The sequence below is a fragment of the Heterocephalus glaber genome, unplaced genomic scaffold, assembly GCF_053883595.1.
Source record: "Heterocephalus glaber isolate CG9 unplaced genomic scaffold, H.glaber_assembly_v1.0 deba00000331, whole genome shotgun sequence".
In the NCBI taxonomy this organism is placed as follows: domain Eukaryota; kingdom Metazoa; phylum Chordata; class Mammalia; order Rodentia; family Bathyergidae; genus Heterocephalus; species Heterocephalus glaber.
In genome coordinates, this window is record NW_028258142.1 from 49,544,959 (window position 1) to 49,689,137 (window position 144,179).

General features: G+C 37.7%; 2 protein-coding genes across 6 annotated transcripts; both read left to right on the plus strand.

Annotated features, from left to right (window-relative positions):
• Positions 1-4,248: 4,248 nt before the first annotated feature.
• Positions 4,249-36,852, plus strand: Dsc2 (desmocollin 2). Of its 3 annotated transcripts, XM_004853129.4 has the most exons (17): positions 4,249-4,748; positions 12,406-12,490; positions 13,374-13,573; positions 14,494-14,613; positions 16,216-16,371; positions 17,939-18,083; positions 19,024-19,190; positions 22,146-22,280; positions 22,519-22,704; positions 24,139-24,395; positions 24,519-24,661; positions 26,189-26,413; positions 28,951-29,181; positions 29,607-29,731; positions 31,164-31,421; positions 31,973-32,018; positions 32,102-36,852. In XM_004853129.4, exons 1-16 carry the CDS (start codon positions 4,680-4,682, stop codon positions 32,006-32,008), a joined length of 2,538 nt encoding a protein of 845 aa, XP_004853186.1. In that variant the 5' UTR covers positions 4,249-4,679; the 3' UTR covers positions 32,009-32,018; positions 32,102-36,852. The 3 variants fall into 3 exon arrangements, with proteins under 3 accessions (XP_004853186.1, XP_004853185.1, XP_021120783.1); XM_004853128.4 differs by lacking the exon at positions 31,973-32,018; XM_021265124.2 differs by lacking the exons at positions 4,249-4,748; positions 31,973-32,018 and adding an exon at positions 6,364-6,440.
• An 18,729-nt stretch (positions 36,853-55,581) lies between these two features.
• Dsc3 (desmocollin 3) lies at positions 55,582-102,238 on the plus strand. 3 transcript variants are annotated; one of them, XM_021265126.2, is made up of 17 exons: positions 55,582-55,994; positions 63,998-64,082; positions 66,504-66,703; positions 67,910-68,029; positions 72,349-72,504; positions 73,308-73,452; positions 75,206-75,372; positions 77,899-78,033; positions 78,816-79,001; positions 86,538-86,794; positions 86,893-87,035; positions 88,114-88,338; positions 90,551-90,775; positions 92,871-92,992; positions 97,105-97,362; positions 99,225-99,266; positions 99,349-102,238. In XM_021265126.2, the coding sequence occupies exons 1-16, from the start codon at positions 55,926-55,928 to the stop codon at positions 99,249-99,251; spliced, it is 2,520 nt and encodes an 839-aa protein (XP_021120785.2). In that variant the 5' UTR covers positions 55,582-55,925; the 3' UTR covers positions 99,252-99,266; positions 99,349-102,238. The 3 variants fall into 3 exon arrangements, with proteins under 3 accessions (XP_021120785.2, XP_021120784.2, XP_087049978.1); XM_021265125.2 differs by lacking the exon at positions 99,225-99,266; XM_087193852.1 differs by lacking the exons at positions 63,998-64,082; positions 99,225-99,266 and having other exon boundaries at positions 55,838-55,994.
• Positions 102,239-144,179: the final 41,941 nt, after the last annotated feature.

Here is a 144,179-nt window from a genome sequence, read left to right on the forward strand (position 1 = left end):
GTTGAAGTCATCAAGAGTTATGAGAGGAGTGGAGCTCTAGAGAGTTTAACAATGAACGAGAAGCTTTCCCATGGACTGAAAAGGAACGTATTGGGGAAACCTGTAGATAACTGCAAGGATGTGTAGAGTGGGAGCTTAGTCTGCTAACTTGAGATCTAGTTGTGGAGAAGGTGATGTTCAGGACAGAATGTGTGAGAAAGTATTATTTGGAAATAAAAACGAGGAGCAAGCAGCCCATGTATTTGACCTCCAGCACCCACAGTCTTAGAATCATTGAAGGAAAATGTCTGTACCTGTTACAGTCAGGTCCTCTAGAGGAAGAGCCATTAGAAAAGGAAGAGACTGAGGCTGTGACAGGTTCTGCTGGGTTTAAGAGTGAACAGTGGAAGGGCTCAGTATTTGGGGTGGGGTCAGAAAAGGGTATATGTAGAGCTTTATAGGGAACAGGTTCTAGGGGGAAGAAAATAGGTTCCAGGGGAGAAAGGATGTCCCAGGGAGCCATGACTTCTTTTGGGAGCCGAGATGAACAGGATAAAGACTCTATAGAGAATATTCTTCTAATCTCAAAGTGGAAGGTGGTGGGAGACAGGAGGGTGAGTGAGGGGGCAGGTCTTGCCGGGTTTATAAGGTGCTAAAGGAATGACGGAAGTTAAGGACTTGTCATTCTCAGGATCGAGTCTTTGAATCTGTGATCACTGATGTGCTTTGTGTTTGTGCAAGGTCTCCTATTCAAGAGGCTGAATGCCCCTTGATCAGGAGTGTTTTATACAGTAAACAGATGGACAGGCTTCAAAACTATGGAGCACAGGAGAATGTGCGTAAGCATTGCAATTCAAGGGAAAATTTTCCATCGGCTTTTCCCTTCATTAGATATTTCTGGGGCTCTCTTTTGACTCCTGTTGGAGATATGGAGCAAGCAAAGTGGCCATTTTTCTTAAAAATCATGTAGTTCCTGGTATCAGATTACTGGGACCTGGGTTGCTCACTTCTCCTTCTGGAGTTAGATTCTAGGTTCTTTTCCTCTGGAACAAAGAATTGGATGAGACAAGTGAAAAACAGTGCCAAAAGTTTATTTGAAAAGTAAAGGATGAAGGGATATGGGAGAGACCAGCTCTGCAGAGCAAACTGGGCAGAACAAGAGAAAAACAAAAAGTACACATGGCATCTTGGAAACACAGCATGGGCTACAGTGGGAAGTCAGATTCTTCCTGGCCCACCTCTCCTTTTATGCTGTCCAAATCTCTTGAGGAAACCCATGAAAACTTCTACATAAGGGTCCTGGGAGGGGGCGCTGGGATCCCATGCCTCAGACTGATGTCAGGTCCAGCCCATCCTATTGAAACCCTGCTCGAGTTCTCGGAGTAAGTCCATGCACAGGGTTTTGGGAACTGTTGGGGTTTTGTAATTAACAGGTCAGGGCTCCTTCCCCAGCCAGCTTTGCTATGCCCTACTCTCCTATCGCATTCCCACTTAAACCCTGCTGGTGAACAGCCAAATAATGTGATTTTAAGTTTGATGTGATGATTGACTGATATAAATTAGAAAAAAGCCCATGTTCCATACATACCTATATATATATTAGCTAATGCTTATTGAATACTTGCTGTGTTCTAGGTACGATTTATAAATAGTATATAAAAATGTATGTAAATAAATATAAATTATATATTATATAATTAAACCCACCTAAATTTTTCGAGTCATAAATATTAACTGCGGAGTTAAGTAATTATATTTTCTTCTCCCATATTTCACCTGTATGACTCCAAATACCCTGCAAGCACAGTAGTATCTGCTATCGCAAAGTCTGTCCTCCATCTGTCATCTGCCTCATCCAATACTCCTGACCTGCCTCCATGGACATTTTCCTCTTCAATGTCACAATCATGTTTACTTCAAGATCCAAATTATTACATCTGATTCATAAAACTTTGAAGAATAAATTTTCTTGAGCATTTGAAAATTTGTTGTAAAGTTGACGGATGAAGATTGGTCATATAATATAAACTCAACAGTAGTACTGCTGGTTATTTTGAAATTTTCATTTGTGTCTCCCTTGCTTTTGGACTCACTTGTGTTATACATCACGCCAAGGTAGATTCTGCTACAGATGACACCTGTCTGTCCACGTGAGTCCCTTCCACAGGCTCTGTCAGCAGGGGAAAGGGAGGAATCATGCCCTTTAGGGACTGCTGCCTATGTGTACATCCATCATGAGTGGGATTTGTGTGTGTGTGTTCTTGTTGTCTTTAATATACTTAGTTTCTATTTCTGGAATGAGAAAAGTGTGAAGCAAGACTGGATAACTTTGGCTTGAGATGCTGATTGTTTCTCCCTTTAAGGACTCTCTGGGATCTGACTTTCTATGGTATGTACGAAATGATGAGCAGGTTCAGACCAAGATTTTCAATAAACAGGTCATACACAGTCTCAGTAGTTTAAATTTAGATGTGGAAGGTCCCGTAGGGCATTCAGTATTAGTTTGATTATCTTATTTAGGTTATCTTATTTAGGGAGTGCTGGACCTGGGAGATTCTTTGAGCAGCTCAAGACATACAAGAAGATACTTCCAGATTTTCAGTCTTTACGGCAACAAAATAGAAAACTCATTCATGTTAGCAGACTTATAACCAAAAGTTATAGCCAAAAATCTTTAAAAGATGATGTCTACCCACATTTTATTGTCTCTTCAAATTTATGTTGGGTATCTCAAACCTGTTTTATAGAAGAATCCTTTTCAGTGACCACATAGTCTAATTTAAATATACAAATAATTTGGGGCACTTACTTAGAGGAAGTAGTTTATATTTCATTCCTTTGTTTAAAAATTTTTCATCATGAATAAACAAAAATCACCACTTTAATAGCCCTATTCAAGCACCTAATATGAAAGATGATGATAAATGTCTAAGATGTTTTTATCAAATTACTCCTCTGCCCTTTTCTGGAATGAGGAAAAACATGAGCCATCCTTAAGGAATTACAAGTAAGGGTAAGCAAGAGTTTGGAAATGCTCCATTGTCAAAGGCTATGATGACTGAGTAGATTTCTGGAGCCTGAAACTAGCTCACTTTTCTGTTTCTGAATAGCTTCATGCTAGAGCTCATGATGTTATCATTAATAGGATGAGGGGTGTTTACCAAACCATTGCTGGAGAAACTTAAGGGGTAAAAATATGGAAGCAGAAGGTCAGCTCCAGTCTCATTATGATGAGCCAGGCTTATTTTACTAGCAAAAGTTCAATGATGATTTTATAGACATGGAAATAATAGAACAGCTCATTATGTGCCATTCATTAATAAAACAGCTTGGAACGAATACACCTGATATAAGACATGCATGCACTGTTTTGAGTATTACAATCACTCTAGTCCTATGTATAATGGTATTAGGATCATAAATGCGTTCAATAATTGAAACGCTATTAAGTGTCATGGTTGGCTTTTCAAGTAGGTTTCTCCAGACGTCTCGGAAAAGATTTAAACCAAACAAAATGGAAGAGCCAAGTTTCTCCCTTGTGGTCAGACTTACCTGGTTTAAGTCACTAATTGAAAAGAGGTTCAGGAAGATGAGTCAGAATGCCTTGTCATTGCTTTCTGAAGAGCTGAAATCACACAGCTTCTATATTTTAATCTTCCTGGTTATGCGCTGTTATAATTCATCCAGCTTAAGTGTAAGTCAAATCAAAATGTAAATTACCCCATTCTTCTTCACTTCTCACGATGAACTCTGGTTTGGATGGCAGTGAAAGAGAACTCTGAACTAGGAGATGTTCAGCAGATCAACGTGGGAGAAATTATAAGAAGGCCTGTGGTTGACGTCCTGATAAGGACGGTTCTTGAGGAAAATCAGTAGCTCACATTTAGGACCTAAGCGGTTGCATTTTTCCATAGTAACACATTCTTCCTTTTGTTATTTTACCTTTATTGATCTATTTATGTTTTTAAGTGATTGTAATTTTCTCGTCTTATTTTCATACTATGACATTTCTGAAACAACATCCTGAAGAATGGTTCGTCCCAGTTGAAAGTGCTGCTGGAACTCCATGTGGAAGTCTGTGGGAATTATATTTCAGGAAAGACTGTGAAAACAGCCTCCCGAGCCTAGTCTTCAGGAGGTGGGCCTCACGCAGCGGTGACAGATGAAGGGACTCTGCAGCTCCGGGCTGTTTCTTGGGTCTGCAATGACCCCGGGTCAGGGGCGGCCCAGGCCGAGAGGGCCTTGGGCTGGGCGGGGCCGGGCTGACCGCGCTCGAGAGTGAGTCTTTGTACAGTCAGGGCTTCTGCTGGGCAGGGCCAGCTGCTGATCCTGCCGAGCGGACACCGGGGCGGGGGGACATGGGCCATATAGGTGGCGCCCGTGGATGAGAAACACTTTGGGCAGGTGACAGGGTGGCGACGAGAGGGAGTTCCCACCTGTTGAATTCCTAAAGAAATGAAGACTTAAGAAACTAGCAAGGAGGGGCCGATCGGTGTCTTTGGATTCGCCTGCAGCCTCACCCTGGAGCAGAGGAAAAGCCCCTTGGGTGGAGGCAGGCACTTCAGAGAAAGCAAGAAGAAAAGGCTCCCCACGCGCTCGGCCGCACTCTTGCGCCGCGGACCCAGCCTGCGCCCCTGCGCCGCGCCGAGCCCTCCCCCTCCCGGTGCGCGGCGGCGACCCGCGTGTCCCGTCCTCTCTCCATGGCGGCGCCCAGACCCGCGCGCTCCTGGAGCGGAGGCCTCTGCCGGCAGCTCCTGCTGACCCTCTCGGTGAGCGCTACAGAGGGGGGGTCCGACCGCCTGGGACGAAGGGGGAGGTTGGGGGTCAGGGCTGGGTTGGGGTGGCCGTCAAAGCTGGGGTTCAGGGTCCCAGAGGTGGCTAAACCTGGGGTTGGCTGGGGGTGGGGAAGGGCAGACCGGAAGAGGAGCTCGACCCAGGCGCCGCGGTCCCCTAGGGGAGGGCAGGGTGGCTCGGAGATGTAATCGGCGCGAGCAGGTGGCGGCAGAGGCGCGGGCGGCGAACGCCCATCCAAATCCGTGGCCTCTAGGTGCGCGCCAGGAAGCGGGTGCGCCGGGGCTGCCTGCGCGCCTCTCGCGCGGTCCCGGGGTGCGCACCGCCCCCGGCTGGGCGCCGGGCTCCGGCCACGTAAAGGGCAGCCGCGGGGCGGACGGGACCGAAAGCAAGTGTCCTTGGGTGAAAGAGGGGACTCCTCGCCTTTGGGGGGGGGGGTTGAGCTCGGTGCATGCGTGTGGGTGAGTGAGGGGGCGACGGGGGGTGGGAACGGAGGAGACCCTCGATCCTCAGTTCCTGAAGCCCGGAGATGGGCGGTCACTGGTGACCATTTACATAGTTTACATTGTTAGCGGGTGCAGCTTCCGTCCTCTAGGTATTTCGGGGAACGCGCGTCCTAGTCCTCCTACCCTTTGTCCCCGGAGGCATCTGGATTTCCACTTCCAACCCCTGGCCCCAGCCCCAGCTCCTTTCTCACCCTAAAGAGCACAGCTGTGACGACCTCACTCCTACCCGGAGCTGGGAGCCCAAGCAGGTGGCCTTGTTTGGGACTAGACGGCCCCCTCCGGGAGGAAAAGACTGGATCGCGCTGGAACCCAGGAGTCCCTTGCGGGCCTGCACCCTAGGGGAACCTGGGATCGGAGGTGCTAGCTCCGGTCTGGACTTTTCAAGAGGAGGAAAGTTGTTTTGTCGAGGACGTCTAAAGGAGTGCGCAACCTACCAGCTAGCGTCCTTTCCGGAGGGGCTTCTGGAAGCGTCAACTCTGAAAGATACCAGCAGGGACCCTGCGAGCCAGAGAGGGCTGATTTTTTTCTGAAGGAGGTGGACCCGAGTCTCCGGATACCTTCCTCCACTGTTTGGCTCTTATTTCACAAAGCCTCCCTGATTGTTTCACGTAAGGGGACTGTCGTTAACATATACCAGAATGTCTCTGGCGAAGAACTGAATGGATCCAGACCTTTAACCCAAATTCCAAGGCGTAGTCGTAACACAGAAAGGGCCAAATAAACAGCAGCTGTTATTTTATAGTTGCGGAAACTAAGGATGGAATGGATAACACTTACGAAATACGTTGCTCGAGACAAAAGAAGTGAAGCTTTGTCTCCTAAGAAAGTTACCATTTCTACATGGTTAGCCTTTATTCTTTGAAGGAAAAGGCATGGTTAAGGACCGCAGTAAAGAGGGTTGTTCTTCAGAAACCTACACAGAGCCTTTTGAGAAAAAGCAGAGGCTGAGCAAGTACAAGGAAACCGAATCCTCGCTGATCTTCCGAAGCTTCTGAGCCTTCTAGGCTAGGAGCCAGGTAGAGAGAGCAGACCCCGCCGCGCCCTCATCCTACTTGGGAGGCTTCCCACGACCCCCACCCCCATGCTCTGTGTGTCGCCAGTTGTCGTGGCTGTGAGAATGTGTCACCACTGAGTGTGAGGCCTCATTCAACAGCGACTTCCAGGGTGAGGCGCCCTTTGCATTGCCTCCTTCCCATACACCCTGCAAATCAGCATCTGCTTACAATTCACTGCTTAACCACTTAACTTTCTTCGGCCTGAACACCTGAGGAAGCTTCTCCCTCGAAGGTCAATGGGGACCTCCCTTGTCAAATTCAAGTACACTTTGGCTTCCTTACGAAATTCTGCCCTGTTCTTATGCCTCTAATGTTGAAATTCACTCTGTTTTTGACTTGTCTGACCACTTGGAATCTGAGTCACTACTGTGATGCAACGTGAGATCTACTCTTTTAACAAGTTTTCGAGTGTTGTTCCGTAGGTCTTTAGAAGTTTTTCATCTTGTGTAACAGAAACTTCATATCCATTCAGAGACTAAGCCTAACTTTCTCCACACCCCAGCCACTGGCAAACACCCTTCTATTTTCTGCTTCTATGAGTTTGATTACTTTTTCTTCCATGCTTAAATGCTCGTTTTTCCTTGGGATTGTGTTCTAGGTCCTGCCTCTTGGAATTTACCCCCCCCCCTTCCTAGGCCATTTCATCTGCTTTTATGGCTTAAAATATCACACAGGTGCCAATGTGTCCTAAATATCGCTAGTTCACATGTCATTGAGTAATAAGCCTTCATATCTCTATCTACTATGTATGGCACAGCATTAGTCATCTTTCCTAACAATGTCATTTTTCTTTTAGACCCCTGCATTTCAGTATATGGCACTCCCATATGTTTTGCTCCTCAGGTAGAAGTCTGGAAGCTGTTTATTTTTCCTTCCCTCCCCTGGTCCCTCAGTAAATCTCAATAGACTTAAACATTCAAAGATATCTCTTGGATGTGCTTACTTGTATCTGCCACAACCTTTTGCTATTACAAATACTGTCACAATGAATAAACTTGGCTATATATCATTTCACATCAATAGTGTACCAAAAATGGAGTTGACAAACAAAAGTGCAAATGAGTATGTAATTTTAGTAGATAGTGCTCTTTCCCCCAACAAAGGGTGTAGAGTAGACAGAGTTATTTTACAATGGCATGGCACATCATTGAGGATAAGAAATTATTAGTGCAAGACATGATTAAGAATGAGTTTAAGACCACTTGAGCTAGGCAGAAATTTGCCAAAAAATAAGATTGAACTTTCTACGTAATACCATAGGAAATTCTGAACAGATGAAGTATTAAAGTATAAAATATGATTACCATATCGGATCTCAAAAGTTAAAATATTAAAATACAGAAAATCAGTTATTTAACAATAAACACACACTTTGTATGTCAAAAAAACAAAACAAACAACACTATAAGCAGTGTTGAAAAACAACTAGTAAACTAGAAAAAAAATTTGCAAACCATATTTTAAAAAGCTGCTCTCATATATAGAGTTCTTGCAAATTAATTGAAAAAGTTCAATATAAGCAAGAACTTGAAAAATTCTAATAAAATAATAAAATCCTTAAAATATGAAAATATTTTAGCCTCACTTATTATAAGAAAAAGTGAATTAAAAATATATTGAAAGCCAGGCATAATCCCAGGACCTTGGGAGGGGGATGCAAGAGGATTTCAAGTTCCAGTCCAGACTGGACAATTTAGCAATTTAGTAAGACCCTATCTCAAAATAAAGATACAAAAAAGGACTGAGAGTATAGCTCAGTGTGAAGATCCTGGGTTCAATAATCAGTATCATAAAAACAAACAAACAAAAGCAAAACAAAACTTGGCAAATATCCAAAAGTTTGACAACACATATGTATGCAAAAATGTGGATAAATAGAAATTAATGTAAATTTTTGATAGGTGTAACAGAAAGTCTTTTATGGGCAGTATACAGTCATATCAAATGCATATGGGGAAGTTGTATATTTCTTCCTTTCAAATTCAGGCATCATTGAATTAGCATGCTAATGTTGTCTTGACACTTTATAGGATCTTTTAACATCTGCTAGGACTAACATCTTTTTATTGCTCTTCATAATTTTTCTGTCTACTTTTAATTGTTCCTATGACCCTTTGAATTGGCTGGTTAGTTCCAGAAAATATTCTGTTGAGAATTTTATTAGGATCATAAAATTTGAATGAGTGAGGACTAATTTAATTTAAATGAGTGAGGACTGATATATGTACATTGTTGATATTTTTCAAACCAAGATAATGATATGTCTTTCTTTTTGTGCAAGTCTCCTTTTATGTCCTGCAGAAATGTTTTTAGTTTTTCTTCAAATAGGCTTTGCATGTTTCTTCTCTAATTTACTCTTTGGCATGTTAACATTTTATTGCTTTTGAAAATGATTTATTTTATCTAGCTAGTTTCATTTATGGGTATGAAGACTAGTAATGTCTCTATTTTAATAGTTACTTGCCCCTTAATTATCATATTACAATAATTAATTGGTTGATTTGCTTGGATTTTCCAGGTAAAGGTATAGCAAATGAAAATAGAGTTCCTTTTTTTTTTAACCTTTTCCTTTGCAACTCATATGTTCTTGCGTAATATGCCCCTTAATATGTCATGTAAAGTACTTTATGGTGAACTTGAAAAGCTTACCCGGTTTCTAAGTGCAGAGGAATTGCTTCTAGTGCTTTCCCGCTGGTGTTGTGATTACAATATGTAAAAATCCTATAGCAGAAGTATTCATTAATTTCTATTTGTTGAGGCTTTAAAAAAAACGATGGTTGTTGAATTTGATCAGGTGCCTTTCAGCATGTATGGTGGTGATCACGTGCCGGGCCCAATTCAGGCTTCGAGGTTGTGGATCACAGATGCATGGGATCACAGATCATGCAAGTCAGCTTACCTCGGGCTCAACCTTAGCACTCAGGACCCAGATTAATTTCTTCTCTGAGATTGTAGGTGGCCCCTGTGCTTTCATTTCGTGCTCTCTCCATGAAATCAGAGTCAACCCTTTGCAAGTCAAAAGTTGATTTTGGCTTCTTCTTACTGCTCTGTGTTCCAGCTTAATCTTCAGTTTTTTCCCTACCCAATCCTTGCCATTTTTATTAGCTCTTTATTATCCTCAATTCTAGTTAGTTTGGCATGTGGTTTTCCCTGCATTGGAAATGAAGAGTGTTTTCTCTGATCCATTCTCTGCATTGCTCAGATATCATGTTCAAACACAAAGCTGCTATGTAATTTATTTGCTTGAAACAAATCTTTTTTTTTTATTATCTTTGGGGAAAAAATCCATACTTTTTGCTAATGCCATTAAGAAACTACTCCACACCCATTTCTCTGAATCTATTTTAAACTTTTTCCCTCTGTACTATACATGCCAGCCATTCTCGGTTTCTTTTCAAGACGCCTCTGGGCCTTCACATATGTGGTTCCACATAGGCGTGGAATGTAAGCTCTGTCTCCTCTTATTGTGGCTAATTTATCACCATGCTTTAGGAGACTCACCTGGCTCCTACACAAGGTTATGAGCCTTGCTCCTCACACCATCGACCTTCCCTGCCATTCATTTTCCTATGTTATTGAGATTGCAGATGTCTTACCCTGGGATTGACTGTTTACATGCAGACCCTGTTTACCACTTTATGTGTAGTACAGAGTAGAGGTTCAGTGAATATTTGTTAAGTGCATGAATGCTTGTACATCCAGGATCCTGTTAGTACCGTCCCCACTGCAGTCATTTTGAAAAATTTTTTAAAATTAATTTTTAAAATATAACTTTATTATCATTCACTAAACACACACATATACAAAATTAAAATTATTCGAAGAAAAGCAATGCAAGGGAAAAAACTATAATAATATTCAAATATAGTAGAACTCAACCAAAGCAAAACTGAAAAGCACTTAAACATTTTTCCATATAATTTAAAAAAAATCTCAAGCATTAACAAGACATCAAAGGATGTGATTTGTTTTAGAAAGAGTTTCAAAACTAGTATTGAACAAATAGTGGTCTGGAAAAAAAAATCTAATTAGCTAGTAGACTCCACATAGGCCCAATTTTTTTGAAATTTAAATTTCAATAGTCATGTGACACGTGATGGAAATATAATCTGAGTATAAATATTATAATATAATCTACTGTCTTAATCCGGTCATCTTTGCACATTCTCCACCATTCCCACCTTAGTCCAGGTCACTAGCATCCCTCTCTTGGATTCTTGCTATGGCCTGTCGGTCTCCAGGCATCCACTCCTGCTCCTCTATATTCTGTTCATCACATAAGTAGCAGAATGATTCAGTGTGAATTCCAGATTTTACTACGCTGCAGCCTCTGGAAACTACTGCTTCTCTGCACTCAGAACAAAATCTGTGTTTCTAGCCATGGACTTTCAGACCTTTCATGACTTGCCCCAGACTGACCTTTAGTTTTGTATCCTGTGCTCAGCTACTGTGACTCCCTTATTGTTTAACAAACACAAGCCCCACTGCGGGGGCTTTGTTCTGGTTTTTGGGAGACTCCCCAGTTAGGGAACTGGTTTGCTTCCTCACTTCATTTAGACTTTGGATTTTCCTTTTGTCACCCTTTTTCCTTGCTTTACTTTTCTCATAGCTTTTATCCCTTTGCCTCAGGATTGTGTGACAGTTGTACAGTTGTGTATTTGTATTTAGTTTTTGCCTTTTATTATTTGAGGGACTTAGCTTTGTTCACAGCAGTACCCTTTGATTCTGCCTCGCACCTACCAGCAACCAATACATGTTGGTTGAATGAATAAGTGGATGTATTCTTTATTTTGCTTGGTTTTTTTCAATACTGGAGATTGATTCCAGAGCCTTTGCACTGAGCTACCTCCACAGCCCTTCCTGTTATTTATTTATTTATTTATATTAATTTTTGAGAAAAGGTCTTGCTAAGTCATTAAGTTGTCCAGGCTGAGCTTGAATTTGGGATCCTCCTGCCTCAGCCTCCTAGAGTGCAGGAATTACAGGCCTGTGTCACCATGCCAGGATTATAAGTGAATGTGTTCTGTCAATCACTTTGAGCTGGGACCCTGGGAATCATTGATTCTACTCCTATTCTCTGTCTCAACTATGCAGCCAGTGCAAGGGCTCATCTTTTAATTTTCAATTCAAGTACAATCTCTTCATTGTATCTGTGTTTAATTTGCAAATAAAATATAATTTCTGCCTTACCAATCATTCATATATAATTTAAATTCTATAATTAAAGGTTTGTTGATATGTATGAGATAAAATTTCATCCAAATTTAGATGGGTTTGGTTTATGTTTATGGATGTTATAAATGACAGTATAAATCCTAGTCAGCTATCTTGCTTTTGGCCAAAGACCTTTCCAAAACTATAGAGAAAGAAATGTGAAACTTTCAGAAGCATTCATTATAAAATTTCAGAGAATAGAATTAAATTTCAGTGTGTTCAAATATATTTTGCATTGAAATTAGTTCACCATAAACCATTTAGAATATTTAAGTAAACCATTTTCTAAAATGACCTTAACTTTCATTTATGAGATGTTTCTTCAAAGTAAGTTTTTACATCAAAGTCATGCATCTATTTGTTATGTGGGTAGCACACGAATACTCTTCAAATCACTGCACAGTAATAAGCTAGTGCTGCTCTTTAAAGGTGTGTAGGGATTTTTGGAAGGGAGATTATTGATTTAGTAAACTATGTGAAGTGGCAGTTGGAAAAAATATTGAAATTTTCAGGCTTGTATAATTTGTTTTTTATTTATTTTTCCTATTTACATATATATGCTATCTTCTCAAACTTTTCAGCTCTGTCTCTCACAGGTGGGTGCTGGATCTTTGCTATATCCACAAGGTTATTCAGTGAAATTATTGCTAAATTTTTCTTACAGACTTAAGAGGGCACAGAGTACTGAGTTTATATGCTTTGTGATGAAGGAGCTATCAGTCTTAATTTATTGTTTTATTGTTGCTTTGATTTTTTTTCTGATTTCTTACTCCAGAGAATGTTTTTCGTTTATTTTGCCAATTATATAAATGGATTTAAAATTATACAAATTTATACAATTACCAATGTAATTATTTTAGATCTTAACATTTGCCTGTGATGCCTGCAAACCAGTGATACTGTATGTTCCTTCCAAACTGGATGCTGAGAAATTCATTGGTAGAGGTAAGAAACTGCTAAAATCCATAATCAATCTTAATTTGGTATTATCTATTAAACATCAGTTTAAGATAGTTTTAGGATAGTTAAACCTAAAGCATATCATTCTTTATTGAAAAATATGATATAAGGAGTAAATAAAAAGATCTAGTTTGAGAAATGAAATAAGTTTTAATATTTACATTAATTGACGGTTACAGCATATGCATGCTTCTAAGAAACTGAGAAACTATTTCTTTTTTTTTTTGCTACCAGGGATCAAGCTCGGGTCCTTATGCTTGTGCAGCAGGCGGCGAAACCACTGAGCTAAATCCCTGGCCCTTAAAACTATTTCTTGAATCTAAGGGCATTGTGGATTTATTGCAGTTCACTTTCACATACTGTTATTTTTGTCAAATAACTTTTTTACATAACTCATTTGTATAAGGGAAGATCAAACCAGTGAGGACACAGGATATGAATATTTCACAGATCCCATGAGTTCAGTAATATTTTAATTTAATAACTACCAATTTTAATCAGCCCTATTCTGTTTTTAACTTCAGGTTTTCTTATGAGTTAGCTAACTCTATAGCTAATTTCAGTTGAGAAAGAGAAGCTGTGGTTGGTATTGGCTTAAATATTTAAACATGGAAGTTCATGTGCTTTTATTTCAGAACAAATATTTTCTTTAAAAGGATATTAAAAGATGACTTTATAAGCATTAAAAGTAATATGTGTGTTTAAGCACAACTTAACCTTATAGTTTCAAATGTCTTTTTAAGAATGATAAATGTAGAAGTAATTTGGAATTTGAGTGTTTGGGTACCCTCACAGGCATATATTAGTGTTAAATCTACATACCGCTGCGTTTCATCTTACAAATAACTGCTATGTATATTTTCTACAGTTAACCTGGAGGAGTGCTTTAAATCTGCAACTCTAATTCATTCAAGTGACCCCGATTTCCAGGTTTTAGAAGATGGATCAGTCTATACAACAAATGCTGTTCTTTTGGCCTCCGAGAAGAGAGAGTTTATCATATCACTTTTTGACACAGAAAGCCAAGAAGAGAAGACAATCTCTGTCTTTTTAGAGGATCAAACAAAGGTATAAGGACTATGTAAATGAAGCATAATGATGTCTTTTCTGTAGATTTATTGCCAGGGAAAATGTGGAATCAGGAAGGATATGGAATAGTTTTGTTTGAAGAAAAATGAAAACCATATAGCAGCTTACCAGTGTTTAAGTGGAAAAGGATTGGGTAACACAGATTATTTCAGGCTGCCATTGCTTTTCATCTGAGATATAAAAGGAGAAAATGGGATAAGCTATAGGCTGAGAATTTGAGATTAGACACAAAGCAGCATTTGTTGGCCTTTCCTGTAGAGTGGATTTCCAAAAAACCAGTTTTGAAACTCTATCTGTAGATAAATAAAAACTTTTTTTCCCATCCGTCTCAGCATAACTTGTAGCCTTAGACAGTAGATGACTATTTTATAATATGGGCCACAAGAATGTCTACTGCTGTGTGATATCCAAGATGAAAATGACTTCTATTAACCATTGGCCACTCCTTGGTGCAGTAGTTTAAGAGTATTTTTCTCCTCATTCTAACATAGATCTCTCTGTCCATCCCTCGGCTCTGCTTAATGGTTGGTGAGTTGAAGATGCCTCTGCTAAATGTGGAAGGGTGCATATTTATTTTCTTTGCATATCTCTCCTCCCATGTTTTTGCATGGCAATGTGGAGACAGTAATCTTTTCAGTTTTGTTTCTAGACTTCCAGTCCATTCTCTCTCATTTCTATGTTTCCATCAAGTTATTTTCTTCAAGAGGATTGTTGTAATAACAGCTAAGCCTGCTATTTCTTCGTTATCTTTTTGCAGTGTTGATCTTTGTTTTTCAAGTACTACTAGGGGCTTATACCTCTTCAGCTAGTCCTGGAGAAATATGTATTAAAGCTCTAACATTTGAAATTAGTCATTAGCTTTATTTGTTTATTTTGTTTTCTCTGTCTTCTAAATCAAGGTACAAAAGGAAAAGCATTCTACAGAAAAACTTCTAAGACGTTCCAAAAGAAGATGGGCTCCTATTCCCTGTTCAATGCTAGAGAATTCTTTGGGTCCGTTCCCACTTTTCCTTCAACAGGTGCAGTTTATTTTCCTTCTGCTATAGAAGTCTGGTTTTTTTTCTTTAAAAAAATGACACTGATATGCAGTTACTTATGAATAATTGTGTAAGGGTGGGAAGTGTGTAGCTGAGTGGAAAAATGCTTCTTAGCATATTTGAGGTCCTGGGTTCAATAACCTGTATCATGCACACACACACACACACACACACACACAAAGTATGTAAGCTCAGTGCCCCACACCTGTAATCCCAGCTACTTGGGAGTCTGGGACAGGAGGACCGGCAAGTTCAAGAACAGTCTGGGCAAGTTAGTGAGACCCTGTATCCAAATGAAAAAATTAAAAAAATATACATGTATGAAAAGGCTGGGGATGCAGCTCTGCACTTCCTGGATTCAACCATAATATTACAAAAAGAAGTGTGTAAAAATATGAGTGAATGGATATTTGTATCAGATTTTTCAATATATTGTTGTAAATGCATTTCTACATACTTTTTTGCAGCTTTCGTCATGCAAAGCCTATCTACAAAACTGTAAAACCCACGTAGTATTCTCAAGCGTCCATTTCTTTAGTAATTTTTTAATCAACAAGGGTATTGCAGAGTCTAGGCATAGGCTCAAAAATCCAAAAATATCTTTTATAATAAAGGATGAAATTACAAATGCCATGAAGGATAAGGACATGCATGCCTTTCTACTGCTTATTCCCAAGTCCATTTCCTCAGTCATACTGGATCCACATTTTCTCTCTCTTTTTTTGACTTTCATGGAAACCCGCATGAATCTTTTTGCCTTCTTCCACTATCTGGCCACTCTCCCATTCAGTGTTTTTCCCTCAGTTCTTGAAGTGGGGAGAAAGAACCTTTCTTTATACCCAACCGACACACTTAATGGAGGTCAGAGATGAGGGTATTAAAGTTATGAAAGAAATTGTTAGGAAATAATTGTCTTAGTCATCCTGACATAATGATAGTCAAGATCTTACTGAAAGGATGGAAAAAACTTGGAAGAAATTTGCTATCTTAATCAAAGACCAAAATATCACCCTCTCCAGGATACTATTTCATTTTGAATCATATATATAGGAATATATATACATTTCTTTAAACTTAGCTCCTGTAATAGGGAGAAAGCTGATGACTAATAAAAATTTCTTAGGGAAATTGCTTTCCAAGTTTTGGCCTGGCAGGTAGTATACTGTGAATCTATTTTCTTAAATATTTTATCATGTATAATAAAAATAGTATTTAAAAAGGACAATAATTTTTCATGCTCAAGATATTTTTGTTTTCTAATATAGCAAAAAATTTCACACGCCCAGTTCAAAGAGCTATTTAGCTTTTAAATGATTTCTTTGTTATTCTGGAAAACAAATGCTGCTGCATTATTTTGCTCATGCTTTGTTCTTGAAACTGCTCAGTTACTAGCCTTCCTTTATTGCTTTTTAAATTTTCATATAAAATATAATAATATATTTTATAATATAATATAATAATGTAATAATAAGTCAAGGAAGACAATTTGTTGTAATACAAATGAAGATATGATTGCATAAATATACAGCTGAAAGTTCTGATGAAATAAAAATTTGTCTCATGTTTGTAATATCTGCTCTTTAGATCCAATCTGACACAGCCCAAAACTACACTATATACTATTCCATCAGTGGACCTGGAGTGGACCAAGAACCTCGAAATTTATTTTATGTGGAGAGAGATACTGGGAACCTGTATTGTACAGGTCCAGTAGATCGTGAGCAGTATGAGTCTTTTCAGGTAAAGTCTAAAGCTTATGTATTGTGTTAGTCGTTATTAAACTTGGACATTTTGTGCTTCGTTCTTAATTCATTTACCGTCTTTTTATTTTCTGACATTATCACTGGTGCCCTGGCTACATCTGATAGCACAGCATTGAACTAAAACAAAAAGAATTGTCATAGAATAAATAATATTAGTTTCTACTGGATTGTTCTTGGTATTAGCATTTTATTCTCTGTTTTTGTTCTTGTGGAAAAGAAACAATGAGTGTCATTTTGCAAAGCAAGTAGTTAGCTGGTAGGAAAGAGGTTGGGAACCTGTTAAAGGTATGAAGATACTATAGGAGGTAAGTAAGGCTCAGAAGTTGCATAAAGCTCAGTATCTTTTTAGTGAGTGAATGTTAACTTACAGGGAAAAGGTAAGGTGTGTGATGAAGCTTATGCAATCTCCTAATCACTCAGCCAGCTCCCATGGTGGTGTGTCAGTTCGTGTGTAAGAGCATAGGACCTGATCATCATGTTTAATTCAATTTTAAGTGTTTCATATCTGTTTTGGATGAATTAATAAGTCATGAGGAGATCAGATTATCCAAAAAGATATGCAAGCTATGACTTAAGTATTTAGGTATAGGATTGCTACATGAGCTTCCAAGTATCTACAGTGTTCTGCTTTCATAAGACAAATTAAAATTGAATTTTATATTATAAAATCAAAAGAAATAATTTATATTTATACAAAATTTACAGTTATTCATTTGTTCTATTTCTAAGTCCTTTTTAAATTAAGAAATTCTTAGGAACTCATCAATAACCATTGTTATGCCTAAAATATGAATTAGTAGAAACTAAGATAATACCCCAGTTAATTGAGTCTGGAGGATTTGGAATCCTAAGGAATTTAAGTGAAGAAAGATCCTGAAAGTTGTATTTAAGAGCCATGCATTTGAAACTTTCAAACAAAATAGAACATCTCCAAATATTTTCCTGAAAATTCATAATAAAAAATTACATTTATGAAGACTTAGCAGTGGTGAGGAAATTAAGATTGCTATCTGTCATCGTCTTAGATAAATTTAAATATAAAGTGCTATACCACACCATGAAATTAACTACTTCCTTTGGCATTAGTTATGTCCACATCTCAAAGCAGTAACAAATGGCGAGACTTACACTGTGTGCTCACCAGTCTCTGAAGTAAAGCCAAAGCAAGTTTGAGTTGTATCTTTTTCTTAATTTTTATTTTTATCAGTACATGTTTACAGTGCGTAATGATCACATTCATCGTTGGGAGTTGGTACACAGAACATGTAACCCATCTTCATTCTTTTACGGTCCCCTTCCCCTCCTCTCCCTCCTTTCTCCCTCCATCTCTTGGCTCCCTTCCCATTTGCAAAAGATCCATCTCCATGTTTCCTGTTATCTGTCTTTTATTTTGCTCTTTAAATTATTTATATTTGAGTTTCTCATATAAGAGAAACCATATGGTATTTAAGCATATGTGTCTGATTTACTTTGTTTAAATTAGGCATTGTATTTTATTTTAAAGGTTTATTTTTTCTTTTCTCCTAATTTTACTCTCTTCACAGCTGGTTGCCTTTGCAACAACTTCAGATGGGTACACACCAGAACTTCCATTGCCACTAATAATCAAAATAGAGGATGAAAACGATAACTACCCGATTTTTACTGAAACAACATACATTTTTACAGTTCTTGAAAATGGCAGAGTTGGTGAGTACCTGTTGTAACAAAATGTGTCAACTCAAGTATGTTTTAACAAATACTGTGGCCACTAGAAAGGAACATAACACTTGTTGGTAAGAACAGCAAGATCAAGGGACACTGGATGGAATTAACTCTGTTTTTTTTTTTTTGGTTTTTTTTGTGACCTTGGGCAAACCACCTTGTTTTAACAGTCCTTAGTTTCTTCATCTATAAAATGGGTTATTGAAATACCAGATTATTATGAAGATTAAAGGAAGCATAATACACATGGAATGCCAAGCCCAGTACCTCAAATATAGAAGTTGCTGAATCTTGCTTTGTCTTCCTGTGTGATAAAATAAATACTTTTAAAAGAACACATTCCAAAAAAGAAATCTTTAAATGATTAGGGACTTAATCTTAAAGATATCTACTGACATTCTGTGATGATTAAATAAATGAGTGACAATATTCTGAGCATGATTATTATAAAGGTCGCCAAGAATAATATAAGTGTTTCCTCAGTCTGGTGCAGTTGGACCATTTTAGTGGGAAATCAGAGCATGAATTTTGAGATTTTCTCAAGGAATACCCAACTGAACCAGTAGTTTTCGGGGAAAACTGACTCATGTGGTTAAAAGTCCAGGCTTGCAAATAGAAAAAGGCTAAAGAATAATTAGAATGTTTTGGTTTAGAACTACAAAATTCACAGAGGGAGAGTGTCAACATCATCAAATCATACATTACATTCAGTAAAAGCAGATATGGTCACCAAATTTCAAAATGGTAGACATTTAGGATATTTAGAAGGAAGTGATACTTTAGGTAGAGTTCTGCAAACCTATTAAGCCATGACCCTACTATAAATAAAGTAGTCGAGAACTTTTTTTGATGTAAGTAGAGAGGAGTGAAATAAAGGAGAGTTAAACATGTAAAAACTTTGGAAAAAAATTCTTTTCCTTTCTAGGCACTACAGTGGGACAGGTTTGTGCAACGGACAAGGATGAGCCCGATACCATGCACACGCGCCTGAGGTACTCAATCCTTGAGCAGCTACCATCGCGACCCACTCTCTTTACTATGCATCCAGGCACGGGTGTGATCACCACAACATCATCTCAGCTGGACAGAGAGGTAACATAAGTACCAATACATAAAACTCGATTATAACATGGCTATTCACAGTGCAGGCTAATTATTTCTAACTCAGAAATCTGAAATCTGAAAAGCTCCAAAATCTGAAACTTTTGGAGCACCAGCATGACATCAGGAATGGAAAATTCCATACCTGACCTCATGGAGAAGTCAGAATAAAAACACAGGCATGCTGAAAATACTGTGTGGAATGGCCTTTAAGCCATGCATATGAGCAGTAAATGTGTTAGCTCTGTTTCCTCTCTTTCCTTCTCCCTCATGGATGAGAGCAATGATCTTCAAAATCTTTTTGCCTCAGGATTCCTTTATATTCTTCTCAGGCTGGTCTTGAACTTGCTATACAGCCCAGCCTTGCTTTGAAGTCATGATCCTCCTGTCTTTAGCCTCCCATGTGCTGAGATTACAGCATTACTGGCTTAGTGTAAGACAAAGAGATTCTTGTATCTCCTTCTGTGTTCTGTTTGTTATAATATATAGCTTTTGCTAAAATGTATATGGAACATCTGACATGATATGAAGTTAGACAAGAGAGGAATATTTTAATAGTGATTTCAGATCATTGTGGCTATTCTGCGACAGCACATCAAAACTCCACAAGTGTAGTCTCGTAAGGTTTTCTGCAATGTGGACTTTGAAGCTTTACCAATGAACGTTCACGTTTCATTCCATTAAAATCCACTGATCTATTCTAAACTGCAAGTGAGTGTTTCACTGATGTATGATTTTTAACATCATGCATTAGTCGTTTGGAAAATACTGGCTCACTGAGTTAGACGTATTTCATTTAACAAGATTAAAGAAATTACCTCTTAATTCCCATTAATACTTCAGTGGTTGACATAAGTTTTCTAAATTTCTTACTTCTGCTTGAAAACACCAGTTTTTCACTGGCAACAAATAGTTGTTTTCCTTGAAGTGATTTGATGATTTTTCCAGATGTTGCAGCTTGGCTAACACGTGTCTGTCATGTAAAATTAGTATTATGGAAAAAAAAATAGGAAAAAAACCCTAAAACTAGTAAAAAATAAAACCACAGTGGCTTGTTCACTTTACAAGCCAAACAATCTCATAAGTTCTTTCCCTTTAAAGAAATCCTTCTGATAGAATCGGTTGAAAATATTTGATCTCCAAGGCATTTTCTGAGTAGTGTAGTAGTAGTGCTCTTCTCGCTAAATTATAGTAACTTATTGACCTCAGGATTCTACTTTTCCTTTGTTTCCTGTATCTTTCTCTTTTTTTTCCTTCTCAGACTGTCTGTCTATCTATCTATCTATCTATCTGTCTGTCTGTCTGTCTGTCTATCTATCATCTATCTATCTATCATCTATCTATCTACCTGTCTACCTCTTTATTTTTGTGGCAATGGGGATTGAACCCAAGGCTTCACCCATGGCAGACAAGTGCTGCATCACTGAGCCACATTTCCAGCTCTTTATTTATTTTGAGACAAGTTCTTAAGTTGCTCAGACTGGCCTCCATTTTGCCATTCTTCGGCCTCAGCTTCCTGTGTAGCTGGGAATACAGGAGTGTGCTACCACACCTGGTTCCTACCACCTTTCTAAACATCAAAATTTCTCTTCTATCTGAAGGTATTGCCAGTTAATATTTAGGATAACAAAATTTTATTTCTTTACTAACCAACTGATTATTTCTAGTAAATCCCAGGTCATTGCAAAGAAAATATGTATTCCATCCTGAAAGTATAGTAGTATGATTTTAAATTTTTATTTATATTATTTATTTATTTATTCGTTTGTTTAGAGTCAAGATCTTGCTGTGTAGTTCCGCCTGGCCTTGGCCTTGAACTCACTAGGTAGCCCAGGCTAGCCTCGAACTTGCGGCAATCCTTCTGCCTCAGCCGCCCAAGTGCTAGGATCACAGGTGTGCACCACCACATCTAGCTTTTACAATTTTTAAAAATTTTATTTAGACCATTATATTTCAAGACTTAAACATCTGATGGGTTATGAGGGAAGAGTGAATAAGGAAAATTACATAAGCAAAAGCATAACTATAGTAGCTAGTTTTATTTTAGCATGTGAGCCTAAGACAGTCAGGAAGGTGATAGAATTACTGAGAAAAGGCTTTTTAAGAGGAAGGTGAATGTTTTAGATAGAAGGTTAGGATAGATTTTTATATATCATTTTATCTTTGAAAAACAGATGAATTAGGTAGGAAAGGCAATTATTACAGACATTTTAAAGAAAAAGAGTCCTAGGCAAAGACATTTCCAGCTGTCCAGGATTGCATTTTGTTATTTTCGGAATTGAGAATAGAATACAAGTCTCCTAATTCTCCATCTGGGAAACATTATTATCTTGTCTTTGTCCTTCCATATCACAGTCACTTATGAAAAATGGACTCATTACAAGGAGAAAATTTTTTTTAAAGTAATGATGAACCTTCTGCAAGAACAGATGGATAGGAAGTCCTAAAAGCCATTTATTCATAGAAATAAATAATTAGCCCTAAACCTGTATGTTCATATTAACTTAATGATTTTTTCATAAATGTAAAGCAAATTTTACATGAGGATGTTGTACCTTATTATTTTATTACAAGACCAGTATAAAAGTCACTGCTATAAACTTTTGAGTATAGGAATGCACTTTGGATAAAAAAATAAATATTTTAATTAATTACCTGGCAATTTTAAAGCTATTATGGCTGTAGCTCTTTCTGTTGGATAATAACAAAGCCAATCAGCTGTGTATTCTATGAATTAGTAGCACTTTAAATTTGAAAAACCAGGCTGTTTTCACACATCAATTGAAAATTGCTAGTGTGAGGAAATTCTTTTTCTAGGGCATCAACACATTGGAATCTAGTAATTTATAAATTATTAATGTAAACAAATTTATAAAGTCTAAATTGAGATTTCATCTGTAGTGTTGTTGCTTTCACCCAATAATTAAATTCTTTCTTTGTTTTCAGGTAATTGATAAATACCAGTTGAAAGTGAAAGTACAAGACATGGATGGTCAACATTTTGGTTTGCAGACAACTGCAACTTGTATCATAAATATTGGGGATGTGAATGACAACTTGCCAACATTTACCCACTCTTCTGTAAGTGTATGATAGTTATAAAAGAAAAATGTAGAACCCAGTGTTAATTGTTAAATATCCACATCTCTATCCATGCCTCAGGATTTCAAATGAAGTGACATAATAGTATAGTGTTAGAGTTTAAAACCATGTGATGTAGTATTTTGAAAATTGGAAGAAACAGGACTTATTTCCTACAGTGACCTATATTCATGAGTGCTAATTAGTACAACTCTTTGTTTCTTTTTATCATTTTTAGTATGTGACATCAGTGGAAGAAAATACAGCTGATGTGGAAATCTTACGTGTTACTGTTGAGGATAAAGATTTAGCTAATACTGCTAATTGGAGAGCTAATTACACCATTTTAAAGGGCAATGAAAACGGAAATTTTAAAATTGTAACAGATCCCAAAACCAATGAAGGAATTCTGTGTATAGTCAAGGTAAGAACAAATTAGTAAATTAGTTATTTGTAATTTATAATGTTGTAGAATAATATCCTAGGATTTAATGGAAGGAAGGATTTCTGGTAAGCATAAGGATAAATTGGATAAATAGGTAGATATAAATGCTATTGTCATCACTTATATAATGGAATGAATATATTTATTTTTAGTAATCTTTTAACCATTCATATGTCTTCAATTAACATGATATCATATCCACCTTATAACTGATATCTTAATAGTTCAGAAACAAGCATGGCTTTGATGTTAATGGACCTTGCCAAACTTTCTTGAATTGTTCTTTCTGTATCCGAATCAAAGAGTCTTCCCCCTATTTACCTAATTTCCCAAAAGAGTTACTGTAGGTCAGACCCTTAGAGCGGCTATTTGTAGATTTATTGTCTGTATGTAGTACACAGCATATCCTTAGCATCGAGGTTCAGAGTGGAAGTCCATTCAAGGACATAAACAGTTCGGAGATTCTTAGTACTATTTTACATCTGAGAGGTTGCCCCTCATTTAGGAGCCGGAGTGGTGCATAAAGCAATCTGAGCTTCTATGACCTTGAGCAAAGACATAGGTTTATTTCTGCTGTATCTTTAACTAGAACATGGTTGTATTGTGGTTCTGTGAATTTTCTCTTGTACCTGTTCTCAAGAAGCACTGATCAAAAAGGATGACTCCCTTTCCTCAAAAAAATGAAAATTAGCTCAGTTTATGGGTTAATTTCTTTGTTGCAAAACAACAAAGAAATGTCCTTTAAATCTTGCCTCTTTCTTCACCTGTCACCTTTCCGTAAGAGGAAAATTATCTTTGTGAAGTATAAGACCTAAAAAAATCTGATTCTTTCATTTTCATTACCATGAAAAATCAGGAAAAATAAAATAAAACTTGGTACTTCCAGTTTTTAAGAAAGCAACAGAGAGAGAAGAGATTTTAAAAAGGGAAGGGTAATGTCCAAAATTTTCTGTTTTTTTGTCTTTGTCCTCTTAACATTTTATAAAATTTTTCTATCTAAACCCGATAAAAATGTTTTTTATCTGAAGAGTTTAAGACAGCTGTCCTAAAATTAGTGATGTAGTGATTAATTATTGGTTATAACATGAACTCTCAATGGAGGATCTCATTTGTCACCCAAATACTGTAGCGCCATTAAATTCATTAAATTCTTCCTGAAATCATTATCAGTACCTATTATACTACTTGTGTGGTGAAATAGTTGAGTATAATAGTTTCCAGTTGACAAGTTGATTTTTGTTTTGTTTTAATCAGTTGAAGAATTCCCCTCATTCCACCATATGTTTGACATATGACTATTCTCAACATGGTACTGTACTTGCATATTTTCAAATTTAACAAGTTAATTATACTAGTTATCATTGCCTACTATTAAATGATTTGATCTAATTTTCAACATATTTGCTTTTGTAGCCACTAGATTATGAAGAAAGACAACAGATGACCCTGGAAATTGGTGTAACTAATGAAGCTCCATATACCAGAGAGGCTACTTCCAAATCAGCCATTAGCACAGCGACAGTCACAGTTACTGTCAAAAATCAGGACGAGGGCCCTGAGTGCCAACCTTCGGCACAAACTGTTCGGATTAAAGAAAGTGAGCCAGTGGGGACCCGGAGCAATGGCTACAAAGCGTATGACCCAGAAACAGGAAGTAACAGTGGCATAAGGTATGTGCCATTCCACTGTTGTTCACTGCAAATTTATTGTTTTAAAGACTTACAGCTGTTTTTGCTATCATTATTATAATTTAACTTCTAATAGTATTTATTTTAATTCATCATTGTGAACAGGTACAGAAAGTTAAGTGATCCGAAAGGGTGGGTCACCCTTGATGAAGATTCAGGATCAATCACAATTTTCCGAAATTTGGATAGAGAGGCAGAGTCCATCAACAATGGTGTATATAATATTACAGTCCTTGCATCAGATAAAGGTGAGTCATGTGTCATTAAGTCAGCTGCATATATCTTCACCTAGACACATCCTCAGCTTTTAAATCAACGATGTACTTTTTATTTAATTTTTTTAGTCGTTCTGGGGATCAAACCCGGGACCTTGTGCATGCTAAGTAAGTTCTCTACCACTGATCTATACCCTCAGCCCCCAAATATACATTTTTAAAACTGGTGCCTAACATTCACACTTTTTATTTCTCCCCAGAATGACATGTAGAGTAATTGAGAGGTTTGCTATCATTTACTTCCTCGTGTCTGCTTTCTAAGATTATCCTTGGTGTTAAATGTACTTATAAAATGATTTAGTCATTGAAACACTGGGAACTGAAACATATTAATTCCATATTAAATGTTAAATAATCATTAAAAATTGAGAAATTGTGTTAGTAAAAGTAACTTCAACTTATCTACTTGTTTTCCTTACAAAATTTAGTTTGTCAGGGAAGTTCATTGCAGGGAAAACATATTTATTTCAACATGGTGCACTTCTAGAAAACAGTTGCAATATTTGCAGAAAACTAACAATACCGGTGGGATTGGAATTCTGATTAAGGACATTATTTAAAAATAAATCACAGTCACAATTAATAGCATGTTATAAAATTAGGGAAACTTAACACTGTGAATCCATATATACACATAACATGTAAAATTATATTATATGTATCCTGTAAAGTTGAGGGGAATATGAATATGCTGATTTTATATAAAGCCCATAGCCCATAAGCATAATTTTAGCATAACATAGATTTGAAAATAAAAATGCTAACTATAGTAAACATAAATGATGGTGCTGTAGTTTGCGAAATTAGATTTAGAAGTGATTTTGGAATATGATTTAGATATTCTAATTCTCTCTGAATTAAATCTTGGGTATTCTCTGTAATTAATGGCCTGAAATGTTCTTCCCCTGGCATCCTATTGTCTTTTACAATTTCTATTAGAAGAATACTGCTGTTTTATTTGTGCTGGAATTTAAGCTATATACTTTCATTCTTATTTAATTAATTACCCTTCTTTACATCTTTGATGATCCTAAAAATGTATCTGTTTCAAACATATCTTGCATAGAGTAAATTAATCTTTCGACTGGCAAATTTTTGGCTTTCCTATACATTGATCATTTGGAAATTTCAGTAGACAGGCTTGTATCAAATGGGGAGTCTTTGGTTTGCTTGCTGCTTTGGGGGTTTTCCTCTCCTACTTTCCTATCTTACCTAACAATTTTGTAGTTGGCTCTACCTGCTCCTTCTCTGTGGCCCATGATTTGGACCCAGTTCATAACCTGGTGGCCTGGTGCTCCTGACCCATGATAAGTAACAATTATTTTTGTATATAATCCATTTGAAAGTAATATTTTTCTCTTAACTTTCCATAAGGATATAGCTTTTGGCTATGCTCATCACTATAACTTATGCATTACAGTTTTTATTAAATTTTTTTCCAATATATAGTTCCCTGGTGAAAACTTGCAACATGAACAACTTTGTTTTGCATTTTTCTAGATGGAAGAAGTTGTACTGGAACCCTGGGAATTGTAATGGAGGACGTGAATGATAACGGCCCATTCATACCTAAGACTACAGTGACCATCTGTAAACCCACCATGTTCTCCACGGAGATTGTCGCTGTTGATCCTGATGAACCCATAAATGGCCCACCATTTGCCTTTAGTTTGGAAAGTTCTGATTCAGAAGTACGGAGAATGTGGAGACTGAAAAAAATTAATGGTATATGTTTTTAAAGATTGCTTCTTTTTTTGGTTTTCAACATCGGGATGTCTAAAATATCTTTTTCTTGATGAAACAGAAGAATAATTTACTGTGTGGGAACCACTAATGAATAAGGCATGATTCTCAGTGTCAGGGTGGCGGGCCATGGATCTCCCCGGGGTCTGCCTGCATCCCATATCAGGGTTCCCCGAGGTGTTTTGTGAATTCACATTTCCATTCTGAACACCCAACTGTGTAGAATCTTTGCATGGTAATGGTGTCCTAGATCATAAGCAAAATGATCACTGGTTGGTTTCCTAGGAAGTAGACTCTGAGACTCTCAGAAGCCTCTCAAGAAGTATGTTCTTTAAGGAATCTGCCTGGGACCAGTAGCTGTAAAAGGAAGAGAAGCAGATTAGGGGAAAGGAGAAGCCAGGCTGCAACTCAGGCTAGATGGTATAGTTTGGGGATTCTGAGCTAATAGCCTTCTAGAATCTTCCCACGTCCACTCCCTGTTCTCTGTCATTGCTCACTCAGTGATGTGGGTTGCCCAGAAGGGCATGAACTTAGGCAGGAAGACACTCAGGGAAGGTGCTGACAGCCTCCCCAGCAGCTGGAACAGTAAGACCTTTGCTGCAGCACGATCTGGTGCCCACAATGGGGTGTTCGCCGTGTCATCACTTCTTTTTGCCACTGTGTTGACTTGTGGCCATTTTGTGTCTGTTTTGTTCTCCTTAGAATTTTCTCCCAACTTGATTCCCAGTCTGTATTTTTTTTTGGGGGGGGTACCAGAGATTGAAGGCAGGTGTGGTGCCACTGAGCTAAATCCCTGGCCCTCCAGTCTGTATTTTTAAGTTTGTTCAGGATCAGTGGTGGTAAGTATGGTGGAAGTGAAGGTGACTTCTCTCCATTTCTACCTTTACATCACTTCCTATGTTAGCTCTCACTTCTTCAGCACATTCCTTGAATGTGATGCAACCCCATGCTTTCAGTGAATGTGCCTTGCTTCTTGTTATAGGAAATTAGGAAAGAAAGGTTGTGAAAGAATGTGACAGAGAGTGCAATGGGAGAAAAAGAGCCAAGGACATGTAAGTTAAGGTATTGTGTATGGAGGCCTGTTTTGTGAACTGATAAGATTTTTGGCTTTTTTAAAAATAGTATTCTGACGTGTGTGTGTGTATGTGTGTGTGAGAGAGATGGGGCACGTTTCAACTGTTCTTAGATTTTGTCCCTTGTACTTATTTGATGCTATGTTGTCATTTTGTTTTAAATAGGGTTGATAGGAGGTGGTAATTTTTTTTAAAGTTCTGGTTTAGCAAAATAAAACTTTGGCAGCAGTATGCTTGTCAAATCTTTGTTATTTCTTTGTTTTTGTGGTGCTGAGAATCTAACCCACTTCTTCTTGTATAGTAGGCACATGATTTACCATTGAACTATACCTACAGCCCCCAAATTTTATTATTTTAAAGAGTTACTGGTCGGCGAATTTATCCAAGAGCCTGGGAAACACTAAGTTAAAAAAAATACCTGAGACTTTGAAGTCAGATAGGCTTAATGTCAAACACGGGCTCCAGCATGTATTATGTAAATCTGATCATGATATGTATTCTTTTTGAGGATTAATTTACTCATGTGTTTTTGGGATTACTTCAGAAGTAAATGAAATAATGAATGAAACACAATGAATCATAAATTCTGGTTTGGTTAGTCTCATTATTATTATTCTTATGCAATAGACTATAAACATAGTTCCTCTTAAAATATTCGTTCAATGATATCTTCACCTAAACATTCAAATTTTTATTTAGAGCTTCAAATACTGACACCAAAAATTAAAATTTCACCTTGACAGTTAAGTGAAAGAAGGATTGCTCTTGGGTAGACATGTGGTGTCCACATTAAAGGTTTAGTATGTCTTTGGCTCTGAACTCAAGATGATACAGAATGGGCTTTTGGTCTGGATATTCTTCCTCCTTAATGTTAAAAACAAAATGGGCAGTTGGTCTCATGTCCTTTAGGACCAGAGGATGTGGTTCCAGCAGCAAGACCTACTAATATGTTCAAAGTCAGGTGTGTTTTGAGTGGTCAAAGTCAGGCTCTTATAGGAAATCAGAGATATTTATATGTATTCAGCATAACATGTGAAAACAAAGTAAAGAAAGAAACGCAGAATTTCATACTGTTTCTCTGTGATGAATCATATACAAAAGGACATACACCCTGACTGGTTTAATTGAATATTTTAAAGATATGATAAGAACAAACCTCTTAGCAAGCCTACTAGTTATAATAGGAAGGGGACTGGTTGATAAATGGATAAAATATATTATTATAAGAGCCCAGAGACCTTTTCTTAAGAGGCAGCATAGACAAACTTTTATGTGCAGTGTGTGTGGTACAGCTGGAGATTAGAACTACTTAGTCCACTCACATTTGCAGTGTGGCAGCCGTTGTGCCAGCCCACTAGAATGTCCATTTGTAGGGAAATATGGTTAACTCTCTGGTAACTAGTTATTTATGCTCACTGTGACACTGGTCTGGTTTTATTTTCCCAGACACAGCAACATGGCTTTCTTATCAGAATGACCCTCCGTTTGGATCATATGTTGTGCCCATCCGAGTTACAGACAGACTCGGCCTGTCTACCATCAACTCATTGACTGTTAGGCTGTGTGATTGTGTTACCGAGGCAGAGTGTGATATTCGCTCAATTGAGAGAGCTGGCGAAGTAAGACTTGGAACATGGGCCATCCTCGCAATATTGTTGGGCATAGCGCTGCTATTTTGTAAGTTTTTTCTCAAATTCAAATACAATACTAGCCTTTAAAGTAACTTTCAACCAACATTCTTAGAATCAACACTATTTCCTGTTGCTGATCATTTGTATGTAGCTGTATTTCTGTTTAACACACAAATATATTTAAAATATTTTGACTGCATTTATGCTTGGTTCTTATTGGCATGGACATAAAATTCAGTGTAGAACAATAGTATGTGTGGTGTATTTATAGCATATCTGTTCAGGCCAGATTTTTCTACTGAATACCACTTTGACACAAGTAATCATACTTCGTGTTCCAGAAAGCTGTTTTCTTTTAGCACACAGTCTTTTATTTATGATTTAACTGTGTATTAACTATTGTGAATTCATAACTTCACATCATTTTATGACAGAGTTAAGTAAAGTCCTGGACTTTCTTTCTCCTTGCAGGTATCCTGTTTACATTGGTGTGTGCGGCTTCTAGGGCAACCAGAGAGGTAAAAACACTTCCTGATGATTTAGCCCAACAGAACCTGATTGTATCTAACACTGAAGCTCCCGGAGATGACAAAGTGGTAAGATGCCCGTGTTTTTCAAATGAATACAAATTAGGTGTGGTGGCATGGGCCTATACTCTTGGCATCCTTTGAAGTTAAGGCAGCTTAGGCAAGTTAGAGAGCTCCTGGCTCAAAATAAGAAATAAGAATGAACTGGGCATTAAACACAGTATTAAGGTCTTGGGTTCATTCCCAGTGCCCCCCCCCACATACACACACACAGACACACACACACACACACACACACTACAGAGGGTGAATTGCCAATGTATACATACTCCTTCCAAGATTAGCTTTGCTGAGCAAGTTTTTTTTTAATATTAGATAATTTACCATAAAATATCACCAATCCCGTGACACTGGGAAAATAATTTTGATTGCCTTGGTGATATACGGTATTTCACTTTGCTCATCTAGTGTTCCTTCATGACGAAAATCTTTTAGCCTGTCTTTATTACTTTCTACTTCAGATGTCTTTAACATTTAACCTGGTTTTGTTTTTGATTTTTACATCTACTTAAAACTGTTGCTTATGCTGTAAAAATGTTGCATTTAATTAGTCAGAGGTCCCCAGCGTAATTGGTTTAAATTTTTTCAGCAACAGCAATAAAATCACTGTAAGCTTTGATCGTCATGGGAAGAAGTTTAATGGATTCTTTCTGGCCATACTGTGGGTTAGAAAAGAGCCTGCAGCAGAATATCTGAAACACCAATTCTAGGAACTGACTGTGTTGCTGTGACTTTTTCTAGCCCAGTATGTGGAAGCAAATTTCCTATGAAAAGCATAATTGACAATCAGAGCGAGAAAGATGAGGAGACAAAAGCATGGTGGATCTAGGAAAGGATTGGAGAAAAAAAACCCCTCTAAATTACATTAAAATGTCCCCAAATAGAATCCTAGTGGCCAAAACTTTTGATGTTCTTTACATTTTCCCTGCCTGATTCATGATTTAAGTGCATGTAGATTGCAAGAATTTATGATGACAGCTAAGATTTTTATAGCAACATTACTCTTTTTATTTTAGTTGAAATAAAAACTGAATTGAACACTGAATAAAATGTCTGGTCAGTATTTCAGATTCTACTGTAGTCAGGTAAAGGGGAATGGATTTAAACTAAGACAGCGAATACATGGGAGACAGAAGTACTGATTTCAAGTAGTGAGGTCCAGGAAGGACATAACAACTGAAGTTGGACTATACTCAAAATACATCGAGCTTTTTGATTTGTCTCCAGGTGCCAACCACTGACATCTGAAATTTCTTTCTTATGTTGGATGCTACATTTAATATTGGGATTGTAATAGTCAAGTACTCACAATCATCTGCCTTCGGAGAGTTTATCTTCTAGTACACAAAATAAGTCAAGGCATGATCTTCTATTTCCTTTTGATGTTGTTGTTGCTGTTGTTCCCTTCTATATTTGTCAGTGTAAATGGTTTTCATTTCAGTATTCCACAAATGCCTTCACGACCCATACCGTGGGCACTTCTGGTCAGGGCGTCTGTGGCACCTTGGGATCTGGGGTCAGAAACGGTGGGCAAGAGACCATAGAACTGGTGAAAGGAGGACAGCAGACCTTGGACTCCTGGCGGGGTGCTGGGTACCACCACACCCTGGACCCCTGCAGGGGAGGACACGTGGAGATGGACAACTGTCGCTACACCTACTCCGAGTGGCACAATTTCACCCAGCCCCGACTCGGTGAAGTGAGTTTCCCTAAGTATTCCACAAATCTAGTGTGATGTCTTTTAAACTTTACATAAATAATTAAAATTTCATGTTTATTTAGAGTTTTGTTTTCAATTATGAACCTATTCATTGGAAAACGATTATTTTTTCTTAATTTTGATTCAGTTATGTTCAATTTTAAGTGGTTATTTACTTTCCCTAATATCTTCTTTGTTTTTGATACTCTTCTGGAAATAATAATGTTTAAATTACCCGTGCATGACTCTGTGCTAGTATTTCTCATGTGTCAACTCTGATCATAGAGACCAGAAGTGAGAGACATGTGACAAAAGCAGACAGTGTTGCTATGCCAGTCTGGGAAGATCTGAGCTCATGGCAATTTGGGTTCAGTTTTGATAGACATATTTTTAGTTTTAGCCATCATTTTGAAAGGGGAAAGCAGTAATTACTTAAAACGAACACTTGTATACTTGCTACCACATGGGTGAATTTTAGAGACGTGCTGTATACTGAATATATAGTGTGATTTTTATGATACAGACCAATCATGTGCATTTTTTATATATAGGAATCCATTAGAGGACACACTCTGATTAAAAATTAAACAATGAAAGGTAAATCAAAGCAATTATTTTTATGATGGTAAGTTTTGGTGTTAAAATAATAATAATAAAATGTTGTGTTTTCCCCTTGGCAGAAGGTGCATCTGTGTGATCAGGATGACAACCACAAGCACGCTGAAGACTACGTCCTTTTGTATAACTATGAGGGCAAAGGATCAGTGGCTGGTTCCGTGGGGTGTTGTAGTGATCGACAGGAAGAAGATGGGCTTGAGTTTTTGGATCATTTGGAGCCCAAATTTAGGACCCTAGCTGAAGCATGCATGAAGAGATGAACATGTTCTAATAAGTAAACAAAAGCCAGGGGCTTTATCAGCTTTTTTTTTTCCTCCTTTTAATTACAAACAAATATTTTTTTAAAAATAGAAGATATTGTATTTTGAGCTTTCCCCCTTTATTTTGTGGAATCTCCTTGGCCAAAGACACATTTCCAGGGGGACTGAATTTTTTGAATTTTATATACGTTTTAATTGCTTGTTTACCCAAGTAGATCCACAGATGAAAAATTTAAGGAAATTTGTGTTATTGTTTACATTTGGACATAATGACAGCAGCCAACTTACAGTGCAATAAAATTTAATTAATTCAAGTCTATTTATAGACTACTTGAAGTACAACCTAATCAAAGATTGTAGAGAATATTATCTCCAGTTAACTAGTTAATTATTCATATGGTGCTTGGAAACTGGTTTTCCTAAACATTCTAAAGTGTATATATTGCATGTTTGCTGTTTTATTCTTGTAACATGACCTTTTCATAAAGCAAAGGGAGATTTCTAACCAGGCATTGACTGTTATTACAATTTCATTTTGGTGGAATTTACTTTTAGGTTCTATTCTATGTAGAATCCAGCACTGAATGTACATTTTTCTCTGTTACCTACTTTGTTAGCAAAATTTAAATTTCAAAAATGCTTTCAGGATGCATTTTCACTCTTGCAAATTGTTGGTCTTTCCAATGACAAATGGTCTGTCTGTCTCTTTCACTCTCTCGCTCTTTCTCTGTCTGTCTCTCACGTAGACACACACACACACACGCACACACACAATTTCTTTCTCTCCTATGTGTCTTTAAAATCTATTTGGGTTGGTGAATCCAAATACTTAAAAAAATTGTCTCTCATTTCTTCTCTTAAAAAGTGAATTATTCCTTGTTTAATGTAAGCCTGTGTATTCTTGGTATTTCTTCCTAAAATCAATGTAATGTTAACTTGATTGTTTTGAATATCTTGGTGGTTGCTTCATTACCTTCTCAATCTTTAATTTTTCCATTACAACTGTAGAACTGTGTCATGATTTTATTAGGGGCAACATTCTATGTTAACAAAAGGAATGATGTAATTAGACTTAGGCGGTGATATTTAGTGTATAACAACAGATTTTTAGTTCATATCTTTAGTTTATAAATGCAAAATAGTGATGGTTTTTTGAAATAAGCCTTGAAATACAGGGATCTTAAATGCTATCTAGGATAACATTTTTATAACTTTTAAGATGAAATTATGAGTGACATCTATATGTGTGTAAAGTTACTGTTTAATATTTTGTGATTACAGTTTTTAGCAACAGTATGGGCCAAATGTTTAAATCTTAAAACAAGAAGACAAAATTAAACTTATTAGCCAACCAAATCCAGGCCAGGTTTCAAACCTATTTCAGTCAATGAATTCTCTATGTCTGCTAACTATATGGATAGTCTAAATGAATTTTTAATATTTATGATTGTTAATGATGTATCTTCACAAATTCACAAGGTTGGCTTATAACAGTTACTATTCAGAAGTACCATTAGGTAATTAGTGATAACCAGCTATCTTTTCAATAGTTTCATTCCTTCTCAGTCAAAAATAAAGTCTCCCTGAATTATTTTAAATAAATTGTGTACAAAATTCTTGTGTATTGCTAGTTATGTTACAGTAAATTAAGCAGTTTTAAAAAATTAGTGTACATTTTAAAATCTTGGAACTGATATGAGTTTAAGGGATTGTGCTTTTCTGATATAGAGAAATGGGCCTCTTTTCCAGACTCCTCTTACACATTTTTTAACATTTAAAGTCTGACTGGGAAAGATCTTTGGTTCACTGTTATCTCATTTGTATATATTAGTGTTCTAAAGATTGATGTTGTGGATATTGATTAATTTGCATAATTCCTCTGTGTATGTTTATCATCTTAAAATAGGGAATACTACTAGAACTCCTTTTCTAGGGTGGCTGTAAGACATTTTAGTAAAAAAATGGTGTTTGAACCTGAAAATTATACACAGTGGTCCACCTAACGGATACTTCTAATAATAGTAAGTAAGTTTAAATAAGTCACACATACAACCCATTTTAAGTAAACAAAAAATCAACTAAGAAAATATGATAGCAGATTTTTTAAGCTTTGTATTTGTTAATCAAAATATATCTCTTCATAACAATCATTTTATGACTGGCTCTTCTATTATCTAGTTCAGGTTGTATACTGCAAAGATGGCTGAAACTTCATATAGGATTTTTACTTTGTAATCCTCTGAACTGCTAAATTCAAGTTGCATGCAAAGCAGGGAATCTACTTAAAATGGACACTAATTCTGAAAGTGTATGAAAATTATAGAGTTTGATTCCTCCCTGTGGATCCTTCCTCAGCTGCTCCCTCCACTGTCTTGCTAGACATTAACAGTCTTTTGACAGTTTCTACCTGTCATGGCTGTTGACAGCTTCATGGCTGGTAATAGTTTCCAGGCCTCTCATTCTTGGTATTCAGGAAGTTGCATTTTACTTATCTATAGCTCAGGAATCAGCTTGATGAATCTTAAGACTTAACTGAAAAGGTAGGCAAGATTTCTAATCAGCCATAGTTTGCCTCAAGGAAGCAAAATCATAACGATTTCCTCCAGGGACATGGAAGGTGCTTTTTTTCCCAAAGGCAACAGAAATCTGTTGTTATTTCATTACAGTTTTACTTGGGATCTCCTTATAATAATAATTTTCTGAATTTTATCTTTATCTTAAGACTTTTTTTTAAATCTTGGATCTTGATTCTCTCATGCAAAATCTTACTTTGACTACAGGCTTCCCCTTTAGTCGCTATCTCCATCACTTTGTCTAGGCTCCAGATTGAAGTTCTGATACCCGATTTTGCTGATTTTGCTCCGGTCAACCCCTTTAGAAATATCCTGAGAATAAAATGGGTTTTTCTTCTGTGTGCTTAAAACCGCTTTCAATAAATGAGACCCAAAGAGGTTGCATGATATCTATGGAAATCTATAGTTCTTATTCACTTCTTCTGGAAGGTCCCTGTTAACCCTTAGCATGTTAAACTCAGCATATGAGAAGCTAAGCATGGTATGCAGCCATTAAATCAGGTCCTCCTGGGTTTCCTGTCTCAGTGACATCCTTCTAATTAACTAGAAAACTGGGAATCCTTGATTCCTCTCTTCTTCGCATAGCCCATCCTATTTGTTGCCTATACTGCCGAACTCTGAGAATTTTAAACATAGCTTCATTCATGAAATAATGTATTCATGCAATAGTCCTTTAATGCCTTCCCAGTACAGTCATGCATGGTCTTAATGTACACCATAAAGACTGCTTGCTTAAGAAAGTACAAGATGAATCACCTTCTCTCCCTGCCCACATACTGTAATGCAGGTCAAGACATGGTAGATAGAATAAAGAGTGGGCTAACGCCTGTAAAACACACCATATAGAGCGCCTGGCACCTAGGAAGTACTCAGCACATGTAAAGAAAAATTCCAGATGAGGTAAACAAATTGTGTGTGACTTTGTGTTCTTGCTCCTCCTAAGCCAAGTGCTCCTGAGGGTTGCAACCTGCCTCTCCTAATCCTCACTCCTCTCTTCACTAACTGCTTGTCCCACCACATCCCACTCAAACCCTCAGCCTCCCTCAGCTCCACTAGCATTTGTGTCTCCAATTTCTTTCCTCTTTTTCCTTTCCACTAGCAGCAAAGAACAGATATCACAGCATTCTTCTGCACTCTGGATTTTGTGATTTTGGAGGCTAAATCTGAAACCACAAATCACATTCAAATAGTGATTTCCCTGCATTTCACACACACACACTCCCCCTGTGATACAGCTGTTCGCATGCACGCTTGTGCAATTACTCATAGTAGGAGGTGCCAAGCTGACCTGGGCGCCAATACTTAGTGCCTCCACACACACTCTCTCTATGTCCTGGGTCACTCGTCCATTTCTTCATTTGTAGAAAAGGGATTTTTGAAGATCTGGTTCAATGCTATCTCTTCTAATTGGAAGACTTCTGTGTTTTATCTTGTTACTTTTCTTGTTGCTGAGACAAAATACCAAACACCCACCAGTTAAGGGAGGAAGGGTTTATTTGGCTCACAGTTCGTAGAGGTTTCAGTCCACAGTTGGCTGGCTCCAAGAAGAGTGGCAGGCAAAGACAGCAAAAGCAACAAGGTAACCTTAACAGTGTCTTTCTGCCCCTTTTAAGCAGACTATGAGGATTAGGGCAGTGCCAAACCAATCAGTGGACTGGTTTAGAAAGCATATGCCCTTAATCTCAGCATCACACACTCTAGATTCAGGCACCTCTGAAGAAATCACTTATGACTGCATGAGGCTTTGGGGGATCATCTAGATACAAGCCATAAATGTGTCTCAAACATATTAATGTTTTTGGTTTTCACTTACAGGTTTCTGTGTATGTACATATGGGAGTGTATTTCTTTTCTTATGTATGAGAATTGAAAACTGTTCACATTTGCATCTCCTTACAACTTTGGTTGCCAATACACTTGGCTGAAATCAAATTTTATTGGCCAAGTCATAAAGAAAAAATATTAAAGATTACAAATTAGTTTTTTGACTCCTACATTGCTTTCTTTTGGCACATAATTTCTATGATGTATATAACATTCTGTGCTATTTTTTTTTTTTAATGTAGAGACATTGAATGACTAGAACATCAAACATTTTCATTTACAACTTCGAGCAAGAAAGGGCAGCATTGGTGCTTTGGAGTCGAGTCCTGCTTCTCCTGGGGTGGTGTGGGTGGCAGACAGCAGAGTGTTGTGGTTTCAGGTCAGTTCAGCTCCTCCTACAAATAATTGCACAAGACTCTTTGGAGCCAGCTGCACCGTGGTGAGATGTAATCCCCAAGGCTGCCTGTCTGCCTTCTTCACTGTAGGCTAGCACACAGAGTAGTGGAAGCTCAAAAAATGTTTGCTGAATGAATGAATGAATGAATGAATGCATGCACGAATTGGCATGTGTATTAAGTAACTGACCATGACTGGACTGCAGTTTTGCCTAAAGATTCTTTTTTTATCCAATGTGAAACTCAATGACCGATACAAAAATCACCAATGTGACTGTTGCCGTGTTCTAACACCAATGAAAAGAAATTCTAACTAGTGAACCACCTCCCAAAGAAAAGCAACTAAGAACTATTATGTTTTAGGAATTCAAGGAATGATTCATATTAGTTCACTAAAGCCGCGTTATTTATAAACTTTTAAGTTGGGCCTCCGTTTGCGAGGCATCAAAAAACCAGAAGGAAAGGCAAGGAGCCGGAATCTATGAGCTTTTTTTCAAGTCTGCAATAAGATAGCACAGGAGCAGGACTGTAGGTGAAGGCTGGAGAAAGGAAAAAGAGCTGGGTGGTGGCGAGCCTCTGACACAGTGAGCTGACATGACACTGCTGTTGGGAAGAGAACTCCTAAGCTGTAGGGCCTGGGGCGTATCTCTGACTGCTGTGTGTGTGTGTGTGTGTGTGTGTGTGTGTGTGTGTGTGTGTGTGTGTGTGTAGGGGTCAGACCTACTCGGCTAATGGTGAGGAGGCTTAGTGAGCAGCCAAACAGCTATGTGTCTGGCTCTCGCTCTTTGGCAGGGCATCATTTGTAAGTATTCCTCTGTTATTTCCTCCCTAACAGTTCTGAATTTCTAGGTTTGAGGACTGGAATCCTAAAAATAGGATCTGATCTTCCTTCCCAGGAAGATCCCTCCCTCCCCATCTCTGGGAACCTTACCCCAGCTAAGAAGCAATTTAAACCACATTGTGTGTGTGTGTATTTCCGATTGAACCCAGGAGCACTCTACCACTGAGATACATTCCATCTCTTTTTATTCTTAATTTTGAAACAGTCTCACTAAATTGCCCAGGCTGGCCTTGAAGTTAGAATTGTCCTGCCTTAGTTTCCCCAGAAGCTGGGATTACAAGCATGTACCATTGTGACTGGCTTAAATCATTTTTGCTTAAATTTTATTTTAAGCTAAAATAAAAAATAAGTCACTCAGCTTCATTTTAAATTAAGAAATGCAACATGGCATCTTAATGTAAAACAAAACAACATTAGGATAAAAAACTGGAAATAAAAAAGGAGACTATTTAGTGATACTGGGGATTGAACCCAAGGCCTTTGTACTGCACTACATCTCCAGCCCAGTTTTATATTTTGTTATGAGACAGGGTCTTGCTAAGCCACTACATTGCTCGGACTGGGCTAGAACTTGAGATTCTTTTGCCTCAGCCTTCCCGAGTACTCAGATTAAAGCATGTGTCACCATGCCTGGCTTGATCTTAATATATATATATTTTAAAAACTTAGTCTTATTTTAGTATATGTGCTGCCAAAGCAAGCACAAATTTAGACTTATTTTAGAGAGGAATATTACTATGTTATAGCTTTGGGGCATATTGTTTATCTCAGAGATGTTTCATATAAATCCTAGATCCACGAGAGACTAGAGATGAGATTCTCTGTCACGTGCCTCTGTAAAGAATGGTGTCGGCACCGGGGAGACAGCGAGAGCTGCTGTTTTGATCTTTATTCTCCTATGACTGCATCCTTGTGCTACTCTGGAAAACCTGGGTACAGCAAAGAGAATGGACATATGGACTTCCAGCTACTTGTCTCTGCTTCTTTTAGCTCTTTGTTAGAATTAAGGTGGGAGAACAAAACAGAATGTTCCTTTCTTTTGTAGTTATAAGGGTATCATTCACACAGACTATGCAGGTTTACATGCTCTAATGTTCAAGAACCATCGACTAGGACTTAATAAATGGGTTTATGTGATTATCTGAAGGTTCATGCAACAGGTATTTTATGAAAAAGTTTTAAGAAGACTCTTCACAAAGGAAAATACTAGAAATGTAAGAATTAAAAGACACTGATTAGTAAAATCTCACCATCTCTGTAAATTAAGCACTCCAGAAAGTAAACATTTTTCTATCGCTCCCATTCACCACACAGGTGTAAACCAGAGAGACAATCTTAGCGTAGGAGCACAGGACAAAGCTACAGAATAAATAGTCAATAAAAGGAAAGAATTTCTCCACAGTACTACTGTTAGCCAGCAAGATACTTGCAAATTAAGCCACACATACTCCAAAAACAAAGTGGGATTGTCAGATTCAGGACTAGTAAGAGTAGAAAGGTCAGTACCGGTGGGAACAGTGAATGTCCAGGAGTTGGCAGTGTTTGGCCACACTGCACTGCTGGGTGGAGATGATGTCAGATAGACCAGGGTGGCCAGACCCACAGATGGCTGCATGAAACAGGGCAGGGGGCAAAGGCACAGGCAAGAGTTTCAGCTTAGAAGGCATTCCCATAAGAAGGGGCCAATTGGGAAGTTTCAGGAACAAAGGAACCTCAGGCAAACCCTTAGGGATCGAGAAGCTAAGCAAGCTAGCAGTGAGAGGGCTGAGGGTGTCAAGAGACAACGTGGATGCAAAATCATCAGTCAAATCAGGTAAAAAAATGAATCTAAAGGAGTAAGAGAATAGTGCAAATATTCTCCATGTAAACAAGGATGTTTATTCATATATAAAAACAAAATAGCAATCATTTCTAATTATGCTAACACATCTTTTATCTCAGAGTTTTTACATAAACATCAATTATTTTAAATTATTTCTTGCATAATACATATAAAAATCATATATGAGTAAATATCATTATAAAAACTTCTATATAATAGAAATACTCCTAGAACTCTATATGGCTTATTGATTCCTCACAGTGTTTCAAACAATAAATTGCATAATGAAAGAATCTGGATAATTTTTTAGAGACTAGAACAGTATTTATCTTGCAGATACAGCCTCATTTTCCTTTCTCTCTTCCTTTCTTTCTTCTCTTTCTCTGTCTTTTTCTTTCTCCTTCTCTCTCTCTCTCTCTCTCTCTCTCTCTCTCTCGTTGGACAAGGGCTTGCTATGTAATTCAGGCTGCCCTCAAACTCTCAGTTTGAGAGATTTGAGATCATTTCTCAGTGATCTTCCTGCCTCAGCCTCTAGAGTACTGTGATTACAGGCATTCACCACCAAGCCCAGTCCATTTTCTATTATAATCTGGCATATTTTTTCTTCCAAGAATAACATTAATACTTTTAACCCCTGCCAAGACATTTTCAGTTTAAGTAGAAAAGAAGAAAACAACATTATCAGTTTCAACCACTTTGGTTTTAATTAACAGATTATCTCTAAAATATTTTTCTAAGAAGAAGAATTAGGAATCTAATTCTAAGGTTTCTTAGCCTTCTCAGAACTTTATTCTATATCTTCAGGTAATCACATAACCTGTTTTTCAGCCATATATTTCTTCCATAACATAAGGAGTTAAAGCAAACTAAATATACAATCATTTTCCAGTTACTATTTTCTGAGTCTATGTTAAAGAGGAATGAAATGGAAAATAAATATTAGTAAAATACAGATTTGCAAATTTTCTGCAAGTCGAAGGTGTGGTATTTCTAGTGTCTGTGACATGTAGGGTTATAGGCCAAGACTGGGGCTGGGTTGTTGGGTTGAACTGGTGTTAGCTCCACTTACGGTGGAAGCTGGTGAATGGCTCTGACAACACCTCCCTAAGGGGCAGATGCACAGGGGTCTATCTTGAATCTGGCTCCTCTTACTTTTCTACTCTGTCATTTGTCCAAATATTCACTTGAACTCAGTTAAACTCAATTACTTAGGAAGTTCTCTTTTGATTTTGTAGCCTGAGTTTCTTTGGCCAAATGGCCAGTGGCATCTGTTGTATTTCTTTTGACCCTTACAGTCTGGAGAAAATGTCTTGCTTGAATCTTAGCATTATTTATGGGAAATTTAAAATTCCTTTATTTTGTAATATGTTAGTAACTTAATCATTCTTTCCTTTAAAGAGAGTAAGAGGAAGGAAGTTGTGTTGTCTTATAAAGTTGATTCTATTCATAAAGGAGGGTCTAAATGGCTCAACAGTACAGTAGGGAAGGCTGGCCTGATATTAAAAATTATATTACTTAACAAATAGCAGAGATTACATGTTTATCCTGAGTTTAAAGACATTCAATATTGGAACATCACATTCTAAGAGTGTTCTTGTCTTAGTTACTTTATCACTGAGACATGATACCCAACACCCATAAATTAATGGAGGAAGGGTTTATTTTGGCTCACAGTTTGTACAGGTTCTAAACTATAGCTGGCTGGCTCAAAGGCGGGATGGCATGCAAAAGGACAAACCGCTCATAGCATGGCAACAGGAAGGGGGGAGGGGCAGAGGGCGGGGGAGCGGAGTGGATTAACTACTGGTCAACTTGTAACACCCAGCTGAACTGAATCAGCGTGGTCTGGGCGTGGAGGATGCACCTGAGGATTGTTTTAATAGCCATAAAAAGAGAACCAGAAGGGAAGATCTTGGCCCGTTTATTTTCTAGGAGAAGCTTGCTGCTAATGGTTTTCCTGGTAAGAAGTAAGCTGTTGTCACTGGAGGAGGATCTCAAGTCTTGCTATCACTGGGAATGGCTGCTGTTCTCATCAGGGGAGCTCTGATCTTCACTGTGAGCATCACTTCCTGGCTCCAATGTGGATCCCGCAGCTTGATGGCACAAATCCTTCATCTCACTGGTATAGGTTTTCTGGCTTCCATCACGGACCTTTGGGTCTTCTAGGTACAGATCCTCAATATGGATAAGCATGAGACATTGCTGTGGGTTCTGGGCCACTGGCTGGACTCGTGGAGGACATTGGCTTGGACTCTATGCCTTTAGCTGGACTTGTGTGGGACATTGCTGTGGGATCCAGGCCCTCAGCTGGATTCTTTGGGCCTCTAGAGTGCAGTTAATCTCTCTTGCATTCCTTTGCATTTGACTTTTTGGGTAATTATCATAAAATAATCTTATAAACTGTATGTCCTGTATTGAATGTATTTTCTTGCCAAAACCCTGACTACAACAGGGAGAGGGAGGGGGGGGAGAGAGAGAGAGAGAGAGAGAGAGAGAGAGAGAGAGAGAGAGAGAGAGAGAGAGAGAGAGAGAGAGATCAAGGGAGGGAGTTACATTCTTCTCTGCTACACCCCTAGCGACCCACCTCCTCCAACCAGGCTTCACCTCCCAAATCATATTTAAGTATAATTTATCAGTGGACTAACCCACTGATGAGTTTTACACTCCAACGATCCAGTCACCTTCCAAAAGCCCTGCCTATGAGTGAGTGAGGCTTTGGGGTGTGGAGGCATCGAGATAGAAACCATAACAGTCCCCAAATTTTTGAAAATGCAGATTTGGAAATTGGATTCATTATATTCATCTAGTCCTCTTAACATGCTAATACAATGCTAAGATACAGTTTAGCATTATAGATGAACACTCATATTTTCTTTTATCAAAAATAGAGCTATACAACTCTAAAACTAATATTGTACTACTGTACCTGAATACCCAAGAATAATAAATAAACCTCAAGACTCAGTGATAACAATTAATTCATCTTAGTTGCCTTACTGATATCTAATATGTTCATCTGCTTTTCATTTAACTCTTATGCCTTTTTCAAAAGTAGGTTGGACACGAAGAGTTAACCAATGTTAAATGTTTATCTTTTCTATTCTGTTGACATCAATAAACAAAAATAGAAGAAATAATTAAAATTTAATGTGGCTGTAAAACTTCTGTACTTTTGGTAAAACAAATCAAAATTCCAATTGCTACTATCTAAAGTAAGAAATGTATGAAAAGGAGGTCACCGGGAGAGAGGAACCTACGGACACACAGCTTTAGCCCTGTGTAACATTTGCAGGAAGTGCTGACATTTCTGGAGGGACACACCTACTCGCACTGCTTTATAGTGGCTGAAGTGGCCAGTTCCTAGGAGACTTGGGGATGGGGAATAGCTCAGTGCTAGAGGGTGTGCTGACCATGGGTGAGACCTGGGGTTCGATCTCCAGCACTCCTAAATAAACAAATAAACAAGCATAAATGTAATATTTTAGTGAAAATAAGAGTTATCATGTTTGTGGCATTTCTCATGAGCCATACCCTGTTGTAAAAACTTCACATACATAAATTATCCCCCAGATAAGAAATTATTATTCCCACTTTATGATGAGAAAATTAAGGCATGGCAGTGTTAAATAATTAGCTCAAGGTGGGCAGTCTTGCAATGAGGCTGGGATTCGTAACCACTATGCAATTTTCTTCTTTGATGTGAATGAAACTTGTCAAACATAAATTAACTTTTAGCCATTTTTCAATTTTTTCCAGCTTCCTTTATAGAAAAATCTATATAACAGAGACCCAAAATATGCTGTATGGATACATTTTGTGCCCCAGGCCACAACCCTCTTCAGCCAGTTTCAGTGTAGCTAAGCTTTACGTTTGCTACCAGTGCCTACCTGGAGCATATGCTACTATTCCTCTCACTCTGTATGTGAGTGCGATCAAGAAGGTCAAAGGAATTATTGTCCACAGGGCCCACCTCATGCTCAAGACAATAAGCATCAGTGGATACATGTCCCTGTTCCTGTTTGTCAACTGGACCTCTTTCCTGCCTTTTCATATACATGCTTTTATGTGATTTTCCTCCTCAGAAATTTGACTGTGATTTGTTTCTAATCCACAGAACATGGCCAAGTTGATAGGATGTCACTATCATTATTATGTTTAGAAGACTGGAGAAAGAAGTTCTTGCTAGCTTCACATAACATCCACATTAATAAAATTCATGTGACCAGGTACTGAAGTAGCCTCTAGAAGTTGCAGGTGGCCTCCAGCCAATAGTCAGCAAAGGGTGAACCCTCAGGTACACAGCTATTCAGAAACCTGCCAAAAATGTGAATGAGCTTAGCAGTGGATCCCTTCCTGGTTCAGCCTCGAAATGAATCTGAACCAGTCAACAATTCGATGGCGACCTGATGACACTCTAATGTAGAAGACCCACCTAAGCCAGGCACTGACTTCAACACACAAAACTGTGGCTAGCAATATGTGCTGTTTTCAATCTATACATTTTTGGTAGGTGAGAGTTATAGAGTAACATTTTTTCTTTTCCAGAACACAACTCTGAGGTTCATTCTGTATCATTTTGCCCACTGCATGAATCATATACCCCACTGACCTTTATATTTTCCTATTCTCTGCCTCTGCCTCTAGGTTTTCTCCCAAGACATCAGCTTCTCTAACATCTGTGTAGAGGAGAACCAGCTCTGGGTTCAGGAGAACGGTGACAGATACAGGGAGCAATGAACAGAGAAAGAGCTGCCTCTGTTTCTATGTCCTATCGCTAACCCTAATCTGTCTTTGACTCTCTGAAATCATGATTTCTTCACTACCATACTAATAAATCTTACTTCCTTGATTTTACCAATGACAGCTTTGAGCTTTAATCTTATTTGACTTCTCAAAGGCCTATGCCACACTCAATTACTTCTGGTTGACAAACTGTTTTCCCCTGGCTTATGGGACACTATGTACACAGACTTCCCCTCCTCAAATGCTGGTCACTCCCTCTTAGTCTAGAGGAAGCTGGTTGTTTTTTCCTTTCTGACTCTAGTAGTTGGAGCACCTGAGGACTCTATCTTCACTCATTCACTAGGTTTTCTCTTTCATCTTAAAGTTGTAAATATTACATCTCAACTCGGACATAGAGTAGACAAGTCAAATTTTACAAGTCCAATAAATTCCATTGATATGTTAACCCAAGCCACTTCCTCTCCCTATACCCCATGTATTCATTCTGCTGTTTTGTTGCTTAGTCCAAAGTTCTTGGTAGGCACCCTTGAATTTTCTCTTTTTCTTTCTCCAATTTATAAAGCAGTCCTAAGAGGACAAACTTAGCATAAACCTTGTTTACTATATCTCCCATTTTGTACATCTACAATTTATTTTCTTTCTGAAATTGTAAATGATCTTTTAAGATACATAAATTCAAACATGCTTCCTCAGACTCAAAATCCTTCAATAGATTCTTCTGAAGACTTGAGGTTAAAATTAAACCTAAACCCCTTAGTAAGCCCTATGAGGTGTTTTGTTTGTTTGTTTGCTTAATTCTCAATGCTTCCTTTTACTCCTTCATGTCTTGCCACCCTTGTTACCTCTCATCACTCCAGCACCCGCTGGCTTCTCTCTGACCACACCAGTCTCAGTTCGACTTAGGGCTTCTAGCCTTGCAACTCTCTTATGAGCTTTCCCTTCAGGTCTTCAGTCAAAGTTTACCACTTGGCCAATCTTTGCTGGAAAACCCACTTTAACATTCTCATTTCCTGGGCTATTTAACTAGTTCAAGTATCAGGGCTATTGGGTCTTCTTGAGGGTTGTATGGCACAAAACTTGTGGCTTCAACAATCACACTGTCATCACCGCCAATGATCTGTACTCTAAGAATGTTTTTATTGCCTCAGTTCAGAGTGTGGGACAGAGAAGCAAAAATGGAGGTAAAGCATGAGCTAAAGGAGGAAATGAAAATGAAACAAAAATCCATAACTATCAAGTAGAGATGTACAGAGCTATCCCACAGGAAGTAGGATTTGGTTTCAAGACTGTCATAACCCCCTAATTAGTAACATTTTGTACTGCAGCATTTGGTGTGAAGATAATGGAAGCACTCATCTTTGTTTCATTTTACTGTCACATAATGCTAAATACATTGCAGGATGGTTTTGGCTATCTATCCATGCAGAGAAAAATACCAAAATAATATGGGGATGTTTCTCCCTTGCCAATGGCTATGGATGTAAAAATAAACTGTGAAAATTATGTCTACTGTAAGCAGGAAAAATCTTAATGGCATATATTGTTTATCTGGAAACCATGTAAAATACTAAGCTCCAAGAGTTCAGACAGATACTTTTCCCTTGTAACAGAAAAGCAAAACCACTGGAAACTTCCTAGCAATGAATATCTCTCCAACGATAAGAAATATTTGGCTTTGAATGAGTTTTGAGAAAATCTTTCCTTGAAATAGGCTTTCCATTGGAATTTACTTAAATCATGGAAGAGACTTTGTAAGTAAGAGTAACAGTACAGATAACAGTTCAGACAATAAAAGGAGCAGCAATTACAATATATTTTGTTATACTCACCATGAAAGGACCTGATGAAATACAGAAAAGTAGATATAAGCTTGTCTTTTAAAACACAGAATACACAGATAATACAAATGCTGCAAAGAGGGCTAAAACATGGAGAGTATAGATATTACTTCTAAATAAAAAACTACCTTTTAAAGGGGGTTAAGAATACATATCTTATAAAAACTCAGAGGCCTGAATTTTAAAAGTGGTCTAATTATTTCAAAGGTTTTGAATCTCTGTCATCACATTTCTGACTAAGCAAGTTCATGTTCAAGTTCCTACTTCACGTTCCTACCGGTGCATATGATATTGGTCCAGAGCCACATTTTGAGAATCTTTTTTTAACTGCAAGAATCTCAACCTTGATCTGAATCTTAAGCAATCTTGTAGATAATACAAAACAATGATAAATACAGTCCCTCCCAAGAAGTTCTCATGTAATTGATCTGAGGTGGAGAAAAAAATAAAGATGTTAATGCTTATTAAAATCTCCCCAGGAGACATAAACATGTAGCTAGAGTTAGTGTGTTAGATTTTGTTGCTGGGACAAAACACCAGGCCTACACAACTTAAAGGAGGAGAAGTTTATTTTGGCTCACAGTTCAAGAGGTTTCAGTCCATGGCTAGGTGACTCCCAGGCAGAAATATAATGACAACTGGCAGAGGAAAGCTGCTCACCCTGTGGCAACCAGCAAGCAGAAAGGGAAAGAGCCAGAGAGAAGAAACTTGCAGCACAAGGAAGAGGACTAAGATAGCACTTCAAACTTGTTGATCATCAGCACAGTGACAGTGTTTAAAGTCAGAAGATTGGATGAGATCAACAGTGAGTGATCGTAGGTAGAATACAATAAAGGTCCAACGATTGAGTCCTGGGGCACTGTAATGTTAGGAGGTTAAGGAGAGGAAAAGCAATCAATTAATAAGATAGAAGAGAAAAACAGAAGCTAAGCAAAGAATGTTTCACTGTGTTAACTTTCTGCAATGTAAGATGAAGCTGAAAATGACTATTGGACTGAACAATATTAAAGTACCTATAACCTTTGTAAGAGCAAAGATTTTATAAAAGTAAAGGAGAAAACCTAACTAGAAAGGAGCCAAGAGATAGTGAGTAGGAAGAAATTGTGGAGAGTAAATATAGAACAGCTTTTCTCAGAGTTTTTTTTTTTTTTCAATACAGAAGAGCAGGCAAATATTGAGTGGTAGCTAGAAGGAGAAATGGAATATATAGAGGTAGAGATTTTGTTAGTTTTGTTCATTATTGGGAAGACAGACAATGATTAAATTGATGATGTAGGAGATAATTGCTAGAACAATATCCTTGAAGAGGTGGTGAGAGCATGTAGAAATGAATGGACAAGAGGAGGGGCTGACCTTAGCCACAGGTGGAAGATGGTTCTTCCATGGTACAGAAGAAAAGGTCCTACATAATTCATAGCTGGAAGGTAGTAGGTACAGAGAAGCTTGTAGAAGTTCTCTTTGATAATTTCCATTTTCTCTGTGAAACAGAAAGCAAAGTCAGCATAAAATAGGATGTATGGTGGTTTGAAAAGTAAGAGGAGATATGAAGAATTTGCTAAGGAGAATGAGGAAGTGAATGGCTGTGGCAAATCGAGTGAGATGCATGCAGTATAAAGGCCTACTTGAGATAGTGATCATGAATGAAAAGTAAAATTCCTAAGACAGAACAGGAGTTCACCTCCAGCTACACTCACCTCCGTGTGTGGAGTAGCTAACTAAGTGTAAAGTCATATTTAATCAGGGAGTAGCTTTGACAAGGGAGAATGCTGAAGGCATAATGTCAATAATAGAATAAAGATTTATGCAAAGTGTGATTATAAGGACCATAATGATTATCAGAAAACTTAAGCTGGATGAAAGAGGCAAGAGAGCTGTAAAAAGTCTGAAAGAAAGTAAAACTTCAGTAGAATCTACAGATTTGGATACTAGTACAGTTTAAGATTTATTGGAGTTGAGATTATAAAGGGAAGGCAGTGTGAATGTAGAAGAGATGATCATGGAGTGGAAGGCTTGTAACTGAAAGTCACTGAATAGTGTATTGTTCAGTTCCTGTTGCTGAGACACAATTCCTGACATATGCAACTTAAAGGAGAGGTTTATTTTGGATCATGGTTTCAGAGGTTTCAGTCCATGGTAATCTGGCTCAAAGGTAGAAGCAGTATAACAGAAAGGCATGGTAGAGGAAAGCTGTTCACTTTATGGTGGCCAAGATGCAGACCACAGGGATAAAAAGCAAGAGAGAGGAAGAGATCAGGAACAAGATATAGTTCCCAAGGTCATGCCACTAGATTTACATAAACATACTGAGAAGAGTACTTTTACTGAAATGCTAGGCATCTCTTACTCCAGTACAGTTGACACTCAGGATTAACCATCACAATCACCCTTGCCAACTCGGCCTGAAAGACATCGCCTTGAACCATACTTAATCTCCAAATAGTAGATTACGTTAGGTTGTAATTCTACCTAACATGACAGTACTATCCCACATACAATTGAAAATGCAGTAATCCCTTCCTCAAAGGCTCAATGCTTCTAGTACTGGTTTAGAAGTGCAAGTCCAAAGTCTTCTGAAATACTCCAGGCAAATTCTTAGCTCTGAAGATTTGTAAAATTTAAAAAGCAAATTACATATTCCTAATATGCAATGGTACAGGATTAACATTCCCATTCCAGAAGGGAAGAATGGGGGATAGAAAGGAATTGGATCAAAGCAAGTGTAAAACCCAGCTGGGTAAACATGAGGCCCCATTGCTTCCTGACCAGAAGTAGGGCATGTGGTAGTGAGATGTAAGTTTCAAAGGGCTTGGGCAGACCTGTCCTGATGGCCTTTCCAATTGCAGCCCAAGTAGACTTTCTCTTAAGGTGGTTTCACTTGCTCTCTGCAGCTTTCTTCAACAGATATTCCAGATTCCTGGCACCTTTCACTTGCTGAGTTTTCCCTTGCAGTCTTGGATTCACTCTCACAGCTTTATGCCTTGTCCTCTCAAGGGCTCCTGGAATGGACTCCAGCCCTGTCACACATTTTTGCCTGGTCTTTCAAGTTTTCCTTTGAAATCTGGGTGGAGCTTCCATGATCCCACAGCTTTTGCATTCTGCATGCCTAAAAACCAGCATCACATGGATAACACCAAGTTCTGTTGCCAGCTTGAGCAGTACCCGGGCATCCTTAAAGAAGGAGAGGTTTATTTTGGCTGATGGTACCAGAGGTTTTAGTCTGTGGCTGGTGCCAAGGCAGAAGTGACATGACAGAAGGGCATGGTGGAAGAAAACTATTCAGTTAACAGTGACCTGAAGCACAGACAGAATGGAAGAGAGCCCAGAGAAAGAGGATGTGGCTGGGGATGAGAATGTACCTTTCCAGGTTTATATGCCCAGTGTCCAATGTCCTCCAACTGGGCCCCACCTCCTAATAACACATTCAGCTATGAACTCATCAGTGGAGCAATCTATATCCTCCTTCAACCAAGGAAGAAGCCAGGGTTAACACCCTCAAGATCCAACTGCCTTGTGAAACCTCCACCTCTGAACACATGGAACATTTGGGGGGCATTTTAGATCTAAACCATAACAAACAAGAATTGATGCGAAGACCCGGGGCAACCTTGGAAAGAACCCCAACTGGCATCTTCCTAGCCAGTTGTCATACACGATGGTTCCTTCTTCTATGAATTGAGGGGTTAAGAAACTGTCCCTGGGAGGGCCTAGCAGACTAGGAGTCAACTATTCCAACCACTTTACTGTCAGGCAAGAAGTTATTTGTTAACATAAGGGATATGCAGAGAAGAAAATGTTCTTTTTTTTTTTTTTTGGGTACCGGGGATGGAACTCGGATCCTTCTGCTTGCAAGGCAGGCGGCAGAACCACTGAGCTAAATCCCCGGCCGAAGAAGATGTTCTTTATCTTATACAATGTCTTAAGATCTGTGTGTGCTTATCTCTTTGCAAAACCTTTCAGGAAACAGAAAGCCTAACTCTCAGAGAAAGGGTAAGTCTCAGAGACTGGCTGGGAATATTATAGAAAGGCAGGTCACCAAAAAGGAGGAAAGATGTCATGATCGTATTCGTGGTGTTTGTCCTCTAGCAACTTCTTTATGTCCCCGCATCCTAGACTATCAGGAATGGGTCAAGCAACTGTCTCCAATTTCTGCCGAGACTTCTGTCAGTGTAGCAGTTGAAATAGATAATTCATCATTAGAGGATGTAAAAACTGTTCCTGATAGTATCTAATCATATTTAAGGCTGTCTTGAGTAGGGAAAAAGCAGTTTTTCTGACAGATGCCTCTTTCTTTGAAATTGGAATCATTTAAGCATTAAAAGCTACTACTTTGGGGACTTAGCAAAGAAGATTTTGGCCACCATCTCATTTTTAATTTTTTATTTAATATTATATTATTTTGTTTTTTGAAATAAGGTCTTACTATGTCATCCATGTGGACCTTCAACTCACTATGTAGCTCAGGCTGACCTTGAACCTACAATCCTCCTGCCTCAGCCTTCCAGGTACCTGAGACTATAGACCAGCAAGAAGATCTCATTTTAAAACAGAAGAATTGTAGTAAAGTCCAAGACTTTGCCTGACTCATGATCGGAACAAGACTTGGAAACTGGGAGAAGCAACCACTTTTACTGAATATGTCAAGAACACTGAAATCTGATGAGAAGGGGAACAAAATAGCCTTTCTGGAGCACATCCACACCCCCACTAGCAAGACATTTATCTCTTTGGTTATTTTAATATTTGAGTAGGACCTCTGAATTAGTGTTGTTTAGGGAAATGGGAATCTGGTATAATCCTACACAGATGTCTGCAAGTTTAGACTAGTGCTTGTCTGTGAGGGTGGAGTGTAGCTTATATAAGACTGAAAGGCAAATACAAGTATGATACTTGAAAACAACACGTGAAAAGAGGTAATTATTGTGGCACTGGGCTTCTCAGTTACTAGATACTTTGCATCTAGTAACAAGGGCTTGGGAAACTGAGCAGGATGAAAAGGCAAATAGAAATTAGTAAATCTTGAGGTAAATAAAATTAGTTAATAATTATTACTGAGGAAAATACTAGAATGAATGAATGAATGCTTAATTAAACAATATCTTGCTCATAGGGAGCTGGTAGGAAAAGCTACCTCTCTACTCCTGTGTACAGGGCAAGCATCTCCTTGGAGAATGTACCGCCTCCTCAGGGTGATGTTGTGAGGGATCGTCCTCCTAAAATTCTGGGAAAGGGCAAGGCTGATGAGATAGTGAATCAGGGAATGATGCTGGGATAAATGACACATGGGATGAGGCAATCAGCCCATTCACACCTGTAACCTTTGTGCGTAAGCAACATCCTTTGTACAGACAGGCAGACAAGACAGACAGACAGACACAGAGTGCTCCCAGGGACATGAGAAGGTCCAGGAAAAACCAGAGCCTCACCCAGTAGGGAGAGATTTTTCTCTCTGTGAAGGAATCTTAAATGAAGAATTATGGGATAATCTCAAATGAGAGGAAATAAAGATTCACTCTGTATCAAGGCTTTGTTTCACCACTTTTGCTCAGTTTTTGTAAGAAGTTATCACCCACACAATGGGGCCTTGTTTCCTGTGTGGATATTACCATTCCTTCCAGCCCAGTGAGGAGTCACTGAAACACTGTCCCTCCCTCCTTAAAAGGAGTGTCTGCAGAACAGGGTGTTTGTAAGGGAGTCTGAAGACTGCAGTGGAGGAAGAGGAAAACCACTGTAACAGTTCTTGACTCATTAATTAATAAAAAGAAATGAGCAGGCACTTCCTGAGCTTGGGCTGTGCCACTTAGGGCTAGTAGCTGTGTGAGGCAAATGTGGTAACCATTGTGCAGTGGAAACCCGCCTGATAATTGGGAATTAGAGAAATGAGCAGACTTTTGTATGATTGTTGCCAACTTTGTAGTGGAAAGCCACTCCTCTGTAGATAGAAGCATTTCCTGTGGATGAGAATGGATAGTCCTAGTCTCAATCTTTGTGGGGAGAAGCTAATCCTAGCGGATGTGAAGAGACCTGGGGGTGTGGGGAGAAGATGCTCCCTAGAGGCCAGGATCACTTGGGTCTAGAGCTGAGGTTGTGTTTGCTACCAGGAAGAGTTGCATGGGGTGGAGTTACAGCTGGGAAGAAGGTGCTTGCTATGGGAAGACAGAAGAGGAACAAGGTAGATAGGGACTTTATAGAAGCTCTTGTGCTGACGGCAATACAATCTTTATAGGTTGCTCTTGAATTAAGTGTTCCATTTTTCCAAGCTTCCAGTAGTTTTTTGAAATGATGAAAGTCCAAGGTGTTCTCAGTAGTCCTGTGGGAATTTTATTTAGTCATCCTGTGAGTTTTTATTCTAAATAATGTTCCAAAAGTGCTGGTGAGCTAACAGACCCCAGTGAAATTTGTTTTGCATCATGAGAAGGACTATTCAAACCCCTCTTATATCTGGTTTTAATGTAAACTTCTTTTTGTATATTTTACTTTTTTCCTAGCACATTTGTTTTAGACATCATGGGGTTGTCCTGGCAGTCAGTGTTTTCCAAAAGTGTTCAAGGAGAGCCACACTAGCTGCCCCATCATGGACCACGAAGGCCACCGAGGAGAGTGGGTGTGTTCACCTGTTGGCACTGAGTTGTGCAAGGTGTCCTGGTTCAGTGGGCCAAGGGCCACCTCCCAGCTCCACAGATAAGTTACCTTCTCTGTGGCCGGAGATTCCTCCTGTCAACACAGAGATGACCCTCCTTAGTTTTCTGAAGTTTGCTTTTGTCTGAAAATGTTTCATCTAAAATCTCTTCCAGTTTTTGATCCTTCATTTTGCTGCTCTTACCTTTGAAACTAAGAACATAACAAAGGGAAATGTAAATTGCTTTCTCATTTTGATCCATTATTCTTTTAGTAGTGACTTCCAACCGACTTTACAGCTTGAGTGATAGGATATTAAAATAAAGACATGTCAGACGAGATTTTATGCTTTAAGAGGCCTCATGATGATTTAAAATTCATTTTATTATAGAATACAGTTGTCACTATATGCAAACCCCTATTTTAAATAAGTTTTCAACAAACTCATTTTAAAGTCTAATTCACATAAGCAATTTATCTTCAAGTCATTTCTATGTTGTCACTGTAACTGTCTTCAAAGATTTTTAAAAAATTGTAAACATACTTTATAGTAGGATTTAGACTAATATGCTATAATAGAACAGGAAATTCCAATATAGTTACTAATATTATATTTGCTTATTGTTTAATATTCATATTACATCTATAATTTTGCAATACAAATTGAAAAATATTTGTTACAGTATGTCTGGAATAGATTATTACAAGTTCTATTTTGTAGAAAATGAAAGTGGAAACTTAAAGAAATTTTCATATAGTCAGTAGGTTTAACAATATCCTCTTTTACATAATACAGCTGAAACAACCAAAGGACAGCATTTTTATAGTTTTAGTCACTTGGAAGATAGTTATAATCAGGGCAAATTCTAGGTTATCTGGAGATAAAGTTGAAGTCATAGAAAAACTAGTAACATAGGTATTAAGGGAAAGCCATATCAAGGCATAAAAAGATTCATTATGAAATCACCAAAAGTGATAATTTTGTAAAAATATTTAGTAGCCATTGTTTTCCTCCTGTCACAATGAGGATCCAATCCAGCACAATCACATCTAGCTACACCTCCAGACCATTTTATTTAATTTTATTTTTAATTGCTTTGAGACATGGTCTCGCTAAATCACTAAGTTGCCCGGACTGAGCAGGAACCTGCGGTCCTTCTGCCTGAGCCTCTCAATGGGTGCCACAGTGACCAGGTTAGTAACTTTCTTTTCACACATAGAATGAATTGTTCTCCACTTCTACCAGGATGAAATCCAACCCTCGGGGCATGATTCATCATGATCCTGTCTTTCTAGCTTGATTCCCAGCCATAGGCATTCTTCTGCTCAGCCTTCTGAAGGAACAACTCCTAACTGCCTCCTAGATTCCAGACGCTGTTTCTCCTTAGCTCCTCCTGTCCTGTGGGTGCTGCCTTTGCCTGGAACATTCTCCTACCCTTCCCCTTTTCTCTGTTCTTATCTCAAGCATCTTTGAATTTTTTCATTTTTTGAAGCCTGATTCTTCACCTTAATTCTTCAGCCTTTCACTCTAGCAGGGAATCCGTAGTGGTGGAGGGAGGGAGACTGGAGTTGGCATCTTCTGCTTCAGAAAACTTATTCCACTTGCATTTCCAAAGACTGCCTGGGCTTGGAGGAGACCGTGAGAGGCTTTCCCAGAGGTCATGGGCAAGGCCAAAGGTTTGCAGATGCTAGGTGAAAACAAAGAGAGAGAAGAAGTGGAAGCTTTCTCTGCTTTCCACACAGACTTCTGGGGCCTCAGAGAAGAGGCCAGGAAGCTGTACTTCCTGTGTGAGACTTGAGAGCTAAGGCTCAGGAGTTTCAGGGAAGGCCCAGGCTTTGGGCTTAGACAAGGGTTGTTTCAGAGGTGCCCAGGGTGGGATGAACACGGTCTTTCCCAGCCTTTCCTGGTGACTGTGGACCGCCCCAGGGTTCTGATCTCCAAACTTTTGCAGGACTCTGAGGAGCAGCAACATATTTCTGAGAGGGATTTCCGCCTGAATCCAGCCTTTGGACACTTGAAGACGTAAAATCCAGTTTAGGAATATGCCCCAATTATTATAAAGGACCATAGCTGCGACGATGATAGCTTTTCTTCCCTCCTAGGGCAGGAAAACATTGGGGGGGGGCGGGCTGGGGGCGTATGGATTTTCTTTCCTCCAGCCCTCCAGGAGTGTTTGGCAGACTTTGGAACTTTATAAATGCTGAAAGACAACTTTGTCAGCCTTATTTTAGAATAGAGGATTTTGTGCAGTAGATTTTCCTTTAACCACAAACTGAAAAATTTCATCTTACCACATAAATAATAGACCAATACTTTATACGCAAGAACAAGTTCTTAGGAGCCAGAAAATCTGGCGATTAAAGCTCTTAGGATAATCAAACCCATTCTGGATGTGGACAAATGGTCAAATCAGAATTTCTTATGCTTGATTTTAATTTCGGACACACCTAATGCCAGCTTATTGATGCCGTCTGGGCTAATTTTCCTTCTGTGGTTTAATCACGTTGGTCGGAAGACACGCATTTTGCTTCGACCTGAAGACACCACCGAGAATTTGTTGCGGAGTCCCAGGGAGGATCCGCGGATCCACTCCCCAGGGTGTTCCTGGCCCCCAGCGGGGCTGGCGCAGTGGGAAGGCGAGGCTCAGCGCCAGGGCCGGGACGCCTGGGAGGGCAGCCCCGCGGGCGGGCGAGGGGCGTGGGAGGCGGGCGGGGCGCGCCTGGACCGCTGTCCCGAGCGCGTCCCGGGCCGCGGGAGCGGAGGGGCAGGCTCGGGCAGCTCCCGGGCTCCTCCGGCGGCGGCGAGAAAACGTGAGAAATAACTAGGAGGGGCCGCTCGGCGTCTCCTGGGTTCAATCCGGTTTCAGGAGAGAACACGCTCCCGGGCAGACGAGCCCGAGAGGGCCCAAAGCAGCTTCAGGACGAGCAGCGGCGAGAAGAGCGCCCGCGCCCTCGCTGTCCGCCGCGCCGCCGCGATGGCCAAGGCCGGGCCCCGGAGCCCGCTGCGCGGAGCCCTCTGCGGGCCGCTGCTGCTGAGCCTCTGGGTGAGCCGGGGCCGGGCAGGATGCGCCCTTGTCTTGCAGGGGCGACGGTGGGGGACCCGGCGGACTGAAAAGTGACCTCCGCGCCTCAGCTCCGTCCTACGGACCACGGCCGGGCCCCCAGAGCGTCCAGAGGGATGGGAGAGCAAGCGAGTCCTCCGGGGACCCTGCCAGCTGCTCGGCCTTTGGTCCGGGGCGCTGTACTCCGGTGTTCGGATTCAGGGCGGAGCTCGGCCCCATGTGGGCAGGGGCTGGGGTTCTCGGTCCTCTCCGGGGTCCGGGGCAGCGCCCGGGATGATCCCTGCGGGTCTCTGCGGGGAGTGGAAAGAAGAAGGTTCAGTTATTCAGGACCGGTTATTGGCATCCTGGAGAGAGCAAAACTGACTTGAGAAGGGGCTCAGGCGACTCTCGCTTGACCTTGGACGGGGACCTCAGAGAGTGGAGAGGCCGGGGCTGTGTCCCCGAGTGCCCGCGTGGGAAGCCCCCAGGAGCGGGTTTCCTGTTCCCCAAAGAGTCAGGAGCCTGAATCCGGGCTGCGGCGTGGGCCTGGAGCTAGGGTGGGCAGACTGGGGCCTGTGCAGTGATCCTGGAGCCTGGCTGGGTGGGCCGGGGAGGTCAGGTGCCCCTGGGTCTGGCTTAGTCCGACCTTGGGAAGCTCCGTGAGAGCGCAGGGCTCAGCCTGGGTGGGGTCCTCTGTGCTCCGAAATCCAGAGGTTGAGCAAGTGGTAGCCTGGAAAGCATGTCAGGGACAATTCCTCTAGGAGCCAAGAGATTTGAACCCCCAAATTGGGAATTCTGACAGCAAAGTTACCGAGAAGTCTAGGGCCTAATGGGGTGGCCCCCTGGGAGCAAGGGACCGAGACTTGGCCTCCTGCGAAGATGGGGAGGAGTCGGACCACTTGCTCTCAGGGAGCTCTTGGGGCTCCCTTGCCCCCAAGTAGGGCAGGCTTTGTGCTGTCTTGAAATCGGCGCTTATGAATATTGGGTTGGCAACTGTGATCTAAAATATATTTATAGACAAGAAATTGTGCCAATACACGCATGGGTGTCGCTTGTGATTGTTCCAACAAAATATCTGAGTTAATGAAATGACTCTTTAAAACGTGTTCTGTGGTATGTCTGAAAACATTTCCAGCCTTTCTATTTAAAAGCATGAATTTGGTGTTTTTGGTGTTTTTCTCGAGAAAGGATTAGGGGATGGGAAAAAAGGCATTTTCATTTCTGGGGCCAAGTTCCCGGATTTCTCGAATTTGCTGGAGGGGAGGGCAGACCGAAGACACGGAGGGTCCCGCCAGGTTCTGGGCGATTTGCCATAGGTCAAGGAAAGAAGGGCTGTGTTCATCTAAACCGAGAACATAGCAACTCTGGCCTATTATTTTTTAAAAATGAATTTCATGGCATTTAGATTGAATATGATCTTGGGGAGTAGAATACTGGGAATGTACAAAGAACTGTGATTTCTTTCATCCGTAATCCCCAGTTTACAAACACTTTGAAAAGTGCTGGGTGGGTAAAGTAAGATCTCTATTGATCCTCTCATGTCTGTCTGTCTTTCTGACTCAGACAGCTGTCAGCTTTTCAGTGTATTAATGACACAGCATGGTGGAAACACTTTTTATTTTGTACAGAGTAATGAATCTCTTCAAAAGTAACTGCTTCTCCCAAGGAGACAGGTTTTCAAAGCAAGGCTTTAATGCGAATCTGTGACTTAACACCTTAGCTTTTCACTGAGCTGACAGGAGGTTGAGGAATCTCCCCAATTCCCACTTTTCCTACTTCTTTCCTTTTCCTCACCTACCCTCTAAACTGCCACTGACTACGTTTTCTACTAAACACACAAAGGAAAGAAACTAGAAAAGAAATACATCAGACCGTTTTACGATTGTTGAAAGGTTTTAAGTATCTGTCAGAGTTTTTCTTTTTTCCCCTTGGATATAAACATTACTAGGGGATGGTAAAAAGTAATTTGCATTAATCAGTTTGCTTCTGCATGTTACAAATGAGATCCTCATTTGTAAACATAAATATATGTTTAACATTGTTCTCCTTATCAAGTCCACCTTGGGAATTGTTATCTATTGTGTGTTATAAATGATAAGTTCTTGGACACAGTCTATTGTGTTCCTAAAAATGCGTTTCTTCTAAAGGAGCTAAAACAGCAATGTTTGGCAGATCTCCCCTCCTCCAGTCTGTACCATTGCCCCTTGGAGTATGTAAACTCTATCTCTAACTACGGCTGACAAGGGCGCACATCAGCTTTTCAGCATTTATAACATTAGTTAATGACAATAATGTGACTCCTTTACCTGACAGAGTTTCTTTTTGTTATTGTTCTTGGTAACATTTGACATGCTCTTGGTTTTTTTAAAAAAAATAGAAGAGAATATAACCATTTATATTAACTTTTATATTAGTGAAACAAAGATTAAGACAAAGGAAGGAACTGAGAAGTAGTTGATTATAAAGCCAGCACCTCAAGAAAGTCAGTTTTAGTATATATTTACATTGAGGCATTGTTACCTTTTAAGAAGAAGATTGTTGATGTTCATACTGAGATGTAGCTAGATTCAGAAGCAACCTCTGAAAAGCAAGGAATGTAAGCTCATACACATTTTCCTTCCTGTTGTAATCCATATATGCCATCTGTGGTGACGTGTACTTACTCATGCTATCCAGTTAACCAGCATTCTCATCTGTTTTTTTTTCTCTTAAATTCTTTTATTGGTACATTTTAGGAATACAGTACATTTACATTTATCATTGGGTACTTGTACCTGTACATGATGTATCTTTGTTCTTATTTTTTCCCCATTCCCTGTACTTCCTTCATGCCCTCCACCCTTCCCTATTTACAAAGACTTTGTTTTTTCCATTCCCTTCCTTCTTTTCCCCTTCCTCTCCCACTTCCCCTATCCCTTTGGACCTTTTCTTCCTATTTCAAATGATCAATTATTCATTTTAATCCTTTTAATCCTTATTTACACTTTCAGTTTCTCACAGCAGAGAAACTATTCGGTATTTACACATGTGTGTCCTATTTATTTCACTTAAGAGTATGGCCTCAATATGCATCCATTTAGCTATAAATGTGTCTAGTTTCTCATTCTTTATGGCTGAGTAGTACTCCTTTTTATTAAAAAACTACATCTTTATCCAGTTTCCAGTTGATGGGCGCCTGGGCTGTTTCCAAGCTTTTGGTATTACAAACTGTGCCACTATAAACATGGGTGCACATATATCACTGTGGTATGATTCTTTTAATTCTTTGGGGAAGTTACCCAGCGGGTAATAGCTGGGTCAAATGGGACCTCTAGTCTTAGTTCTTTGAGGTATCTCCATACTGATTTCCACAGTAGTTGCACCAGTCTACACTCCCACCAACAATGGAGAAGGGTTGCTTTCTCCCCACAACCCCGCCAGCATTTGTTGTTAGTTGATTTCTTGATAGCAGCCATTCTTTCTGGGGTGAGGTGCAATCTCAGTGTTCTTTTCATCTGCATCTCTTGAATGACCAGTGATGTTGAAAAGTTTTTCATTTCTTTATTTGCTGTTTTTACTTCTTTGTCTGAGAAATAGCTGGTCATTTCAGATGTCCATTTTTGAATTGGGTCTTTAAAGTTGGGGGGGGTCTGATTTTTTTTTATTAAATAGGCTATCTTTCCTCCAATGAGGGTGGTTAGCTCCTTTGTCAAAGATGTAGTGGCTGAGTATGTCTGAAGTTGTTTCTGGATCTTTTAATCTAGTCCACTGATCCTCAGGTCTGTTTCTTTGCCAGTTCCATGCTGTTTTTATCACAGTAGCTTTGCAGTATAGTTTCAAGTTGGGGATTGTGATACCTCCTGCCATGTATCTGTTGCCTAAAATTACTTTCACTCTTCTAGGTCTCTTCTGGTTCCAAATGAATTTTTGGATTGTTTTCTCTAGTTCTGTGAAATATATTGTTGGAATTTCAATCGGCATTGCATTGAATCTATATGGCAGTTTTGGAAGTATGGCCATTTTCACTATATTGATTCTTCCTACTCAGGAGCAAGGGATGTTTTTCCATTTTCTTATATTCTATTCGATCTCTTTTCTCAGAATGCTGTAGTTTTCATTGTAGAGGTCTTTTGCTTCCTTTGTTAGATTGACTCTTAGATATTTCATTTTTTGGATGCTCTTGTAAAAGGCACTGTTTCCCTAATTTCTCTCTCAGTGAGTCTGTTATTTGTGTGCAAGAAGGCTATTGTTTTTTGAGTGTACAATGAGCTTGGATAGAAAAAATTATCATGTTCATCTGGTACTGAGAACGTAGAGAGGCAAATCTTACTATCTTTGAAGTGCTAAGAATTTGAAAGGTAGTGTTTCCATTTTGTAAAAGGTAAATGTCCATGAGAGAAGAGAAGTTTAAAACTCCATATCTTTGTTCCTAGTCAAGAGCATACCCTTTATATTTCAGGCACTTTATGCGTGTCCATGTTTTTCCTCCTTTGCAGTGCCGGGGACTAGACTCAGGACCTTGTGCATGCTAGACAAACACTCTAAGGTTGAGTCCCACCCACTCCATTCTTTAGCTTTTTTTTCTTCTATATGAAGGAAGATGTCATTTAGAATGTCTTCTTTGTGGACTTAGTTCATCAAATTGAGCAACAGAAAAATGAGACAATTGCAGATCATTTTCATTCTCCTTTTGGCATTAGATCTTTCTATCAGGACTCAATGATTTCTCTAATATTGCCAGAACACTATTAAAAAAATGTGTGTAGTACTGAAAAATAAAAGAAAACAATTCATTTTTCCCAGGCTTCAGCAGGAAATTCTTTGTTATCAGTTTTTAAAACCAATTTAACTTAAAGTTACTTGTAACTTTAGGTTTTACAAATCAGATATTATTTAGGTTTTATTAATTCGGGTCCTTCTTTAAAAGGAATCTCTCTCTCTCTCTCTCTCTCTCTCTGTCTCTCTCTCTCTCTCTCTCTCTCTCTCTCTCTCTCTTCAGGGCTGGGGATTGAACCCAAGCCCTAGAGCATGCTATTTCCTTTAAAAAAATTTATTTTGAGACAGGTTCTCAATATGTTGTTCAAGATGGCCTCAAACTTGTGATCCTTCTGCCTCAGCCTCCTGAGTAGCTGGAATTATAGCCATGTGCTACCATGCAGGGATAAAAAGGGATTCTCTTACAACTCAATTTGAAAAATCTTTTGAAAATCAACTTTCCTGTATGTTGCATTTTTATTTGGTGGTCTTCTGTAAAGAAGTGGTTTTTAAGATGCCTTTAAAGACATTAGTTCATTTTGTTAATATAATGGTGCCTTTATATTTTTCACTTTATTTTCAGTAATATATATAACCTACACAAAAATGATATCCAATTTATAATTTATAATTCTAAGTATCCTTTTGTTTCAAGAAGCATAACATAACTCAAATTATATTAATCAACTTACTGTATATTATCTCCAAAAATGTACTATACAGCAACAAATGAATACATAATTTCTGCACATTCTTTGTGAAAAATTTCACAAATATAATTTTGAGTGAAGAAGGCAAGTTGCATGCAAGTTGCATATAACTGCATAGATTTAAAAGATAAAATTTGGTAAAATAAAACTGTACCTTGTTTAGGGGAACAGATACATGGGATAAATTTAAGCAGAGGCAGAGAAATAAATGCATAAGACAAAAATCAGCCATTAGTGGTCATCTGGGTTTTGGGATTTGAGAGAAAGAAGGAAATAGGAATAGAAAGTGAGACTTTAATATACAGGGACTTCAAATAGTAGTAATGTTCCAGTTTGTTTTACCCTGAAAGTGAGCACTGTAGTGCTGATTTTATTATTAATTAAAACACATATGCTATATGTACTGTTTTGCATCTACAGTAGATTTTTCAAAGGACATTTTAAAAAAAGAAACAAGCAATAGAGGTAACCAAGCGAACCAAAAGCTCCTCTTTGACAAGATGAGCAAAGCCCGCTAGGATTGAGCAAGTGAAAATAGAGAAGGCACAGATAAAACAATATTAGAATAAAAAGGAGGTACAGTTTTGTAGAACACACATATTAAAATGATATTAATAGGTTATTACAGTTAATTTGAAAACAGGAAAATTTCACTGGAGGAAGTATTCAAAATCTAAATAGATTTATAGCCATTAAAGAGATTGAATTAAAAGCCAAATATCTCCACATACACAATCCTTCACATTCATCAGACCTATAGTAAATGAGTTATTCCCTAATTACATGGAACAGATAATCTCTATCTTATATAGATTGTTTTGAAGAACAAGAAGAGTAGAACTCTTCTGAATTCATTTTATGGAGGTTGTATAAATTTTAAAAATAATAATTTAATTTCACCCATGGGAATCATGTATATGAAATACTAAGGAAATAGGAGCAAACCAAACCAATAGTATATTTTTTAAAAAACTATCATGTCAGCTGGACATGGTAATACACACCTGTAACCTTCGCACTCTGGGAGGCTGGGGCAGGAGGATCACAAATTCAAGATTAATCTGGGTAATTTAGACAGATTCTGTTTTTAAAAGGTAAAGTGCCAAAGCCCTAGTTTCAATCCCCAGTATTACAAAACAAATAAACAAAAGTCATGTCCACATCAAGTTTATCCCAGGAAAGAAACTGAACTATTTCTCAAGTGACTGTACCACTTTACATTTCCATCAACAATATATGAGGCCTCCAGTTTTTTCACATTCTTCTCAACAACTTCTTTTCTGTCTTGTTAGCCATCCTAGCAGGTACCTCACTGTGGTTTAGATTTGTATTTGCCTAACGCCTAATGATGTTGGGCATCTCTTCATCTGCTTAATGGCCACTCGCCTATCTTTGGATAATGTCTATTCAAATTCGTTTCCTATTTTTTGTTATTGAGTTTTAAGATATCTTTATATGTTATGGATATAGGTCATTGTTTTATGATTTGGAAATATTTTCTCCCACTCTGTGAGTTATATTTTCAGTTTCTTTACATGTAGTTTGAAGAGGAAAAAAATTAAATCTTAAGTCCTAATTATCAAATTTTATCACTTTGTGTTTTGAGGCATTATATTTAAGAAACCATTGACTAGTCCAGCACCATGAAGATTTACTCATAAGTTTTCCTTTAAATAGTTTTAGTCCTAATGTTTAGATTGGTAATCTATTTTGAGTTAATTTTTGTTTAGGGTGTGATTTAGGAGTTTATAACTTTTGTACATTAGGTTATTTACTTGTCCTATCACCAGCTGAACATTTTGGAACCTAACTTAGCTTCCTGAAGTTAAAGAAGTAAAAGCTCATTTCTATGATTTTAATTTTATTCTATTTAAATGATATATTTATCTTTATGCCAGTATCACCCTGTGTGGTAGCTTTTTGTAGTATGTTTTGAAATTGAGAAACATAACTTTTCTATGTTCATTCTCAAGTTTATTTGGGCCCTTTTATTTCCATAATGATTGTTAATTCTTCAAAATTGGCAGTGGGAATTTTGATAGGAATTGTATTGAATCTGTAGATGAGTTTAGGGAATATGTCTTCTGATCTGTGAAGATTGCATATCTCTCCATTTATTTGGTTCTTTTTAAGTTTTATCCAGCAGAGTCTTATTGTTTTTAGTGTATGATCTTGTTATGTCTTTGACTAAATTTATTCAGAATTTTTTATTCTTCTCGATACTACTGCAGATGGGATTGTTTACTTATTTTTATTTTTAGTTTTTTTATTGATAATGTACAGGGATGCAATAATTTCTTTTTGGTATGTTTGTCTTATTTCTTGCAGCTTTCCTGGGGTGATTTGTTTGAGTTGTTCTTTTAATGGATTCCTTAGGACTTTCTACAAAAAAGAGTATGTCATCTGTGAATAGAGATAGTTTTATTTCTTCCTTCCAAATCTGGACTTAATTATAAATGGGTATTAGAATTTGTCAATTACTTGTCTGCATCTATTGAGATGATCATGTGGTTTTTGTTCTTTGTTTTCTATTGCATAAATATGATTTTTTTTAAATTCTAGTTCTTCAGTTTTACTGGTGAAGCCTGTAAAAATGTGATGTTAAATGTACCTTCTAAACTAGAGGCAGACAAACTGATTGGCAGAGGTGAGAAATTTCATAATACTCCTTCTACATTTAGTTTAGAATAAATTTAGTTTACCTTGTATTATATATGATCTTTGCCTTCTAGAGTTGGCTTGAATCTGCTTATAAGTAGAAACAATGCAAGATTATTTTAAATGTGTATTTTTTGCTCTTTATAATTCTGTTGAATTTTGTAGTTGATTCTAGTGCAAATGTTCTAACACTTGATGTTTTTGTAGTCATCTGTGATTGAACAGTTTGAAAATTGAATGAATACATATAACATGTACCACTCTTACTCCTCTAGGGTTCTAAACATTAGGGAAATATAGATAAGGAAAGGAGAGAATCAGCAGTATTTTTATCAATGGTATAGCTACATTGAGGACCACAACAAGACGAGCCATTTCATTCAAAGACTAAACTTAATCAGCACACTGAATGTGGAGAAGCTGAGGAAACCTAGACTTTTCAACAGCTGGAAAGCTCTGCCCAGTGGGCTTTCTGTGTAGGTGCAGGAATATTGGAAGAAATTATCATAGTTTTTTTCTATGAAGTATGATTTATTCCAAAGATATCAAATTTACTTTTTCAACAAAGTGTCCCATTCTTTTCAAAGTGCCTTGGCTACTTTTATTAAACAAAGATGCTTTAACTCCTGTGGAGAGGGATAAAATGAAGGGATGTAAAGAGAGGTCAGATGTGCTTCTCCAGGAGTTAAAACAGAAATTGGTATTCGCACAATCCAATATGCAGATAAAGGCATATGTCATCATCTCTAAAAATGTACACCTCCTTTGGCTAAATATTTCCACATGTAACAGATTTGGATTAAGGTGATAGTAACATCCGTGTGTACCATATGAATCCTTTGGCAGATGATTACTTGAGGATTATGAGTGTGTTTTCTGAAAAAGCACATAGGTGAAGAATAGGGTGGAAACATATATCTTGTTACTTTATTTTCTCATGAAAAGAGTTTCATAAAGAGCAGTTTGGGTATTACAAGGGCATTGGTAAGGATGGGATTGTATTAAGAGACAAGCAGAGAAACCTAAAAGATCTTTTCTGGTGAACCTCTCTCCAGAAGCCTCACCTCTCTGATTCCCCAGCAGTTCCTGCTCCTATTTTCCATTTAGTTTTCACATCTTTCCTCTCAGCTCCTTGTCCACTCCACCTCTCTAATAAGCTTGTCTGGTCACGAGAATTCAGCCAGTTTCTCCCCGTCTTTCTTTACTTTCCCAATCGGCCTCTGGATGTCTACGGAAGTGACCTGTTGGCTGTGGAAAGATGAGACGTGAACACCTCCTGGAAGCATCTCTTTCCCATAGGAGACAGGCAGGCCGGCTGTGCGCCCAGGCAAAGTGTGTGACTCCCAGCACCAGCTCAACCCAGGGATTCACCCTGATTTCCCAAGGCCATTATTTTTAAGTTATTCACAAAATCCAGTGTACTTAAAAGTTTTCCTTCCCTGCCTTGGGGTGGAGTCCCTCCTCCAGCTGGCACTGAGTTGCTCAGCTTCTGATCTCTTTTCCAGGGTGGGAAGCCATCCTAGCCACTGGTCCCAGGAAGATGAAGCAGGTCAGCCTCACGGAGGGTGCCCAGCCCACACCATGCTCCCTGGGCCGTGCTGGCATGGACTCATGCTTTCCTTTCTAAGCTCTGGGCTGTCAGACTTCTTTTGAGAGTTCCCACAAAAGGCTGGCTTGGCCATGAGTTTGTTGGCAGCTCCCCCATGGTCACTGTGTTTACGTTGCTTATTCCAGGCATTAGATTCAGACAGGCTGCGCCTTGCTAGAAAATGTCATATTTTGAGGCTTTAAAACAAGGATCTTTTACGAGAGAGCAAAAGTCCAAGAGAGGAAAGACCTCATGTAGGGTTTCAGCGGGGCCCTGAAAGGCTAGGAACACACTTAGTGTCTTGTCTATAGGGAGAAATTGTACAGCAAAGTACCAGTGGGAAGAATTCAAAGGTCAATTTTTCTTCACCACTTGCCTAATTCATTCCCTTCACTGTTCTTTGTGTCCCTGTGCATAACTTCTGGATGAAGACGGACAGCTCCCAAAAGACTCAGAGTATTGTTAAGGAAAACTTCTCTGTGTTTATTCAGGTGTATGTGGGGGCGTGTACTCAACTTTGTCATGATTTCAATGCCCACACCACTGTAATGGGAAGGTCACTTTCATAAGCCTGCTAGAAGCCTGTTAAGGTGTAAAACACCTTCTCCTATAGAAATATACAGTCGATAATTATTGTTTTACTGAAAGGAAATTATCCTTTAAAAATAATGTGAAAGGAGTGGTTAAGATATTGGGTCAATGCAAAGTTATTGGTTTATATTATTTCACTTCACAGTTTTGAAGAAGATTGTTTATATCATTTTAACTCTTTCCCTTTCTGTATGTGTTTCTGCCTAACAACCGGGAAATTCCTACTTGCAGTTAACTGGAAAGAGTGCTTCAGGTCTGCAGACCTCATCCGGTCACGTGATCCCGATTTCCGCGTTCTACGGGACGGGTCAGTGTACACAGCCAGAGCTGTTGTGCTGTCTCATGAGAGAAGAACATTCACCATACAGCTTTCTGATACGGAGACACAGACACAGAAAGAGCTAACTGTGGTCCTGGAACACCAGAAGAAGGTATTCAGAGTGCACTGAATATGCTCAGGCATTTCTTTCCACTAAAATGCTCTTCCTAACGATTGCAGAGGATCCAAGGATCCTTGTGAATGGACCCCGTCCCTTCCCTTTCTCCCCTTTGCCTCATTCTCCCCCCCTCTCCCTTCTTTTCTCTCCTTTCTTTCTCTTCCCTTCTTTCTCTTCTTCTCTCTCCTTTTCTTCCTTCCTCTCTTTCTAAACTCTAGTTAAATACCGGCTTCAGTTTTACTTTTTAAAATTCAAATGACATCTCCTCTGTGAAGGTTTCTTCCATCCCTAAATTCTAGCTAATGGCTTTTGTATGCCAGAGTCATTTGGTAGCTGTTCTTCAATGTTTAGGGTTTTTCCATCAGTATGAACTATTGATCATGAGGGATTCCGTTATGAAAATAGTCACAAAATGATGAATGGTTTAGATTGGATTATACCTAATCTACATTAAGTGATAAAGCTAATGTAAAATGACTGCTTAGCATTTTATTAAGCATTTAATAAAGATATTTATTAATCAAGTGTCACAAAGTCAAATTTCTTCCTTGTTACAACATGAAACAAAATGGCCATCACTAAAAAATCTGACAGAACTTCTTGTAATGACAGAAATGTTCAGTAATCTGCACTGTTTCGTATGGTGGTCCAATACTAATGTGTGCTGAATACTTGGCTTTTGGTTAGTACAACTGAAAGGTAGAACTTTTCATTTCATTTAATTATAGTTAACACAAATAATCACATGGCTAGTGGTGGCCAGTGGCTACCATATTGCACAGTGCAGGCAGATAAGGCCATAAAGGATATGCATTTCCTTCCTCTGGTTCACCTGAGAGTGGAAGGATTAGCAGAGAGAAGAGGTACGTGTCCTGCGGAGATTGTTTCAGAGGGAATGTGTTCGCTATCTCTATCTAGAGCAGAACAAGAAGAGCTAAGAGCACAGTGATGGTTTTCCTAACCTGAAAACATGACAGTGTTAAGAAGGTATATAAAAGAAAATCTTATGGCTTATGAGATGTTTAAAGTCCTTTCTTACCTGTCTAATGCAAAAAAAACTTTATTAACCGGTTTTAATTTCAGCATGGGAAGTTCCTAAGACTGAGCTGCTATTGGGATGTTAGGTTTATAAGCTGCTCATTGTTTTACAACAAAGTAGACTATGATATTTTGTTTATTTTTTTCTTTCTCTGAATCCAGATATTGAAGAAAAGAAACATTAAAGAAACTGTTCTCAGGAGATCCAAGAGGAGATGGGCACCTATTCCTTGTTCGATGCAAGAGAATTCCTTGGGCCCTTTCCCTTTGCTTCTTCAACAAGTAGGTTTACATTCATTCTGATTGGAATGCTTTAATTCTAAGAGTCTTTTTTCAGGTTTAGTAACTTTTTAAGTATTTGAAAAACAAATGTGATTGAAGATGGTCATGATGTGCAATAAAAGAGTAAAATGGGAAAAAGAAAATTACTAAGATACTAATGATAGAAGATTAGGCTCTCCAGCCATTGAATGATTATTATTATTATTCTCTCATTTTGCCCAGTTGTTGAGCACCTACCTTATTCTGTGGTAGACATTGCTGTGAGCACTGAAGATGGGAATAAATTTAGACCCAGGCCTTGCTCTCATATGGTTTTTGAGCTCAGTGAAGGAAGTAGGAATGGGCAAATGATGACAGAACTTAGTGAGGAGTGTTATGAGGGAAACTTCCCTTGTTTTTGCTTTCTTCCTCTTAAATTTTTATCATAGTGGATACTGTTTAATATTGATGATGAAATCTTTGGGCTTCTTGTTTCGTATTCTGTCCAGTACTACTAGGACCTTGCTATTTCTTCATAAATATTGTACTTTAAACACTAAAGAGGTATATTAAGAAACGACTTCTGATCATCAAGTTTGCACTGCTCACACATAATTTTTTCCATTGCAGTTGCTAAATCAGTTACTACCTGTCAGTACTCGTTGCCTTGACTCATGCACATTTGGTATATTTGACCTTTCTCTCTTCCTTGAATACCTTCCTTACTTGGCTTCTAGGAAGCCATTTGCTCAGTTTTCCACTTTCTTCACTAGCCACATATGTTTTCCTGGTCTTTCCTCCCTCAGTCTCTAACTTTGGAGAAGTCCAGGGCTCAGTTCTTGAACCTTGTTTCTTGCTCATTTGTATGTCCGCTTCATCAATCATGTCCTGCCTGATTGGTCTAAGTACATTTTCCCACTGGATATCTGAGACATCGTAATTCTAACTCACACTTCTTAATTGGTGTTTGCACATGAAAGTTTAACAGACATTTCAGACTTACAGAACTTGAATGCTGTGTTTTTCTCCTCTTCTGTACTTCTTGCTATTTGGACATTTGAATGTTTCTTAAGGTTTTGGTCATACATAGAATAGTTCTATGTAGCTAACAGACATAGACTATTACAGCATATAAAATAGTTTACAGAATTCTTGGAAGGGCTGAAGAAACAAACTTTAGTTTGAACTTTTAAGGAACAAATTGCAAGCTAGCAGCACCACAGAACCCATGACCAAGGGACATAGTGCTTTCTCCATAGTAAACATTGATGCCAAACCAAAGTGCCACTACCATAGTCAGGAAAACACCACAGTCAAGAGGCTGTGCCTCCTCATGTGACTCTACATCAGCCTCTCAATTGTTCCAAGTGGTGCCAGCAAAAAACTGACCCAGTCCCTATCTCTCAACACCTACAAAGTTGGTGAGTAACCATTAGAACATTTGCTGCTCCCCAAACCCAACCCAACCTAAAACAAGAGAAAAGGAACAAATACAACTAAATTGTGATGCCAGCAAAACAGAAAAGCTGTCCAAATGAGACATCTGTTTCAGTTATGACTTTCAAATCTTGTGCAAATACATTTGACTGTATGTACATAAATCCAGAACCCTAGTTTCAAGAGATCCTGGATACATAATAGGAAATAGGGAAGAAGACCTTTTAAAGATGGGAAGGGATCTAAGGATGGAGGGAAAGGGGAAGAGGTGGGGAGTGAAGTAAAAAGGATTAAGATGTAATAGGTATACGTACCAACTTCCCATGATGAATATATTCATTATGTATTGGAAACACGTACTAATAAATCAAAGAAGAGATTCTGGAAAATTTTGCATTTTGTGTTTGGTTTTGTTTGAATCCTTCTAGCATCTAGACCATGAGGGACATAGTAGAACATGAAATCAGTGTTGAGCCCCACTTGCCCTGTCCGTCTGTTCTCACAGTTAAGCTTCTAATTTCTGATTATTATATGATATTAGTATCTCTGTATTTTACTAAGATCCTAAGTAGCAGTGGGAGGCTGGTACCCTCCAATATAGCATCACCCTTGACTCTATATTTCACCACACATCCATCCTCTGACAAAGCCTTTTGGCCGAATCTTTAAATTATATCCAGGACCTAAATGCCTCTCACTACTCTGCCTGGTTGCATGTTAGTCTTTAGAGTTATTCTCTTTCCTCTCAATATTTGAAGCCTCTTTTTAAATGGTTTCCCTGCTTTTTTCCTTAGCCAAGGGAAATTTTTGTTAAGAATAAATCAAAGTCTTGCTCTTTTAAAACATAAAAGTATAGCTTTTTAAAATATAAAAGTCACCTCTTTGAAATATATGCAAAATACAGATTCCTTTTAAAGTCAGCTACATAATGAAGGAAAAAATTATAAATCATATGTGTGGTAAGAGGTGAATATCCAAAATAACAAAGAACTCGCCTAAATAAATAAATAAATAAATAAATACAATAATCAGGTGAATGACTGGTCAAGGCAACTTAATAGTAGACATTTTTCCAAAGAAAACACACAAATGACCAACAGGTACATAAGAAGGTGTGTCATATCACTAATCATCACAAGGGGAAACCACATTGAGAAATTAACCTCGTACCTATTAGGAAGGCTACTACTAAAAAAGAAAAGAGATAAGTGTTGGCAAAGGTGTGAAGAAAAGGAACCCTTGTATACTGTTGGTGGGAATATTAATTGGTGCATGATTATGAAAAACAGTATGGAGTTCTTAAAAAATTTAAAGGTGAAGCTACCATATGATCCAGCAATTTGACTACTGGATATTCAGACACTCCTCATTTAATGACAGAGTTATGATTCTGCAACTAGGTTGTTAATTGAACTGGTCACTAAGTGAGGAATTTTATTTATGTTATAATATTTAGAACAAAGGAAACTCCAACTTGAGGACTTTGCTTTTATTTGGATAATTCTTATGTGTAATACGTTAGTGTATAACAATATAAAACTACACTAATATACAGTATAATCAGCAAAAATTATAGTGCAGTACTGTAGAAGCCACCGTAAGTTGACACTGCTGGTCATGTTCCTGCATCTTAAGTCCAAATTCGGGTTATAAGACCCAGTGATGGGTCCTAAATTCAAACAGCATGCCTTCATCCTAAATTGGAACAGTTGTTACACAGTTAGGTCTTTAAATGAGGAATATCTGTACATCTAAAGGAAATTAAATTAGTTGTCACAGAGACATCTGTACACCTATTTTATTGCAATATTATTCATAATAGTTAAAATATGGAAACTACTGAAGTGTCCATTAATGGATAAATGCATAAAATCAGTTTCCCTCTCTCTTCTCTCTCCCTCTCTTCTCTATCTCTTACACACATACATACACCAATAAAATGGAATTCATGTCATTTTAACAACATGGAAAAAGCTGGAAAACTTTACAATAAGAATAAGTCGTACACAGAAAGATAAATACAGTACTGTATAATATCACTTAGATGTGGATTTTAAAAGAATTTAACCATAGAAATAATAAAATGGTTGTTACCAGTCCTTAAGAGGTGGAGGAAAGAAATGTTAACCAAATGATGCAAACTTTCAGTTATAAAATGAACAATTTCTAGAAGTCTACTGTATGATGACTGTTGTGCTAACGTGTGATAATCATTACACAGAGCATATATATATATATAGTATATATACAGATCATCATTTTGAGTATGCACAGATTTATTTGTATATACTCAATTAAATAGGATTTTTGGAAGCAAAACATTTATTGCTACATTTAAGATATCCATAATGATAACATTCATCAGTTAAATAGTTTTAAATTAAGAAGGGTTTAAAAACCTCACACGATGCTACCCTGTGTAAATTCTCAGTGGCTTTCTAGCTCCAGCTTTTCCCTGGAATCACATATATGACTTAGCCCTTAGGCCTCATTAATTCTTCATCACTTACTTTTTTCCTGGCTCTTTCTGCTCCAAGAATAGTGGTTTCCTTGTGGCTCTTGGAAGACTCCCACCACTACTGTCATCTGATTTCCTTGTCCTTCCTGTTTCTCCTAGGAAGTTTCCTTGCACTTCCTGTTTCCTCTTCCCCTGGAAGAGCCTTCCCTATTCTTTCGCATGGCCCATTCTTTTCTTGTTAGTCGTCCCAAAATTGCACTCTAATTGACCTTCCTCACAGCATTTTAAGAATCTCTGTTTGCTTCATTTTTTCTAATAATGGTTATTATTATTCTATACTGTTGAAATTTTCTTTTTAAAATTTTAAGAAAAACTGAATTTTTAAAAAACCAGCATTTTCATTGAATTAAATTTTAATTCTTTACATATATATTTTTCTTTCTAGGTTCAATCTGATGCAGCCCAGAACTATACTGTCTTCTACTCAATAAGTGGACGTGGTGTTGACCAAGAACCTTTAAATTTGTTTTTCATAGAAAGAGACACTGGAAATCTGTATTGTACTCGGCCTGTGGATCGTGAGGAATATGATGTTTTTGATGTAAGAGTTTTGTTGATGAAAGTGACTTTATATTATTAAACTGTCTTTCTTCTTATACTCATTCCATCTACTATTTCCTGTCTTCTTGCACGCTATTCTTAAAGGATATCTTAAAGTCAAAAGAAAATGGAGTTGTGACAATTTGGAATGCTTGTTCAATTCCTTAGCTCAACTTTTGTTAGGTAAGCCTAAAATGAAGCAAAGAGGTTTAATGTTGAACATAAATTCCAGAACATTTTAAAGAAAATAGTTTTGCTTATGAGATACTTTCTCTGTCCCTACTCACTACTACTCCAGGATATGTCCATACTTAATTGACAAGAACCTATTTCTCTACTGCTCTACTTTTTTTGGGGTCATCTTTCAATGTATGATTTTCTGATGAGTAAATAAAAGTGGGAGACTAAGTCCAAAAAGAGGCTAGCAAGCCAGCATTCTGCTTTGCATGAGTTTATAGTCAATAGGGAATAACTGACAATCTTCACTGTGATACAGTAAATTCTATGATACCATGTACATTCTCTGTGGTTCGGGGTGAATGATTCTCTATTGGAGAAAGATTCTGTTTCTAGAACAGGAAAGAGATGGGGGATAAACAAATGTGACTGATGTTCCCTATGTTATATTCCACTTCTGGTTAGCAAATGTTCAACTCAGCATTGTCATGACATCCTGAATAGAAACACATTCCATTTGACCTTATATTGCCTTTGATTAATCAGCAGTGGGCATATAGTAGAGCAACTTGTCCTCCTTTTGCTGTAATTGGATATTAACAGAGGTTGTTTTTGCCTATTTTGCAGTTGATTGCCTATGCATCCACTGCTGATGGGTATTCAGCAGATTTACCTCTTCCACTGCCCATCAGAGTAGAGGATGAAAATGATAACCATCCTGTCTTCACAGAAGCAATTTTTAATTTTGAAGTTCCAGAAAGTAGTAGACTTGGTAAGGGTATTTATATGTTAAATATGTTTATGTATATTTTTTGAGACATCGGGGTGTTTATACTTGTGGCCAAGTCCTCTGAGATAATTCTGGCCTACTATCTACTTATTAGAAAACATTTACTTTCATCAATTCTTATCAACATGTACCATCTGGGGTGTTACAGGAATTTTAGGCATTGTCAATATGATACTAATTAACTGTGGTGGCAGGAAACAGTCACTGAAGCTTGGTACCTTCTTTTGTTTATGCAGTTTATTTCATTTTCTCCTTATGTGGATTTATCATTCTCACCTCCAAGAAAAAAATTGAAGGATCAAATGAACAATAGAATTACAAAGCAGTATAGGCATTTTAATGAGGTTTTACTTAGAGAGCTGTTCCATGATGCTCACTGAGGATACAGTTTTTTAGTCACTTTTTCATATTGTCTCTTCTTGCAAAACTACTACTTCACTTATGTGATTTAGAATAAATCCTACAGTAACTTCAGAGAAACTCATGAAACTCCTGAACACTACTCACATGTGGAAAACCAAAATAGTTCAGTTTACTTGGTTGGGGAGCATGGCATTCACAGTGTCTTCTGAGACTTGTGACATGAAGACTAAGCACCCACAATAAAGTAGAAGACTGTAGACTCAATCACAAAAGATAACTTTGGTAACTTTCCTACTAAGATTCCTACAAGTTACTTAGCTCTTCACTGCATTTTTATATCTGCTTCTCTTTTTTACATTTCACTTTGACAACTTGATTATACCAATATTAACCTCTTTACTTACAGGTATAAAAAAGAAAAATCATTGGTTTGGAGTTAGGTAACCTGCTTTTTATGCAGGTTCTCTTATTGATTCATTGTGAGAACTTAAGAAAGTCACTTGGAATTCTTTTTTTTTTGGTACCAGGGTTTCAACTTGGGTCCTTGAGTTTGTGAGGCAGGTGGCAGAACCACTGAGCTAAATCCCTAGCCCCCTTGGAATTCTCTTATCTGTAAAGGGAATCAATTACAATGATGACCTATCTATTTTTAGATTTAGAATTCTATGACTCTATTACATTTTTCCTTTTTCAAAGAGGGGTGATTGGTCCCAGAGTTTTTTCCTTGAGGATTCTGTTTCCTTCTGTACTACCAGGGAAGAATCAAGAACAAAGTCTTTGATGGCCCTATTGACCCCCGGGACTTGACAAATGTTACATCCACAGGTTCTGACCAGTTACGGCTGTGATGCTAAGCTGCTGAAGCACAATAAATCAAATCAGAACTTAGCAAAAGTAAAAAGAAGAAGCGGAGAGAAAAACATCATAGAAAGGAGAGAGTAAAGACGAGGCTATTAAAGGCCTACTTGACCATCTATACAATTATATCCCAACCCGTCTAGACTTAGCTATTAATCAAAAGTCCATTTTAAAAAGAATTCTGAATTTCTTATCCCTCAAGCTAGGTTTATTATTGCAATGTGTGGAAATTTATATTAAAATCATTCTCCATTGTCTTTAATTAATTGTTTTTAGCTATTTACTATTAAACATTTTAACTGTGAGCAGAATACAAGTGTATCTGGGTCCTCAGCATGAGAATGTTTTGTATTATACATTTGAGGGTGACTTCAGCAGGCCTATCGAAAGAAGTCATCTCTCTAGTAAGAAGTACAATTTTTCCAGCATCATTGCTGAAATTTACAAAGTATAGCTAAAGTCTAAATATACTTTGCAATTCTGGAGATTAAAAATTCTTTTTTCAAATGCATAGGAACTACAGTGGGAGTGGTTTGTGCCACAGATAGAGATGAACCAGACACGATGCACACACGCTTGAAGTACAGCATTTTGGAGCAGACACCAAGGTCACCGGGGCTCTTTTCTGTGCAGCCCAACACGGGCGTAATCACCACAGTCTCTCATTACCTGGACAGAGAGGTAACTTCCACTCCGTAAAATGTCATTTGGAGGTTGAGTCCCACGGCCCCACGTACTGTAATTTGCTATCTTATGGATCAAAAACTTCTTATTTTACATAAGGCATAAAACAGTAAGAATTCCAGGCATTTTTCCTCATTTTTTAAAACATTATTTCTATTTTCTTGTGTCAGAGGAGCCATAAAGACCAGAAATACAGCTCAAAAAGTGTTTAGAAAGGATGGGAAAAATATTTCTTATGGAAATTATTATTAATCGAGTATTATTTTATTTCACTTCTTGGGTGTGGCTAATTGGTTTCAGCTCAATAAAGGTTTCAATTCTCATGGCGAACAGTAAGTTTTGCTCACTTCACAAGTGTATATTATTCCTGGTCTTTATTAAGTTATAGATATACGTACTTTTTATCAGAAAAGAATTGGTTATGTTACAATTGATGAATTATTTAAAAACTGTAGCGCTCTTTGGAAGATAGTAATAGCATAGTGTCATGTATCAATAATTTGTGTTCAAATTCTTTATGCATAATTTTATTTGGATTTTATAATTTTCTTCTTTGACTCTATATACCTGATCTAGAGAGGAGAAATGTAATGGTTGGAAAGATTGATTGATTCACCCAAGTGAAATTACTCCACAGAGTATTCTAATATTTTGTTGTTATTGTTTCTCTGCCCATTTTGCCAGCCTACCTTTAACTCATAGATCTACATTACTAACTGAGGCAGATGAATCAATTTCATACATATAAAATAGGTTTATTGGAACGCTGTACTGCCCCCCTACAATTAGAATAATATAAATAGAAAGGTTGACATGGGTGGGAAAAATATAAAAAAGAATCAGTGGAATCTTATGCCAAAGAAAAAAGGGAAAGGTGGTGGGAATCTACAAAAAGGAATCAAAAGTAGTACAGTTATTAGTTGTCATTATTTTAATTTTTGTAGGATCAGAGTATTTATGTAATAAAACACGTACCAAAAATAAGAAATGGGAAAGTTTGAAGGGCACAGTATGAATGTTTTCATATCTTTGGTGAATGTAGAGAAGACATGATAGTCAAGTAAAAACAGAGATTTCCCCCATTTGTAACAGATTAAAACTAAATAATTTAATATTACAAGACTTGGATGTTACATTTTTGAGGACAAATCCAGGTCTATTTGCTTGTTGGAAAAAAATACCTAGTGGAACAACCATGGAATGTGTGGCAGAGAACAACATAAAGTAAAGAAATGAACACAGGGGAAAAAGTAATAAATTAAGTGAAGAAAAACACATGGTATCAGCCTTGAAGTCTATGGGAATAGTTGGGAATGTTGATTTACAATGTGAAAGGGAGACCAAGTAAATGTAGACAGAGGGATGGACTAAAGGCCAATGGGGCATGGAAAATGAACAAAAATAAGTGGCAAAAGGATAGCATAATGAAAGAAAAAGGCAACAGTGATGATTGTTATCACAAACTACTGGCTCTACTTTACCCTTACCACACCATGAACGGAAGTCAGTGGTGACTTCTTGTTGCCAAATCAAGCAGTTGCCTCATATCCCTGTCTATCATTGGCACTTAGGAAAACTCCTCTTTCTCTCAGGTTTCTAGTCCTCCTCTTGTTTCTCTGATCTTTCTTTTTAAATATCCATTCTTTAATCTTCTTTTCTCCCATGCTTGAAATGCTGTTCTTCTGTATGTCCTCAGCTTTTCTTACCCTCGCCCAGAGGTCTGATTCCTGCCGTAATTTCAGTCACCATGCACATACTGTTGACTCCCAGATTGGTATTTCTGGCCATGATCTGTCCATTAAGAGTGTTCGCTATTTCTTTTCATATGCCCACATACCTCTAAATATCTTTCCTTATATTTCTATTAGATACCTAAAATTTAATATATGAAAGACAAAACTCATGTTTTCACCCCTCCATGCCAACTTATGTAATGTTCTTTCCTCAGAAAATCCTCTCATTTTATATTTCCTATGTGGTTGGTGATAGCCCTGTCTACCAATACATCTAGGACAATTGAGCATCATACTCAACTCTTCTTTCTCTCTTAACTTGTACATAGACTCTATTAAGTCCTGCTGCATTCTAACTCCCAAGTAATTTTTCTGTCACTTTTTCTCTTTGTTCTCTTTGCTACTGCCTCAAGTATAGATCACGTCTTAGACTATTGTAGGATCTTTGTAACTGGTTGCTTTGAATCTTCACTTAGCTCACTCAAAATTATTCTCAATCTCTTTAAGAATATTCTTTTTAAAACTCAAGTGTTCTTTTATGCTTCCCTCTCATAATCTTATTCCTGTTGGCTGTTCAGGCATACATCTGATTTCTTAGTACATCTCTTTGTGATATAACCTCTGTCTACCTTTTCAGCTTTGTCCTTCTCAAGCAAATTCTTGGAGTATAAACAAATGGAGAAATCATATAAAAATGTGTACACACAAAAAAGAGGAGTGTGAAATTGGGGTTTCATTTATGAATCTAAACAAGTGTTCAAGGTTAATTAAATATTTACTGTGTCTTCAGGTTGTGGATAAGTATACATTGATAATGAAAGTTCAAGACATGGATGGTCAATTTTTTGGATTGGCGGGTACATCAACTTGTATTATAACAGTGAAGGATTCAAATGACAATGCACCCACATTTAGACAAAATGCTGTAAGTATACAATATCAGAATCTATCCATGTCTATTTTTATTCATTATTTAATCTGGATTAATGAATTTATTGTAATTTATTTACTGTAATTTTCATTTATTGTAATTTAAAATTTATATTTATATATTATACAAAATTCTGTTTCTTTCTGCAGTACTAGGGATTGAACCCAGGGCCTTGCACTGGGCTAGATCCCAGCCTTATTTTCTTTAATTTTGAGACAAGGTCTTGTTAACTTGCCAAGTTGCCCAGTCTGGGCTCAAACTTGTGATCCTCCTGCCTTAGCCTCCCAGAGTGCTGGGATCATAGTCATGCTCCATCAGGTCTGGCTAAATCTCTTTTTTTGGTTCATATTATTATTTCTATTATCTATGTCTTTTTAAAGGTTATTAACAATAGAGCCTTCATTTGTAGGGAAGTTCTTTCATTTAAAAGACAACAATTAATGAGACAGGCATGTTTGTGCCTAGAGGGCTGAGGTAGAAAGATCACAAGATTTAAGTTCACTCTGGGCAACTTGGTGAGATCTTGGCTCAAAATAAAAAACTGAGAAGGAACTGGAGATGTGGTTCAGTTTGAATATCCCAGCTTCAATCCCCAGTACTAAAGAAAAAAAAAAGAATAATATTTAATGAAATGATACAGTTTGTGATTCATAACTTTAAAATCATCTATGTGAAAACTATAAGACTATAACTTTTGGAGTGAAAGCAGCATTTTTACTTTGTTTGGAAAAGTTTTCTTTATAAAGGCAATTTTTAACGAGTTCCTTTTCATTCAGTACGAAACATCAGTAGAGGAAAATGCATATAATGTGGAAATCTTACGAATTCCTATAGAAGATAAGGATTTAATAAACACTGCCAATTGGAGGGCCAATTTTACCATTTTAAAGGGAAATGAAAATGGACACTTCAAAATTAGCACAGAGAAAGCAACTAATGAAGGTATTTTGTATGTTGTAAAGGTAAGAACAAATCATTAATAACTTAGCAACTTAATATATTTTTGTGAACTAATGATTTAATAAACTAATTTCAGATCATGGACTCTACAAGTTGAAAGAGAATTTAAAACCTATTAAGTTTAACATATCTGTTCTCATCTAATGCTCATCCACAATTTTATTGCCAGTTCGTATTCTTCTAGCGATGCTTAAACATTCTTTTCTCCCCGCAACATTTTTACTTACAAGAATTCTTACATCTCCATTGGCAGCTTATTTCATATGGAGAGTGCGGATTCTTAGAGGCTCTTGCTTCTACTGTGTACAAGTTATTCCCCTTATATTCCATGTCTTTGATCCTGATTCTACCTGTACTCTCTCTATTTGGAATGGATACAGTTTATTTGAAATTCTGTTGTGTCCATTTGAGACTACCTTCTCTAGGATATATTCCCAGTCCCTTTAATCCTTGGATAATATAGTTGAGAACTCCACAGTCTTCTCATTCTCTCTAGAATATGTGCCTGGTTGTGTCTGTTCCTAAGGAATTACCTTTCTAAGGAATTACCCTTCAAAGGGTAATTTTGAGGATGAAATAGTATTATATCAGACAGCAGTGAATACTTATTCTTTGTTCTTTATACTGAACATTTGGTTTCATTATTACATCCTAGGCTTCCAGCTATGAGGTAAGGATGGGATTTGTTTGAGAAGGACATTTGGTTTTATATTTCCAGACTAGAACAAAAAAGAATATTGGGCAAGTATAGTGGTCATTCATGGAATAAAAGAGAATTGCCTGTCAATAATAACATAGTGGCATCTTTGGTACGTAGGCCTCTCTATTTGTAATTGTTTCCTCTGTGAGAGTTTTCAGAGATTAAATACTATCTATGTTCTATCCAGAATTCTAAATACTATCACATTCTATCCAGATGTACATAGTCAAATAGAGAATCTCCATGTCAAACTTCTACTATTTCAGTATTTTATAATATGACCTGCTCGAATTGAACATTAATACTAGCTACTGAAGAAGGAAAAGGAAGAGCAAGAGGAGCAGGGGCAGGGAGAGGGGGAGGGGAAGGAGGAGGAGAAGGAGAAGGAAAAGAAATTTTATTATTGAGAGTTAGAGGAAAGAAAATAGTACTCATCATCTTCCCTCTTTATTGGTCCACTCTTCATTCCAATTCTCCAGAAAATCAAGCCAACATAAGGACTTCGGTGTAGGTAGATATTTAGAGCAGAGGATCCTAGGAAGCCAGAGTGAAAATGAGGAAGTAAGACCAAGAAGGATGAATAGCCGATCGTGTGTGAAGTATTGGGTGTTCTGTCACTGAACATGCTATATGCTACTTGTAGTATGAACTATGTAGCATTATCTGCTCAAAGATGGGCACCTGGGGCATTTATCTGTCAACTTTCATTCTTGACACCCACATTCCATTGCTTGGAGGTTAACTGCTCTGAACTTCTAGGCCGACAATGCCGTTAAAGGATGAAAACTTTTGTAGCTTCTGAGAAAACCCTGAATCTGAAAAGCTGACTTTTTGGGTGTTTGATAATGTGGATCTAGGCAGGGTACTCTGTAAGTTTCTCTCAATCAAAGTGAGTCAGGGCCCATCTGGAGAAACTGTATCATGAATGCTATTCTTATTTTTAAATCTCAACAGTTGTCTTAAGGGGGCAATAACACTAGAAATGAAAGTTTTATTTATTGATTGTAGTGTTGTGGTTTGATACAGGCTTTTTGTCTAATACAGAATGATTTCTAAAAATAATTTCAGAAGAATATATGTTTTTAAAAGCCTAGGCACTGAATATATGTAAACATACTCATTATGCCTCTTTTTTTCAAGGAGTTCTGATCCTAGAGATATTACACCTTTTCCCCTAGATGTCCATAGAAATTATAGCTTAGAGCCTGGAATATTTGTCATTCCAAGTGACTGATAACCATCAATTTCATTTCTTGTGAGCATCTCAGGATTCCCCAGATAGACAACAATTAGATTATATGCTTTCCTGCTTTCTTTCTGGTTCAGTTTAACTGATTTTATATGTGAAGGATACAAAAATAAAATTTTTTTCTCTCTCCAGTAAAACCTATATGCATTTATTTTTATTATTTTTAAACATTATGTAGTTTCACTTATGTTTAAAATTTTGAGATTGGAATTGTAGCTCAGTGGTAGAGAGCTCAACTAATACTACAGTAAACACACACACACACACGTCTTAGTTCTTACATATAGAAAATACTTCTAAGTATTTAAAAAATTTTGCAAGTAGTTACCATAAACCGGGCAGATTGTCTGACACAGGAAATAATACTCAGCACTTGATATAAGGTATATCTAGTTATCACACCTTCTCTCTCTCTCCCTCTCTCTCTCTTTGGTGCTAGGGATTGAACCCTGAGCCTTGTTCATGCCAGGCTAAACCTCCGTCACTGAGCTACAATCTCAGCCCTAATTGTCACATCTCCTTTAGGATAAAGTATTATCCCTAGTGTGTAACAATGACAGTAACAACAACAACAATAATCATCATAATAATACAACCTAAAGCTGATGGAGGTACATCATTCTCCCAAGTAAAGCATATTACTATATTATCCACCCTGGAATATAAATCTAATTTGTATGGCTCCAAAGTCAATAATCTTTCAATTATATCATGCTGTGCCTCATTAACCCCAAATAGGAGTTCATATTCAATATCTCAGTGTTTATTTGCTGCCTCTTATCATAGAATTCAATTACCCTTTCATGTTCGTACCGGGATATTAATCAACATGAACATTAATGGGGCTGGACGTGGTGGCACATGCCTGTAATCCCAGAAACTTAGTGAGATCTTTTATCAAAATAAAATAAAAGAGGGCTGGAGATGTAGCTCAGTTTAAAGCTTGGGGTGTAATCCTGAGTACCACGAAACAACAACAAAAACCATAATGGCTAACATTTATTATTTACTAAGTGCCAGATATCATGTCAAGTGCTTAGCATGCAGTGGCTTACTTGAGTGTTTCAAATGTCAATAGGTTATTTATTGTTTAATTTATTAATAAATATGCTATTTATTTTTAATTTAAAGTTTGAATTAGCCACTTGTTGTGGTTTAGATCCAGGATGTCTCCCCAAACTCTCATGAACTCAGAGGGTTTTTGGAAGACGTTTGGAATGTGGGGGTGGGTGCTGTCACTGACTTGCTGCTAGGCCATTGGTTGGAAGAGGCGGTCACTGGGGGTGTGACCTGGAAGGCTGCCTCTCTCTACCTGCTCCTCCCTACTCTGCTCTGCTTCCTGGCCACCACCATGTGAGCACTCTTCCTCTGCCCCATCCGCTCCGCCATGCCATTCTGCCTTAGCATCAGCCACCATCAACTGAAAATGTGAGCCAAGATAAATCTCTCCTTTAAGTTGTGGGTATCAGGTATTTTGTCCTAGTGATGAGAAAGTAGCTGCCTATTCAGAGAAACCAAAGTTCGAACCTAAACTATGTAATAAAAATAATCCCACTTTCATCCTGATCTTCAAAACACTCAGTTTTTCTGCGAAGAATCAATAAATCTTATCATTTTCTCATTTCCAGAGTAATTCGTGTATATAAAAATGTGTGTAAGTAATTTTACCATGTTTCTTTTTTTGAACAAATATACCTTTCTTCATTTAACATATCTCTGAGATTTCACGTTTACATTACACAGTTTATGGTATGGACTTATCATTTTTTTTAACCTGTACATATCTATGGAAGTTTAGACCTTATTAGCTTATCTGTGAGGTTATTACATATAGATGTAAATATTTCTCTCTCTCTCTCTTTTTTTTTTTTTGGTATTGGGGATTGAACTCAGGACCTTATGCTTGCCAGGCAGGTGCGGTGTCAGTGAGCTAAATCCTCGGCCCTATTTCTCTCATTTTTTATAGCTATGTAGAATAATATTCATGGTATGAACATTGAATATTTTTGATCATTTCCATATAAATGGAAATTTAGGTCATATCAATGGAAATTCTAATCTTTTTATGATTTCAAAATATGCTAAAATGAATAACCATATATATATACCATTTTACAATATGCAGCTTTAAATGCATGATAAATTCCTAGAAGGGAATTGCTTAGTCAAGGACATGTCTATTTTTATGTGGTAGATTTATATTTTAAAGTTATTTCCCGTTGAGTATTTTCTAATTTGTGCCTGAGTTACATCCATATCCACAAATGAGATTTGTCTATCATTTTGCTCTTTTGTGCCATTGCTGTTGAATTTCACTATCAATTTTATGTTTGTTTCATAAAAATAATTTATTTCCCTTCATCTATTCATGTTCTGAAACAGTATACAAATACGCTGACACCATTGAATTAAAAGATTTATTTAATCTTTACAACAGCCCTTGGTGCTTGTTACTGTTATTTCTTGCCATTTCCAATAAAGACAGCTGAGTGAAAAAGACAAAATGTGCTGCAGTTCTCATAGCTAAGATGGGTACTTCTCCCACCCCCCACCCTACACATTCAGGCAGTTGACTCTCTAAGGGTCCAGGACAGACAGCTCTGTTCATACAGTCAATGGAAAACCCCACCTGCCTGGCACAGAACCTACTAAATCCCTGTGCTGTTCTTCCTTCTTGGTATCCTTTGTTCCCTCTTTTTCTCCTCTTTTCTGTAATTGGCTTCTTGGGGTAGATAAAGCAATGACTTCATTGGCACAAGGGGATCTTCTTGTATTAGAACTTTAATTTCTACTTTTCTGGGCATAATCTTACCTTTTCTTTTGTGTCACTCATATTACTAATAAAGATTTTGATCAGTATAATTTATGTTTTCCACATTACGTCTTCCTTCCCATGTTTAATGCCAAACCTTAGAAAACTGAAAGTCATCGCAGGGTGTTTTGGTGGCTCCCTACACTGGTCTTTGAAGGTGTCCTTTTCCTTTTTTGGGAAAATATTTTTGATTTTGTAGTTAAATACTTTAAAACCTCAGTAAGGCATCTTTTGTTTTAAAATCAGTTACAAAATCCACCTTTCTAATGGATAGGCTATGTACCACATGATGACTAAGCTGCTGTCTGGTAAGAGAATGATGCATTGTGTTGACTAAAGGATTTCCACCCTTCCAGTGTCCTGTTATTCAATGTCAGTCAGAGTTGTGTTCAGCAGAGTTCACTGTATTCTTCCTTTTACATCCTGAAGGATTAAATGATTTAAGCTAAATCAAGAATTGTTCAGGTATATTTCTTTTAGCTGATGAGTAAAATATTATTGAGAATATTATGAGTAACCATATTATTACAGTGTTAAGTCTCATTGTTACAAAGTTGCACAGAAAAGTCTCAGAGAGATTAAGAAGCTTTTCCAAATCATACAGCAAGGATCTAATACAGGAAGTATTTGAACCTAGGTCTCGGATTCCAAGGATACGATCTGAAGTACTATGTTAAATTGCTTCACTTAGCCATGTGACCTGGGAAAGCTGGCTTCCATATTATCTGTAAAATGGGAATACTTCTCTCTGCCTCCCTAAGAGCTCTTCAGCTATAATAAAAATGAAAACATTTAGAAAACTATTATTTTATTTTTAAAAAGTTATACCGTGTTCATGGACTAGATAACAGATTAAGCTTTCTGTAACTATACAGCATGAGATGGGAGAGCCTTTAGCCGAGTCCTGGATAACCTCTCTGTCTCAGTCTTCGCAGCGGTAGTGGTGCCTACGGGCCTGAGTGAGGCTAGTACTGACCTTGGCCATTCTCAGCATGCAGGCCCTCAGTTCCACCTCTGTGACAGTCCATCTTGCAGGGAACTGTTAACATCTCAGTGCAGGTATGGGGAGCTTTGACCAATATTTTCAAGGGATGAAACAAAAACATACCGTAAAGTGAAAAAGAATTACAGCCATTCTTTAAGCATTGGCATTTCATTCTGCCAGATCTCTGATCTTCCATGGTCTTAAGCAACTAAGGCAATATCCACTTTAAGTCTTGAAAAATTGCACAAAGAAACTCTGTCTCTAGTAAGTTGACTTGGATCTTATAGCCGTGTCTCCTCGGGTGCCACAGCTGTACCTTGTATTTCTAGCCGGCCAACGCTTGCCCTTCCTCTGTTCATGGTTGTACCAACACGTGTAATTTGTGAGAAGATGTTCATCAGCATCAAGTAAACAGATATTAATACCTTTTCCTTCTTGACATTCCAGTTTCTAGGATACTCATAAAAAACAAAGGTTCACTTACATTTTGTGAATTCTGAGATTCAGAAATTTTCTTGACTTCTTAGAGGACTCGTGATTATTTATATTTTGATTTGCTAATACCTACATATAAGGACAGGTTTGAAGCAATTTTATTCACCCACTTTGATTTTATTCAATATTTAGCCAGCGATTGTTTCAAGAATCAGAAAGAGAATCTGAGAAAATGTACTTCAACTTTACAGTAAAATGAGATAGTGTTTATGGGTTTTGCTGGATTTTCTTCCAAAATTCAAGTACGATTAAGTGTTGATTAAAAATTTTGTAGAGGCTGGCGACTCAGCTAGACAGCTCAGCACTGCAGAGGAATTTTGTCATGCTGGTTAAGGAGGGGGATTTAGGCCAAACTACCTGACCTCAAACTCCAGCTCTGATGACTGGACCTTAGGAAAAATCAGTTTATCCCACTCGTTTCCAGTTTCCTGCTCTATAAGATGGGGATGGTGACAGTCACACCTACCTCATAGAGGTGGGAAGTTTCCAAAATTTATCCGCACTGCTTACAGCAGGTCTGTTTATCTAAAGATGATTATCATTAAGCACATCACATTTCTCTTCCTCCTCCATGTTCCCACCATGACAGTTTCCTTGGATAAACTGTAGACCAAGTAATGTTTGCAGATTGTCAGAAATGTGATTTTCATAACAATAGGCAGCGAGCATGGCTAAAAGTTTTACTTAACTCATTCATGAAGGAACCAGCAAAAAGACAAAAGTTGATTCTTAAGAAGTGAGACCTTGGATGGATTTTGATTAAAGGAGAAGCTAAAATGAGATGGCTCAGGTAGATGCTTTAGAGGATAATTAAAGGGGATATTTGGACTATCTGTTCTGTTGGACAGAAAATAAAATCACTGTGCTTTTTCCATTTTGAAGTTTAACATCTAACTTTACAGGAGCTGTGAAGTGCCTGGGCATAGTCAGAGTAAATAGTTAAAGTTGTTTTCTTATAGAGTCGGGTGACCTTGAGGCCAGCCTGTTACACATTGTCATCATTTTGCAATATTCCTGTGTTCCGGATAATTTTCCTTAGTAAAAATGAAATATAAACTATTTCAGGAATTTCTTTTCCACCACTCTGTAAAACCACCTGCAGAAGAAGGTTTGGGGGGCAACTCTTGCTAAAGGCTCCCTAGCGAAGGATCACCTTTGTCCTTGCAAGGAATAAAGACATCAGTGATGAAATGTGAACATGATTTATGCAAGCCTGTTCAAATTGACAATGTTCATTTGCTGCTTGAAATATCAAATGTGTTTTATACTGATGCTTTACATGTCCTTTATTTTAAAGCCACTGAATTATGAAGAAAACCGTCAAGTGATCCTAGAAATTGGTGTAAACAACGAAGCTCCATTTACTAGAGAAGTAACCAGAGTGACATCCATGAACCGAGCCTTGGTTACAGTTCATGTGAGGGATCAGGATGAGGGGCCCGAATGTGATCCTGCAGCTCAATATGTGCGGATTAAGGAAAACTCAGCAGTGGGGTTAAAGGTCAATGGTTATAAGGCATATGACCCTGAAACTAAAAATAGCAATGGTCTAAGGTACAAAGAAAGATATAACCATAAATTAATAATGTATTGGTCACAATTGAGCTACTTATTTTAAAATGATACCAAAACTTTTTATTTTTTATTAACAGATACAAAAAATTGCATGATCCTAAAGAGTGGATAAAAATTGATGAAACTTCAGGGTTAGTCACACTTTCCAAAATTCTGGACAGAGAAGCTGCAGCTCCCAAGAATGACTTATATAATATCACAGTCCTGGCAATAGACCAAGGTAAAAAAAAAAGCTTTAATCTAGCTTTTTAGGAAGGAATGGGAGAATAAATTGATATCAGTTTCATGTGGAATTACTCTTATAATAAGTATATGGAACTCTTTGAAATTTCCTTAGAGACTCTGTTCCTCCCTCTCTTAAGCCTCTAGCAAGGTAAAAGTGATTGGCAACATGGATCCATGTCTTGTTTATCTTTATTTTCCCAGCATGGAGGAACTTAAGTGCTTCTGTGGTAAAGGACAAAGATAAAACTGAAATACAGGGCTAGATGAAATGGTCTCATCAGATGCTTCCAGGTCTCTTTGTGGCCCTCTCTAATTGAGCCTATAAATACTTTAGCTAATTACTAGGTCAAAATGATTGTTTTCTTGAATTCTGTTCCTTAAAGTAACTCAGTCAGGCTTGCTGGCCCAGGTTTGTAATCCCAGCACTCTGGGAGGCTGAAGCAAAAGGATCCCAACTTTGAGTTCAGCGTGGGCTGAACTTAGTTTATTTGTTTTTTTCAAGAGCTAAGAATGTAGCCCTGAGTTCAATCCCTAGCACTTTAACAACAACTAAAAAGTAATCTAGATTTTCTCATCGTTGGCTTCAAATTAAAATGAGTGTCAATATGGGGATGCTACTTTAGACTAATTGAATCAGAATCTCCGGTTGTAGAGCCTGAGCACCATATATTCAAAGATCTCCCTGGATGGTTTGAGTGTGCAATGGGATTAGAATAGCTTTTCTGCAACCACTTCACTGCCATAACCTCTGCTCCAGGAACCTCAGAGAATAGAATTTGGAATCCAGTCATTCGTTTTTATCATTTGGTAGTAGTTCTGGTAAAAGATTTGTTGAAACTTGTATCTGAGATATATATATATATATATATATATATATATATATATATCAACAGCAGTAATCATTTTTGATTACCTGGAGATCTTATCCATCCATATTCTTGCTCACTTTTCTCCAAAACAAAGTTTATTTTTAAGAAAACTCACATATCATCAGATTTTAATTGTTTTTCTCTTAAGAAACTATAAAGAAAAAATTTGAAAGCAGTACTAAACCTGTTCTTTTCTTCTCTTAGATGGTAGATCATGTACTGGAACCCTTGCAGTAAATATTGAAGATGTGAATGATAACGCGCCAGATATACTTCAGGATTATGTCGTCATTTGCAAACAAAAGATGACGTACACTGACATTTCAGCTCTTGACCCCGATGAACCTGCCCACGGAGCGCCATTTCATTTCAGCTTGGCAAGCCCCTCTCCAGAAGTCAATAAAATATGGACCCTCAACAGAGTTAACGGTATTCAATAAAAAATGACTTACATGCTCCGAATTAACAGAAAAACTAGAGAATAGATTTACTTGTTTATGTACAAAAAGTATAATGCAAAATTGAGTTTTAGAAGGTTAATCTTTTACATCATATGGTGACTGCATTGACTTTATAAATAAAATGAAAGAAGTCATAACTTTTCTTCACAAAAAATTTACATTTACAACAAAGACACAAATCTTTGTTAAACATTGGGCAACTTATTAAGATAAACTTTTTTGTCTTTTAAAAAAAGTAATGACAATAACAGTAAAGTATAGAGGGAGTGGGTGTGTCATTTAAATGTATTGCAAGCAGGCTCTCTAAGGGAAGAATCTGGGTATATGAAGAAAACATGATCTATTGTCCTGGATGAGGACGTGGCAGGACATGGGGGAAAGAGGGGTAGCATTGGAGCTTTCCAGGGTAGTCTCCTCTGACAGCAGTTTTAAGAGAATGTAATATTCTACATTTTTTCTCACTCTTTGGTTTTATTACTGTTTGTACTCTTCATGCAACTGGACTTTTGTGCATGCTGCCCCTTCTTCCTAGAATACCTCTTTTCTCATTTGATTTTGATATTAATTCAGTCTTTATGGAGCACCCACCATCTATCAGACATCATTCCAGACCCCGAGGATGTACAGAGAGAGATGGATAAGACAGACACAGCCCTAGCTCAGCTGCTCAACCTCTGTCAAGTTTTCTTGCAGTACAAGGAGTGACAGTGACCTTTTGATACCTATATCATAGCACCCTTCATCTTGCATTACCACCTGTGTACTTCTCTCCTCCAACACACGAGTTTCTCAGAACATTTGTAATCCTTCTGTCTATTTCCAGTACCTAGCCTGGTGCCTAGTAGATACTGCTTAAAAGGTGTTTAATTAATATTTGCTTAAGAGAGATACATAAAGAAGAGATATACCAGAGAAATAAGTAAATTGGTATGATTAGAACTTAGAAAGTTTCTGTAGGAATATTGAGGGTTTGGGTGGGAGGAAGTGTGAAGTCTCAGGGTAAAGAACCTCCAGGCCGAGGAGACCGACATGTGCACTGTAGGTGACAGCAGGCATGAATTCATGAATTGAGAATGCGCAAGGGAGGCCATGCTATATGTGGATTTATGTCCTGTAAATTTAACATTGGTTTCAGCAGACAATTTGAAGAGGGCACTGCTGAGTGGTAAGGAAAATGAGAGGCCGGTGCACTATTATGAATAAATTAGGCAACTGTGGCTCAGTGGGTGGTCTTGAAGGAGAAAAGGCACTTAAAATGTTACCTTAAACATTTATGGTCCTGAAGGGTCCCAAATGAACCCAAGCAGTCATTCACGCTCCTTTGTGGGGCTTTCAGGTATGAAGTACAGCAAAAATTGTTTAAGTTTTTTCAGCTTAACAGTGCATTTAATCAAGGATTAGAAATTCCACATGACTTCCAGTATGTGCATGATGCTTCTTTGTCATTTTATTCAGCCTATTATAAAAAGTCAAGGAGGTTGTAATTGCCATTGAAAGTCTGTGGAGCTTTTGGTTATCTGAGAATAACATCATTAAAATAAAGTAGCAAGACTATTGGGGAAAGTTAACTATCACAGTTGATAAAAACAAATTGTTATGATGTCAGAATATCCAGGTTTTTTTTTTTTCGTAAGCTTTACAAGTAGCCTGAGTGATATAATTAGCTTTCTGATGTTGAGATTACTTCCAGATGGGGGGCTTTAATCATAAAGATCTATTGTGTGCTTTGAAAAATTTCTTTATCCATAAGGGTAATGGACAGATAGCAGAAGGTAAATGGATAAGAGACTTGGAATTAAAGTCATCCTTTGTGTGTACCTATAGATATTAACTCTTTATATGTGTATGAACTGGTACTGAAGAAAGCTCCTGGAGTATGTTACCAATCTAGCTTTATCAGTTTCTATAGGAAAAGGAACAGTAAATAATTGCTGGAATGCTGCTGGATCAATCCAATGCTGAATTATTTCTTTAAGGCTCTTTTCTAGGGTTATAAAGATCAACATATATAACATAATATGAGTGATTGAAAGGGTTGAAGATAGCCCTCCATTTGTATTTATTTTCATGTAGCAGGCAATTCCTTGAGACTAAAACTTTTAGAGACAAGCATGGTGAAATAGATGCCAGAGGAAGACTAAATAATCTTTTAGAAATAAAATTATTTTATTTTCTTACAGATACAGCTGCCCGTCTGTCATATCACAAAAACGCTCAACTTCAAGAATATACAATTCCTATTACTGTGAAAGATAGAGGAGGCCAATCTGCAACCAAAACATTGAGAGTCAACCTGTGTGATTGCAATTTCCCGAGTCAGTGCATCTCAAAGGCAAGGAGCTCAGGAGTGGTGCTGGGAAAGTGGGCCATCCTCGCCATACTACTGGGCATAGCACTGCTGCTCTGTAAGTACTTCCGCTTACTTGGAGTTAAGATGCAAAATAAAAGAGTTGAGTCAGGAAATGATCTTGTTCAAGCATTCACCAGGGGTGAATTTCCTTTACGAGTTCCTCTGGTATCTGAAATATGTTTGGATGTTTTCTGTGCTAGGGAACATGATCCTTCTTGAGATAGAAGTTTTATATCTGAGTAGAATTACTGAAAATTCCTTAGATTGCACTGAATCTCCCAGTATGTAGCTTTTATTTTTTGATCTTAGTGCTACTACTTTTAGAGCAAAATAGAGCAATCTAAGACTCTATCAGGGTCCATTAAAAGCAAGTTTTATTTCATATCTTCTCACTTTTTCAGCAACAGATTTGTGGGAAATGTTCAGATCACAGCATTGTCCTATCTTGGGTATATATTGCTCATTCTGAATTATTAATCTCCTCCTTGCCATTTGTATGGTTCCCAGGGGGACCATGTGCCCCCCTCCCCCCTCCCCAGCCCTCTAGCCCAGATTGGCTTTGTTCTGTGATAGGAGTAGTGACTAAGAGCAAGACTCTGGAACCACTAAGAGCAAGACTCTGGAACCAGACTGCCTGGGTCTGGATTCCACCTTTATCACAAGCCATAGGACTGGGGCAAGTTACTTAACTGAGCTTCATCTGTAAAGGGGACAGTTGTGGTGCCTGCTTTATGATGTAGCACTCAGGACTGAGTCAATGTGTGTGAAGTACATAGATGAGTTCATGGTAAATTTCTAGTAAGTGTCCATTATTTTTAATCATCGCAACAAATAAATATATATTAAACATTTACTAATTGGCAGAAACTGTTCTAGGTGCTTAGAATTTATCATAGAAGAAAAATGATAAAACCAAAGCAAGTATGCCTTTTGAGACTAAGTGAATAAATTCTTTGATGAAAAAATAGAGTAAAATAAGTTTTGGGTGCTATGGAGTGTGTATGTGTGTGCGAGGATATTGGTGCTACTGTTTGCAGTTTTCAGTAGATGACTAAATTAGGGCTAAATGAAGAAACTGTCTGCTATGAGTTTTGGGACAGGTTAGAGAGTCTACCTTGTGGATTACCTGGGGGGTAATCAGTTGGAGGGAGAAGTCAGTGCAGAGGTCCTCAGGTGGGATCATGTGTGAAGAAACCAAGGACTAACAGGAAGACTAGTGCAGCTAGACAGCAGTGGGTGAGGGGAAGTGGACTGAGAAACAGAGCCAGGAAGGTAGCACATTGAGTAGGTGATGGTTAGCACACATTTTCTGTAAAGCACCACACAATGAATATTTTACGCTTTCCAGACCATGTGGTTTCTGCTGTAACCAGTCAAACAGGCCCTTGCAACAAGAAAGCAGCCATAGAAAATGGGAACATGAGAGGCAGAGCTATGTTCCAGTAGAACTTTAAATATGGATGCTACAATTTGAATTTCATGTCGTTAACTATTACTATTCTTCTTTTGATTTTCTCCAACCATTTGGAAATATAAAGTGTTAGCTCATGGGCCATATAAAAACATGGTGGGCTGGATTTAGGACCATGGTTTGCTCATCCTTTATAGTGTCTTGTAGAACATTGTAAAGAATTGTTGCTATTATTGTTGGTTTTATTATGATATATTTTAACTTACCATAATTATGATATAGAATGAAAATTCTCGATGGACAAGAGACAAACTAGATTTAATCAACATTCTTGAAGATAACTCTATCTGAGAAAAGAATTTGTTATGTCATGTTTTCTTATAGGCAAACTATCCTTTAGGAACTCAGTAAATCTCTTTTAACATCTTTGTCTTAAATAAATGTCAGTGATTTATTAGATGTAGTAATTAATTCTGATTCTAAATATTTTAACAATATGGGCAGAATTCAACTCCTTAAACAAAAAGCTAAATTATAAAAATACACATATAATCACTTCAGATTTTAAAATCTAAGCTAAACTATATCCTGCTAATTTAGAAAGGCCAAGATAATTCGTGGGAAACCATGCTTAGTAGCTTAGTAGCTTTTTCTCCTGTAGTCCTTAGGATATAAGAAATAAAGGACAATTATTTTATTCTGTGCATGCTAACATAAGTTTTTTTTCCCCTAAACTCAGCTGTCCTGCTAACTTTAGTATGTGGAGTTGTTAGTGCCAGAAAAGGAAAAAAATTTCCTGAAGATTTAGCACAGCAAAACTTAATTATATCAAATACAGAAGCACCTGGAGATGACAGAGTGGTAAGTAACTTTTTTTGGTAACTATTTCTATTGCCTATGACTTTTTAAAACACATGCTTCTGAAGTTATTTAAAAATTCTGGATTAATTTATAGTTTGGTTAGGTCACATTTTGTAAGCATAAATACTTGACATGCCAATATTTAGATTTTTTTAAAAGCAGCTTTTATTAAGCTACTTAAACCAAATGGCTAGTTTTAATTATAGTTTTTCCACTCTTTAAAATTATGACTTAAAACTTGTTTTTCACCTTGCAAGTTTATTGTAATAATAATTTTTGGCTGCTCTCTACAATGTATGTTTCCAGATATTATTTGTTTATCTAACTCTTTGGCCATTTGTAATAGGGAAAACAAAGCTTTCAAGACAACTACAAAAATAGCAAAAATATGTATGTAACAAAAGGGTGAGAGTTTGGAAGATTACTGCCACTCTCTTTGCTTATGGCTCTATGCTTGTTGTTTGTGGGGAAAATACAAGGCATGTCTCTCTTCAAAAATATTTCAATTTCTTTATGGGAAATAGAATTTATTTTTGTGGAAAAGATAAATAGTAATATGACAGTAAACCCATATAATATGCACTATCAAAGTTTAAAGATATTTATAAAATAAAAGCATACTCACAAGGTTTGGATCACCTGGGAAGACTTACAGCTAATTCTGTAAGAAAAAGAGAGAGGTCTATAAGTTCCTGTATAACTTACAAAATGAGAAGGGTCTGAAAGTGAAGAGTTGGTGACAATAGCTAAAGTGGAGGAAAGCAGCCTAAAGAAAAAAAGAGATGATGACAAAGTTTAGGGACCATTCAGCAAATAGTGAGTAAGTTGCTTTGGAATGGAAGACATTGGATCGAGTAGAGGCTTTGAACATAAGTCAGGTGTTGGGAGAGAGGATATATGAGAGAATGGGGGAGAAGACCCCCTCATACCCAAATCAGGAGGGCCTAGGATATACTCCCTGGGCACAGGAGGGTCAGTGATGGTTCTCCATGTGGCATCGTGCCAGCTTCTCACATGATGCTTAGCCAGAAGAGGGTCAGTGAGAATAGGAGGGGATTAGGAATGGGGAAGGCAAAGCCCTAGCATCTTCCAGTAGCTTCAGCATGAGATAACCCTTCATGATGGTAAGTGGAATATACAAACAGGGATGAATAATAAATATTTTAAAAGGTATAAATGACAAGGTTGTGGACAGAATTTGAGGAATGAAGGAAAAAGTATGGTCAAAGTAGCTGTGACCAGGGGCAAGGATGACTCATCTGTCCTTTTGCTTATCTCAAAGTGAAGATGATTTTATCATTCACTGTTTATCTCTTCTGACTCTTTCCTACCCTCACCCAAAATGATAGCCACCTGTGCTTGTTATGTCATCATGTGGAATGCTATGATTATCTCTATAATCAGAAAATCAGTTAGTCCCTTGACATCCCTTAACCAACATGAAGTTCTTACTTTATATCTGAAAATGAAGTTAATGATCTTTACGTAATATTTGTTCTTTGCCATTTGAAGCTAGAGCCGGGGCTGTTTATTGGTCACTTCAGCGTATTTACTTGTTTTGTGCTATAAATGCTTCAAAAGGGGCTTGGAAATATTAATTTATACCAGAAAATACCTTTAGGTAAATTTTTACAAACTGTGACAAAGTTCTGCCTAACCTACTTTTTTGTGTGTGTGTACCGGGGATCGAACTCAGGACCTTGTGCTTTCAAGGCAGGTGCAGTGCCACTGAGCTAAATCCCCAGCCCCTAAACTATGACAAAATTCACAGCGAATATGTAAAGTTACTTAAGTACAAGGAGGAAAGGTGATGATTATCATTTTTGATCAGAGTTTAGTTGAAGGCATTCAAATGAGATTGGGAGTTGGGTAAAAAATTAGGCCTGGAAAACCACATCTGGGAAACTGCTGACCTGGTTAGGACGTAGTTGATACCCTGTGAAAATCTGGGGAATGCAGCTAACATGGTGGGCTCAGAATCATCAATTTTAGTTTACTTTTAGTTCCCTTTTTATTAGTTTAGAAATACATCTCTGAATGTATACGTATGATGATAAAATAATGCCATCAAGGAGATTCAATAATCAAGAATGTGATTTTTTTTTTTGTAGTAGAATTTTATTGGACCAGCAACCTAAGTAAATATAGGGTAGCACTGCCACCAAATGGCTACTTTTCAGTTTTTTTTTTTTTTTTCTGATTTTTTTTTTTCCCTTAAGTAATGAACTAGTATGTGTGACTTTGCAGATAGATTTGGGAATTGGTAAATCATCTGAACTTGAAAATCTTCCAGTTCAAAACTCTTCTAACTCTTCAGTAGGAGAAAAATTAAATTGATGAAAAGACAGCAGAACGGACTTCTGATTATAAGGGAGGTTCTTGTGATGAAGTAGTGCAGGAGTTTATTCTTAGAACAGGCCTACTGAGGTTATGGCTATAACTAAACTTTTACCTATAGCCTGGAGGGTTGGAGTGAACTTCCGGTGTTGAGTTAAGGTTGAACTAACCCCTTCTCGTTTTAAAGGATTTCCTTGACTCTCTCCCCCTCTAGTTCCCTCTGTGCATTTCTTTTTCTTTAAAACTGAACATTTGGGAAGGAAAGTCTATACTTGATTTTTCTGTAACATTATTTCCTGTTCACTCACCACATCTTGGAAATTGCCTTTGACAAGATCAGCAGAGAATGCTTTTTACTGGAATTCAATGGGCACTTACTATATTTGAACCAGTTCTTACCGTACTCTGATTCTTCTTTCCCCTCCATAGGCCACTCTGTCTGCCAGTCTTCTGTGCATGGCCTCTTAATTCCTGCTGTTATCTCAGTGACTGCTCCTGATCAGTCTTGTCACCGTTGTATTTCTTTTATCTATCCCTTAAAACATCAATCTTTTTCTATCCTTAGCTCTTTTTTCTTTTGGCCTGCAATTTTCTCTGGATAGCTCATCTATTCCTGGGGCTTTAACCACCACCTATTTGTTAGTGATGCCCGATTGTGCCTCCAGCTCTGATCTCTCACCTGAGCTCCAGGTGCATATACTCAGCTAGGATGTCACACATGTGTCTCAAGTCCCTCACTCCAAAGTTAAATTGCTCATCCTCGTCTTGCCCAAAAGCACATTTTCCTTTCTTATTTTACTAAATTGTGCTATTTATCTAGCTGTGCAAGTAGAACACAGAGGGATAATCTCGATTCTTCACTTTGCTACCAGTACACTCTCCATGGAGTCCACTCACTTTCAGTCCCTGTTGCTTCTAGCCAGGCTCATTATTCACCAGAACAATTCAATGATCCCATCTGATCTCTATTATATTAATTTGTTTCCATTTAGTTTATTTTCCACATTAGGGCCTAGAATGAGATTTTTGAAGAATATGGTTCTCTCCATAAGTTAAAAGTCATTGAATATCCATAACCTTTAGGATAAAATATATACATCTAAAATATATGTATAAAATATATGTACATGTGTATATATGTACAATATGTGTATAAAATACATACATGTAAAGAATATGTATATATTTTGTCCTCTCACCAACTATAACCTCTCCAGCTTTCTCTTCCTTTCTCTCCTTTTCACTTTTCTCTTTCTTCCCTTTACCCTCCCTCCTCCCTCCCTCGCCCTCTCTTTTCCTTCTCTCTCTCCCCCTCTGTACGCAGCTCTGTGTAGTACCATTCTCAACTCAGTGAAATCCAGGAGTCTTGACACAACCCTTTGCACACCGACCCTCCTGCATGCACTCCGACTGCTTTTCGGTCCCTCAGCTCAGAGCTTTCCAGTCCACTCCACTCGTCCTTGCTGGGTTTGAATTTTACTGCTCTACCACTGTGCTCCTCTAGCATTCGGTGTTCACCCGCATAGAAGAACAATTACATTTGTAAAAGAATCCTGTTTCCCTGCTTCCCTGGAATGAGAGCTTCTTAGAGCCATCTTTGCATCCCTGTGGATTCGCATCTGGATACGTAATTACAAGCTGAATATTGTCTGTTGAATGAATGAGGGAATGAGTGAAAGGTTGAATAAATGATCTCTCTTTCTTGCCTTCTTGGGGCTTTACCTGAAATCCATTTCCTCCCCACATGAATAGTTTGTTGTTGTATTGTGTTGCAGTGTTCTGCCAATGGATTCACAACCCAGACTGCCAACAACTGTAGCCAACGCTTTTGTGGCACAATGGGATCGGGAATCAGAAATGGTGGGCAAGAGACCATAGAACTGGTGAAGGGAGGACAGCAGACCTTGGACTCCTGCCGGGGTGCTGGGCACCACCACACCGTGGACCCCTGCAGGGGAGGACACGTGGAGATGGACAACTGTCGCTACACCTACTCCGAGTGGCACAATTTCACCCAGCCCCGACTCGGTGAAGTGAGTTTCTCTAGATGTTTTAACTCTACTGAAGAGTAAAAGGAAATTGAAATTAATGTATAATTTCAGAGGCTATTTTCCTATATTGTTACATTTTTTTCCTGCTATTTTTTGTTATTTTATTTTATACATTATTTAAGTTAAAATAATTTAATGTCCTTTGTCATATTTCTTTAGTGTCTAGAGCCCTGTAAAATTACAGGTTTCCAATATCCATCATTGTAGTTTTATTTTTAGGTGTGCATTTACCTCATGAAGTCTTTCTATATAGAAAAATGTAAAAAAAAAACTAGTTTATTCCTATCATAAATTTCTCAAATCAAATCTGTTTTTCCCTGTGAAAATAAAAACATCTCTGTGCAATTTTAGGATAAAGATTAACATGATTTATGTGAAATATTTATTTTTTGTTGGTTTGTTTATTCAAATTGACAAATTATAATTGTGTATATTTACTCACATGAGGAATAATTAGTGATGTTATAGTATACGGGTATAAAGTAGAATTATTAACTCATCTTCAAAACTTTAAGGGTGGAACATTTGAAATTTACTCAGAAATTTTGGAATATACAAAAACTACTATTTAAAGTCATCATTACATAAAATATTTTTAACATTGAAAGCACCATGCAAATGTAAAGTTTTATCTAGAGGAAAGCAAGAATATGAAAGAAATGAAGAATTAAATAAGGGATTCTAGGTCCATACCAAAATTCCTTAGGAAGATTCTCAAAAACGCTTATGTCTGGGCTTCACCTTGAAATAATTTAATTAATTGATTTTGGTTTTTTTCTAAAAATTCTCAGGTGATTCAAATGTGTAGTTAGGATAAAAAGTTACCTGACTGAATATTCTTGCTGGTAAAGTTTTCACTTCTTTAGCAGAGATTGTAGCAAATACTGGGCCAGAAAACCTTAATCCTTGGATGGATGGCCAACGGGCAGTATTCTGTGATAGGGCTATAGATTATTATATAGCAGGTCCATAGCATTTTCTTTGGTCACCTTCAAGTGTTAATCCTTTTTCTGTTTTTAGACAGCATTCGTGTAAGGTCAGGCTGCAAAGGAGTAAAGCTTAAGACACATTATTAGTATTCTTCACTGGGAGTGGTGTCTGGCAAGGGCCTAGTGATGAGATGAGGAAAGACTATTGATAACATTAGTGAACTGAGTCCTGGCTTGGAGGAATGGGCACACAAAGGAGGAAAAGGAGGAGACACAGAAGCCTGACAAGTTGGCAGATATGATAGTGACAGATAGCGAAGAAGGTAGATATACTGAATGCTGGGCTCTTCATTACAGAAACTCAGTTTTTGCAACGTGGGTTATTTTGAATACTTTTTACTTTCAATGATTCATTTTTTCATGCATGTATCTATTTTTCCTTGTTTCGGCTGTCTTGTAAACTCAATTCTGAAGCCAATACAGTGATTATTACCCACCTTATAATTGCATATAATAATGGTTTTAGTTATTTTTCATGCATTATTGTTTCATCCTTAATTTCTAAAGTAAAATAACACTGTGAGATGGTTACTGTTGGTATTCTCAGTTTAGATTTGAGGAGAATGAGACGTAAAGATCCTTAGTAACTTGCCCAGATTCATAGATCCAGTTGCTAGAGCCAGAACTTTGGCTCAAAACTAGGGCAGTTTGACACCCAAGCTCAAATATCAACTGCTGTGCAGTGAAACAGCTCAACTTCTGGCTATAAAATTGAAAGACAAATATTTCATAACTTAAACACATATCATTTGCATACATAAGATTTTATTTGTATAGATTGTTAGAAGTTTAACATAGAGTGACTTTATGATATGGTTGTGATATAGACCAATCATGTGCATTTTCTGTGTATAGGAATCCATTAGAGGACACACTGGTTAAAATTAAACATAAAAGGTAAATAAAAATAAATTTTATGTTCATATGTTGAAGTTGTGTAAAACAATAATACAATCCTTTTTGTAAAATGACTTTACAGAAGTTGCATGTGTGTAACCAGAACGAAGAACAGGTGCCGTCACAAGACTATGTGCTCACATACAGCTATGAAGGAAGGGGGTCTCCAGCCGGCTCTGTAGGCTGCTGCAGTGAAAAACAGGAAGAAGATGGACTTGACTTTTTAAATAATTTGGAACCCAAATTTCTTACATTAGCAGAAACATGCACAAAGAGATAATGTCACAGCTGCTACAGTTAGACACGTCCTTGCCAGTCGTTCTGGAGGTTTCCTCCAAAACTGATATTGTGAAATTCAATTACACCTTGTATACAGATGGTCCCTGACTTAAGATGGGTTGACTAATGACACTTTGTTTTTACTGTAGTGTGAAAAGGATACACATGCAGGAGAAACTAATTTGAATCTTGAGTTTGGGTCTTTTCCTGGGCTAGTGATGTGCTGTGTAATATTCTCTTGCAAAGCTACTGGAGCTACATCTCCCAGTCAGCCATGGGGTCATGAGGGGAAACAATTTATACCCTACAGTGTACTATATGGCTAAGCTATGATGTTCAGTAGGTTAATTTTATTAAGTCTGTTTTCAGTTTATCAGCATTTTAAATTTATGAGTGTTTTCATGGGACATAACCCCATTATAAGTAGAGGAGCATCTGTATACAGAATAAATTTTTCTAAATTTGTAATCATGCCATTTGCCAATTTGTGTATTAAATTTTTTTGCTTATCTTTTACAGTAAGTCAAAATATTAAAATAGACAAGTAGCAAATTCCATCCCATAGTACTAGAATTAGGGTCCAAAAAGGATCTGCTCTCCTTTACAGATATTTTTCTTATATGTTGGGTAAATACCAGTCCAAAAATAGCTTAGCCATGGTAATAGCTCACTATGATACACACACTTCAAGTGCCAGTTATAAAACAGATAAAAAATATTAAGTACCACTATTTGAAGACAGTTTTAGGAAAGAAAATATTTGAGACTAAAGTAAATAAAAAATTTTGCCGTTCTGAAGAATTGATACCAGCCCTAGACCCAACCCCACTATCAAATTCTTCATTTGACTTTGAAAGCAAAATTTCTATAGGAACAGTATTGGAATTGAATGTATATGTTACCTTATTGTATAATTGTAAAATTACTCTACTAGTGTATAAAATTATTAATCAGTAGCATTGGAAATGAAATGAAAACAAAGAGGAAAATGGCATAATTTAAAATGAGCCTGGGTGTGGTTTATCCTATAGTAGAAATCCAGGGTTTAGGAAAGACAAAGCTTCCTGTGCCTAGTTCTCATGTACTGCATCATAACTGAACTCATCAGGAAGTAGTCTGTGTCCCTGGGAAACAATTTACACTTTTCTGTTGTAAGTGGGAAAGAAATAGGAAACCAGATGAAGCAGTAGATTTGCTTTGCAGTCTATTTAAGGATTTTTAGGTCCACAAATTAGAAGCAAACTGGGGGAATACACATTACAGATAGGACTCCTTGCTTCCTGAGGGCAAAGTTCCAGAAATGAGGTGTTTTCCTTGGGAGCTAATAGTAAAAACTTAAAAAAAAACTTACATCTGTTGAAATTAAATCCTCTATTTCCATTTTTTTTCTCTCTCCTATATATAACATGTTTTTAAAATTTAGAGCCAAATAACCATGGCATCTCAGTCAGTATACAGGCTACACGGGGCAGGGAGGTGAACTGTACTGAAACTTTTGAGTATGGAGTGACTGTCCTTAGGCTGAAGTCCACAGATTGACCCTGCTCACATTGTGTTGTAATCAGAAGCTGGCAACTGCAGGTCTTTTCTCTACTCACTGCCCTGTTGGAAAGCCAGTCTTGTTGGCCTCCTCCTTTCATCTCCTTGTCAGCATTGTCACAAGAACCCCAGCAGTGATTCACTTAGGTGCCAAATATGCCAGATGTTCTAAAGTCCTGCAATGTGAATTAATTCTTGTCAGTTTGCCTTGTTATGTGGAATTTTAAAGTTAAGAGAAGTAATAGGAATTTAAAATGCATGAAAGAACATGAGGAGAGGACAAGCCTAAGAGATTAGATCATCATTTTGGAAGAGGGCAAGCTCACCTGGGGTATTGGGACAGTCAAGGAGTGACATGAAGACTCAGGTGTTAAAGGGCAAGGAGAGAAGCCCATGAGGGAAGTGGGTGGTGGCGAGGACAATGTTGCCCCTGCTTCATATTTTGTAGGCCTGGCCCTTCCTTGGCCTTCCTTTCTTAAGGCAGTGCAGATGTCCCTGGATTTGGGGGAGCACCACCCAACCCCTGCCCTCTGCCTCTCCTTATTTGGAATGTGGAATCAGGGAAAGGGCTGGCTGCATGAAGAGTCTAAGGCACTCAGGATGGGCCTGAACTGGTCATACAGCGAAACAAAGCATTCATGAGGAAAGCTTCACTCCTTCTGTAGCCCTTCAGGCACTAAGAAAGTCTTCAATTAAATGTGTATGTAAAATTCTGACCGGATTCTACATTTTCTGTTTTTTCCTTTTTCCTAAAATCTAGGGATTTTTTTCAGACTTCTACACTTAAAAGTGATTTTCTTTTGAAATTCTTCTAATTTTCAAGTAATAATTTTAACATGTAGTATTGTTTGTTCCTCATATGTATAAGGTGAAAATTATGTAATTTTAGTGTGTAAGAACATGTCTTTTTAAAGCTTTCAATTTTTTATTCCCGTGAATGGTCTTGGGGTTTTATAGCTAAATGTACAGGTTTTTTTTCTTACATTTATAAAGAAGGAGTTAAGTGTCTAAAATGTAGTAGAATTTGTTTTTCAGTGTTTTACACAGAGCTTTGATTTGCCATTGAAGAAGTTTCTTTGAAGATTAAAATAAGCAAAAAAATTTGTGTGCAAAGTAATGCACATATAGAATATAATAAAACAATGTTAACTTGGTTTCTTGTCTTTCTTGTGCTTAGAGATTAAATGACCTAAAATGATCATATTGCACAATTGTGCTTTAAGCTAGCATGAAAATAGAAATCCTCATGAGTCTTTGTTCTGTTAGTGGGGAATATTTTAGAGAATGGGTCATTATCAAATTGTCAACACCATTAACATGTACCATTGGGGAGAGATTGTTATTTTGACTTACAGCTTTACAAATGAGTATCAGTTTGTGTGTGCATTTATATTGGATTGTAATTTGGTGTGAAAAATTACAAGGTGGTTGTGAATTCAGAATGTTCCAGAATTAGTACACTAATACAGGGATTTTATTTGAGGAGTAGTTTAGTCAAGGGAAATGTTATGAGTATAAAAAACAAGAAACAAAAAATAAGCAATAATCCAATGTTGGTTCTGCCACTTATATGACAGATAATATCTACGTTTTAATCATCAGATGATCCAATCAAATAAGGTGGTATGTGCTTCACAGTTCATCTTTCCCCCGTGTGTGCATGTGCTCCTTCCCAAAGGTAAAGTTCTCTATTAAAAAATTTATTAGTTCTATCAAATGCCTTAAATTCTAATATGAATTGAACCAAAATTTCAATTACAGGGACTTTTATTATGACCATTATTTTTGTGTGTATTTGGCTTCAAAAACGTTCAGTGGAATTTTGTCTTTAGCAGCAAAACATAAATAGATTCCAAGCATCCAGTAGTATTGATCTGGTTAACTCTGAGGTCATAAAAGTAGAGAACAGACCCCAGAGCCAGAATAATGGATGTAAATCCTGGCTCTGCAACTCACTAGCTGGGTGATCTTAGAAAGGCTGAATATCACCTGTCTTAGTTTTCTCATCTTTAAAATCAGAATAACCACATCAATTTCATGGGGTTGTTGAGATAATTAAATTAGTTAACATATTTAAAGCACATAAAAGCTTGCATGCATCTAGTAAAAAATAATATTGCAATAGGTATTCACTTAGTAAAATTATGAAATTGGTATTCTGCAAAACAACATCTAGTCTCTTTTTAGGGTAAAAATATTTGTCCTTATTTAGGACAAAAAGACCTGAAAAGATTCTTTCCAGGCAATGGAATCATAGCTGATTTATGTTTTCTGTGTTCAATCTCTATAATGAACATTAATATATTAAATTTTTAAAAAATGTATTAAATTTTTTAAAGAAAGATGATGAGCACCCTAAACTGCTTCTTTTCAGTTCTCTACTATTCAGAGTTAGAGTTGGTTGTATGAATGGAAAACTTCAGTGGTGTCCATAGTAAATTCACACATCTTACTCTTCCAACAACTTACTGTGCTTCCACTGACTTTGAACTTCAGAACTTTTGTTTTCCCTTTGCTTTTTATCTAAATTGTGGTGAGATTCATGAAACACAAATTTCACCATTTTAGCCATTTCTAAGTGTACAATTGTTGAGTTTAGTACATTGAGAATGTTGTGCAACTATCTCACTATCTAGTTGCAAAACTTTTTATTACTGCAGAGAAACACATTCTAAGCAGTCGCTCTTTATTTCCCTTGGCCCTGGCCACTGCTGATCTATTTTCTATTTCTATGGTTGTGTCCATTCTGTACATTTCATATAAATGTACAGAATGGACATTTATTGTCCATTCAATGTATCCTGTGTCTAGCTTCTTTCACTAATATTAAAAACATGTGCACTCCCTTCAATTCAGAAAAAAATCCTGTAATATCTGAAAAGTTTCATTCAGAATTTTTTCAAAATCTATCATTCTTTTATCAAATTATAAATTATGGGGTTTTTTGCAAAAATAAAATTAAAAAAATAAAGAATAGAACTGGTAATAAGAATAGCAGTAGCTGCTGCTATTTGTTATTTGTACAAACATTATCTTGATGAGAATTTAGAGTTATAAAAATGGCCATTGTGAATGGTCATAATGAAGACAAATGATATAAATGCAAATGCTATAATTGGTAACGTAATAAAATAATAGAGCAAACATATTTTGTATTACAACTTGTAAACAAAGCTTATTTATTCCTATCAAAATAACTTTAATGTAATAAAAAATAGAAAATAGGGAAAAGTTTAACTTTGCTGTATAAGAATTTGGAAAATCAAAAAGACTGATTTGGGATGGAAAGGATTTTCTGGACAGAAATTTATCAATCTGGCCATAATTCTAACTATATATAGAAAGATAAGCTTTTTGAAAAGGTTAAAACTCAGGTTGCATGTTTTCTTTATCATCTCTGTTCTTCTGATCAAAATAATCCAAATAAATCTGTTGTTCTCTGTCCTACGCACAAGTCAACATGTTGTCTAAAGTAGTCGTCTCTGAAGTCAAACCTTTTTGGCAGACACACATCACCGTACACTGCTGTGCCAGAATACTTCCTGCATACAGCCCTGAGCACTTTAGGGAGTCTTTGTGTAGACTTTGCATATCCATGATTGAAGGGCCCATGCTAAAATAACAGGCCCTATTTGAAAATAAATTCAGCAAAAAAGTAGCAGCCTCATAAATCAGTCTACTGTCAGACTTGCCAGTGTATAACGTGCTGCTTCTTCCAGGTGCGCCTTAGTAAGTTCCAGCAGGCTCAGAAGCACCCCAAACACCATCTGGGGACTGCACAATATTATGCTTTGAGGGAGCAGAGAAGCTGCAGATTCAGTTATGGGTGATGAGTGAGAGGCAGGAGAGTGGGAAAGAAATTATTAGTATAAATAGCTTGCAATATATGAAAAAAATTCTGTAACATTTTTTTTTTCTTTCTGACCGTTTAATCACCTTCCAGCTCCCATCTCATTTAAGCAAAGTTTAGCTGTGTTTATTATTCACATAGAATCGATGCAGAGAGTCCAGGTCTACAGCTCCCAGGCTACCGTCCTGAGAGTGAAGCTGCCTCAGTGGCCACTGTCTATGACAAGCATCAGATAATCCCCTCCCCCAGCACATTCTGCTCCCTCAGAGTAGGTGACCCTTAAACCCAACTTCAGAAAAGTTGGTGTGATGACAAAATCCCAAATGCCTGAGGTATGTCCTCTATCCATTGATACAGAAATTTACTAATGGAAAAAGGCAAATATATTTCTGGAACATACGAGATATGCACAAGAGTTCTTACCTACTCTTCAAACAAAGAAACTGTTAGAAATGAATCTAAGAGGTAAACCAGATTATGTTGATTTTTAGTTTTATTTTTTTGCTCAGGCAAGTTCCATGTGAGTCTTTAAGGTAGGAGGGGCTCTGCATTCTTCCCTCTCCTCTGGCTCCAGTGTGCATGGATCCTCTGCAAATGTCTGGGAGAGACTGGGGGTCATAGCTCTCAGCGACTCACACCTCTGCTACTAGGAGCAAGCAGGAACAAGCTGGCCTCGCCAGAGCCAGGAAGCATGTTGTTGTTACAAACAACTTCAAAAGGTGAAGGAGCTTCAGAAGCCAGTTGGAATAATTCAGAAAAACCTTGTAATCTTCTTCTCTGATCCTCCTTTGCCTCCTGCATACCGACAATAATCATGGGAGGAGAACAAGCTGTGTATACCATGAGCCAGTATTTTCATTGACCCAAACCAATCAATTCAATGTGATTCCAGGGAAACCTGAATATTTTGTTACTGAATACTCACATTATTTGTATTGATTTTATTATTTTCTTTCAAAAATGTCTTAAAGTAAATGTATAGTGTGCAGTATGAATGTATACACATTTATTTCATTAAAAGAAAGGTTTCAGTTTTAACCTTAATGGGCTCACTTTCTGTATAGTTAAAGTACATTACTGGCTACAGAGTTGTGTTTTGACTTTGAAATTCTGGCTCATGGGCCATGCAAGTTTCTTTGACATGATGTGACAGGTTACAAGCTAAAGGGCAATTTGACAGATATTCCTACACTGAATTTCTCCCCCTTTATAAGAATCATCACGGATATGTTAAAGCAGACATAATAATATTTAGTTAGGGAAATGCCAATAAAAAAACTGCCTTAAGGTGCATTAGGGATAGAAAGAGAAAAAACAGAAAAAGTGATGATATGAATTTTATTGGAATCAATCAGGTTTAGTAACATTTTGTTCTGTGATTCTAAGTTGGTAAAGTGGGATATATCCGACCCACAATGACCATATGGGGATCAGAGGCAAATCCGAGTATGTTCCTCAGTCCAAGTCTTAAAATGCCATATTCTCCAAAAAGAAAGCCCCATTCATCCTACTCTCTGGATCCAGAAAAGTCCTATATCAGAAGGGAATATAGGTTATAGGGTAACTTAAGCTGCAACTAATACTGTCAATAACAAATTCAGCTGTAGAAAATATACCTTTATCTTTTCATAGCTTAATTGACACACACATTTAGGCAGGAGGCAAAAATGAAATAAAAATACAATTTTATTAGCCAGAGTCAAGCTTGGATTTCCCTTCACTCTTCTCTTACCAGGTAGTGCCTTGAATTTCAAGTTTACACCTCTTCAGATAATCAGTGAAGTGTTCTTGCTTCTGAGGACATTAGATGCAGGACACCCCCATTACTACTACTACTACTACTATAATTATTACTGTATTTTATTTGCTAATATTTCAAGAAGTTGTAAGTGCCTGAAGTCAAATTTTCTAGGCAATCCAATTAAAAGCATTATGTCTGCCAGTCATGAAAACTAACTCCTTCCTCCAATGTATACATCATCATGCACAGCAATTACACAGTATGCGATGATTATGTTGATGGTTGAGAGTAAGAAAACCTAAGATCCAAAGAGAAGGACAAGAAAACAAAAAAGCAAACCAAAAATCTGCACCTACACAGAAACACAAGAGAAGGTTCAAAGTTGAACGTTGATGTTCTAAATAGGTACAATGATTGTTTGGCCCAGCATAAAAAAATTTAACTCAGTAAATTGGTGAAATCTTAAATTTCTCTATGTTTCAGTTTGTTGTTCAAAACAGGCTCTTCCTAAAATGTTCAAAGGAGAAGGGGAACTGGAGAGGGGGAAGAAGGGAAAGAAAAAAATGAAAAAAGAAGAAAAAAATGGAAACAAAGTTTAGGTAAATAGGGAGGGGTGGAGTGGTTGAAGGGAGGGAAGGGGAATGGGAAGAAATAAGAACCAAGATATATCATGTAAAGGTATTCTCAGTGGTTCCACTGCCTGCCTTGGAAGTGCAAGGTCTGGAGTTCGATCCCTGGTATCAAAAAAAAAAAAAGGTACAAATTCCCAATGATGAATGTGATCATAATGCATACCTAACACATGCCAATAAACTTAAAAAAAAACCAGTTTCTTCCTTCATTCGTTCATTTATTCAGTCATTGGCAATTTTTGATTAATTACCACAATTTTAGTTGCTAAAAGTATAGCAATGAATGAAGGAGCCAAAAGCTGTGTTTTCCTGTGAACAACCTCTCAGGAGGGGCAGGAAGACAGATAATAAATACATATAGAAATACACGTCCAAGACATTGTGCAGCGATAAAAGATATGTACAAAATAAAGCCCAGTGAAGAGTGATGAGGGGAGATTGGAAGAGTGCCCTGAGAAGGCCGTCTGTGATAAGACAGTGGTGCAGATACCTCAGGGAAGAGAGGGAGCATGCCGCAGCAGGGCAGGAAGGAAATATTCTGGGGGAGAAAACAGCTAATACGAAGGCCCTGCAGGAGGATTTTGGTTCTTGTGTACAATGAAACAAATGAAGCTAGACTGGAGGGGAAGAGAGGGAAACTAAGGGGACAGGAGGGGCCCCAGTGGGAAACAAGATCACACACATTCTGTGACTTAATAATAGTTTGGGATCTTATTTTTTATAAAGGTAAGGGGCCATTGGAAGGCTTTGGGAAGATGAGAGACATCAGCTTTCAGTGCCTGCACCACAGGCTAAACAAGTCAGCACACAGACTTTTCTTCTTTTTTGTCTTCTTCTTCATGTCTTTCTCTTTAAATTTGCTTCTCCCACTGAGTTTCTCCTTTCTCTTCATTTCTTTTCCTCCTCTTTTTGTCTTATTTTTGGTGCTTCCTGAGCACTGAAGTTGTGTGCATCTCAGCCCCGCCCCTTGTCAGATCCTCTGATTTGCAAGGCCTAGACCTCCACGTGAGTGACTTTGAAATATCACGGAGCGTTCATAAGATGGCCTGCACCAACAAGCAGGATCTGAGAACCCAAGCTGCCAATTCAACATTTGGCATCTCGTTCCTCTTCAAACAGTAAGACTCTAACTTGTCTTTCAACGTGTCTTTGCAGCCGTGTGCTTGATCTGATTTCTGATCTCATGTTTGCTCTCCGGCAGGCTTGCATTACCTTTGAATGTTTTGTTTCCACCTTTAAGTCAATCCACTCTACTTATAAGGCTTGGAAAACACCCTTCTCCCCCGCCCCCCAATAGAGCCCTTTTTAATCTTTATCACTTCTGGATCCATGTAGAGTCCATAGCTCTATGGTTTTTATTGATTTCTGAACCAACAGTCCCAACATTTCACATGTTAGTATGAAAGGTAAATCTTTATGCTCCAACAGCCAAGCATACAAAACAAGTCTTCTGCATGATTAAGAAGATTACAATGAAGATTTCAAGGAGATTAAAATTGGTGATTTATGGCAGGGAGTGGTAGCCCAGGCCTGTAATCCCAGCACTGGGGAGGCTGAGGCATGAGGATTGCCATGAGTTTGAGGCCAGCCTGGGCTACATAGTGAGTTCAATGACAGCCTAAGCAATGTAGCTAGATGTTGTCTCAAAAAAAAAATTGTGATTTATGTAATTTTTATTATAAAAGTCTCCACAAGAATGTTTACTGACGTTCACTATAAAGAGATATGAGGACACTTGTTAAATTGTTTTACTGCATAGCTTTATACCTCTGTATTTCTTTCTGTGTTCAAATAGCACATTTTAGATACTTTTGGAATGCCTCAAATATGAGTAGTATATGATATGATGATTATTAATACATTTTACTTATTGTTAATTACTTTAGCTGTACCTTAATTTGTAGTCAACATACTATTTTTTTCCTTTCCCTTTGTCTATTTAAAATACAATATTTTATTTCATACTACCCAAAACCTCACTGTAACTCATGTATGTTCAGTAGCTTTTACTTCTGCTTCTACTAAACATGAATCAAAAAATGCCTAATGTCTTAGTTACTTTTTTGTTGCTGAGACAAATAACCAGGCACCTATAACTTAAAGGAGGGAAGGTTTATTTTAGACGACAGTTTGTAGAAGTTTCAGTCCATAGTTGTCTGGCTCCAAGGCAGGACAGCACGCCAGGGGAGAAACAGTTCATGGTGTGGCAGGCAGAAAGCAGCTAGCACTCAAGGGAGAAGAAGGGATATACATCGCCAGGCCATTTCACAGTTACTGGAGACCCCTGCAGTTGGGTTCCAGTACCCTGACCAGTATACGATGCAGGCCTGAGAAATAAAAGACAAAACTAGGAGAGAGAAAGAGGTGTGTGTGCCAGGATGACCAATGCCAGTGCAACTGACAAAGGCCTTAGCCAGTCCCAGGCACTGACTTTAACTGGCAATCAATTGGGGTAAATGTTTGTGCAATTTCCATGGCAATTAATGGAAACGAGGCTCATAAAGGACAAGACAAAGCATTCTCAAATTAGGAGCAGAATAGACAAAACATATGGCTGTAATGAGCACATTGTCCTTTTAGTAAGAAGGTTTTAGTTGTGAGAATGGAATTTGGTGCAAATTACTCTGACCTTGGCATGTAGGCTTTGGCCAGACTCACTTCTCAAAACAAGACAATTGTAGGGTTAACTGTTTACAGCCTGCTCTGGGCATAATCAATATTATGGTCCTCTGCAACAGGACCCACATCTTCCCACCAGGATCATGTCTCAACATCACTCCCAGCTATAAACCCATCAGCGGGCTAATCTAGTATCACACACTCATGATCCACTATCACACAGGCATGATCCAGTTACCTCCTAAAAGCCAGCCTACAAGCCCAGGAGGTTCTGGGGGACATCTAGCTATAAGCTATAAGCCGTCACGTTCTGCCCTGGCCCCTAAAGGACTCATGTGCATCCCTTTATGCATTTAGTCAATTGGTGAGAGTTGGCAAAGTCCTGATAGTGTCATCATTGCTAAATTTCTCCTCTGAGATTTAAGGCAAACATTTAGTTTCAAGCCCCCATAGAAATGATAAGAAAGTTAAACACGTTCCTTTTTGTAAAATGACACAAAATAAACATTCTCATTCCAAAAGGAAGAAAGAAGGGAGAGGAAGGAATGTGACTAGAGAAAGACCAAAATCCAGCAGGGCAAACATGACATCTTGTAGCAAACTGTGGTAAGCAGTGAACCCCAAAGGGCTTGGGTGGCTCTGTCAGTGGTTGTAGCCCTCATGGTTTCTCTCTCCAGCTGGCTTTGCTCACTCCTTTTGACTTGCCTCAGATTATCCACGTTTCTGGCATCTCCAACCTTCTGTGTCTCCATTGCACCTTTAGCTTCACACTCACAGCTTCACACTCTGGGCTCTCAGGGGCACACTGCCTGGCCTCCCGATCATCTTCTGAAATCTTGGTGGAAGGCTTCCTGACTCCACAACTCTTGCATTCTGCATGCACCCAAAACCAGTGCCACATGGATGATGCTGCTGTCCTCCTCCAGCTGGAGCAGTAGCCAGGCTTCCTTCTTTCTTGGCTGTTGGAGCCAAGTGCCTGGATTGCTCAGCACTATGAATCCAATCCCAAGGAACAAATTCCCTGGGCTGCCATCATTCTGAAGCAGTTCTAAAACAAAGATTTTGTGACAACCATGCAAAGACCTGGTCAAGAGGGAAACATCTCCAAAGTGATAGCAGAGTTTCGTACATTTAACTTGTCCCACTCCCTCCCTGGTCCACTAGAAATCTTGGTCTTGAACAAGAGTAGTTCTCAGTCCCTAGTTCCCCCATCCTGGAGTTAAAGGAAGTAGAGCATTTCTTATTTGTCAATTATTGTGTATTTCTGTTACAGAGTTGGTTCAGAGAGCTTCCTGTTGTTTTCTCAATGTTTCTATGGAGGAAGTTTGGGAACCTCCTTGTCTGCCATTTTGCTGGTGTCAAACTCTACAAAGTTCTCAAATAACTTCAGATAATAATTTGAATAATTCCAACTTTTCCATATTTCTTCCCACTTTTGGAATTTTATATTTGAAAAGAAGTGGTAGGGAACAAAAAATCAAAGCATATACCATTTAAAGTACAAAAGCTTTTTCTTCATTGAGTCATAGGTGAGATCATAAATCCTAATTGCTCAGGTTTGATGATAGTGTTTATCATAGAAATTATTTATAAAATGTTTTCTGAGTCAAATAACACTTATGTAAAACATCTTATGATGCTATTCTTGATTTCTCCATAGAGCTGATAAATATTTTGCACTTTAAGTGTTACAATACTTCACTTGTAAATTATATTCACTTGTAAATTATATTTTTTAAAAATAAAATTATTTGCTTTCAATTTAAAAGGATACATACCTGATTCTCTTTTTAAAAACACAATGTAAAACACAATGTAAAATGATTTGCTTTCATGTTTAAAGTCCTTTTAAAATGTTTTTTATAGGTTTATTGTATTTATCTTTTTAAAGAAGTGACATCTTTTCTTCTGAAAAATCTTTGTATATGGACATAGGAACTGTCTTTTTAAAGGTAATTTTCAATATTGTGTTGATTTAATCAATCCAATTAATGTTGTAATTATAAAATATCCTCACAAGTAGGCTTTAAAGTTGGGTTTTGCTTCCAATTACCTTTTCAATTAACTAAGAAGTGCTTCCTGGATAAAAATTTTGTCCAAATAAGACCTTTGAGAATAAAAGGGTCATTTTGAGAGAATGTCAACAAAGTACTATTAAGGGATTATTTTAATACTGAAGCCAAGGTACACATTAGAGAGAGCTGAGCTGCAGTAAGTGTTAACTCCCTGTAAAATGATGCTGATTGTCTATGCCCAAATGAGCTAATAACTAGCTAGTACCATGTTAAATCCTGTGCATCTATTTTGTAGGCATTGTTGATTATCTCATTATATCATTTTATGGTTCTTTTTTATAAATAAATATTATTATAGTAAAATCACATATGCTCATTACTCAAAAATATTAACATTGAAACAAAAGTATAACTTTGTTAAAGACAGATAATCCCCATGTTTTACCAATCTGAATGATCCCGGGTAGGGAGCTTTTCCATTTCTATTTTTTCCATTTCCATTTCCATTGCCTCCTGCCCTCAACTGCCTGCCCTGGAGCATGGGAAGAGGTGTGTGATCCTACCATTCACACTGAGGTCTCTAGGTGAACCATGAGAACTTCTGCTCCCAGTAGGTTTCTCCTCTCAGAGGTTTTTCTGTTGTAATTTTCCTTGCAGATTATTTCAGAATTGAAGGCTATTAATAGGAATACTCAGGGCTTAAAAACTAATTTATGATCTTTTTTCAATACTATTTCAGTGGAGTGTGGGTCAGAAGATTTGCTACTTCTGAAACTCTGAATATTGTGTTTCTTTGCTTTGACATTTGTTATTTTTCAAGGTTTGGGAGCACTATGATTAAATTTCATTCCTCAACTGATTGTAACTGCTGAATTTATTTTAACTCATTTAGTATTATATTATGATAAAAATCCATTTAAGGAGAGACCATTAGAGATTTATCTAAATGTGTACACTTTGGACTATCATATTCTAGCTTTATTTGCCAACATACAAATAAATCTGGTGGTAAAAGCAAAAACTAACCTTTACTCACATATATTTTATTCATATCAGCTCAAGATTCCAGATGTTTTTAGCAGTTGACATTAGAAATCATCTGTCCTTGTCCATGAAAACAATGGTAATGATTGAAAATAAAAGATATCCCAGTTAAAAGACTCAAAGATGAATTTATCCTAAAAAGTGTGTTTGATTAAGTTAGCACATACTTAATCATTATTTTCATTCTTACTTGTTTTCTGTTTAATTTATCACAGATGTTCTAGATGAGGGAAATGCCAAAAAAAAAAAACCTCCCTTGGTATTTCAAAAACATTTTCATATAATAAATATTTTCTCCCCAAATTAATTGCAAATTTAGATTTGTTTTGTTTCCGCTAGAGAAGGTGGTAAAGAATAGGTTTTAATGACAAAAGTTGCAGGAAACTGCAATATTGATTATGCCCAAAGCAGGCTGTAAGCAGTTCAGGCTGTAAAGAGTTAACCCCACAATTAGTTTGTTTATAAAAGTGAGTCTGCCTGAGTCTACTTGTCAAGGTCAGAGTAACTCGCACCCAAATTCCATTCCCACAACTAAAACCTTAACTAGAAGGACAATGTTCTAATCACAACCATATATTTTGTCTATTCTGTTCCTAATTTGAGAATGCTTTGTTTTGTTCTTTATGAGTCTTGCTTACATTAATTTCCATAGAAACTGCATGGACTGCACGTCTTTACACATAGTGCTATCCTTGCACATAGCTTGCCTTTACCCCAATTGATTACTAATGAAAATCATTGGCTTGGATGGACCAGTGACTTTTGCTAAAGCAGCGTTGGCCATCCTGGCTCCCTGCTGTCTGTCTCTCTTAGTTCTGTCTTTTAGGTCTATCTTTCTCAAGCTTGCATCATACACTGAGCAGGAGACTAGACCCTACTGCAGAGGTTTCCAGTAATATTTCAGGGGTTTCCAGTAAGAGTAATTGTAAGTATTTTCAAGGCTAAACATACAGGTTCTTTGTGTGGATTTCCTTTTCTTTGGAAGTATGGATTTTAAACTCTATGTTAGAATGATGGTGAAGAAAAGAATGTTCCAACTATGGTGGATGAAAAGTCCTAATAGGACATGGAATTTATCTGATGCTTGTTATTAAGTGGAATGTTTGAGAATTGAAAGGTGTGTGATGAAAAAGAAAATATATACAAGGTGTTAAAAGGCAACCTTTGAAGATGTGTGCAAGATATTTGGAAGAAAACCATAGGCTGAAGACAAGAGAAATGCTAGACAAAACCCTTAAAAAGTTACTCTAAAAACAAGATTGGAATCAGAAGTTTATTAAATAAGCCAGTACAGAGAGAAACAAAAATAAAATAGCCCAAGTTTTTATCTAGGATGTATTGACTCTATGACAGAATTTAGAGAAAGCAAAGAAAAACTAGAACTCTGGAATCAAAAATCTTCTAAGTGAGAGACAGCATTCAGACTGAATGTTTAGATTATTTTACATCATATAAGTATCTACTGGAAATAAGGAGGGTTTAATGTCAGAGAAACGTTTTCATCAAGAGAAACTAAAAGAAAAAGGTAGGTAAATGAGAAACAAATATGCAGCTATAATTAATAAACAGAGTAGATCATCCAGATAACCTGAAACTCTGTGAGTTTGGGCTCATGTATTAGTGTGGTTGTACCCTTGAAAGGTGACGCCTGCTAAACCACAGCAAGCAAGGAAAGAAACAGGTGCAGCTGCCATAGCATCAGATATGAAAAAATCCAGTATTCATTGGCAAGACTTTGAATAGTGCTGAATAAGAAAAGGAAATGAAATTCATCTCATGAGCAAATAACTCGGGGTGCTGCTCCCTATTTTATGCCATTTGTTGATTGTGACTGCTTTTCCAGTTTGTGCCTTGAGTGCTAAAAGACAAGATTCATGTCTTTATATTTGACCAATTACCTTTTTCTCTAGGTATATGTGTTTTCTTCTTATAAGTTTGCAGACAGCGAAAGTAACAATTGCAACTGCCTGTAATGTAAACAAAATATGATTTTTTGTTTTTTACAATTTTAACTTAAACACTACTTATTGTAGCAAGGATACTGTCTACTTTGAACAGTGGTGGATCTCAGCTTAGGTGGTAGCATAGTTGCATTGTACATTCCTCTTTCTTACTATGTGCTCTACAGATGTTAGTCACCCAACATCTGCTCCTGGAATGCAAACCGGAAAATGAAGTCAGAAGCCACATAAAGGTGGTGTTAAAATATGAATTTAGGCACATTAATATTTTATAAAGTTTATTTGAGCCAGCAGAACTTGATCCATGAATCATGCAGCACCAAAGAGCAAGTGGTTTGAACTCCAGTGACGGAGCTCCTGGGCAAAACTTTCATCAGGTGTTTGTGGAAGCAAGGCAAAGAAAATATTTTGTTGGTTAAAGTGGAGCAGTAGCTGTAAAGTTCCTGGCTATAAGCGAGTTGGCAGTTTCTGCTTTGTTTGTCTTGGAAAGGGTGTTGGGGCCTCCCCAACCTAATGGTCCCCCAGTTAATTATTTTAACACCAGCGAAGAGACGTGTGGTTACACACTTCTTTGTTTCCTGTGTCCAAGAGTTCCTTTGGGTCAAATTCAAAGCCCTGAAAAGCTGTCAGTCAAATTGACCCAGATTCACTCAAAACTTTTATTCCCTCGCTTTTCTGTGGTTTATGAGCAATGAAGGGAAAAGCTGGATTCCTCAGCCTCACTTGCCTTTTGGAGTTTGGCTGAAACTCAGAATCCATCAGTTGGATGTTCTTGCACATGGGTTGGAAGGTATAAGCGAAGCAGAGTCCTGGTTTCTGCTTCTTCTGTATGTTGCTTCTATTTTGGACCATTTTGGACAGCTTTATTTTCTTGCAATAGTTCCCTGGATAACTGGTGTTTCTCTTTCCTAACTGTGGCAGTGAGGATTTATTCCTGGAGTCCGTCGCTGTAGAAGTGACACCCATGGTGACATTATCCTTCAGTATGACTGTGTATTACTGCCTACATATTCAACTTATAATCTGTATCCTAAAGCTTCTCAACAGGTCTGTAAATATTTAAATCTTTTAATCAATCTTTTTGCGAAAACCAGTTGAAGTGCATTCTGTTCTCCTTGAGCCCTGATGTCAGCATATGGCTCCCTATTGAATGGTGAGTCCAAGTAGCCTTCATGATATCTAATCTCTAGGGCTGAATATCAGTGACATTACGTATTGACTTGACATTTGGTGTCACCACAGTCTGGCTGCTGAAGTGTGCACACTGGCAGGCCTCACTGCGGTGTGTGGCTGGCTGATGTAACACTATCCAAAACCGAGCCTCTTCCCCATTCCCGTCTTGTACTGAGGCTTGTTACAGCATTTCAAAACCATGGCTGATTCCTATTTCAGTTACAATGGCAGATTCTAAGTTTTAAAGTGCGTAAATGTGTGGAAAAAGAGTTAAAACAAGGCTGTACGGTAGCCACAAAGCTCATCAAGAAGCTTCATCCCTTCTGTGGTAGGGTGACCGCTGATATGGACCCACAGGTTTTGATAGCCTGAGTCTCTCTGTAATGTAACCTCCCTTTGAGTCTGGGCTGGACAGAGAGATTCTTCTAACCAGTGGAACATAACAAAGTTGATGAGATGTCACTTCTGCAATAGGGTTACAAAATATGGAAACTCCCATCTTGTTGGCAGATCCTATTGCCTTCTCAGTTTATGCTCTTTGATGAAGTGAACCTTCAGGTGGGCGATGCCCATACAGCAAGGATCTAAGGGCAGCCTCTGCCAACTGTAAGAAAAGAATGAAGTCATCACCCCCACAGCCTGTGAAAAATTGGAATCCTGGTCACAGCCATGTGGGCTCAGAAGCAGATTTTTAACCTGCTGACCCCAGGTGGCACCATGAACAAAGCCACTGAGGGACCCAGAAACAACAGCTGGCTAAGTTGGACCTGGGTTTCTCACCCAAAGAAACTGTGAGATCATAAACATGTGTTCTTTTAATTCACTACACTTTAGAGTAATTTGCTTCTCACCAATAAATACCTGTTACTTGATTGTACCAAGTTGGTGATTTGCTCATTGACAAAGTGCTTTCTCTCTCTCTTTCTTTTTCTTTGCTGGAAAGCAAGGAGTCTTATAACTTCTAAATATCTTAGTCTAAAATTCCAAAGAGTAAAACATATTAGCAACATTACGAGGATACTTCTGTCATTTTATCCGGTCCCTGAAAAAACTGATAGTCTATTCGTTAGAGATGGATTAATAATATTCACTTTGAAGATCTCTCTCTCTCTCTCTCTCTCTCAAGAAAGCACTCAAAATTCCAGTCAGTAGTTATCTTAGCATTACTTCTTGTCATGATTTTATAACAATTCTAACTTTGTTCTCCTTTTACTTGATAATTGATGCTTATATTTTCACAAGCACTTTTTGAACTTTTTCCCAAGTGAGCAACAGATGAAAATTCTGCTTGATCCTCTCCCTTGCTGGCTCTTACTCTGTGTTCTCTCCCAGTCCGTCCTTCTCTAGCTGCAGAGAGAGGAGATATTTAATGAATTCTTGCAGGGACAGTGATGCTCTAGGACAGGATGAAGGCATCCATAGCTGGTCAGCATCATGTTGAGTGGCCCCAATGTCAGAATCAGGCCTTTGCTGCCTCAGGCGTGAGTGTTGAGATGTTCACATGCTAGCTATGCACGTGAGAAGTCATAGGATTATATCCAGAGGCTTCAACCATCATCTCTCCAGTTCCCATATAAGTGCTGATGTCACACTTCTTGGTTCTTGTACTCTAAGTCCAATGTGTGGGATAAACAAGATCTTCACCATCATCTTTGACCGTCTCTTGAAAATTTCTGCTGAATAATTGCGCCCAAACCCAAGTGTCCAGGGAAATATCTGTCTATGTGGTTGAGCGTGGAATCTCATCTATACTTTTGAAGTTGAGCTAGGTAGTTTAATGTACTCAGTCTAAAGAAAAGAGGTCATGGAATAGGTAGATATCACTAGAACATAGACTGGATTCCACTAGCATAATGATGTGTAACACGCTTAACACAATTCACTGGAAGAAATAGATATCCTTAAATGCTCCAGTTGAAGTGGGCATGATTAACTGCTAAAGTAATGATGACATTCATTAATGACTCACTGATTTTGGTGGGCTCCAGCCCCATTCTGTACTGAAGCCTCTCTGTATGCTTTTGTTCTGCTTGGAATTCCTCACATTCCCGGTATGAGCCTAATTCCCCTTATTCAAGCTAATTTCTATTAATTATTCTGTAATTCACCCTAAATACCCTGGTCTTCCAAACCTTATATCCTAGATGAGGTTTCCCTGTTAGCTTTTATTCTGTATTTGGGGGACTTCACCTACCATTCCCTTTAATAGCATGGCCATCACTTTTGGTAGCCAGCACTAACTTCCAGGTGTCACTTGGTTTAAAGGTCGACAGATATTTACTCTTATTTGTTTTACATAATGCTGTAGCCAAGACATTAGGGAAATGTGCATTTTTTCTGCTGTGAATTTAAGCTTCACTACCCTTGAGAATTGATGTGTGTGTGTGTGCTCATGTGCGCACAAGGTACCAGTTACTAGTTTAGAAGTTCCCTGATGGATGAGTAACTAGGAAGTACCAGGCATCTCACAGATAATTGCGAATATGTTGAAAAAAGTCAGTTTCCCAGGACAAACATGAGTTTAAAAACAAGAAGGGACTGCTCGGAATTTGGGCACTTCCAGAGAGGTCTACTTGAAGGATGTAACTTTTCACACTTATGATTATTCATTTAATTGTGATAATGACCCTCACTAATATACATACAGTTTCCCTCTAAGTTCTCTAAACCTTTAATACTCTCTTATATGTTCTTACAATCTTTTGTTCTTCAATTTTGAGGCATAAAGGAACAAGCCAGTAAAGAAAAGAAGTCCCTCCTGCATTTGTTGAATCCTCTGTGGAGACACTGAGAGCATATTAAGGGGTGTGTGTGTGTGTGTGTGTGTGTGTGCGCGCGCGCGCCTGTGTGTGTATTGAGGCTCATGCCATGATTCACAGGGAAGAGGCTGGGAGAAGTCGCTGCTGGGTGCACTAATGCAATATGCACAAACCTCTCCCCCAGTATATCACATGACGGTGACTCGGGAAAAGTAGTACAACTCCAGTTAAGAGTTTTCTTACATATAATTTTTCAACATTTGTTTTCTCCCCTAGAAGTCCTATAAGGAAGAGTTTAAATGTATTACTTATTACTTACGTTTATTTACTATACTAACATATAGCAATGTGCCAACTAAATATTTTAAATGTATTTGTTAAAGAAATGAGGTAGAATTATATTTAGGACTGAGCATAGGCCCATTCCATCACTTGGGGAATAGAGCACGAGCTTAATTGTAGTGAGTTGCAATGAACTGGTAATAGAGCTATTATTTTTTCCAAAAGGCAACGTGGCTATGATTAACCTCATATGATTGGAAAGGTTATAAATTAAATTTCAGGTAAACATCCAGGTGGAAATGGGTGTAAGCAGGCAGATCAAATGAGGGAGACCACTTATTTCCTTAGAAATACGAATTAACTATTATTTACTCTTAGATATACTCAGTATATTTTTAAAAAATGGATAAATGATATAAAATCTAATACATTTCGTGAAGAAAACTGTCATCGCAAATTTAACTGTTATCATGATGGGATCATTGGTTAACCTGAATGCTCTAGAATTCTAGATGTAATTCTGGATGTAATTACTGCCACATGAAACGATTTAGTCAAATATTCGATCCAGATTGCAAATTGCTGTTTAATAAATGGACACTAGATGGCAGTATATACTGCTGAATTGGATAGTTTTCCATGTTTGGGCTGAGCTTTGTTCTTAAGGTGCATACTTCTTGCAATGTTCAAAAAGACAAACAGAAATTTACGCCCGTTAGGACACACGAGACAATTTTGAAATAGGACTAAAATAGTGTTTTTGGAATTTGAATTCAGGTTTTCAGTTAAGAATATAATGGGTTGAAAACTCAAGTATATCGGATATTCAGTGTTTGTATTGTCAAAATGCCAGCGTCGTATGTGATACATTATGGTTCTTGAAAGATAATATCAGTGTTTTAAATCAGTATTGCTGAGTGCACGTTAATAGCTGCATTAAAAGTCTGGGTTTAGAAAGGGTAAAATAATTCTTTTCTGGAGAGCTTTTCAGAGATTAATGTTAGTTTGCATATCCTTTCTCTGCAGAAGGAAGAATATGCAGATTTTCCCAAATGGAAACCTTATAATACAGCATTTCCTCAGGGAATGTTCCTTAGGGAATATGCTGTTCTAAGTGAAGATTTATAAGTGTGACAAGTAATGCCATTTGAAGTAAGGCTAGAGAAATTAAATATAAAATAAAATATATGCATATAGAATATGAGTGTTCTAAGCCCCATGTAATCTTTGAAAAGATTTGTAATTTTTAAATTTTAAAAATAACCTAGCATTTCAAATTATCAATTATTCATTTTAATCATTTTAATCCTTAGGTCCAAAGGGGTAGGGGAAGTGGGAGGGGAAGGGAAAAGGAAAGAAGGGAAAGGAAAAATTATGAGAAAAGGAAAAAATGGGAATAAAGTCTTTGTAAATAGGGAAGGGTGGAGGGAGTGAAGGGTGCACAGGTAATGGGGAAAAAATAAGAACCAAGATACATCATGTACAGGTACAAGCACCCAATGACAAATGTAAATGTACTGTATTCCTAAAATGTACCAATAAAAGAATTTAAGCACCCCCCCCCCCAAAAAAAACCCTCTAGCATTCATAGGATAGTTCATCCACTTTGGAAGTAAATTATGCTCTGTCTGGCAATGGATGAATGGATGATGAGAAAATGAAAACATCACGTGTTCATGAGGAAAATAAGTCGATACACTCAGAATTAACTTTTGCACATTTGAATTTCTTCTTCATGTGAGGGAGAATTTGGAGCAGAGAAGAAACTGAACACTTATTTCTAAAAGAGACAAACTCCAGGGCTGTCATGGATAGATCTTTTACATCTCTCTGAAGCTGTAATATTTCTCACTCAAATTCAGGTTCACATTGATAAAACTGATACTATAAGACGTTGTAGCATGAGAAACAGTTTCTGTCATGGCCCTTTTCACTGGACTAAATTGAGAAATTACTTGGAGAGGTGTCGTTGCTACCATACATGGTTAGAACCAAAAATCACAAATGTTCTCCATGAATTTTCTACCAGCTCCGTGTGTTAGCCAGGAAAGAATTCAAGCCTGATTAATAACCTCTGGTAGATGATTGTGAATTAAGCAATCAATTTTGATTTATCATCCTATGCTGCCATCCTGTGGTTACTTGAGAAATGAATAAAGTGAAGAAATTCAATATTTAAAAAAACGATTTGAGCTCTCTCCTTTTGTGGAATAATAGGAAAAAAAGGTCAAAGCAGACATGTGTCTTCTGTCTCCAGAAAGAATGATATTCAGCAGCATTCCTGCATTTCTTTTCTCTGTCTGAGATAGGCTGAGTTTGAAATAGTTGCTGCATAATATATGAGGGAGAAAAATCCAGAGAGGGCATAACAGTGCTGAGAATCATTATCTCTTCGTCTTAAATAGTCCCATGGCGGGAAGGAGGAAGGACTTCTATTTGCACCTTAATTTACATTTGATCTGGAGAACTCATTCCAAGCTGACCAGTTTGTCGAAACTGGGCTCTGAACAATATCCATCATATGCATAGAGTAATGCAAAAGCTAAGACTGATCAGCATCGAGCTGGGCTGATTTATTTTGGAATGTCACTTCTTCAGGTTTTATCCTTTTCTATCTTAACGAAACATGTGGCTATTAGGCAAGTGTTCTTGCTATCACTGCAGAATAATCTACTCAGTAATGGGATGAAAGTTTTTTTTAGGCAATTCAATGTAAAAATACTTTCACTTATATACAGCAGATAAGAAATTATCTTTTAAAAAAGGAAAAGCTTCTGATCACTTGTTTATAATTTCAAGCAAATTCCTTGCCCTCTCATGGTTGTCTTTAATAAAATTTAAAACATTATATTAAGAATTAATTTAAATAATATTAATGTTTATCATTGCATTAATAGTCAAACCAGTTACAGTCATTTATCAGTAATTCTTACTGAGATTTTTTTCTGTTAATGTTTCTACTGCACCCAAATACAGTGGGCCCTTGACTTACAAACTCAATTCATTCCTGAGGGCTGGTTGTAACTCAAGTTGGTCAATTGAAGGCTCAGGGTCCTCTACACAGCCTTCAAAGTCTCTCTCCTGTATATAGGCAGATCTCAGTGTCCTTGGAGAGACATTGGCCCAGGATTTCTCAATTAACCCTACACAGGAAAGGATGTTATAATGTTCCTTCCAGAACTCTTTAAGGGTTAAATCTATATCAGATCATCTGGAAGCACAAGTGGCCTTTGATGTAATTTAAAACTAAAATTCCAGTCATAACTCAAGTTGTTTGTATGTCAGGCTGGTCATAACTCCAGGGTCCACTGTAGATGCAATAAGGTTTGTGTGTAGAAGGAAGTCATAGAGAAAAAAAGAAATTAAAAGAAAATTAGAATTCTAAATTATTGACTTAGCTTTATGTTAATTACTCTTCCATATAGCCCTTGATATTGCATTTTAGAAAACATTCAGAATTATAATTCTGTTATTAAATACTTATTTTTGGCACTTTTATGTTAAAATACTAACAACGTACAGCTTTGCCTGTTACTGAAGAAACACTATGATATTAACTTATTAACATTTATTTTATCTCATTTATGCTTTCTAGTTACATACTAAAAGGGACACTATTTGTCAGATATTACTGAGTTGAAATTCTAGTTGGGAAGAATATTCCAACTAAATTGTTGCAATGCAGGTAGAATTTAGTAAACATAATACTAAAATGCAGTCACCTTATCAATTATAAGTACATAGTCACAATCATTATTTCCAATTATACTTAATTTCCTTCTGTAGGAGAAAAAAAGCTATATGCCTAACAAATCAACGTAAAATGAAAGAGGTAAACAACAGCTTGCTAAATAAATACCATAAAGCAATTTTCCATCAAAGCCTCAGTAATTACTTTGTGGAACAGGCTGCCCTTAATAAAACAATTAATTAATTTTTTCAAATGAATTATGCAAGCCAATATTTTTTCTTCATTAATGCTTTGTTGAAATCATTAAGTTTTATTAATGAGTAACAAAGAAAGAATTGGATCTTTATTCCAACTGAAATATATTAATGTGCTTAACTTGAACTAAATGTGTTTCCAGTATGTAATCAAATTTAAATCAATCAAGTCAATTGCCAGTCAAATATCCTTTTGGGCTCTAGCTACTGCATGTGCATGGCTCATCACAAAAAATCACACTAAAAGTGACCCAGAAGATGACATGGTTTTGCCAAATATCACATCAACTCTTAATTAGGATCCATCTGATATTCTAAATGAGGCTACGAGCTATGCCTCGCACAGAACTCTATTTTGTGATTCTAATTATGATGAATTCAGATAAAAGCTCAAAATTCTTAAGTGCACAATAAATGACTACTAGCTCCTCCAAAAAATAAGAGAATAGATAAAGACCCGCTAGTCTTGGGTCTGCAATAATAAGGATGTAGGTAGCTGTTATTATTCCGTTTCATAAGCTGTACAGCCATAATCACCAAGTGTGTAAGGAAAAGTGGTAGAGCTCTTGTTCACATATTGCTGCCCACCTGGAAAAACAGTCTGAGTCCTGAGTCACCTCACAGGACACCATGATGTCCTCCATCCCTGCAAATGACAGGATTTCGTCTTTCTTTTGTTATGGCCAAATTATATTCCATTATGCATATACAGCATATTTTAAAGCCCGTGCATCGTTGATGGGCATTTTTGTTAATCGTATATCTTAGCTCTTGTGCACAGTGCTGTAAAAAAATATGGATGTGCAGACATCTCTCTGACTGTAATTAGTTTGGTGTGTATTTATCCACTACTGGGGTTTCTGGATCATATTGCATTTCTACTTTCAGTTTCTTGAGGACCCCCTCACTGTTCTCAGTAGTGGCTGAACTAATTTACATCCCCACCAACAGCCTGTAGGAGTTCCCTTTCCTGCACCTTCTCACCAACACTTGAGATTTTTTTTCTTTTTATTAATAGCCATTCTAGCTGCAGTGAGCTGATACTTCATTGTGGGTTTTGATTTGCATTTCCCTGATGATTAGTGATGCAGAGCCTGATACTTGTTGGCCACTTGTATGACTTCTTTTGAGAAATGCCCACTAAAGTAACTTGGCTATTTTTAAATCAGATTACTTGATGTGGGAGCCCTTTACATATTCTGGATGCGATCCCTTGTCAGATGTGTAAGTTGCCAAACTTCTCTCCCATGTGATGGTGCCTCTTGTTGTATAGAAGCTCCTTAATCTCATTTGTTTAGTTTTCTTTCTCTGCTTGTGTTTTTGGAGTCTTATCTCAAAAAATCTTTTCCTGTCCAATGTCTTGAATTATTTTGAACCAACAGGAACTCCATAGTTGGCCAGGAGGACTGGCGTGTCAATGCTATTTCTTATCTATCTAGGTTCTTCAGAAAGAAATTTCAACATTTCTCATCAATGCAGCTTTCTTTCTTTCTTTTTTTTTTTTGTACAGGGGATTGAACTCGGGTCCTTGCACTTGTGGGACAGGCAGCAGAACCACTGAGCTAAATTCCCGGCATTTTTAGATTTTTTTTTTTTTTTGATACCGGGGATCGAACTTGGGACCTTGAGCTTGCGAGGCAGGCACCGGAACCACTGAGGTCGATCCCCGGCCCTCAATGCAGCTTTCTATTTTCCAGTTTTGTAACCCTGTAATGAAACATCACAAGTTTTAATTATGGGGCACCACACAAAAGATGATAGCATACCAAAATCAATATTATACTTCTGAAAGAGCAATGAGTGCTTCGAGGTTCATTTATAAAAGCTAGAGCAGTTCAAGTTTGGTTTGTTGATGTTATGGCATTTATAATGACAAGCCATCTGGATGAAAAGTGAAAGTTCTGTGAATTAACCAGATGTGCCCAAATATCTAAACTCACAGCGCCAAAGGCTGACTGAGTATCTGAGGATAATTAGTTGCTTGCTTGACTCTCAGAGTGGAGGACCACTATGCCCCTGATGGTATGCATCAGTGGGGTGACATTCAGCTGTTCTCTCAAGATGGGAGAGCTAGGGGCAGGCTGTGGGTGACAGTGGGTCCTGAGGACACAGATGACACCTGGCTTGAATCCCACTTCCCTCTCCTGTTAGCGGGGCACCGTGGAACGAATTACGAAACTTTGCTGTTGAAATTCTAAAATGCCCACAGCAGGAAGATTTTAATCACATCTTCCTTCTGGAGTTGATAGAAAGGTTTGGCATTATCTGGCATAGTGTATTAAATAAATATAGGTATGATTATTGAGTATGTCCTTTATTTTTCCTACATATCTGCTTTAACAGCAGGGACTGGCTTAATATCTTCAACAGAGCCTGATATAGAAGAGCTGTTCAGGAAATACGTGATAAATAAGTGCCATAAATGTGCTCATGTTACATTCATCCTCCTTCTGATATAGATTCAATTTTCAAATCTTCCAGATTCTACCTCTCAGACTTTTTGTCAGCCATCAGTGGTCTTGCCTTTGGATAAGAAAGTCAGAGCTGGATATATTTCTTCCAAGGTGGTTAGTTGAGAAAGCTAGAAATTTCTTATGGCCAAAATGAAAAATAATGTCAAAGTAATTTATTTGACTTTTTGTTATTACAGATAAAAATCTTTCCACTATAGAAGAGCACAATGAGGTTTGGAAATGTGCTTCAATTTGCCAGAATAACAAATAGGAGAAATGGGATTTGAATCAAATACTATCTAACTCCTGAGGCCCCACCTTAACGTGTGCCCTTGGGTAATGTCTCACAAGCTGAATGACAACTGGTGACACATGATTAGGGGTGTAATGATCCTTCAATCTTACTGCCAGGCAGGAAACTACCTTAAGATAAAAACTCAGTCAGATTTTTGACGCTGAAAATTTGGACATTTGAATATTTAGATATTGTCATATTACTGTAACAAAAACTATGGGCTAGCCTTTTAAAAAAGTTTCAGGAAAATGTATATGAATGAATTTTATTTGATTACTTTATGTGTGTGTGCATTCCATATACACCTATTGAATCTCAACTGTACTCAGAGCTCTGGAGATACAGATGTGAATTCAGTGTATTTCTTGTGTGCTGTTTTGCAGTCTGATAAAGGCAAACAAAAATGAAATAATTGAATACAAGACAAAGTGGTACAATGGAGATGACCCAGAGAGAGAACTGACAAAAGCATGAAGCAGTCAAGTCTACCACACGGAGGGAAGAGTAGGGTCAGGACAAGAATAGCCCAGAATTTAACACTTAATCTGTGTATATTTAAAAGAGTAGATCTTAGCATGGGGACCAGGATAGCCATCATAGGCAGAGGAGATATAAAAAGCAATGACAAAGGCCTAAAACCCTATCATCTCTTTGGTGAGCTGCAAGCAACTCAGAGTGTGATACAGCAGAGCAAAGGGGAGGGCTATGATGGGAAATGGCTTTGAATGGCAGATGAGAAGGGCTGCGAAGGGTAGCCTGTGCTTCAGAGTGTGGGCTTGATGCTGGAGCCAACATTAGCAGCCGATGAAAGGTTCCAAACACAGATTTCCAGTGTTTAGAACCTGGTGTTGGTACTAAAAGAAGGAAAAACAAAATCCAAGTATCATATGCAGCAAGGTTTTAGAATGCAAGTCCCAGAATTTATGATAATAGCAGCAGAGTTGGAGAGACAGAGTTGAATTTGAGGCATTTTTATAATGTGGGTTTTAGTGCAGTGTCTCTTAAACTTTATTTGATATAGGACTAGTAACCAGAGGATCTTGAAAAATGCAGATTCTGAGTCAGTAAGTCTGGGGGAGTTCTGAGATTCTGCATTATATCAAGTCCCTCCTTATACGATGCCTTGTGGAATAAGATGCTACATTTTGTTTTTCAAAGGAGAAAGAAAGAAAAAGAATTAAGAATGGTTTTTTAATGCTGATTAGAATGACTAAGGGATTCTGGTAATAAAAGTTGGGAGAAAGATCATGAATGACTTTGAACATACTGAATATAAGTGAGCCTGTGAAATATAGGAGAGAATATGCAATTTCCAGAGTTTGAACAAGGTGTCGGGACAAAACAAACAAACAAACATACAAAAAGATGTGTGTGCTTTCTGCCTTTTGAAAGTAGGAGTTGATGAAGAGAGCTGTAGTGTGGAATGTGGGATGGGGCTGAAGACAAATGTTGAAAATATTAAGAAAAAATAACACTAAGAGGTAGGTTTCCTGCCAAAGGAAAAACTAGTAAGATCTTTTGAGGTCTAGGAGGCTAGGCAGTAAGAATAGTAGGGGTCACAGAAGCCAACAGAAGATGAGAATTCAAGAAGAGGTTGGCACACTCTGTGAACCCAGGCTTGAGAGTCGTGTGCGATTCCTGAAAGATGCTGAAGGGGCTCGCAGGTGCTCTTGCTGGCTGTGGCTCTGAAGTCCTTGTGATAGAAATGTGACCATGGAATGTGGACCGGTAAATTGGACCCCCCAAAAGTAGCACACTCTTTCCCTGGCTGGGCTGTTGGGGGGATGGCGAGAAGCAAATGGGAAGAGCTGATTTCAGGAATCCAGGAAAAACATTTTTTTGTTTTGTTGACAATTTTTCCGTTTATTAACCAGCTTGTTTGCTAATTTTGACCATCTTTTTAAGAGTTGGTTTATCTCTTTTAACACATAAAGTTCATTTTTATGTTAGCCTGACCTGTCATTTTACTCAGTGGTGCTAGTCTATGTTGCCAAAACCTCCTTAACCTCTGTTACCAGCTTGGTTCTCAATGCTGAGTATTAACTGTTTGCAGAGAGCCTTTGTGTTCTCTTAACAGAGAGGATTGATCCTGTACACTGGTTCCCTCCTCCTATGAAAGTCCCCCTGGCAGATTTTCCCTGTACTTCTTATATTTTTCCCTCTCTTACTAAGATCGCAGTCAGTAGTGCTTCCCTTACTACTTTTTTATCCAGAGTGAGATTTTAGGGTTGGTTTGCACTCTTCAGTGTACATTAAAATCAGTTTTAGAAACATGCATGCTTGGTCCTGGCCTCACCCCGGGCCTCAGAAGCTCTGAGGTAGGGGGCAACCTCAGGGTGTGATTCTTACATGGAGCTGATGGAGTGCAGGAAACTCTCCACAACATACGGCAGCCTGGCAAGTGAGAAAACAGCATTTCATCTTCCTCACCTTGCTCCCCTGAGGTGAGTCATAAAACTCAGGAAGGTCAAGCTCCAACCTTCTCTCTCCCTCCTCCTTTAAAGCCCTTCATGTAAAAGGTGCCCTGCCCCACACCAGAGGGAATGAACCAAGACTCAGAAAAACCTGAGCAAACAGGCCTTGTTAAGTTCTGTACACTTTATCGTTAGATCGGCCTTTGTCCTCTCTACCTGTCTATAACAATACAGTTTTCCCGTGAACCTTTGGGACTTCATTTCTGATAGCACCCGTGTCATGTAAAACTTAGATTTTAAAAAGTTTCTTACGCTTTTCTCTTTTTTTATAAGAGGATCAGCCATGAACCTTGCAAAGGATGAGGAAGGAAACTCTCCCCTACACAGCCAAGTTTGAGAAGCTACCACTTCTCGGCACTGTAACTTTGTTTCTTCACCACAATTTGAAGAAAACCAAAATATCAATCAGTCAGCAGGGTTTTTTCCTACAGATGCAGACCAACATATAGATCTTAGGAATGTTATTTTTATAATGTCACAAAAATGATCAAAGTGAGAATGAATGATCATGGACAGACATTTTAGGGCTAAGATGATTCCTGGGAGGAACGTATGAATTAAGACAGAAGATGGAAATGAAGGCAGCATCTAGAAACAATGAAGACCTAAATGACTAAATAGCACCTTGGAAAAATACTAGTGTCAAATTAGGGAGCTGGAAGGGTGGTAATAAAAGTGTACCCAGGATAGATTCCTTCAAAAGATGATTCTAGATTTTGTTTTTTTGAAGCAGGGTCTCCATTTGGAGTTTAGGCTGTCCCTCAACTCTCTGTGTAGCAAAGGCTGGTATCGAACTCTCGGTGATCTTCCTGCCTCAGCCCCCTGAGTGCTGGGACTGCAGGCATGCTCCACCATGCCTGGCTATGAGATTCTGTATTTGTTTTTCTTTTTCTTCTGGTAGTGGGGATTGAAGTCAGGACCTCGCAGGCAGGTGCAGCACCACTGAGTTAAATCCTTGCACCCCCCCACCCTTCTGTCTTTGTAATAAGAGGGTGGTTTAAATTGGAGTGGCAGGTGACTTAAAAAACAACTATCTCTCCTCAAAACATGAAGTTACTTGTGAAATAAAGGGATAATTTTGCTTTCACCAAGAGCTTAAGTGCTAAACTGTTCAGGCTGGAGCTGAACCCTTATAACCTGGCTGTTCCCATGATTGCCAACGTGTATTTCATTTGCACCCTGAATGTGGACCACATTGGAAGACAAATCTTTGAGTCCTTGTGGTGTGTACTCAATATAAACCATGCTGAAATGAGGTTGAGTTTCAAGGTGAAAAGTATATAGAGGAACTTTCTGTACCCCCTTGCATGATCTTGGTATCTATAAATTAGGATGAAACTTTCTTTTTAAAGGGTTTCTCATCTCCAAATCATCTTATCTTAGAGATGGCCTTTAAGATACTTGGATGTGACTGACAACATCTTACTTCCGGTTACAACAATTCATAGTAATTCTATGTTTGATATTTAGATGATTTATCTGGAGATTTATTTATTTATATAAAGACATATTCTAAGGGATTGACTCACATGATTGCGGAGACCCATGAGGCCCACAATATGCTCTTCAAAAGCTGGAGTCCTAGAAAAGCTGGTTGTGTAGTCCCAGTTCCAGCCCTCAAACTGGAGAAGTAGGGGTCTAGAGGGGTGAGCCAGAGGCCAGGTAGGATGCACAGCCCACCTCCAGAGTGAGCTCAGCCTCCTCTGCTCTTTAGCCCTCCCCAAGCCCTCAGGGCTGTGCCTTGGTGCCCACCTGCCTCAGTCAGGAAAACTGAAATTCTGTCTCAACCCTTTCTGCCTATGTCTGTGGCCACTGATGAATTCGAAGAGTTTGTTTTTACTACAGGAATAGATGACCCATCAGTCTGCTGCTGAATGATCACTGCAATTTAGACATGGGCATTCAGAATTATATTAAGTAAATCCAAATGAGTGTTTAAAACCACCAAAGTTAAGTGGCCATTCATGACTGAGCAATTGCTTGGTAGTTCTCGGTGATACAAAAGCCAAAAAATGTAATCAACTGGACAAAAGTTAATTCAGGGCAGAACTAATTGAGTGCGGATTTGCTCACATTACAACCAATTTCAGCATTTTTCAGTCTTTTAAATTATTTAAATTAAAAATTAGAAAGTGTTTAAATCCATTTTAAGTTCCATTAATGGCCATGTTACAATATACTAAGGATAGATGCTATTAGATTCTACAATTACTACTCCACATTTATCACAATAATTATGAACTTGCTATTGTGTTTATCACTGCATTAATTTAATTATAAATGCCAAAAATGCTTTTAATGAAATACTTCTTTCTTGGCAAAGACCCATTTAGTATAAATACTGTATATTGAAACTTCATAATTTGTTACAGCACCCATATGTAATCATTATAAAGTAAAAAGTTAATGCTAGAGAATGAACACTAATTAAACCTGTTATTAGGATTTATTAGAGAGCTAATTGTAATTTACATCGACATAAAATAATTTAGCTTAGAAATGACTATTCTTTTGGAGGAAAACTTTAACTTCTTAGGGATTTTTTTTTTTCACTCTAGAAATTTTTGTTGTTGTTGTTTGTCAAGGAAACAGTACATTAAATGAAGTATTTTTCCTCATCCAATACCTTCATTGACATTAATTGATTCTTTAGAACTACCCTGGCCAAAATGAATGCCACATACGGGTACTGAGCACTTGATCTGTGCATTAGTCTGCTTTCTGTTATTATAATAAAATACATGAGATTGGGTGACTTATAAAGAAAATAAGTTTACTTAGCTTCTACTTTCAGAGGCTAAAAGTCAAACAGCATTGCACAGCCTCTGGTGAAGACCTGCCTGGCTGTACCACCTTATCAAGGCCAATGGCATCATGGGAGGAGTGGGTGAGGGAGGTGAGAGATCACCCCACAAGACAGGAAGCCACAGGGAGGAGAGAGGGAGGCTTGCTCTTCTAATAATGATCCTCTTATGCAAAATGACTTGTGGTCCTGTGACAGGCATTTTAGTCCCCTCTGAAGAAGGTGATGAACCCAATGGCCCACACACCTCTCACTGGACTACAACTCTTCTTCAAAGGCCCACTACCCCCAGCACAAGCCCCAAGCTTCTGACACTTGAACTTTTGGGGTACATACTATAGCTGAACCATAACAATGTGTGATCAACTGACCCAGAACAGTGCTAACTGCTGTTTTTGAAGTCTTAGTCTGGCAAAAGGGATCTAAAATATCTGTAGCAGTCAGCACAGCAGGACCCTGAGAGTCAAAGTGAGGACTCTGGATTTTTCTGAATGGACTAGGAAGACATTGACAAGTTTCATGAAAGCAGAAATGTGGTCAGTTTTTTATTTCTGTGATTCGAATGGAAGGGAGGAAAGGTGGGAGTGATGTGTACACAGTCAAATTCAATAAATTTTGGGTTGAAAATATTTTAAAAATTAGCTATGTCTGTATTGAACACATATTCATTTTTCCTTATTATTCCCTAAACAACACAACTTGTGTTTACATTATATTAGATAGTGTAAATTATCTAGAGATTACCAAAAGAACATGGAAGGATATATATATATGTATAAATATTTTATACATATACTTTATATATGTAAATAGCATATATGTATAGGATATGTACAAATACAACGTCACTTTATATAGGGAACCTGAGTACAGACTTTGCTATTTTGGGGAGTTTCAAAATGAATTCCCTAAGAATGTGGAAAAGAATGTATAAATATCTTCTTTTGCTTCTATTTCGCTGGATAGTCCTAACACAAGCAATAATCTGGAATGTACTTGCACATAATGTTCTAATTTTCTCTTTCTTTTGGTCTTATTACAAATTTCTTACAGCTCAGTGTCTCTGGGTGTACAGTTTCGCAAAAATCTCAAAACCCTGTTTAGTTTGGTTCTAAGATAAGAAAAAGAAAATCCCTCAGAAGAGCCCTTGCTTTACATAGCTCTGAAAGCACGAGGTCACCACTAGCACTCACTGACCCCACTTGTTTTCGTCACAGAGAGAACCGTACAGTGCAGAAGTCGAGGAGATTTTGTGTACTATGCTATTAATCTTTATGAGACCAGTGAGCACCAAAATTCAACGAGAGAGCGGAGCTACTTATTCAAAGATGGAGGGAAGGAATCACACACGACTTACATGTTTTGCCTAGTGGGAAACTTTGAGTCCACCAGGCTACCGTCCACTCAGTGGCTTGCTTGGAAAAATGAACACAACTCAAACATTTTTACTTCAAGTGCTTCAGTCGCACTTAACATTCTATCTTCATATACTGCCTACATTGTTAAATTGCCTGAAACTGCAGAGCAGTCGAGCAGTACACAAATTAAGCCACAAAGTAATCGGATTTCAATCACTAAATATTCACAGCTCAATTAAGTTATTTACTGAGATGTTTGTCTTAGCTGTTGAAATTTTTGCATATTTATAGCCACTTCACACTAACCTTTTAAAAATATCCTGATGTGAAATAAAAAGCCACATTTGTTTTATAAGTTAGGTTAAAGTTATGGCTCCAGGTATTTAAAAATGAATAAAAAGTCAATTACCTTCAAGTTTTCCAAGAGTATGATTTGGTACCTAAAATAGAAAGCTGACTACAAATTGCCTGATTACGCTTTTGTTTCTGAAAAAAGAATATTTAAAAAAACGTGATCCAAGTTACAATCTAATCTTCTGTTCTCCCTTCCATTTTTCGATGTTATAGATGGATCATATTTCCCACATTCAGCACTTCTATATTCTGCTTCATATTCAACCATAAAATTCTGAGAGCGGCTCTAGATAACTTTGTTCAATTCAACTTTTGAAGTTTCATTTCCTTCACAGCAATGAGGGGATAATGAAAGCTACCTAAGCCAGGGCAGTTCCAGGATTCATTTGCCAACAGTGAGAAAACACTTCTGAACTTTTTGGGAAAAACTATGTGCTAATAGGCTTTTAATAGGTGATAACAGTGACTTAATCTTCATAGCAAGATATTGTTAAGAATAAGAAACTACTCAGAGTACTTCACAAATGCTTCCTTTGACCTTTATAAAAATCCTATTTTTCATATTCATTTAAGGAGGAAGAAACATTAAGCGTGACGATGCAGCTGCCTAGCCTAGCGGTACATAAGAGGTGCAGCAGCATATCTAGCTAGATCTATCTGAGTCCAGACCCTGTGCCCTCAAATGCTGCACTTTTTTGATTCTCTTATACCAAGAGGTGTGACCCCACTGTATCAATTTCTCATTGCTTCTGTAGCAAAGTACCACAAAATTAATGGATTAAAACAACACACATTTATTAGCTTGTAGTCAGCAGGCCGGAAATCTGAAATGCATTTTAACAGGGTTAAAATGGAAGGCTGAGCCCCTCCAGAGGCTGCAGGGAGAATCCCTGGCCTCTTCCAGCTGCTAGAGGCTGACTACAGCCTCTGCTTTCCTGGACCTTCCCTTTCTCTGACCCAACCTTGTTTCCCTCTTCTGAATAACCTTGTGATTTCACTGGGCCCACTTCGAAGACCCAGTAAATGCTCCTCCCCTCAAGACCCCTCATTTAATCACAGGCAATGCCCTTTTGCCTTGTAGTTAGCATACTCACAGATTTTGAAGACTGGGTAATGACGTCTCGGTGGGGGGGGCACTATTTTGTCTACCATGCTTCTACTGAAATGAAAAAAAAATTTCAATGTATCTTGGAAAAAATGCTGCTAATTCTGTATAGAACCGTGTTAATGGCTTGTATCTAGATGTCCCCCCAAAGCCAGATGCCGTCATAGGTGGGGCTTTTGGAAGGTGGCTGGATCTAGGATTTGTGCTGCTGGAATCAAGGACTCCATGATGTTGGGATTGATGCATAGTGCGATGCTAGGATTAAGGGTGTGACTGCCTTAGGGCAGGGAGCCTTGGAAGACATAAAGGACAGAAAGAGCTGTGGCTGTGTCTTTGCTTGCCTTGTGGACTTCTGCCTTCTGCCTGTCATGAACTAATTCTCCTCTGCGATAACCCTCTGCCATGCTACCCTGCCATGGCACCAGCCAAATATGAACTGAAACCTCTATGAATTGTTGCTAAATAAACCTTTCCTCCTTTAACTTTGGGTGTTGGCTATTTTGTCTCAGTGATGAGAAAAGTAACGCAGATAGAGTGTTTGCACTCTTATCTACAGAGTGATGCAATTCCATTTGTATTCTTTATGATGAAAGCCTGAGTGTACATGATCACTTTGAGTGTGTGTGGGTTACACACTTTTATCACTGGGGATTTGGAGCTTCATCATGCAAAGCTCCTGCTGGAACATGAATTCTTTCATCCAAGCGCCACCTGTGTACGGCAGCTCTATCAGCTCACGCTCACCAGACTGGAAGAATTTGGATTATAGTCATGTGATGTAATTCTGCCACACCATTTAAAATTTCAACACGAAAATACCCATTGTGTAAGGATCAGGAGCTTCATGCCACATTATAGTCATTCATTAGAACAAAATATTTAATGTAAGCTGGAAAGAGAAAATTTAGACTATATCTATATCTTTGGATATGTTAGGAGACATTTAGGTTATCTTAAAGACATTTAGGATATTAGAAGATATTTATGGAATTGAAAAAAAACCATGAATTTAAGAATTTTTTGTAACTTAAAAGTATATTTAATATAGCTAACCCAATATATCTTTAAAAAAAGATACATATGACTCTTCCCATAATTGGTTCAAAGGGAGAACAGTATCAGTGTTGCCATTATTCTTCTGAATACATTCCTGTCCCTCATCCAAAATATCAATCTAAGTCATGACCTGTTTGTTACCTTCCGAAGGGGATAATTCCTATTTTCTTTGCCTTGTTTCCCTTCTTTGCTTGCCTTCCTTGTTCCCTCTCTTTCTTCTTTTCCATTTACCCTCACCAACATGTTGAAGAGCACATTATAGTGTTAAAAATACATAGAATCTCTTTGCCTAAGATTAATATGACATTTAAAATTTTCCCCATGTTAAATACGGAAAACTATTTCTCTCTCACATGCTTTGTAGACAGGCAATGGTGTATGCCCATTCCATTTCTGACAACGCCGCTTTCCAAGTTGGAAACATTAGGGGAGGAAAGGGATTTTTTTATACTGACTATACTCCAAGATCAGAAAAGAAACAGACATTTCAAGACAATGCACAAATGAAATTCCTTCTGTACCTGCTTCTGAAGCCCTTTTCAGCCTCAGAGAAAGGAAAAAGTGCTGGCGAAATGACTGGCCTCCAGACTTTTAGGCTAAGACAAGGGACCTAGAACGGTGGGAGGGGAAGAAGGCAGAGGAAGAAGGAAGCGCTTCAGCATCCAGTGAGGAGGGTGTTTAAGAAACAGGGTTCCCTCCCGGGAGGAGTGAGGCCCAGGGCCAGGCGCCAGCTGAGGAGCTGCTAAGAGCCGCAAAGACTCTGTGTCTGGGGAAAATTCTGCCCATGTGAGAAGAGAGGCTTGCACTGGAGGTCACCAGCTTTTCTGAATATCTTTTGGGACCTACCTCATCTGTGCTACTGAGAAGCAAAATTGAGTTTTTATTGTTATTATTTTGTTTTCCCTTATCGGAAATGGATGTGCTATCTTTACTTTTTGATGCTCTGTTGCAAAGGGATTACATAAGCATTAAGCTTATTAGAAATTTTATTTCAAAGGAAAGATGCTTTGATGGTGAAGGGTTTGGAACCTGGCTTGATCAGTCACTGAAAACAGAAGTGCCATTGTCATATTTTCTTCTTTGAGGCTGACAATACTGTTTAATTTCTATAGCAGAAGAAATGTGGGAGCTGAGAGATGGATGCTGGTTTTCCACATCTTAAACTGCTTCCTCAGTTGCTGAATCACTTTGCTATGTTATTAGCTTTATTTTCTCTAAGATACTAAAAATTCTTACTTTCAAGAAAAATGAAAGCTCTCCTTCAAACTCAACAGTTTAGAATTTAGAGCAAATATGCTTGTTTGAGCTTTCAATAGAATGGTTATATAATTCGTTACAATTGTCTTCATCTCTTGCATGTTATGCTTCTACAGCATGAGATATATATATATATATATATTATATATATATGTTGGAGTAGTAACTTTATACTATTCACTTGCTTCCATGTTTTCCTTATCATTAGACTAAAAACAAATGGACAATAAGTACTGAGATTTCTACATTAATTACATGAGAAAATTTTGAAAATCCCTTGATTAAATAATTAGAAATAAGCTATCTCTTTATATCGCTGATGGGCAGGTTCACAAATGGAGTTTGTAATGAATTGAATTGTATCCTTCTACCAATATGTTGAAGTTTTAGCCCCTAGTGCCTCAAAATGTACCTTTATTTGGCAATTAGTTTCTATAGATGTAATCAGTTAAGATGAGCTCATATTGGAGTAGGGTTGGTCCTTAATCCAGTATGACTAGTGTTCATATATGACAATGGTCATAAAAAGAGAGAAACTCATAAGGAGAACAACCCATGACAATGTAGGCAGAGATTAGAGTGCTCCAGCTATCAAATCAAAGAATGCCAAAGATGGCAAGCAAGTACCAAAAGCCAGGAAGAAGTGAGAAGGGGTTCTCCCATGTGGGACTGTGGCCTTTCCCTGGACTTGTAGCCTCCAGGATTGAAAGCAATAAATTTCTGCTGTTTTAAGCCATTGAGTTGCTTTGTTACAGAAGCTTTGGGAAACCAATACAGATCATTCAATGAGCCCTTTCTTTCTTTTCTTTTCTTTCTTTCTCTCTTTCTTTCTTTCTTTCTTTCTCTCTCTTCCTTCCTTCTTTCCTTTCCTTTCTTTCCTCTTTCTTTCTCTTTCTTTCTTTCTTTCTCTCTCCCTCCCTTCCTTCTTTCCTTTCCTTTCCTTTCTTTCCTCTTTCTTTCTCTCTTTCTTTCTCCCCTCTTTCTTTCTTTCTTTCTTTCTTTCTTTCTTTCTTTCTTTCTTTCTTTCTTTCTTTCTTTCTTTCTTTCTTTCTTTCTTGTACCTGGGATCAAACTCACGACTTTGTGCTTGTGAGGCAGGCCTGGTGACAGTGAGCTAAATCCCCAGCCCCTATATAAGTCTGACAAAGTCTTAAGGAATGCTCCTTTGGCCATGATAAACTATCAACTGCTGTTGCTTTCTTTTGTGTGGGGCCCTGAAGACTTTCTTGTAAGGGATTCAACTGATTATCTCAGATCCATTCTGGAAATCTCTCTTAAGATTAGCTCAGAATCAATATATGGGCTGTGGGCATACTGCTTGCTTAGCATGTGTGAGACCCTCAGTTTGATCTCCTGCATTTCAAAAAGGAAAAAAAAATCAATTTATAAGGAAGTTTATATTTTCAAAATCCTATAATGGATTGGAACCTCCAAACTGTGAGCCAAAATAACCCTGATGCCTTTATATGTTGATAACATCAGGTATTTTATTATAGTAATGTAAATCTGACTAGCACACAGCTGAAAGAACATGCTTTCTAAGGACTGGTCAAGGTGTCAGTGTTACAAATGGAATAGTTTAGGTAAGGCGGACAAATTGCAATCAGACTTTACACTAGGAAAATCTATCTATTTCAGTGACAGTATCAACAGCAGCTGCAGGAGAGGAAGAGTATTGGGAGAGAGGATTTAGCTTTGGCCATAGAGTTTATGGCTTTTAAAGGTTTCATATAATTTTGATAATCATAATGAAAACCATATTTATAGTTACTGTTTTGAATATTGCTATAGGCTTTTAAACTTTGCATTAGAATTCACAGTCAATCATGGGACAGTTCATGGAAGCATAAATACATAGTGATACCCAAAAGGGAAAAATATGGAGGGACTATGCTGCATCCTTATCAGCATGGCAAAGATGGGTGTTTTAATTATAAAAATGTAATTCACATTTTGTCTAAGTGGAAGTTACAATTATTTTCTTACACAAAGGGATCCCTGCATTGAAGAAATAACTTCTAATTATGTTCCATTTAATTTGAATGGAAATGTGCTCCTGGCATTAAGACCCTGCTGAATCCAACACCTGCAGTCTCACAAGTCATCATCTAAAGCCTGGAGCTTGAGAACCATTGCTCCTGTTTCTGAAAAGGGTGTTTGAAATTCTAGTTTTTCTGAGAAATTAAGAAAAAAATTAAATGGTAGCTCTCACCATCATCAGTGGAATGGCTAAAAATTCATTGAAAGATTTTAGTTTTTGAAGTTAGGAAAAATTCTTGGTCTTCTTCTAGAAGTTAATTGTACATAGGCTCAGGTCTAGCAGTGGTAAGCCTATGGTACACATGCTATTGTGCTTTTCTTTTAAGACAAAAGATGTTAATGTAGAGTTGTTTATTCTAAACTCAAACCTCAGTATTCAGGTTTGATAGCAGTGTTGGCACTTGTGATAAATAAGTGATAAATAAGTGGGTTCTGGGTTGCAGTATGGGCATTCAATCTCTAAAAGGTGTACCATTACTGTTCTAGTCTGATGATGAAGATCGTTTAAGTTCAGTTGTCTCCTGAGTTACTAAGGAGACCATTACGTTTAAAAACTGGTCTGATCTAAGAAAAACATATCCTGCCTATGAACATGAAGTACACCCCTGTAGTATGTGAATCAACAACACTAACATTGTCGGGCTAAGAACTACTGATTTAAGCCACAGTGAGATATCATCTCACCTCACTTACAATGGCTGTTATCTGTTTTTTCCTCCAAGCTCTTTAATAGTCACTGAAGTGGCTGAGGCACAAGCAAGAATAGAACATAATTTCTGTACATTATGAGGAAGAGACTTTCATATGTTATCTGCATGATACACCAATTTCCAAATTTCCACATAATTTTTCTTCAGCAATAATATTTCATTAACACTCCTGTCCACAGATTGATTCAACAATGTCATAAAGGCAGGCAGCAGTTGGTAAGAATATCAAACTAACTGAAGCGTAAGAATCATAGAATGGCTTTTAGCAACATGATAAAGCAAATGCTGGAGAGGATATGGAGAAAAGGGACCTCATACACTCTTGGTGGGAATGTATAACTTATATAGCCACTATGAAGAACAGTAGGAAGTTCCTCTGAAAACTAAATGTAGATCTACTGTAGAGACTAGCTGTCCCACTGGATAGCACATCCATGCTCGATGTTACATTACTTACAGTAGCCACGATACAGAATCAAACTAGTTAGCCACCAAAGGATGGATAAGGAAAATGTGTATATATACACAGTGTAATATTATTCAACCATAAAGAGTTATCATTTGCAACAAAATGGACAGAACTGGAGGATATTATATAAACTGAAACAAGTCTGTCACAGAAAGACCAATAGACAAATTCGACATGTTCTGTCTTATATGTAGATATTTGAAAACATTGATTGGCAAGGTTGAAAAGGGTCAGGAAGGGGATCACAGGATGTTAGAAAATAAAAACTCAAACACAGTTGGATAAAAGTAGTAAGTTCTGGTGTTCTACAGAATAGTAGGATGACTATAGTTCACAACCTATTATATATTTTATAATAACTGGAATATAGAAGCTTAAGGCCCCTAACACAGTAGTGATAAGGAGATAGAAATGTTAATTACTCTGATTTGATTGGTACATATTGAAACTAGGCACTGCAATATCTCAGTGTATCGCATACATATGTACAACTGTTACATGCTAATCAAAATTTTCAAAAAATGTGTAAGGAGATGGAAATGTTAACAGTTTGATTTGATTTTATATATAAATTTGTACAATTCAAATAAACAAAGCAGAGCTATTGATCCCTCTCTAACCCTAGATTAAGTCACAAAAGCCATCCAAGTAATAGAGAATGGCTTTTGTCTTTGGATGGCAGCAGGCACAAATTAAAATCTGATTCCAAATCTCTCTTCCAATAGAAAATAGTGTGTATTAACTTATCCAGCTAAAAAATAGTATTTTTAAAGGCAGTTGTTTTTAGATCGTGATAATTGTGACTTTATACCTTTAAACCTTATTCATTAGGTAGTAGTTGTTTTCACATCATGTTAAAACATCATCATTATCATATTGCTGTTTATATAGAACTGGCTATGTGTCAGCCATTGTTCTAAATGCTTCACATATATTCTTTCCATTAGTAGTTGTGCTGCACCTGGACATTTTTTGGAGCTAAATTTCCACATGTAAAAGTCATAGAAGCTTAATTATCCTTTCAGCTAATGTATATTTCTCCATCTGCATCTGTTATCTATTGCAGCATAACAAATTGTTACAAAATGTAAAAGCATTATGTATTATACATTTAGTCCTTATTTACACTTTCAGTTTCTCACACCAGAGAAACTATTCGGAATTTATTCATGTGTGTCCTATTTATTTCACTTAAGAGTATCGCCTCAATGTGCTATCTTTTTTTTTTTTTTGGTATGGGGGATTGAACTTGGGTCCTTGCACTTGCGAGGCAGGGGGCGGAACCACTGAGCTAAATCCCCAGTGAAATAGGAAGAAAAGGGGCAAAGGGGAAGGAAGTGGGAGGGCTAGAGGAAAGGATAGAAGGGAATAGGATTAATATGAGAAAATGGAAAAATAGGAACAAGATCTTTGTAAATAGGGAGGAATGGAGGGGTTGAAGGGAGGGCTGGACAAGGGTGAAAAACAAGAACCAAGAGAGACTATGTAAAGGTGCAAATTTCCAATGATGAATGTCATTATATTGTATACCTAAAATGTACCAATGATTAGAATGAATAATCGAAAATGTAAAATAGGAAGAAAAGGTCCAAAGGGGTAGGGGTAGTGGGAAGGGCAGGGGAAAGGAAAGAAAGGAAAGGAAAAATGATGAGAAATGGAAAAAATGGAAATAAAGTCTTTGTAAATAGGGAAGGGTGGAGGGCATGAAGGGAGGGCTAGGAATGGGGAAAAAATAAGAACCAAGATGCATTATATAAAGGTACAATTCCCAATGAGAAATGTAATTGTGTTATATACCTACAATGTACCAATAAAAGAATTTAATAAAACAAAAAACAAAGAAAACAAAATGTAAAAGCACAAGGCAACAAACATGCTATCTTACAAAGTTTCTGAGGATCAGGGGTTAGTTTTGTGATTCCAATTTCAGAGAGAGAGAGAGAGAGAGAGAGAGAGGAATAAGATCACCTAAGATCAAGGGAATGTAGAAACAATTAGGAATGAGGCTCCTAGGAAAATGCTTATGCATACACACACATATACACACATACTCATATTTCTCCTATTTGCTTCTGACCATAGTATGTCAATCATGAAATAAGAACAGTGAAAGATGCTATAAAGAGCAACAACTACCCTAATTCTAGGGTCCTACCTACACAATGGAGAAATCTGGATGATTAAATATAAACTTGAGCTTTAATTAGCTCTGGACACTTGAAGTTGAGATCTATGTTTCTTTCTTCACTGGTTTGTCTGTGCTGTAATAATAAAAAGAACTATTTTTAAAGTTCTTATTTCCTGTGCTGTACAGTTTTAGTGGGAAAATGAGAACAGTAATATAACTAAAGGTAGCATGTGAAGGTAAGGTAATAAATGGGTCAGCATAGTTTTGTTTCATTTAATGAATAATAAATTAATATGTATTAATATAATATACATCAATATAAACTATTATAACCTTAGGGATTTTTTCATTGTCAAAAAAGATCATAATATTGCCATTTAAGTGACTATGAGCCATATTTACATTGATACTTCTAGATGCATTTGAATGATGCTAAATGATTCTAACTATTGGGCAGGAATTATTTGGTCTTTTGTTTAAGCACACATTGGAAATTAATATGCTTCTAAACATGGCCACTAAGAATTTTATTACTTTAAAATGCATTAACATTTTATCAATCAAAATAGACTATTGCTGCCATGACAGATAACAGATTATTTAGTCTGCAATATAATCCACCAATTCCTTCCCTCTTCATTGGTATCAGTTATCTTGGCTGCTAAGGGCAAGCAAGAATGATGGACAATTAGAAGTCAGATATACGTTCCATCACCACCAGCCCCTTTCTGCTATTTCCTTGAACTTTTGAAAATAAAAGACTACTTGAATGAGAATAAGCAGAGGCTGCTTATTCAGAGAGTACTAGAGCAAGGCACCCAGCCAGCACCACTGGCGTTTGGCAGACTCATAGAAGGGAAGTGGAAAGGCGTTATGGAGGGAGTGGGAAAAAGAGCAGCTGTTGGTAGATGACTAGATCCTCAGTGCTCTCAGCTAGCTAGAGTAGGGCTGTACCTCTGAGTTCTACTGCCTTCTCCAAACTGGCCATTGTCCCTTTGCGGACTCATTCTCAGAGCTGGGACTCCTATATCCTATTTATATACCAGACACGAGGGCACAAATCCAGGACCTAAGACATGTCAGGGAGCTACAAAAATATATTTGACTGAAAAGAAATATTGGATGCAAAACACAAAGACAGAATCTAACGTAAAAAAACAAATAATGTTTGATTAAATATCCACAAAAGAGAGCATGTCATCTTCCTATTTGCAGACAATTTGTGTTTTTTTCTTTAATTGGCCCTAATGGCAGAGAAATAATTGTTGATTATAATTAAATGAAGGTCTCTTAGGAAATTCATTTTAAAAGCTAATTTATAATACTGCATGCCAAAACATTTAAAGCAGTTTTATTGTGTTTCATGGGGATGTCTGATTGGCTTCATATGACAAGGGATTGAGTCTCCCACAGCCAGAGCAGTGACACATGATCCTGCAATGGAGGTTCTGTGTGCAATGCGGAAAATGGTTAAGGTCCACTTTCATGTTGCCCAGACTGATTCACTTAACTCTAGTTAAACTAAAACTTCTGCTACCGTCAGACATCATTATAATTTAGATTGTGGAGGAGGAGCCCTCTGGGATTCTTTGGATTCGTCAGAGTGGCAAAGACATATTGTGCAGTTAATTAACCTCACAGAAAGATGAAAGAAAACTACCCAGCAGCACAAACTTGACTTATGTTTATTTTTGTATTTGTGCTTTTGTCCTCATTTGGTTTTCTTCTCCCCAGCCCACTGCCATATGCTGCTGGGACTCTGCTGTAATTATCCTGCCCACAGATGAAACACCGAGGGAAACAAAGCAAATGGAGCCTCCACTACCACAACGCAGGGCTCTGCTCTCAGCAAAATGCCTGCGGCGATTTTAGCAAGACACAAAACAACTCCACGTGGAAAAAGATGGTGAGACTTTTCCATGCCCACGGAAGGGGGTCCACACCTAATCCGTAGCTCATACATTTGAGCCTGAATTGAAATTCTTGGAGATAAATAGGAAAAAAATATTCACCCAGTGCTGCACATTAGAAATACCTGGGATGTTTTAAAAAATATTCAGTACCCAGACCCACTAAGACCAATTCCTTAGAAATTCTGAGGGTAGAACCTAGGCATCAGGAGATTTTATCCCTAATCCTTGCCCCATCCGTGTGTTGATATGTAGTATGTATCTGATATGCACTCAAGATTGAAAACACTGAATTATATTACTTCAAAATATGAAGAAATACTACAACTGGGGATTCTGTTGATATTTTTGTTTGGGGTAGCTTTATTGATGAATAATTAATTAAAAGTCATTCTGTGCTGGACTAGTGAAGATAAACTATTCCATTGATTTTCAGATCTAAACCCAGGACTACAGAATTCAAGCATTATACAGTGAAACTTAAGAGATTTAATTTTTTAAAAAGTTGCATTAGTTCAAGAGACTCCTAGAAGTTGGATTTAATTGATCTGACACCATAGGTCAGCTTGGTCAAACAGAAGAAATACTCTCATATTTCCTATGGAGAGTTTGATGCGGTAGTTTTTTTAGTCTACACACTGCCCTAAAATAAACCAGGAGAA

Excerpts from the sequence above, each read along its gene's own strand:
- Dsc2 (XM_004853128.4), top strand. The coding sequence starts at position 4,680 with ATGGCGGCGCCCAGACCCGCGCGCTCCTGGAGCGGAGGCCTCTGCCGG. Across the intron at positions 24,662-26,188 it reads AGTCCTTGCATCAGATAAAG|ATGGAAGAAGTTGTACTGGA; the intron begins GTGAGTCATGTG and ends GCATTTTTCTAG. Across the intron at positions 31,422-32,101 it reads CCCAGCCCCGACTCGGTGAA|AAGGTGCATCTGTGTGATCA; the intron begins GTGAGTTTCCCT and ends TCCCCTTGGCAG.
- Dsc3 (XM_021265125.2), top strand. The coding sequence starts at position 55,926 with ATGGCCAAGGCCGGGCCCCGGAGCCCGCTGCGCGGAGCCCTCTGCGGG. Across the intron at positions 64,083-66,503 it reads AGACAAACTGATTGGCAGAG|TTAACTGGAAAGAGTGCTTC; the intron begins GTGAGAAATTTC and ends TCCTACTTGCAG. Across the intron at positions 88,339-90,550 it reads GACCCTCAACAGAGTTAACG|ATACAGCTGCCCGTCTGTCA; the intron begins GTATTCAATAAA and ends ATTTTCTTACAG.